The sequence below is a fragment of the Scyliorhinus canicula genome, unplaced genomic scaffold (genome assembly GCF_902713615.1).
Source record: "Scyliorhinus canicula unplaced genomic scaffold, sScyCan1.1, whole genome shotgun sequence".
Lineage (NCBI taxonomy): Eukaryota > Metazoa > Chordata > Chondrichthyes > Carcharhiniformes > Scyliorhinidae > Scyliorhinus > Scyliorhinus canicula.
The window spans coordinates 511,482-655,660 of record NW_024055717.1 but is presented as its reverse complement, the minus strand read 5'-3'; positions in this window follow the sequence as shown (position 1 = coordinate 655,660).

Sequence of the window (144,179 nt, the reverse complement as noted above, 5' to 3'; positions counted from 1 at the left end):
GTCTGAGGAGGTGCAGTTGAACGAGTGCCTGAAGCCGACAGACAAATGTTTGGAATTAAATGAAAACACCTGGTCAAACAAACATGGTGTTTGAAAGGATCAAACACAGTAATTTTGATCGGTGGATATGGGCTTTGAAAGTATACCCAAAGTATGAAGCTATCAGAGAAATTATACTTTAGGAGGGACTTAAAAATTCAATTCCTGATGAAGTGGGAACTCATGGAGAAGACCAGAGGGTTAAAACTGCGAGGTTATCAGCAGACATGGCAGATGATTATGAATTAGTTCACAAATCAAAGCTTGGTTTCCGACATCAGTTTCAGCCTGTGAGGGACAGAAACTGGGGAAAAGAGAAATAGTGGTGTGAGAGGTAAAGGAGATGTGATGGGAGATAATATGTAGAGTGTTCCTCAGACTTTAAACAATCCTGGAGGTTGGAAGAGAAATTAAAAGTTTTAAATGTTTTCATTGGAATAAACTAGGCCATGTAAATTCACAGTGTTGGTGGTTGCAGAAAAGTACTGGGGAGGCTGATATGATAAAACAGGATAAGACAGTGGGGTTTGTTCAAGTGGTAAAGGAAAGCTCAAGTAGAGGGAAGAAGGTGCAAAAGATTGTACAGCCTGATCAAGAGGTGATTGATGAGAAGGTGACAGATGTATTTAAAGAAGTTAACGGTGTGGGTAAAGTTTGCTCACGCGTATCAGTAGGAGTAGATAATGAAGTCACCGTTTTAAGGGATACGGGAGCTAGTCAATCTGTGATGGTCAGAGATGAGGAGTTATGTAGTTTGGAAATAATATTGCCAGAAAAGGTGGTGATATGTGGAATTCAAAGAGAGAAGAGTAGTGTTCCATTATATAAGGTAAGGTTAGACAGTGCAGTGAAGAGTGGTGAAGTGGTAGTAGAAGAAATAGTTAAACTATTTATCCAGAAATAGTTTTACCTTGGGTAATGACATCGTTGGATCACAGGTGGGAGTGATACCTACTGTGATTAATAAACTAGTGGAAAATCAAACAACCGAAGTGTTGAAGGATGTGTATTCTGGGATTTTTTTCCGGATTGTGTAGTAACAGGCTCGCAGCGTCAGAGGGTAAGACAAGGGGATAAGTCAAAGAGTGGAGATGAAGTTGAAGTGCCATTATCAGAAACGATTTTGATCAGATAGTTGTAAAAGAACAAGAACAGGTGGAGGATGAGGCGGATAATTGTCGTTCGGGAAAAGTGGCGGAGTTACAACACAAAGATGCAGAAATAAAACGGATATATCAGAAAGCATATACAGAAGAGGAATCTGATTGTATACCACAGTGTTATTACCGTAAAAGTAATGTCTTGAGGAGAAAATGGAGACCTTTATATATGCAGGCGGATGAAATGTGGGCTGCAGTTCATCAAGTAGTATTGCCGGTCGGGTATAGAAAGGAGGTGTTGCGAGTTGCACATGGGATATCAGTCGGAGGTCATTTTGGGAATAAGGAAAACTTAAGCTGAAATAAAAAAAACATTTTTATTGGCCTGGACTACATAAAGATATAGTTAATCTTTGTCAATCATGTCACACATATCAAGTGATAGGGGAAACTCAAGCAGTGATTAAAAAACCGTGCCCTTAATACCCATTCCAGAATTTGAGGAACCTGTAACAGGACCGCGTTCTAAAACGAAAAGTGGGAATCGATATTTTTTGACGATAATGGTTGTGTCTACTCTGTTTCCAGAGGGCATTCCAATATTACAGCTAAAAAGATTGTGGAGGAGTTACTGAAATTCTTTACTACATATGGACTACCCTCAGAAATACAATCGGATCAAGGTTCAAATTTTACCTCAAAGTTATTCAAAGAAGTTATGGATAGCTTTGGAATGAAACAATTTATATCAACTGCGTATCATCCAGAATCGCAGGGAGTATTAGAAAGGCGGCATCAAACTCTAAAGACAATGTTGAGGGCTCATTGTCAAGATTATCCAGGCGATTGTGACAAAGGAATTCCATTCGTGCTATTTGCAATTAGGGAAGCACCTAATGAGGCAAACAAATGTAGTCGTTTTGAACTAATTTTTGGTCATGAGGTAAGAGGACCACTTAAATTGATTCAGGAAAAATTGGTGAGCTAGAAATCGGAAATTACATTGTTGGATTATGTGTCAGATTTTAGGGAAATATTACATAGAGCAGGTTAATTGGCGAGACAACATTTAAAAGTTGCACAAAATGTGATGAACCGGGTAGCGGACAAGAAATCTGAAGTTCGTAGTTTTGCCAGTGGGGATAGAGTTTTAGTGCTGTTGCCAGTGGAAGGTGAACCTTTAAAAACATGGTTTTGTGGACTTATCAGATTGAAAGGAAATTAAGTGAGGTGAATTATGTGATTAAAAACACCAGATAGAAGGAAGACTCACCGAGTGCGTCATGTGAATCTGCCTAAAAGGTACTTTGAAAGGGAAGGAGAGTAAAAGGAGGTTTTAATGATTTTAACAGGATCCCTGTGTTCCAATTTATCCATGTATTACTCACGTAATTAAGGTTCGAAACAACTCCAGCAACTAATTCATTAAATGGGTAGAGGAGTAACTAAATCTGAGAGCAGGGGTTAGAATTTCACAATTAATTTTGCAGTCAAAATCCAGCGTCAGGACCATATAGTATTTGTAACTTAATCTGACAACAATTTGAGTGATTATTTTGAATGAAATAACTTGTGCATAAATGTCAATCAGTGGGGTGCAGTGCTCAAACTCTGATATGTGGGAGAATCGTGACGCTTCTAGTGTTCCCGTTGACTACGTCAGCAGCAGGTGTAGCCAATGGCAGCTCCACACAGACTGCTTGGTTCTGTTGGAGCTGCAATTGGATGCACTTAGGAGCATTCAGGTGCCGGAAAGCAACATAGATAGACGTTTTGGAGACGTGGCCACACATAAGATGCAGGGAAATAGTCGGGGGGCTGTCTTCTGAAAAGGGAAGGCAAATAGCGCTGGAATCCCTGTGGCTGTCCCTCTCTCTAGTAGGTATACTGTGTTGGATGCAGTTGGAGGGATAGCCTATCAGGAGAAAACGACAGCAGCCCGAACAGTGCACCACAACTGGCTCTGTTGCTAAGCAAGTTAGGGCAAAGTGCAGGGAGAGATAGTGCGGCAGTCTATAGTAAGGGGCACAGATTGGCGCATCTATGGACAGGAAAGAGACTCCAGGTCAGTATGTTGCCTCCCAGTTGCCAGGGTCAAGGCTGTCTCTGAACGAACACAAGACGTCCTGAAATAGGGGGGGGGAGCGCGGTGAACAGCAAGACGTCTTAGTTCACATAGTTACGAAAGACATCGGCAGGAAGAGTGATGATTTTCGACAGAAGGAGGTAAGGAATCTATGCTTAAGCGAAAAAGCAGGACTTCTGGGGTTGTAATTTCAGCATCACTCCCTGTTCCACGTGACAATGAGGCTAGAAATGAGTATAGTACAGATAAACATGTGGCTAAACTGGTGATGTAGTAGGGAGATTTTCAGATTTCTGGGCCATTCGGCTCTCTTCCGCGAGAGGTGGGACATGGGCAAGATGTGCGGGTAGCATCTAAACTGGAGGGGTAATGATATTCTGGCTGGGAGGTTTCTTAGTGTTACTCGGGAGAATTTAATCTGATATGAAAGGGGGTGGTAACCAGAGTGGTAGCTTATAAGATGTAACAACTGAAGGGGAAATAGAGAACACAAAGACGTGAACAATATCACCCTGCAGCAGTGCAACACATGTGGCAAGTGTGAGAAGGGGGTGTTCATACAGGATTGAGGTTGACGTACCTAAATGAGAGCAGTAAATGGAACAAGGTTAATTTGAATGTTAGGCACATTGATTTTGGCTGGTACGATGTGGTGGGAATCACAGAGAAGTGGCTGCAAGGTGACCATGGCTGTTATAAAATAATGCAAGAATCTGTGTTCTATCGAAAGGACAGGAAGATGCGCAAAGGGGGCGGGTTTGCATTGATAGGAAGGAATGAAGTTAAACCGATTGCAAGGAGCGATATAGGATCAGAAGGCATAGAATCTCTGTGGGCAGATATGAGAAATCAAATAGAATAAAGAACCATGAGGGGAGTTATTTGCATGACCCCAAGCAGTTGCCAGGCTTTGTGACATAAAACAAATAATGAGATAGTAAAGGCATGTGAAAAAGTCAATATTACAATAATCATGCGGGACTTCAGTATGCAGGTGGACAGGGAAAACCAGGTTGGTCGTAGATCCCAAGAAATTGAATTTGTGGAAAGTCTAAGAGATGCTTTTTTGGAACAGCTTGTGACATAGCCGACTCGGGAACAGGCAATTGTAGATTTGGTGATGTGTAACGATGCAGACTTGATTAGGGAACTTAAGGTGAAGCAATCCAGAGGGAGCAGTGACCACAATATGATAGAATTCACCCTGCAGTTTGAGAGGGAGATGCTGGAGTCAGATGTAACAGTATTACAATTAAATAGGGCCAACTACAAAGACATGTAGGAAGAGCTGCCCTGAGTTGATTGTAAAAGACGCCGAGCAGGGAAGAAATTGGAGATTATGGCAGGAGTTGTTTATTTGGGAGGTGGGGGGTGGACGTATTCCGGAGGAGCAACAGAATTTCATCCCAAAAAGGAGGAAACATGCCCAGGGGATGACAAGGCATCCATGGCTGACCAGGGAAGTAAAGGACATTAGTAGAGCAAAATAAAAAAAACATACAATGTGGCGAGGAATAGTGGGATGACAGATTATTGTGAAGCCTTGAATAGCGAGCAGAGGACAACTGAAAAAGCAATGATGGAGGAGGAGATGAAAAATTAGTGCAAGCGGGCTAGTAATGTAAAAGATAGGAATATGCTTTTTCCAATATATAAAGGGTAAGAGAGAGACAAAAACAACATTGGACCACTGGAAGATGTGACCGGAGAAGTATTAATAGGAAACAAAGAAATGGCAGGCGAACTGTATACTTACTTTGCATCAGACATCTCGATGGAAGACACCAGTGGGATGCCAGAACTCCAGAAGTAACAGGGGGCAGAGGCGAATGCCGTGGCCATCATTAAGGAGATGGGTCTGCGGAAACTGAACGGTCTGAAGGTGGATGAATGGCCTGGGCTGGATGGACTACATCCCAGGGATCGAAACGAGGTAGCTGAGGATATTGTGGAGGAACTGCTCGTAATCTTGCAGGAATCACTGAAGACAGAAAGGGTCCCAGGGGACTGGAATGTGGCTAATGTATCACCACCGTTTCAGAAGAGAGGAAGGCAGAAGATTCGAAATTATCGCCCTCTTAGCCTGACTTTGGTCATTGGTATGATTTTAGAGTTCATTATTAAAGATGAGATGGCCGAGTATTTAGATGTGCATGGTAAAATAGGACTGAGTCAGTACGGCTTTGTCAAAGGGAGGTCATGTCTGACATATCTGTTAGAGTTTTTTGAGAAAGTAACAAGGAGGTTAGATAAAGGAGAACCATTGGATGCGATTTATTTCGATTTCCAGAAGGCATTTGACAAGGTGCCGCATAGGAGGCTGTAAAATACGTTAAGAGCCTATGGTGTTCAGGGTATGATCCTGGAATGGAAATTGAATTGGCTGACTGGCAGAATGCAGAGAGTGGCATAAAGGGATATTTTTCAGGATGACAGACAGTGACTATCCATGTGCCTCAGGAGCCTGTGGTGGGACACAACGTTCCACGAGATAAATTAATGAACTGGAAGAACGAACCGAAGTTTGCAGATGATACAAAGATTTGTAGAGGGACAGGTAGTATTGATGACGGGCAAGTGGGCTGCAGAAGGACTTCGACGCAACGGGATTGTGTAAAGAATTGGCAGATGGAACACGATGTGGTAAAGTCTAAGCTTATGCACTTTACGAGGAGGAAATGAGGCATTGGCTATTTTCTAAATGCGGAACTCGGAAATCAGAAGCACTAAGGGACTTGGGAAACTTTGTTCACGATTGACTTAAGGTTAACGTGCAGGTTCAATTGGCAGTTAGGACGGCAAATACAATGTTAGCATTGATATCAAGAGTGCGAGGGTGTAATTGCACGGATGTACTTCTGAGGTTCACTAGAACGATCCCTGGAATGAAGGTTTGTCGTATGAGGAACGGTTGAGGACTTTGGGTCTGTACCCTTGTCGTTTCGAAGGGTGAGGGGGATTCTTATTGAAACGTACAGGACACCGTGAGCTCTGTGGATGTGGAGAGGGTGTTTCCACTTGTATGCAAAACTAGAACCAGAGGACAGAATTTCAGACTAACGGGACGATGTTTTAAAACAGAGATGAGGAGGAATTTATTCAGCCAGAAGGCAGTGAATCTTTGGAAGACTTTGCTGAGGAAGGCTGTGGACGCCAAATCACTGAGTGTCTTTACGACAGAGATAGATAGGTTCTTGGTTAATAAGGAGGTCAGTGGTTATCGGGAGAATGTGGGAAGGTAGGAGAATGAGGATGAGAAACATATCAGCCATGATTGAATGGCGGAGCAGACTCGATGGGCCGGTGACCAATTTCAGCTCCAATGTCTTCTGGTCTTTTGACCTTCAATGTCCAAGTCGGTTTGAAATGTTGCTTTGGGTGTCTGCCGCCATTATTCTTACAGGAAATGAGGCAATGAAAGGATGTGAGGAACAAGCGGGAAATGATATTGGGGCAGAAGCTGAGCAGTGATTAAATTGAATGTTGGAGGTGTGAGTGGCCCTGTAGTCTCCCCATGTTGCCATTTGTTATCAGTTCCTGCTCTGCATTACTCGCTGATGAATGTATCTGCATGATAATATATTTCAGTTACATCTTTCCAACAGATATTTATATTGTTCGTGGAAACAGTTCATTTATATCCAGATCATCCAAAATATATCTAATCTTAAATGTGTGGAACGAATCTCACATCATCGTCTTTTATTGCCAATAACCCAGCCCCAGTCATTCCAATCATCCCGAAAGGAAAACTGCATCTAAACCATTCACACAGCGAGTGGTTCTGATCTGGTCTGTACGGCCTGGGACACTGGTGCAGGCAGCTACGACAATGGTTTCAGGGAATTTTAGGAGTGACAAAAATCAAATGTATGTCTCCAGGGAAAGGGCGGTGCATTCGGATTGAATGATCTGCCCATCTATAGAGCCGCTGAGGACAAACGGAATGAATTGTTCTCCTTCGGCACTTCAATCACTTTTCAGGCTTTGGATGTTGTCTGGCTGTGAGAGGATGTGGACCAACAACTGCACGTTCTCTCCACGTTTCCCACCACCGTGAGTATTCTCACTGTAATCCTTTATATGCCTCTGTTTCCATGTGTGAACTCAGCGTCCGCTTTAGCTAACTGGTGACTTCACAGCATCAACTTCATTGTAAGTTCCAATCTGTCTGACTCTGGGCGCTGCCTTTGCTTTTAATATTGAAAACATCTGTGTTGCACCCAATAAAAGCAGACGCATATTTAATAATTAGATGGAGGTCTATTTTTTTTGGGGTTGCATTACAATTATTGTTAAAAGCAGCTGAGCCACGTGTTTGCTTTCTGGCCTCTCACTAGGGAAAGACAAGTTCTATTCCAACTCTGCACAATAACTGACCTATCACACTCAATTATTCACAACTTAAATGGTGGAATACTGCATGCAGGATATTTATTTTATCCAGTATCTGATTTTATAATTTATGAACAAGTTTGTTAACTCAGCAAATGTATTAATCCGTATTGTGTTTTCTACATGATACCCAGATCCCCATATCTCCAAGCACACTGCCTCACACTCTATCTCTCCCTTAAATTCTCTCCCTCTCTCACACTCTCTCCCTCTCTCATCATCCCTCTCTCACTACCCCTCTCTCATTTTCCTTCCCACTCATACACTCTCTCACAATCTCTCCATCGCTCACACTCCCTCACTCTCTTGCACTCTAACCATCTCTCGCACGCTCTCGCTCTCTCCCCCTTTTGCACTCTCTCTCTTATACTCTCACCCTCTCTCACGCTCTCCCCTCTCACACTTTCTCCTGACACATGTTCGACCTCACTCACCCTCCCTCTCTCCCACACTCACTCTCCCTCCATCTCTCACACGTCCTCTCTCAAATTCCTGCATCTCTCATACTTTCTTCTTCATTGATAGTCACGCCCACTGTCCCACTCTCTCGGACACATTTCCCGATGTCTCACACTTGCTACTCTCTCACATTCTGTCCCTCTTTCACACTCCCCCCTCCTTCTCCCTCTATGCCTCCCTACCTCTCTCACGCCTCATTTAGACACTTTCACTCTCTGTCCCTCTCTCACACTCTGACCATCTGTATATCTCCCTCCCTGCATTTCGCCCTCCCTCACACACAACTCGCTAAATGACACTTTCTCTGACACACCTTCCCTCTCTCACACTTTCTCTAAGACCTTCCATTACTGACACTTTCCTCACACTTTTCCACTCTCACACTTCCTTACAGTCTTTCCCTCTCTCACACTCTTTTTCTCTCTCACACTTTTTCTCACACTTTCCCTCTCTCACACAGTCTCTCACACTCTTTCCCACTCATATTTTCTCTAATACTCTTTCTCTCTCACACTTTCACTCACAGTCTTTCTCTCTCACACTTTCACTCACAGTCTTTCTCTCTCGCACTTTCACTCACAGTCGTTCTCTCTCACACTTTCACTCACAGTCTTTCTCTCTCACACTTTCACTCACAGTCTTTCTCTCATACTTGCACTCACAGTCTTTCTCTCACACTTTCACTCACAGTCTTTCTCTCACACTTTCACTCACAGTCTTTCCCTCTCTCACAGTCTTTCCCTCTCTCACACTCTTTCCCTCTCACATTTTCTCTAATACTCTTTCTCTCTCACACTTTCACTCACGGTCTTTCTCTCTCTCACTTTCACTCACAATTTTTCTCTCTCACACTGTCACTCACAATTTTTCTCTCTCACACTTTCACTCACAGTCTTTCTCTCTCACACTTTCACTCACAGTCTTTCTCTCTCACACTTTCACTCACAGTCTTTCTCTCACACTTTCACTCAGTCTTTCCCTCTCTCACAGTTTTTCCCTCTCTCACACTCTTTCCCTCTCACATTTTCTCTAATACTCTTTCTCTCTCACACTTTCACTCACAGTATTTCTCTCTCTCACTTTCACTCACAGTCTTTCTCTCTCCCACTTTCACTCACAGTCTTTCTCTCACACTTTCACTCACAGTCTTTCCCTCTCTCACAGTTTTTCCCTCTCTCACACTATTTCCCTCTCACATTTTCTCTAATACTCTTTCTCCCTCACACTTTCACTCACAGTCTTTCTCTCTCTCACTTTCACTCACAGTCTTTCTCTCCCACACTTTCCCTCACAGTCTTTCTCTCCCACACTTGCACTCACAGTCTTTCTATCTCACACTTTCACTCACAGTCTTTCTCTCTTACACTTTCACTCACAGTCTTTCTCTCTCACACTTTCACACACAGTCTTTCTCTCTCACACTTGCAGTCACAGTCTTTCCCTCTCACACTTTCACTCACAGTCTTTCTCTCTCACACTTTCACTCACAGTCTTTCTCTCTCACACTTTCACTCACAGTCTTTCTCTCTCACACTTTCACTCACAGTCTTTCTCTCTCACTTTCACTCACAGTCTTTCCCTCTCTCACAGCCTTTCCCTCTCTCACACTCTTTCCCTCTCACATTTTCTCTAATACTCTTTCTCTCACACACTTTCACTCAGTCTTTCTCTCTCACTCATTCACAGTCTTTCCCTCTCTCACACCTCCTGCAGACACTTTCTCTCACACTTTCCCTCTCTCACACTTTCTCTCTCACACTCTTTCCCTCTCACACTTTCTCTCACACTTTCCCTCTCTCACACTTTCTTTCACACTCTCTCCCTCTCTCACACTCTTTCCCTCTCTCACAATCTCTCCCTCTCTCACTCTTTCCCTCTCTCACACACTCTCCCTCTCTCACTCTTTCCCTCTCTCACACTTTCTCTCACACTTTCCCTCTCACATTTTCTCTCACACTCTTTCTCTCTCACACTTTCACTCACAGTCTTTCCCTATCTCACACTTCCTGCAGACACTTTCCCTCTCTCACACTTTGTCTCACACACTCTTTCCCCTACAAACGTTCCCTCAGAATATTTCCCTCTCCCCCTCCCTCAGTAATTCAGTCGATCTCTCCTTTTCTTATGTCTAAGATTATGTTAGTATTTTATACAGCATCCTTCTCACACAATCTGCCTCCCTCATCCACTCACACACTCGGTCTCCACTCCCTGCTTCCCTTTCCCTCAGACAATCTACCTCCTTCTCTCGTTTCATCCTTTATTTCTCCCATCCTCTTGCTCTCACATTCTATCTCCTTCCACCCTCTTTCTCTCTCACCCTGCCTTCTATCAGCACATCTCACAGACCAGTTATCTCTTCATTCACATCTCATCCCACGTCTTTCCCGGTTTAAGTGTGTGTATCAGATGGTCGGAAGGTATCAGTTAGAGACGGGGTATTAGTTTTCACAGCTAAATATGTTTAAAGCTGCTCTCTGAGGTGATGATTTTTTATCTGCTGCAGCCTCAGAATTTTCTGAGGTTCTAATGATTCCAAATGTTTCCTTAGTTTGAGGGGCTGAATCAGATTTAGATATGGGATCACATACTTTGTTCTTTAAAAATTTCCAGAATTTTGAGACATTGAAACTGGCTACTTATGCTCAAACATAACCTACTGAAATTAAATAACGGAATGTTCAGTTAGAGGCAGCTTCATCCCAGATTGCAGTGGAACCACCCAGAGAAACACACTGACAATTGGAACTGAATCACTGAATGGTCACTGTTACAGAGGCAGCTACATCCCAGCGTGCAATGGACCCAGCCAGATAAACACACTGACAATTGGGACTGAATCACTGAATAGTCACAGTTACAGAGGCAGCTACATCCCAGCGTGCAATGGACCCAGCCAGATAAACACACTGACAATTTGAACTGAATAACCGAATGGTCACAGTGGAGTGTGTGATATCACTGAAACAAACTGACATCTCGAGATGGGACTGATGGTGTCTGAGTGGACAGCATCCTTTCTGTTAATGTTATTTGAACTATGTGATTAACACTGTCCAGTATTTGGAAATAGGTCACCCACTCAAAAAATATCATTTGCTTTAACTGAACACAATATCGTAATCAGTTTGTTCACATCTTTGAGAAATAAGTTAAACGATGTAACAACCTCAATATCCCTGAGGTGGTTCCACAGGGTATAAATTAAAAGCTTGCAGAATATATAACCTCAGAGTTTCAGACAGAGAGATTGCCAATCGCAAGAAGGGACACATCACTTCACAGCGAAAATGCTTTATGCAATTAATATTGCTAAGAAAATATTATACCCAATCCTTGCTATTGTTGGTGTTCCTCGTAAGTGACTATCACCACTTAAGATCTTTAAATATGTTTGTGAGCGGCTCTCCGATTTTAAACTCTGACTGGATTTTTTTAACGCTGATGTCCTGCTCACTGTTGCACAGACGATAGAATTCACTTAAATCAATCTCGTTAATAATGTCGATGGTTTGAATCCATTTCATCAACTTACAATAAACCTGTTTGTAACTCACGGATCTCTGATCAATAAAGTTGTTATACCTAGTGGAATCTTGTATAATGTCAGATTGGATCACAGCGCAGGCAATTTCTCTGAAGGAATGTTTAGTAGGAGTAAAAGTGAAATCACACTGAGAGTGGATCATTAATCAGATTGGAATATCTGACAGCAGTGGACAAGGATTATTGGAAGCATCTGTCAGTGTAGAATTGTACTGTTAGGGTCCCTCACCAGAGTGAACTATCTGACAGCAGTGAACAAGGATTAGTGGAAGTATCTGTCAGTGTATAATTGTCTGAGTGTGGGTCCCTAACCAGAGTGGAATATCTGACAGCGGGAACAAGGATTACTGGAAGTATCTGTCAGTGTAGAATTGAATTGTTTGGGTCCCTCACCAGAGTGAAATATGTGACAGGTGTGAACAAGTATTACTGGAAGTAGCTGTCAGTGTAGAATTGTACTGAGTGTGGGTCACTAACCAGAGTGGAATATCTGACAGCGGGAACAAGCATTACTAGAAGTATCTGTCAGTGTAGAATTGTACTGAGTGTGGGTCTCTCACCAGAGAGGAACATCTGATCCAATTATCTACATATTATTGGGGCTATCTGTCCGTGTGGATTGGATTGTGTGTGTGTCAGTAACTGGACTGAAATTAGTTGGTTCTATTTTGAAATTATTTATTTTATTGGTGAGTGGTCGCTCCATTCTGTGGAGATCACTCTGTGCGTTTTAGCTTTGGAATAGGTTGAAAACAGGAGCAGTTCGGAAGTATTTTGAAGATGTTTGATATCTATTGTATGAAGCGAAATGTCTCTTTCTCTATTTTCTATTGGCCAACTCCAACTTGAACAGATGTCACCTACACTCTAAAAGGAGATAGGAGTGGTGCTAAAAGAGTATTTTTCGTCTGTATTCACACAGGAAAAAGACAATGTTGTCGAGGAGAATACTGAGATACAGGGTACTAGACTAGAAGGGCTTGAGGTGCAAGGGTACGTGATGTCTCGGATCGTGTTTTCCGGGTCCTTAAGGGGGAGGGGGAGCAGCCCCAAGTCGTAGTCCACATTGGCACTAACGACATAGGTAGGAAAGGGGACAAGGATGTCAGGCAGGCCTTTAGGGAGCTAGGATGGAAGCTCAGAGCGAGAACAAACAGAGTTGTTATCTCTGGGTTGTTGCCCGTGCCACGTGATAGTGAGATGAGGAATGGGAGAGAGAGCAATTAAACACGTGGCTACAGGGATGGTGCAGGCGGGAGGGATTCAGATTTCTGGATAACTGGGGCTCTTTCTGGGGAAGGTGGGACCTCTATAGACAGGATGGTCTACATCTGAACCTGAGGGGCACCAATATCCTGGGGGGGAGATTTGTTAGTGCTCTTTGGGGGGGTTTAAACTAATTCAGCAGGGGCATGGGAACCTGGATTGTAGTTTTAGGGTACGGGAGATTGAGAATATAGAGGTCAGGAGCACAGATTTGACTTCGCAGGAGGGTGCCAGTGTTCAGGTAGGTGGTTTGAAGTGTGTCTACTTCAATGCCAGGAGTATACGAAATAAGGTAGGGGAACTGGCAGCATGGGTTGGTACCTGGGACTTCGATGTTGTGGCCATTTCAGAGACATGGATAGAGCAGGGACAGGAATGGTTGTTGCAGGTTCCGGGGTTTAGGTGTTTTAGTAAGTTCAGAGAAGGGGGCAAAAGAGGGGGAGGTGTGGCGCTGCTAGTCAAGGACAGTATTACGGTGGCGGAAAGGATGCTAGATGGGGACTCTTCTTCTGAGGTAGTATGGGCTGAGGTTAGAAACAGGAAAGGAGAGGTCACCCTGTTGGGAGTTTTCTATAGGCCACCTAATAGTTCTAGGGATGTAGAGGAAAGGATGGCGAAGATGATTCTGGAAAAGAGCGAAAGTAACAGGGTAGTTGTTATGGGAGACTTTAACTTTCCAAATATTGACTGGAAAAGATATAGTTCGAGTACATTAGATGGGTCATTCTTTGTACAATGTGTGCAGGAGGGTTTCCTGACACAATATGTTGACAGGCCAACAAGAGGCGAGGCCACATTGGATTTGGTTTTGGGTAATGAACCAGGCCAGGTGTTAGATCTGGAGGTAGGTGAGCACTTTGGAAACAGTGACCACAATTCGGTGACCTTTACGTTAGTGATGGAAAGGGATAAGTATACCCCGCAGGGCAAGAGTTATAGCTGGGGGAAGGGCAATTATGATGCCATTAGACATGACTTAGGATGTGTTGGTTGGAGAAGTAGGCTGCAAGGGTTGGGCACACTGGATATGTGGAGCTTGTTCAAGGAACAGCTATTGCATGTTCTTGATAAGTACGTACCAGTCAGGCAGGGAGGAAGGGGTCGAGCGAGGGAACCGTGGTTTACCAAAGAAGTGGAATCTCTTGTTAAGAGGAAGAAGGAGGCCAATGTGAAGATGAGGCGTGAAGTTTCAGTTGGGGCGCTTGATATTTACAAGGAAGCGAGGAAGGATCTAAAGAGAGAGCTGAGACGAGCAAGGAGGGGACATGAGAAGTCTTTGGCAGGTAGGATCAAGGAAAACCCAAAAGCTTTCTATAGGTATGTCAGGAATAAAAGAATGACTAGGGTAAGAGTAGGGCCAGTCAAGGACAGTGGTGGGAAGTTGTGTGTGGAGGCTGAGGAGATAAGCGAGATACTAAATGAATACTTTTCGTCAGTATTCACACAAGAAAAAGATAATATTGTGGAGGAGAATGCTGAGACCCAGGCTATTAGAATAGATGGCATTGAGGTGCGTAGGGAAGAAGTGTTGGCAATTCTGGACAAGGTGAAAATAGATAAGTCCCCGGGGCCGGATGGGATTTATCCTAGGATTCTCTGGGAAGCCAGGGAAGAGATTGCTGAGCCTTTGGCTTTGATTTTTAGGTCATCATTGGCTACAGGAATAGTGCCAGAGGACTGGAGGATAGCAAATGTGGTCCCTTTGTTCAAGAAGGGGAGTAGAGATAACCCCGGTAACTATAGGCCGGTGAGCCTAACGTCTGTGGTGGGTAAAGTCTTGGAGAGGATTATAAAAGATACGATTTATAATCATCTAGATAGGAATAATATGATTAGGGACAGTCAGCATGGTTTTGTGAAGGGTAGGTCATGCCTCACAAACCTTATCGAGTTCTTTGAGAAGGTGACTGAACAGGTAGACGAGGGTAGAGCAGTTGATGTGGTGTATATGGATTTCAGTAAAGCGTTTGATAAGGTTCCCCACGGTCGTCTATTGCAGAAAATACGGAGGCTGGGGATTGAGGGTGATTTAGAGATGTGGATCAGAAATTGGCTAGTTGAAAGAAGACAGAGAGTGGTAGTTGATGGGAAATGTTCAGAATGGAGTTCAGTTACGAGTGGCGTACCACAAGGATCTGTTCTGGGGCCGTTGCTGTTTGTCATTTTTATAAATGACCTAGAGGAGGGCGCAGAAGGATGGGTGAGTAAATTTGCAGACGACACTAAAGTCGGTGGAGTTGTAGACAGTGCGGAAGGATGTTGCAGGTTACAGAGGGACATAGATAAGCTGCAGAGCTGGGCTGAGAGGTGGCAAATGGAGTTTAATGTGGAGAAGTGTGAGGTGATTCACTTTGGAAAGAATAACAGAAATGCGGAATATTTGGCTAATGGTAAAATTCTTGGTAGTGTGGATGAGCAGAGGGATCTCGGTGTCCATGTACATAGATCCCTGAAAGTTGCCACCCAGGTTGATAGGGTTGTGAAGAAGGCCTATGGTGTGTTGGCCTTTATTGGTAGAGGGATTGAGTTCCGGAGCCATGAGGTCATGTTGCAGTTGTACAAAACTCTAGTACGGCCGCATTTGGAGTATTGCGTACAGTTCTGGTCGCCTCATTATAGGAAGGACGTGGAAGCTTTGGAACGGGTGCAGAGGAGATTTACCAGGATGTTGCCTGGTATGGAGGGAAAATCTTATGAGGAAAGGCTGATGGACTTGAGGTTGTTTTCATTAGAGAGAAGAAGGTTAAGAGGTGACTTAATAGAGGCATACAAAATGATCAGAGGGTTAGATAGGGTGGACAGCGAGAGCCTTCTCCCGCGGATGGAGGTGGCTAGCACGAGGGGACATAGCCTTAAATTGAGGGGTAATAGATATAGGACAGAGGTCAGAGGTGGGTTTTTTACGCAAAGAGTGGTGAGGCCGTGGAATGCCCTACCTGCAACAGTAGTGAACACGCCAACATTGAGGGCATTTAAAAATTTATTGGATAAGCATATGGATGATAAGGGCATAGTGTAGGTTAGATGGCCTTTAGATTTTTTCCATGTCGGTGCAACATCGAGGGCCGAAGGGCCTGTACTGCGCTGTATCGTTCTATGTTCTATGTTCTATGTTCTAATAAGGAGGAAGTCTTATCAATTCTGGAAAGTGTTGAAATAGATGAGTCCCCTGGGCCGGATGGGATTTATCCTAGGATTCTCTGGGAAGCCAGGAAAGATATTGCTGATCCTTTGGCGTTGATCTTTAAGTCATCTTTGTCCGCAGGAATAGTGACGGAAGACTGGAGGATAGCAAATGTTGCCCCTTGTTCAAGAAGGTGAGTGGAGACAACCCCGGTAACGATAGTCCAGTGAGGCTTAATTCTGTTGTGGGCAAAGGTTGGAAAGATTGATAAGAGATAGGATGTATAATCATCTGGAAAGAATAATTTGATTAGAGATAGTCAACACGGTTTTGTGATGGGTAGGTCGTGCCTCACAAACCTTATTTTGTTCTTTGAGAAGGTGACCAAGCAGGTGGATGAGGGTAACGCAGTTGGCGTGGTGTATATGGAATTCTGTAAAGCGTTTGATAAGTTTCCCCACGGTAAGCTATTGCAGAAAATACGGAGGCATGGGATTCAGGATGATTTAGTAGCTTGGATCAGAAATATGGCAAGCTGGAAAAAGACAAACGGTGGTAGTTGATGGGAAGTGTTCAGACTCGAGTTCAATTAATAGTGGTGTACCATAAGGGTCTTTTTTGGGGCCACTGCTGTTTGTTATTTTTATAAATGAGCTGGAGGAGGGCGTAGAAGGATGGGTGACTAAATTTGCAGATGACACTAAAGTCGGCGGAGTTGTGGACAGTGCGGCAGGATGTTACGAGTTACAGAGGGACATAAATCAGCTGTGGAGCTGGGCTGACAGGTGGCAAATGGAGTTTAATGCAGAAAAATGTGAGGTGATTAATTTCTGAAGGAATAACAGGAAGACGGAGTACTGGGCTAATGGTAAGATTCGTGGTAGTGTGGATGATCAGAGCGATTTCTGTGTCCATCTACATAGATCCCTGAAAGTTGCCACCCAGGATTAGAGGGTTGGTAAGAAGGTGTACGGCGTGTTAGCTTTTATTGGTAGAGGGACTGAGTTTCGGAGACATGAGGTCATGTTGTAGTGGTACAAAACTCTGGTGCAGCCGCATTTGGAGTATTGCGTGCAATTCTGGTTGCCGTATTATAGGAAGGATGTGGAAGCATTGAAAAGGGTACAGAGGAGATTTACCAGGATGTTGCCTGGTATGGATTGAAGATCTTATGAGGCAAGGCTGAGGGACTTGATGCTATTTTCGTTAGAGAGAATGTGGAGGTGACTTAATTGAGTCATACAAGATTATCAGAGTATTAGATAGGGTGGAGATTGGGAGCCTTTTTCCTCGGATGGTGATGTCTAGCACGAGGGGACATAACTTTAAATTGAGGGGAGATAGATATAGCACAGATTTCATAGGTAGGTTCTTTGCACAGAGTGTAGTAAGGGCGTGGAATGCCCTACCTGCAGCAGCAGTGGACTCGCCAACACCGAGGACAATCAAATGGTCATTGGATAGACATATGGACGATAAGGGAATAGTGTAGATGGGCTTTAGAGGGGATTCACATTTGGCGCAACATCGAGGGAAGAAGTGCCTGTACTGCGCTGTAATGTTCTATGTTCTATGTTATATGTGCATAAAACCCACAGCAGGGCATTGTTGCAATTGGTCTTGTGATATTTTCTCATATCTATTCCTCCTGAAATGAACTCACACATTTGATCAATTTATATGGGTGTTTTTGAACTGTGTTTCTGCTTCACACGATTTATGAATCTGTTCACCTGAACCCAGAAACCCCTTCAGCCCCTTCACACACTTGTTTTCCAATGAGTGATTGGTGAACTTTTTATTCTGATCAAATAAAGTGTCAGCGGACACTGATCTGTCGGGAAATTATTCTGTATTCCTGTGTATTCACTGTCACTCTCAATTGTTTTTGTTGGTAAATTGTGTAATTATCATTACGCTTCCCGATCTCATACTGTTGATGGGAATGGTGAAGGAGAGTGATCCCAGTACTGATCCTTGTGGAACACCACTTCCCACCTTCCAGCAATCAGACTACATCCCTTTAACTCCTCTCCATGTTTCTGTGTGTGTCGCCAGCATGTGTTCATTCTGCTGCTGTGTCGCCTAAGTCCACTAGCTCTGAAATTTGTTATTGTTATTAAAAAACTTGAATAAAATTTATTTTTAAAAAAACTCCACTGGCTCTGAGATTACCCAGCAGTCTGTTAAGTCGGATCTTACTGACGGCCTTTAGAAAATCAAATTGTCTAACATCTATCACATTACTCAGATCTCGTAGGGGCTGGTTTAGCTCACCAGGCTAAATCGCTGGCTTTTAAAGCAGACCGAGCAGGCCAGCAGCACGGTTCGATTCCCGTACCAGCCTCCCCGGACAGGCGCCGGAATGTGGCGACTAGGGGCTTTTCACAGTAACTTCATTGAAGCCTACTCGTGACAATAAGCGATTTTCATTTCATTTCATATTTCTGATAGTGATTGAAATAATTGGACGAAATATGTCAGCAATGATTTTAACTTTGGAATATTATGCCGGCTATTTAGTTTTAGTGTTACTGGATCTCATTTAATTCATCCCCCTAATTCAATTTTTCCTACTGTTGACATTGTGACTGGAACATTTTATTATATTCTATCCTAAATTCAAGAATAAAAGAGACCGACTTCTGCTTTTCTATTATTTGGTAATTATTCTGATGAAGACCAGTGAATAGATCGTTTTGTCTGCTGTTTATCGTTGTCTATTTTATGAAAATTTGTTGTTGAAATCCATCGGCCTCCAGTAATGACCCTCCACCTGGAGCCACCATCTGGACTCCTGTCAGCTCTTGATCTTTTCAATGAGATCTGTCAGTGCGACATCGACCGTCTCAATTTATTTGTGCCTCTCACCAACTCTATCCTGACTCACTCTGAACTTGCTCCAATCCTCTCTCTAATATCCAACCATGACCTGGTGATCTGAGCTGCCCACAAGTGTGGTGCCATTATTGTCTAGTATACTGACTTTGTCCAACCAGAGGCTGACCGTCAACTCACAGACCCATCACATAACCTCCCCCTGGACCAGCAGCACACCTCCAAACATCATGATATTGTTTCCAGGACTTTCTCTGACCTCATTAACTCTATATATCTTATGTCCACAGCCTCTGACACCATAGGCCAACAACCCCAGACATCCTGCATCAGCCTCCCGCTTCTACTTTCTTCCCAAAGTCCACAAACGGGAAAGTCCCAGTTCACCCATTATTTAGGCCTGTTCCTGCCCCACCAAGATCATTTCTTCCGATCTTGATTCCGTTCGCTTGATCCTGTTCTGTCCCTTCTCAAAGACATTGGTGGCACAGTGACACAGTGGTTTGCACTGCTGCCTCAGAGCACCAGGGTCCCTGCATCAATTCCCACCTTGGGTGACTGTCTGTTTGGAGATTGCATTTTTTGTCTGTGTCTGCGTTGGCTTCCTCCGGGTGCTCCAGTCCAAAGATGTGCAGGTTAGGTGGATTGGCCATGCTAAATTACTCCGTAGTGTCCAAAAAATGTGTAGTTTAGATTGAGGGGTTAATGAGGTAGGCGAGGGAGAACTTGGTTGAGGTACAATTTCTGAGGTTTGGTACAAACTTAATCGGCCGAATGACCTCCTTCTGCACTGTGGGGATTCTATAATTCCTTATTCCTCTGGTGACGTCTGTCATATAAATAATGTCAATTTCCCTGGCTCTAACCGCCTAATCTTCAAACTGGATGTCCAATCCCTCTGCACCTCTGTTCCCCAACACGAGGTTGTGTAAAGATCCTCATACCCTGCTTCCTGTAAATACTGCACCTCGTTCTCCCACTTTCTCCGCCTCCATAGCCTCTGTTCTGATGATGACATGTTCGATGGTAGCCCGCCTGGCATGTATGTCTTTTCCTTAACCGGGGTTTCCCCAACCATCATCATTTTGTTAACTGTGGTGTCAATCGTGTTCAATTCTTTCCTCCAACGTACAATTTTTTTTATAAGTATCGTCTGCTCCCATTCATTCCAATTTTACTTGGCACATTTGTTTGAAACCCTACTGTTTCGACGGTGCTATCTGATTCTATGACTGATTCCTTGTAATTTTCTAATTCTAATGCTTCGTTTTTCTGGAGCCGATCTGTATATATTTTTTTGCCACTTCAGACTTACTTTTGTGTTCACTGGGGATCTGTATTATTTCTTTCCTGTTTTCCGTGTCAATGATTTTAACCAGTTTGGAGCACAATTGCCCACTTGAGCTGCTGCATGCTTCTGTCTGTGTCCGAACAAAATTAGTGATTCAGCTTGCTTTTCAAATGCAAATTTACAAAGTGCTTTAAGAATCCCGACTGGATCTGTATATTGCAGGGCTTTAGGTACTCTAACAAAGAAGGAGATATCTCCGTCTGGATACATCTCTCTCTTCCAGGATTTTTTTCAGCTTTTTTAATTTCTTCCATTCATGTTTCATTGCTTCATCTCTCTTGACTGTATTCCAGGGCAAGATAATTACCCTAATTGCCATTTTCCGGGTTTTTAACTTATTTTCCTGGTTGTCCCTGTCAGCTGGACTCTGAAATTAAGGATAAGCACATTTTCTGGGCCCTATCCAAGGGTAACTAAGGCACTATCTTCCTGTTTTAGTTAAGGGTCGATTGGTTATTGGTCTCTAAAGGTTTCTACGCGTCCCCTGTGTCTCTAGAATTCCTTACAATCTGCCTCATTCTAAGGAAGATTTATTTTTTGGCCTAGTTTTACCAGTATTGGACGCAAACGTTTCAGTTCTGTCACCAAAATATTTTTCAGACTTTTTCTCAGGGTCAGTATCTTCGAGTCAACGGATTTTCACACCCAACCTGACTTTCTTGTCCCCTCCATCCACAGAATATCCTATGAAACGTCAATCACACATGACGTTCCAAACTAAACTCGGCAGGTAAAGTTTGACACAGATAGACCAGAAACTTCTGATATTCTAGCCCCCACTCTGATTAACTAGAATACTCTAATATTCTAGCCTCGCTTTGTCTAGAAACTTCTGATATTCTAGCCTCCACTCTGATTAACTAGAATACTCTAATATTCTAGCCTCGCTTTGTCTAGAAACTTCTGATATTCTAGCCCCCACTCTGATTACCTATAATCGTATAATATTCTAGCCTTGCGTTATCTAGAAACCTCTAATATTCTAGGCCCCACGTTGGGCGCCATGAGTTCAAAACTCACCACTAATCTTAGAATTCCCCCTATACCAAATGGTGAACATGGATTCTCACTCCCTGACTCCGATGCAGGTTTCGGTGAGTGCTATTCAGGTCAAACTATATTTTCCAGTTATCTCCCGGTATAACCCATACCTTCCCGGAATACTTTTACCTACTTACCCCTTAGTAGCATCGATGTCCTGGGTCCTGCGTTTCTATGTAAGTAAAGTAGGCTAATAACCACTGTTTCAGGTTAAAACTTTTAAGTTATTTTATTATAATATTTTTTCTTTTAAAAGCTGCAAACACTTTCTTTACAGAAAGGTAAAAAGATCTTGCTGCTGGATCCTTCGGTTGGTTGCAGCGACCTTCAGGCCCACCTTGACATTCAATCATCATTTTAAAATCCGGTCTTCTTTAGGTTTATTCGCTGGTGAGCTCTGCTGCTGTGTCCAATCCTTCCCATGTACCGAGTTGTGAGAGCTGGCTCTGCTGACTGTCCCCTTTCTTCGGGTTTACATTCTCTTTCGAACAGTTATTACGTTTCAACTGCTTTATTGTAAATTACCTTATTTCACTTGGATTTTAAAAAGCATATTTGATCTAAACATTCTAATATAACTAAGTATTCATTTTGGGCATTGCCTCAGCCTTCAGATCTGATTACATTGTCCTTAGTGATGTTCAAAGTTCCTTTGTGATATTCAAAAAATGTTTTGGTTTCAATAGAGCTGTTACTTTTAATTCCTGTCATTTCTTTAATTTAATTTTCCAATTGTGTCCCCAGCTCATCACTTTAGAACAAAGAGCATTACAGCGCAGTACAGGCCCTTCGGCCCTCGATATTGCGCCGTCCTGTGAAACCGCTCTAAAGTCTTATGAACATTTCCTGGATCCATTCCAAGGCCATGGTATGTTTCTTTAGATACGGAGACCAAAGTTGCTCACTAAATTCCGAATGGTTTCTGAGTAGAGCCGTATGCAGCCTCAGATGTACATCCCTGCACTTGAATTCCAGCCCTCTCGACATGAAAGCTAACATTGCTTTTACTTTCCTAACTGCCGACTGAACCTGCATATTAACCTGAAGAGAATCGTGAACAAGTACTCCCTAGTCCCTTTGTGCGTCTGCTTTCCTAAGTATTTCCCGTTTTAGAAAATAGTCTCTGCCTCCATTCCTACTTCCAAAATGCATAACTGCTCTCTTTTCCACATTGTATTTCATCTGAAACTTCATTGCCCACTCTCCTAGCCAGTGAAAATCCCTCTGAAGCCCCCTGCTTCTTCAATACTACATATCCCGTACCAGCCTCCCCGGACAGGCGCCGGAATGTGGCGACTATGGGCTTTTCACAGTAACTTCATTGAAGCCTACTCGTGACAATAAGCGATTTTCATTTCATTTCATCTTTGTATCATCTGCAAACTCAGCAACGCTGCCTTCATTTTCTTTTCCCAGATCATTTATATATCTTGTGAAATATTGTGGTCCCAGCACAGACTCCACGAGGCAGCGCACTGTACACTGGCTACCATTTAAAAAGACATTCATCCCCAATCTCTGCCTTCTGCCAGTCAGCCAATCCTCTATCGCTGCCCTCAACGCCATGAGCTCGTAACGTTTTTAACAATCTCCTATGCGGCAGCTTGTCAAAGGCCTTCTGGAAAATTAAATCATGTCGTGAAATGATTCTCCTTTGTCAAACTACCTTGTTACCTCCTCAAAGACTTCCAACTGGTTTTTTTTATACATGCCCTCCCTTTGATAGAGCCGTGCTGCATCATCCCTATTTCATCATGCACTTCAAATACTCTGCGATCTCATGTTCAGTAATGGACTCTAAACTCGTACCCACCACCGAAGTCAGATTAACTGACCTATAATTTTGGGTTTTATTCCACCCTGCCTTCTTGAACAGCGATGTTACTTGAATAACGTCCCTGTGGTTCCTGAAAGCTCCATCAATGCTTCAACAACCTCCACAGCTCTATCTTTTAGATACCTGGGTTGTAGTCTGTCCGGTCCAGGTGATTTATCCACATTCAGAGCTTTCCGTTCCCCCTGAACCTTCTCCTTAGTGATGGCCACTGCACCCACCTCTGCCGCCTTATTATCCAGGAGCTCTGGCATCCCACCAATGTCTTCCACCGTGAAGACTGGTCCGAAGTGACTATTCAGTTCCTCTGGCATTACTATTTTTGCTAAAAACTCTTTGTATCCTCTTTTCCATCTTCTTTAACTTTACTAGCGGCCTTGCACTCATATTTCATCTTCACTCCCCGTATTCTATTTCCCATACCTCTGGCTTCCCACTAATCCTCGCCACTTTCTAGGCTTTTTATTTTGCTTTGATGCTTTCCTTGACTTCCCTCGTCAGTCTGGGATGCCTTGTGCTCCTCTTAGCACGTTTCCTCCTCCATTGGATAAATTTCTGTTGTGCCTCCCGAATAACCCACAAAACCCCTGCCTTTGCTGTTCCATTATCTTCCCTGCTCGGATCCCTTTCCTATAAACTCTGGCCATCTCCTACCTCATTCCTTTCGAGTTATCCTAATTTAATTAAAATGCCGTAACATCTGATTTCAGCTTCTTCGTCTAAAACATTAGGTCAAATTCTATTATATTGTGGTTATTGCTCCATACGGGTTCCTTCGCCTTAATTTCCCTAATCAGGTCTGCCTCATTACCAATCCTCACATCCAAAATTGCCAGTTCCCTAGTGGGTTCTACCACAAATTGCTCAAAAAACACATCGCTTAGAATTTCCAGAAATTCCTTTACTTGGGATCCACTACCAACCTGGTGTTGTCTGCGTTTCTTTTCTGTGTTTCGTTTTCAATCCCACTCATCGCAAGCATAAATCCTCCAGCTCCGGCAGCTGCTGGATTTTTCTCATGACGGAAACTTTGTTTTCCATTGAAACGTGTGATGACCTCGGATAGAAATTTCCGGTTACAGGCGAGCAGAACCTTTAGAATGTGCCCTCAGCAAAGTAATTCTTAAACCACAGCACGGTTTCCGCTGTACACCTAATGAAGATGCTGTTACAACGGAAGCTACGTGTACAGTGATGCCCAATTCGCGGCAGCGGGATTGGTACGTCATTGGCCAGTGGAGGGAGCTGCTGGCCGCTCTGTTGTTAAGAGGGGAACCTTAACCACAGGATACCGGAAGTCTGCAGAGGGATTTGGACAGATTAAGTCAATGGGCTGGAGTCTGGCAGATGGAATAGTGTTGACAAATGTGAGGTTATCCATTTTGGTAGGAATAACAGCAAACGGGATTATTATTTAAATTATAAAATATTAAAGCATGCTGCTGTGCAGAGAGACCTGGGAGTGCTAGTGCATGAGTCGCACAAAGTTGATTTAAAGGTGCAACGGGTGATTAAGAAGGCGAGTAGAATGTTGTCGTTCATTGCTAGATGGATGGAGTTTAAGACCAGGGAGGTTATGTTGCAATTGTATAAGGTGTAAGTGAGGCCACACCTGGAGTATTGTGTTCAGTTTTGGTGTCCTTACTTGAGAAAGGACGTACTGGCGCTGGAGGGTGTGTAGAAGATATTCACTAGTTTAATCCGTATTCTGAAGGGGTTGGATTACGAGGAGAGGTTGAGTAGACTGGGACTGTACTCGTTGAAATTTAGATGGATGAGGGGGATTCTTACAGAAACATATACCATTATGAAGGGAATAGATAGGATAGATGCGGGCAGATTGTTTCCACTGGCGGGTGAAAGCAGAACTAAGGAGTATTGCCTCAAAATAAGAGGAAGTAGATTCAGGACTGAGTTTACGAGAAACTTCTTCACCCAAAGGGTTGTGAATCTATGGAATTCTTTGCCCAGTGATGCAGGAGAGGCTCCTTCATTAAATGTTTTTAAGATAAAGATAGATAGTTTTTTGAAGAATAGAGGGATTAAGGGTTGTGGTGTTCACGCAGGAACATAGAACATAGAACGTAGAACAGTACAGCACAGAACAGGCCCTTCGGCCCTCAATGTTGTGCCGAGCCATGATCACCCTACTCAAACCCACGTATCCAACCTATACCCGTAACCCAACAACCCCCCCCCCCAACCTTACTTTTATTAGGACACTATGGGCAATTTAGCATGGCCAATCCACCTAACCCGCACATCTTTGGACTGTGGGAGGAAACCGGAGAACCCGGAGGAAACCCACGCACACAGGGGGAGGACGTGCAGACTCCACACAGACAGTGACCCAGCCAGGAATCGAACCTGGGACCCTGGAGCTGTGAAGCATGTATGCTAACCACCATGCTACCCTGCTGCCCCGAACGTGGAGCTGAGTCCACAAAAGCTCAGCCATGATCTCATTGAATGGCGCAGCAGGCTCGAGGGGGGAGTTGGCCTAATCCTGCTCCTAGTTCTTATGTTCTCAGGAAAAGTCACGGCGGGGTTCAAGTTTGGTGTGATCTTCGGAGAACGCTGGAGGGATCTGTCGTACAATTTGCAACAGAGACTAATTACTCCATCCTGACATAAATTAATGAGTACTTGTGTCTAAGGTATCGCAACAGTTAATTAGGAATAGCACCACTGAACACTGTAACTATTCAGGAAGTGTGATTTGCTTTCCAATTTTTTGAGCCACATTCTGTCAATAATTTGATAAATGTATGATAATTAATATTAGGTCTCCAGCTATGAGACATTAACAGGTGCTATTTTCCTATTTTCCGTTGCTTCTCACGTAATTAGTTTAATAATTGCTTTAACCGGATATGTCAATGCCCTCTTGAAATGGTCCCTGAACTTGGACTGCGTCGCAACATAAATAAACGTGTTGGTGCAGCAACTTATATTCATCAACACGATTCCGACCTGCTGAAAGATGTGTAAAGAATCGCTGTAATTGTTGGGATCTAATCCAGAAAATCTATAATAGAGGAATTCCACGACATATGTTGACCACAGAAGTAAGAAGCTGCCGGATATGGCAAACAGTAAAATCATAGACTTCTTTCTGCTTTCTGTCTCAGGGTCACTGCGATTCTCTCTGTTACCCTCACCCCTCAGTCGCTTACGGAATCGACTGACCACTAAAACGTGCCTGACTGTCAAAGTGTTCAATAACATAATTACAAAAAATGGGACGAATGGATTTTGAATCTTATCGAACAAATCAAACGCCACCCATCCGGGTTCAGAGTAAAAACTTGGCTTTGTATAGCAGAGGAATGGAACTTCGTCAGCTGTGTCGTAAGGTTTGAACGTAAAGTAGAACGGAATGTTTTTCAAGCAGAGCAGAATACCGGCTGTTGTTAATACCGTGACCGCTGTTTTATCAGTGCAATATTTAGTTTTTAACTTCACGCAGCAAATGGCAAAAAAACGATCAAAGGCGAAAGAGACAGTGAACCAGACAGAACAATCTGTGACTGAGCATACCAAGACAATCGGGATACTGCACGCAGGGCTGAAGTTGAGGAATGTCGCTGGAATATAATATTGATTTATCTGTCTCAATATGACCTCAGTAATAAGGACCAGTAGATCCGCCGTTGCCATAGCCACCAAATAGCGGACGGTGCAAGTGGAGAGGCCGCACTTCTCCCGGGACAGGATCACAATTGCCACGAGATTGACTGTAGAACAGGAAAGGAAAACAATCGACTGAAATTTACCGACCAACATTTTTCTCGGTGTGATCCAACTCAGGACTTGGTGGATTTTAAACATCATTATGGTTGGCCTGGCTCCATTTCAAATATTCACATTTTTAACCATAATCTGAATTAGCCGCCCCACACTATCACATTCAAATTCAGGACAAAATAATAAGAGCGAGCAAAACTACTCTCCTCGTACTTGGGAAGCACGGTAGCACAAGTAGCCAGCTCGGTGGCTTCACAGCGCCAGGATCCCTGTTCTATTCCCTTCTGCGTCACTGTCTGTGCGTAATCTGCACGTTCTCCCCTATCTGCGTGTGCTGCGGTTTCCTCCCGCGGTGCAGGTTAGGTACTTTTGCCATGCTAAATTGCCCTTAGTGTCCGAAAAATATAGGAGGGGTTATTGGGCTGCGGAGATAGTGTCGAAGTGAGGGATTAAGTTGGTCGGTGCAGACCCGAAAGCCCGAATGTTCTCTTTCGATGTTCCAAGAGAAGGCTTGATCTGCCCAATAATTCTATACAGTTCGAAGTTTGTGAGTTAACCTGGGTTCAAATTTTAACGTGGAATCGTGTGTTATTCACAGGCTTCAGAAAGGTAGGCAATTGAACAGATTGTTGTGGGCCAAGTGTTTATGGGCTAACTCTACTTGCACGCCCACAAAGCACTGCCACCCACCATTTAATGTGAGAATAAAACCCTGCTGATGTTTGGACTGAATCCAGGGTCATGGCTTCAATCACTTTTTGGAAGTATTTATGTTAGTTCTCACTGTTTTTGTGACACATTCCAGTTTGTACTTTCAATTTGTAAATTTCATCACTGAGCATGGTACAAAGCGAAGCAACCAAAGAAAAACTAAAATGTACAAGTAAGAGATAGCCAAAGAAGAACGAAAAGATGAAAATTAAAAGTATCCAAACAAATACAGATCATTAAGGAGGGAACTATGGATGATTTGAGCACATAGGCGATATGGGTAGAGCTAAGAAATAGGAAGGGTGCAGTAACATTGTTGGCACGTTCCTACGGGCCATCCAAAAGCGAGCGAGAAGTAGATGTACAAATATGCAGACAAATTATCGAAATATTTGCGCACAATCGGGTGGTCGTGATGGGAGATTTTAACGTCCCCAACATCGAATTTGATTAATGTAGTGTTGGAGGCGTAGATGGACCCGAATTTGTACGAAGCATCCAGGCCATGCTGGCCCTGATGTTGGGGAATGATCCCGGCCAGATGGTTGAAGTTTCAGTCGGTGAATACTATGGCAATAGCGATCACAATTCCGTAAGTTTTAGAATACTCATGGACAAAGACGAGAGTGGTCCGAAAGGAAGAGAGCTAAATTGGGGAAAGGCAGAGCATAACAAAATTCGGCAGGAGCTAGCAAATGTTGATTGGGAGCATCTGTTTCAGGGTAAATACACATTCGAAATGTGGGACTCTTTTGAGGAAAGGTTGATTGGAGTGCAGGACAGACATGTCCCTGTAAAAAATAGGGATGGAAATGGCAAGATTAGGGAACAAATGTTGACGGGTGGAATTGTGAGACTAGCTAAGATAAAAAAAGGAAGCATACATATTATCTAGGCGACTTAAATCTGATGAATCTTTGGAGTAATATCGGGAAAGTAGGACAAATCTCAAACGCGCAATAAAGAGAGCGAAAAGGGGTCATGAAATATCTTTGGCTAACAGAGTTAAATAAAATTCCGAAGCCTTTTATTCGTATATAAGGAGTAAGAGGGTAACTAGAGAATGGATTGGCCCACTCAAAGACAAAAGAGGGATTTTTTGTGTGGAGTCAGAGGAAATGGGCCAGATTCTCAATGAGTGTTTTGCATCGGTATTCACCAAGGACAGGGACATGACGGATGTTGAGTTTAGGGATAGATGTTTAAATACTCGAGGTCAAGTCGGCATAAGGAAGGGCGAAGTTTCGGGTATTCTAAAAGGCACGAAGGTGGAGAAGTCTACAGGTCCAGATGTATTAGAACATAGAACATAGAACTGTAAAGCACAGGGCCTTAACAGATATCTTTGCAGCATCCTGGAGTACGGGTGAGATCCCGGGGGACTGGAGAATTGCTAATGTGATCTCTTTGTTTAAGAAGGGCAGCAGGGATAATCCAGGTCATTATAGACCTGTGAGCTTGACGTCAGTGGCAGGAAAACTGTTGGAGAAGATACTGAGGGATAGGATCTCTTCCGATTTGGAAGAAAATAGACTTGTCAGTGATAGGCAGCATGGTTTTCTGCAGGGAAGGTCATGTCTTAGAAATCTAATATAATTCTTTGAGGAAGTGACAAAGTTGATTGATGAGGGAAGGGCTGATGTAGTCATATACATGCAATTCAGTAAGGCGTTTGAGCAGGTTTTCCATGGCAGTTTAATGGAAAACGTGAAGTCGAATGGGGTTCAGGGTGTACGCGCTAGATGGATAAAGAACTGGCTGGGCAACAGGAGACCGAGAGTAGTGGTGGAGGGGAGTGTCTCAAAATGGAAAAGGCTGACTAGTGGTGTTCCAACAGGGATCATGAGCGGATCACTGTTGTTTGTGATGTACATACATGATCTGGACGAAGATATAGGTGGTATGATTAGCAAGTTTTCAGATGATATAAGATTGGCGGAGTTGCAGATAGCGAGGGTAACTGTCAGATAATACAGCAAAATATAGATAGATTGGAGAGTTGGGCAGAGAAATGGCAGATGGAGTTCAATGCCTGCAAATTCGAGGTGATACATTTTGGAAGATCCAATTCAAGAGCGGACTCTACGGTCAATGGAAGACTCCTGGGAAAATTGACGTACAGAGTGATCTGGGAGTTCAGGTCCATTGTACCTTGAAGGTGGCAACGCAGGTCAATAGAGTGGTCAAGGAAGCATACATCATGCTGGCCTTCATCGGACGGGATATTGAGTATAAGCGTCGGCAGGTCATGTTACAGTTGTATAGGACTTTGGTTAGGCCACATTTGGAATACTGCGTGCAGTTCTGGTCGCCACGTGATCAGAAGGATGTGGATGCTTTAGAGAGGATGCAGATGAGTTTCACCAGGATGTTTCCTGGTATAGAGGGTGCTCGCAATGAAGAAAGGTTGAGTAAATTAGGATTGTTTATGGAAATGAAATGAAAATCGCTTATTGTCACGAGTAGGCTTCAAATGAAGTTACTGTGAAAAGCCCCTAGTCGCCACATTTTGGCGCCTGTTCGGGGAGGCTGTTACGGGAATCGAACCGTGCTGCTGGACTGCTTGGTCTGCTTTCAAAGCCATCGATTTAGCTATGTGCTAAACATAGAACAGTACAGCACAGAAGATGCCCTTCGGCCCTCGATGTTGTGCCGAGCAATGATCAGCCTACTCAAACCCACTTATCCGCCCTATACCCCTAACCCAACACCCCCCCCCAACATTACTTTTTAGGACACTACGGGCAATTTAGCATGGCCAATCCACCTAACGCCCACATCTTTGGACTGTGGGAGGAAACCGGAGCACCCGGAGGAAACCCACGCACACACGGGGAGGATGTGCAGACTCCGCACAAACAGTGACCCAGCCGGGAATCGAACCTGGGGCCCTGGAGCTGTGAAGCATTTATGCTAACCACCATGCTACCGTGCTGCCCACAACGTTGGAAAGACGGAGATTGAGGGGGAACCTGATTGAGGTCTACAAAATTATGAGAGGTATGGACAGGGTGGACAGCAACAAGCTTTTTTGAAGAGTGAGGGTGTCACTTACAAGGGGTCACGATTCCAAGGTGAGAGCGGGAATGTTTTTTTTTTATAAATTTAGAGTACCCAATTATTTTTTCCAATTAAGGGGCAATTTAGCGTGGCCAATCCACCTGCCCTGCACATCTTTGGGTTGTGGGGGTGAAGCCCACGCAAACACGAGGAGAATGTGCAAACTCCACATGGACAGTGACCCAGGGGCGGGATTCGAACCCAGGTCCTCAGCGCCGTGAGGCAGCAATGCTAACCACTGTGCCACCGTGCTGCCAAGAGCGGGAATGTTTAAGGGAATTGTGCGTGGACCGGTTTTTATGCAAAGGGTAGGTTGGTGCCTGGAATGCTTTGCCAGCGGAGAAGGTAGAGGCGGGCATAATAGCACCATTGAAGTTGCATCTCGACAGATATATGAACGGGCAGGGAACAGAGGGAATTAGATCCTTGGAAAATAGGCGACAGTTTCAGACAAAGGATCTAGATCGGCGCAGGCTGGGAGGACCGAAGGGCCTGTTCCTGTGCTGTAATTTTCTTTGTTCTTTGTATTACACATATTTTTATGTCCCCCACGTCCCTCTGTGTGACCATTTTTGCCACTCTATCTTAGTTAGACTGCTCAGTGTTAGCTCAGCGTGTCTTCCCGGGGGTATTGACTCTCGCTCTGCCTTCTTCTGCTTTCCCAAAGGCTATTGTCTTGCGGCTCTGTCTCTTGCGTCCCGAGTGCTTTTTACTACCCCCCCCTCCTCCGAGCTTCCCTTCCCTCCCCTTCCGTTCACTTCCCCATCCATTGCCTCATCCCCCCCTCCTCCCTCCCACTCCGCTGGACTGGTTGCTGGCTGCAAACAAACTGGCCTTGGAACAAGTTGGTGAATAGTCGGAGATCTCGTGGAAGCTCGCTTCCGAGCACAAGATTGCCAATTTTATCTTCTCCAGCTGGATGAATTGTGACAAGTGGGACAGCCAGTCTGCTGTGTTGGGACGTGCTGCAGGTCGCCAGCCGAATAGGCATGCACGGTTTGGCCGTCGCCACCCTCCCCATAAAGAGTTCTAACTGATCTGAAAACCGAAAAGGACACTTATAGACATGACTCCACCCTCATCCACTCAATTTTGATATTGCCTCAAATAAGGTCTCCAGAACATGAAAAGACTGCGGCAGGGCCACAGCATAGGGCTGTGGTTGGACGGGCCACTCGGACACCGTTCGCAATTGCCCTTCAGCTCCAGGAAGAACCTGCTCAGTCGAGTTCGGGTTAGGTCCATTGGGCTCAGCGCTGCGTATCTGGAGGTAGAGTTCGCACTGTGTAGTTCTTCGATCTAAAGTCCCAGCTTACTTCCCATTTTCCCTTGACCCGAGCAGGGAGTAGTATACATCTCTCAACAGTCGTCCGGGCACATTCCCATGGTTCCCATTCCGCAGGGCACCAGATCCAACAGTTTCTCAACTGGTGAGTATCTTGTCATGTGGGGCTACATCGTTTTTTCTCTGCGGACGACGTTTTTAATCCATATCTAAATCACTTCCTTCCCTTTAGGTTGCCAAAGCTCTCCGTGAGTTCCTTCATGTTGGCAAGCCTGTTACCTGTGTACATGTCACTACCCGTCAGTGTCCCCTCGTCCTGCCTCCATCTTGTGTAGGTTGCGTCCATTGTTGTGGGTGTGAACCTGCAATTGTTGCAGATGGAGGGTATAGTGGACATTCCGGTTAGGCTGAAGTGTTGTCTCATTTGATATTACGTCGGGAGTCTGACCACCCTCACTGGGCTTCATGAATGTTTGGTCGGAGAGGATGGAAGTGCGGGCGTGTCGACAGCTTGGAAGAGCATTCCTTTGCAGTAAATCTCCTGCATCGTCACCTATTGCGGTCCACCTTCCTTCACCCATTCCCTCCCTCTTTCTGCTTGGCCGACCACTGGTAGATGTGTACTTTTAGCCGGGCCTGACCTCCCATTCTTATTTCCTTTGTAGGACCTTTTTGAGGATTTATGGAACTAAATCAGATATACATATGCATTTGAGATCCATGTTGATAGATACCGATCTGTAAATCCAATTGAATTGTCTATTAATGGTATATATCTACATATCGCTGCTAATTATATTTTTGATGCATTTGTTTCATACAACATATTACTTCTGCATTATTATTTTCAATTCACCTCAGCATATTTTTCCTGTTTGGTCTGGTGGATACCATTTATGTCCCTCACTCTTTGAAGCACCAGAGCTCACTGATATTTAATTAAATATCACTGAAGGAGTGATGAGCTATGACGCATCACAAAGTTTTCACCAAACAGGAGACGGCAATAATAATTACAATTCTCTTTCCGCAACTAGGCTGCACTTTGGCAGATTTCCGGCTGTTTATAGATAATTATAGCAGGAATTGGTCACTACTTGTCGGCAGGTGAAGACTGACCAGGCGACTCCCCCATTGAAGTGCCAGCCATTGTCGTAATTGGAAGGACTTGCGGGTTGACACTCAATGTGTGCGACCGGGGTTGAGCGCAACTTCCTTGTCCGTCAAGTTCCTGGGAGGAGGGGCGTCAAACCTGTAGCTTCTTGCCCAAAGGCAGGGACGGTATCCACCACGCTATCAGACCTGTGAAGTCAATACCCACAGTTTTATGTCGAATAGTAATAATCTATGCAAACGCAAGATAATGTGGTTTCGAGCTCATTGCGCAAGTATTGAAAGAATAATGTTTGGGAATACTGGAGAATGATGAATGCAGTAACAGAGATATTTTTCTGTCTAACTTCCCATGGGTTGATAATATTTGTTTCCGTATGCGCAGATCCAGAGGAAACAGATTAACATCATTGCGTAGCCAGTGAAAACCAAAGATTCCAACCTATTATTAAAACTATTTTCTACAAACTGCATTCACAAATCACACGGCAAGGGAGTGAAAGCGTCACCTATATGATAACGAATAGAATGCAAAATATGGTTATCTCCCTGCAGTTTAGCTACACGAGTATAATAATAATATTTATTAGTGTCATATGTAGGCTTAATGAACGCTGTAATGAACTTACTGTGGCAATCTCCTAGTTGCCACATTCCGGTGCCTGTTCGGGTGCACAGAAGGAGAATTCAGAATTTCCAATTTACCTGACAAACTCGTGTTTCGGGACTTGCGAGAGAAAACCGCAACACTCGGAGGAAAGTTCTGCTCCGACAGTGACACAAGTTGGGAACCGATTCCGGGTCCCTCGCAGGGACACTGCGAATCACTGTTGCTACCGTGTCAGAAACTCTAAATATGTGACGAACGGGGCATGGTCGCTGTCCCTGTTAATCGTTGGATTTCAGTAAATTTCTGCAAAGCTAGAATTATACAATCCCCTTCTTATCAGAGAGTTCGTTTCATTGTGGACTCGTTGAATGTGCAAAGTATTCTGCGAACAAAAACTCTTTCATTCAACCTGGGTGTGAGAACAAGCATACATATTTAAAAATGATGCGAAGCAATAAAGCACATATATAGTTCGGGACACTTTACTGATGAAACGAACTATCTGTTCTGATGTCTTTTTAACAGTTAGTTACACCAACATAGTACATTATCATCAACGAGAAGCAGTAACTCGTTCTTCCGCTTTTCACAATTTCAACCATTATTCTCACATACCTGGAACTCCAATTGCAGCCAGGATTGGATAGAATATTTTATCAATCCGCTCAAATATGTCCATGTTCGCATGTAAGAAGCGTTCTTTTGCTGTCAGCTGCACGCAAAGTCTGTGTTTGAATTTCTAGTCCGTGGGTTATGAGCAGCTTTAATTTGAACGCTCATAGATCTCCATGGAGACACAGACATTTCAACATCCTGTCAATATATTTTTAATCTTTAATTAAGGACAGATAGGTGACGGCAGCTTGTTTACGTCCCTGAGGTGATGCGCAATACTTATCACAGATCTTTAACAAAGAAACATCAACTGATAGAAAATCATATTTATTCAATCATAATTTATTAGAAATTTATTTGTTAAGTGATGTGTGACTTGAATGAAATAAAAAAGGTCTGCAATGATATTGCCGAGGAGGACCAGGAAAATATGTTTCCTATTGGTCACAGATTGAGGGGACACTGTTAAAATTAAGGATCGTACACACAGACCAGCGCTGAGTAGATATTGTTTTACTCTCAGACGGCTGTGCGGCTTTAGAAACCTCTGCCAGGTGTTCTGCTTCAAAACAGTCCCACTGCTTCTCCATCACACCTCATGTGAATTTCTTTCAATTCATTTCTGCATTGTGCGATTATTTACCTTCCCTTTAAACACATGCACGCAATTGATCTCATCCCCTCCATATAGTAGCAAGTCCCACTTTCTGAACTGTCCATTGCCAAATAATATCTGCTAAATTGTCTGTTGCATGAATGAGTGGCTCTTTTAAAATAGACTTTCCCGAGTTCTAGTACCAATCTTAAGTGTAGTCATCTTCGCTGTGCCTGCATGTCCAAACATTTGCACAATCTGGTAGACAATGATCGGATCATCACTCACTATCTGAGAAAATATATGCGGGCAGCACGGTAGCATCGTTGTTAGCACAGTTGCTTCACAGCTCCAGGGTCGCTGGTTCGATTCCCTGCTTGGGTCACTGTCTGTGTGCAGTCTGCACGTTCTCCACGTGTGTGCCTTGGTTTCCTCTGGATGCTCCCCTTTCCTCCCACAGTCCAAAGTAATGCCGGTTAGGTGCATTGCCCATACAAAATTGCCCTTCGTGTCCAAAATGGATATAAAGGGAATAGGTTGTAGGCGAGGGCCTTACGTAGTGTGCAGTTTCCAAGGGACGGTGCAGGCTCGATGGGATGAATGGCCTCATTCTGCACTGTAAACTCTATGAAATCTATGCGAATACAGTCTGAAATACGATGGAAATTAACTGCTCGTTATCTGCTCTGATTTTGATATGATTCTTGTCATTCGTTTATTATACTCCCTGTGCCTCTGTTTCATTGCATAACCTGAATTGTGGACCAGAGACATTTAGACATAGAAACAGAATTAAGCCATTCGGCCCATCGACTCTACTCCGCCATTGAATCTTGGCCGATAAGTTTCCCATTCGCATTCACTGTCTTCGCCCCAAATCCCCTAATTGCCTTATTAATCAAGAACCTATCTATGTCTCTCTGATAGACACACCGGGGCTTCGACCCAACAGAACTCTGCAGAAATTATTTTCACAAATTTACCACGCTCTGCCTGAAGAAATTCCTCTTCATCTCTGTTATAAATGATTGTCCCTTCTTTCTGGGCTTTGCCTTTCGTTTCTAGTTTCTACTAGCAGTCGAAACATCCTCTCCACGTCACTCTATCCAGGCTATTCGGTATTCGTTAAGTTTTAATGACCTCCGCCTCACCCCTCTAAACTCCATAATCTGTCGCCACTGCGTCCTCAACAGTTCCTCATCTGACAATTCCTGGATTCTGGGGAACATTCTTGTGCACCTCTGCTGTATCCTTTCCAATGGCAGCACATCCTCCGTCAGATATGAGGCCCAAAATGGCCAACAATGCTCCAAATGGTGTGTGACAAGAGCCTTATAGAGCCTCGGAAGTATATTACTACTCATGTATTGTACCTTAATGATAACATTGCATTTTCCTTCCTAACTGCCAACTGAACCAAAATCTTATCCTTAAGATGACCTTGAATAAGAAGCCTAATTCACTTTGTTCTTCTCAGTTCGAAGCTTTTTCAGATTAGAACATGCTCTGTTCCTCTATTCTTCCCAACAAACGTTCCAACATTGTGTTCCATTTGTCACTTATTTTCCCACACTCCTTGCCTGTCCAAGACCTTCTGCAGCGCCCTGGCTTCCTCAAAACTACTTGTGTCTCGACATATTTTTGTATAATCTGCAAACAAAGCAACAATGCCCTCAGTTCCTGCTGGCAGATCATTAATGTTCATCATAAATAGTGTGCGCCCAACACTGACCGACGAGTTACCGCATGCCATCATGAAAAACTCCTCTTTAACCCTGCTCTCTGCCTCCTGGCAGTGAGCCAATCCTCTCTGCATGCCAGTGCCTTGCCCTTAAAATCAAGTTCTCTTAACTTATTCAACAGCGACCTGTACGGCACCTCGCCAAAGGCTTTCTCGAAATGGAAATGGATGTGCTCCACTGGCTCTCCATTGTCTAACCTGCTCGTTGCCTCCTCAAAGAATTCGAACAGAATTTGTCATGCATGAACTGCCCTTGACGAATCGATGCTGACTTAGTGCTCTCTTTTTATTCACTTCAAGTACTTTGCAATCTCATCCTCAATAATAGATCAAAATTCGTACAAATAACTGCAGTCCAAATAACAGCCATATGATTTCCTGTCTTCTGCCTGCATCCTTACTTCACGAGCGATGTTACATGAACAATTTTCCAATCCTGTGGAACACATCCTGCGTTCAAAGATTACTGAAAACTCACAGCCAATGCCTCGGCAATTGCCTCAGATATTTGCCTGAGAAACATGGGGCGTCGTCCATTCAATCCGGGTTATGTATCCACTTTCCGCCTTTCAGTTTCGACTTAGTGATGGCCACTACACTCACCTCTACCACTGACACTCTTGACATAGAGTACAGAAGTCATATGACTTTATCACTTTATGTGCTGTACAGTATCAATTCCTACCAGCACAGCCCCAGACACCACAACAGTTACCATCACAGCCTCAGAGTAATGGCACGGTGCCTCGGTGGCTGTGGCGAAGATTTTTTTTTTTTTTTTTTAATTTAGATTAGCCAAATATTTTTTCCAATTAAGGGGCAATTTAGCGTGGCCAATCCACCTACTCTGCACATTTTTGGGTTGTGGGGGCGAAACCCACGCAGACACGGGGAGAACGTTCAAACTCCACACGGACAGTGAACCAGAGCCGGGATCGAACCTGGGACCTCAGCGCCGTGAGGCGGTTGTGCTAACCACTAGGCCAACGTGCTGCCCTAGGCTGTGGCGAAGATTAAACAATATAACAAAGGAAAGCAGAGTCGAATCTCTAGCAACAGACCAAGCAGCCCAACACAATGAACTCAATGCATTCCATGTTTGTTTCGATCCAAACGCCGACTCAGTGCCAACTGCGCCAATAGCCTCAAACAAATCAACACCCAACATCACAGACTGAGTCACATCAACACCCAACGTCACAGCGTAAGACACATCAAAACATACCATCACAGCCTCAGACACATAAACACCGACCATCAGAGCCTCAGCCACCTCAACATCCACTACCAGAGCTTCAGACACATGAGCACCTACAATGACAGCTTCAGACAGACGAACACCTACCATCACAGAATCTGACACGTCAAAACCTACCATCACAGCCTCAGACACATCGACGCATACCATCACCGCCTCAGGCACATAGGAATCTACCATCACACCCTCAGACACATCGACACCTACAATCATAGCCTCAGGTACATAAGAACCGACAATCACAGGCTCAGACACATCAACACGCACCATCACAGCCTCCGACAATCGACACGTCTTATCACAACTCTGACACAACAACACCTACCATCACAGCCTGAGGCATGTCATTCCTGACCACAGCGTCAGACACATCAACAGCTACCATCACATCCTCAGACACATCAGCACATATCCTCACATCCTCAGACACATCAGCACCTACCATCAGAGCCTCAGGCACATCAAAACATCCAATCACAGCCTCAGGCATATCAGCACCAAACATCAGAGCGCCCGACACATCAACATCTACCATCACAGACTCATACACATCAACACCCACGATCGCAGCCACAGACACATCAACACCTACCACCACAGCGTTGGACAAATCAACATCTACCATTGCAGCCTCAGAAACATCAACACCCACAATCGCAGCCACAGACACATCAACACCTACCATCACAGACTCAGGCACATCAACAGCTACAATCACAGCCTCAGACACATTAACACCTACCATCACAGCCTCAGACACATCAGCACCTACCATCACAGCCTCAGACACATCAGCACCTACCATCACAGCCTCAGACACATCAGCACCTACCATCACAGCCTCCGACACATCAACACCTACCATCGCAGCCTCAGACACATCAACACCTACCATCACAGCGTCAGACACATCAACACCTACCATCGCAGATTCAACAATGGCACTGGCCTTCTTGAAAGTGGACTCAGGGAAAGCAAATTGTCCTGGCAGAGTCCCTGATCGTGAATTCAGATCCTGTGCAAACCAACTGGAAGGTATGTGTTCGGAGATCTTCAACCGTGCCTAACTCCGTTCGGGAGTTCAAGAACTCCACTATCATTCCGTCGCCAAGAAAGAACCAGGCAGATTGCCTCAGTTACGACCGTCTAGAGGGTTTGAAATCTATCATTATAAAGCGCTTCCAGACGTTTCTTAAGAGACACTTCAACTCCATACTGTCACAATGCTTTGCTCCACTGCAATTCACAAGGCGCCCCAACTGGTCCACAGAAGACGGCATCGCCCTGGTCCTACACGCATCCCTGGGGCATCTCGAAAACTTGGATATCTGCGTCAGACTCCTATGCATTGGCTACAGCTCCGGCTTCACACTATAATCCCAGCTAACTTCATATCAAAACTCCAAAATCAAGTACGTGGCTCCTCACCCTCGTATTCCTGCCCGTTAGACTGTAATCAGTAAGGGTAAACAACATCAAATCCACAATAGTCCTCAATAACGGCGTTCACAAGGGTGCGTACTTAGCACCCTACTTTATTCTCGACACACATGGGACTGCGTGGCAATATTCGGCTCCAACTCAATCCGGACGATTGCTGAACACAACCGTAGTATGTTGGATCTCCAATAATGATGAGACAGAATACATGATTGAAATCGAGAAACTCGTGGGATGGTGCAAGACATTAATACTTCCGTCAACGTCGGGAAAACTATGGAGCTATTCATTGATTTCAGAAAACAAAGCATCGTACACAACCCTGTCTGCACCAATGGTGTCGAGATGGTTCATAGATGCAAGTTCCTACGTGTGGTCACGGCCAACATTATGTCCTTGGCCAACCACATCTACAGAGTATAGTGCTACAACTGTAAAGAAGATGAGTAGAGATATCAGCTCTGTCCGTACAAGGAACAAGAAAGCACAACATCGTCTACACTTGCTCAGGAACCTAAGAAAATTCGGCATGTCCACATTTACCCTTCCCAACTTTTACAGATGGAACACAGGAAGAACCTTATCTGGCTGCATCAAACTTGCACACTCTCGGGCCAAGCCGTAAGAACGAAAGAAAGTCGTGAACACAGCTCAGTCCAGGAGCAAAACTCACCTCCCATCCATTGACTGTGTTCACCTCCCACTGCGCTGGGGAACTGGGCTTTATATCGAACACCCTTCCCAGCCATGTTATTCTCTCATCCAAACTCTTCCACCAGGCAGAATATAGAAACGTCTGAGAATATGCACTAACAGGTTCAAAATCAGCTTCTTCTCCATTTTACCAGAAAGCCTGAACAACCATCTTACCGACAGAACTGATCTCTCTACTCATCTTCTCATCTATCATTTTTTCATCTTCTTTACAGTTGTAGCACTAATCTCAATATACTTCACACGATAATCATATGTATATTTCATGTAGTATTTATCGTATCTTCCATGTTTTCCATGTACACAGCAATTTTACTGGAACGCACGGAGGCACAGTGGTTAGCACTGCTGCGTCACAGCGCCACGGACCCCAGTTCTGTCCTCGGCACATTGTCTCTGTGGAGTAATGACGTTCTCCCTTTGTCTACGTTGGTTCCCTCCGAGTTCTTCGTTCTCATAAAGTAGAATCTTAAACCTGGAGTGAAGAATGAGGTCATTCTGACCATCCAATCTGCACTGGCCATTGGGAAGAGCACCCCACTTAAGTTCATACCACAGCTCTATCCCCGAAACCCTGTAACTACACCAAACAAATTGCACTCTGAGGACTAGGTAACGGAGCCAATCCACCCAACCTGGACATCTTTTGATTGTGGCGGTAATTGGAGCTGCCGGAGGAAACCCACGCAGACACGGGGAGAACGTGCATAGTCCGAACAGACAGTGACCAAAGCCGAGAATCGAACCAGGGACCCTGGAATTGTGAAGCAACGATGCCAGCCATAGTTCAACCGTGCCACCCATGTGTATGTGTCTGCGCCCACAGTGCAAAGATGTGTAGCTTAAGTGGATTCACCATGCTCAATTTTCCCCAAGTTGTGTTGCACTGGCAGGTGGGAGATGTTGCTTTGTTAGCGTGCTCTTTCAGGGGTCCGGTTGATACAGGATGGACCAAGAGGGCTCCCTCCGCACTCTCGTGATACTATGATGATGTACTATACTATGGTACCATAAGCAGATCAACGCATTTCACTGTGCCTCGGTACACGTGACAATAAATCCAAATCTTAATCTAACTTAATATGAGAGTATAAAATATATTTAACATGAACCAAATAATTTTGCGTCTGTCTTGTGATTTGAAAGAATGTTATTACATATTTCTAACTTTCCTTAGTATGAACCCCGTGACTATATTTTAGTTAGAACATAGAACATGGAACAGTACAGCACAGAACAGGCCCTTTGGCCCTCGATGTTGTGCCGAGAAATGATCACCCTACTCAAACCCACTTATCCACCCTATACCCGTAACCGAACAACCCCCCTCCCCCCCCTTAACCTTACTTTTTAGGACACTACGGGCAATTTAGCATGGCCAATCCACCTAACCCGCACATCTTTGGACTGTGGGAGGAAACCGGAGCACCCGGAGGAAACCCACGCACACACAGGGAGGACGTGCAGACTCCGCACAGACAGTGACCAAGCTGGGAATCGAACCTGGGACCCTGGAGCTGTGAAGCATTTATGCTAACTACCATGCTACCGTGCTGCCCATCACCTTTCGTCATCACCTTTATTATGATGTAAGGTTTAGGACGTTGCGGGAGGGGGAAGAAAACTGGAACGCTCTTCATTAAACAAAATTCAAACATAGCCGTGCCCCAAATAGATTTTCCTATTCAATCCTTGCAAATCTATGCCAATATCTACTTATCCATGTGGCCAGATATGAGGGCGATGATTTTTCAATCCTGACGAGAAATATGGGAGATCCCTGAGGGCAGGAAAATGCAAACTAGCCTCTTTTGTTCACAAATGGATTAACAGAAATGCGAAACAATTATAGGACAGATGGTCTTAAGTGAGGGGTGGAAACATTAGTCAAGTCAATTCTGAGAGAGATTAACTGGCCCATCCAAAGGCATGGACTTGTTAGAGAAAAGTCTTGCCTCCTGAATTTGATCGAATTCGTTGAAGAAGTTCGTGCAGTATATGTGGTTACGAGGATTTTAGCAAGGCGTTTGACAAAGTCCCACGTGGTAGATTGGTTTGGAAAGTGAGATCATGGGATACAGAGCAACGTGGCAGACTGGTTCAAAGGTTGGCTCAGTAACAAGATATAAAATATACAGGTCGATGGCTGCCCTTTCAATTGGAAAATTGTTTGGAGTGGCTTTCAACAGGGATCGGTGATGAGACACTCACTGTATGTTTTATATATTAATGATTTTGACGTGTACGTGGGGAGGACGATTTGGAAATTACAAGATGACACAAAGTTTGGCAGAGTTGTTGACAGTGCAGCAGGTAGCGATAATCTCCGGCATGATATAGATGGGTTCGTGGCTGTGGCACAGGGGCTGAGACGGCTCCAGCTGCCCATTGAGCCCAATGGAGGTATTTGGGATAGTTGTGCCTCAATAGGAGCGGCAGCACTGCCTCGGCCCAAACCCCAGATACCACACCCACCCCGGTATCTACGCCTCCCACAGATATCACCCCCGGATTTCACTCCTTCCGCTGACATCACCAACCGGATATTAGCCCCGCACCTGATCCCCCCCCCCCCCGGGATAGCACCTCCACCCCGGGATATCAGCCCCCTCCCCGATCTCACCTCTCCCCGAAATCATCCTCACCCCATATATCACCCCCGCTACCGATACCATTCCACACCCAGGATATCAACCTCCGGATATCACGCCTACACCCGGATATCACCCCCACCCCGGATATCAACCTCAAAATATCACCCCCTTCGAATATCAACCCAATCCTCGGATATTAAACACTCCCCCACCAGAAATATCTCCATCTTCAAAAGTAATCTGCCCCTCCGATATTAGCCCCACTCCGAAATCAACCCCTGGATGTATCCAACGCCTCAGACCAGCCATTTACACCCCTTGTATCGGTCCACGCCTCCCGATATCAACCCGCCCCACCCCGTATATCAATCAGCTCCCTCCAGGAAGATACTCGCCTCCGATATCACACCCCTTCCAGTTATCACCGTTCGAAATCTCATCCCTCCAAACAGAATGTCACCCTGCATAATAGCACACCCCCTACAATTAGCTCTCTGCTCAAAATCTCACCACTCCCAATACAATATCACCACATTATCACATCCCCTCGTTTATCAGGTCCCAGATACAACGACCCTCGGTATTACCCCTCATATCAATCACTCCTCTCCCCCGATATCAACCGCCCCAGATATTTAGCCCCTCTGGAAATGACCCGCGCCGAAATCAACCCCTATATCAATAAAGCCCACTCCCGATATAATGCCATCCACATATCACTCAGTTAGTTGTACCCCACCCCCCCTGATAGCTCCCACCTATTTGTCAACCCAATGTATATCACCCAACCCATCCCTAGACATCACCCCATCATAGGGCCTCTGAAATCCCAAAACCTCAGCCTCCCTCCCCCCGGACATCATCCCACCTTACAACGGATAGCATCACCAACAGGAGTCACTACCCGAGGATACATTGATACCCCAATCAAACTGGTGTCTGCCCCGATTCCGGCATTGGAATTCATTCTGCACCCCCTCCATCACCGTTAACTGTCAGCAGAAAACATGTGCGGCAGCATACATCATCTCGCTCAATGTCAATGTAGATGTATTTACATTGCCTACCAACTGCATGTCCTATTTTTGTTTCTGTATTGACCGATCTCTCTGTACTACACGCAGAACAGTATTTTCACTGTACCTCAGTACTTGTGACAATACATCTAAGGCACTCAAGGAACAAAGCAATTAACGAAAATTCTTACAGTGACATTAGCTGTAAGAGTTGACAACCTGCGCTCACTCCAGAACTGCTTTTCTGGGGTATGAGTGGAGCGCGGGATTTGCACGAATTTGGTAGACAACATCAGTCAACTGCAACAGCTTCCGTTTCAGATGTCCTCTGCTGGATTCTCCATCCTCGTCGCCAGCAGCACACTCACGGCCACTGGTTTCCCGACGGCTTGGAGGTGATCACAATGGGGAGGAGGGGCACCGATTGACCATTTGTGCGAGTGGAGAATCCCTCTGCCGGGGGGAGGGGGGTGCGCACCACCAAAAAACAGTGCTGGCAGGACGGAGAATCCCACCCAAGTTTTGTTGAGATTCTCCTAAGTGTCAACACATTTTATGCTGCTTGGATTCCGTATAAAAGTTAACGGTAAATCGTTTTTCAGTCCAAAGTCAAAGTAACGAACTGTTAAACAGTAAAATCAATAATGAAAGCGAATATCTGTTCAAATGGCTTTGAATATTTTAATCTCTGATTACCAGTGTTCAAAAAATAATTTCGTTTAAACTGGTGAAATTATGACGGGTCTGGTGCTTTTGACTTGAATTATTTGATTATTTTCTGTCCACGATTAGTCAACATAGTTAACACAGTTCATCCCAATAATCAGAGTGAACTTCAATTAATTGTTTGGCCCAATAATCCATTATCTGATTTATTATTGTGTGCTTGAACTAAATCAGTGAACAGCTCATTGTGGGTTGAAGTCCAACAAACATTAGACAACCAATTACCTTGTGCGCAACATTGAAAGACAATACCTAATTAGGTTTCAGTCCATTAAATACAGCAAATAACTAAAATATGTCATTGCATTTTTCACTGTGATTGCCAAAGGATTGTTCATTCCAATAATCACTGGCGGTTTCGAATTATTGGTCAGACAATAATCGAATTAAGATTCTTATTCAATAGATCAGAATCTATATTTCCAGATCACACGTCAATAATACCAGGAAATAAATGAATTTGTACGGGTCACAATCACAATCAATGGGATTATCTGTCGGACGGATCCTCCACTTTGCCGGCATCGCATCCATGTCGGCGGGTTTCCCGACGGTAGAGGGTGGTCACAATGACAAACGATATTGACCGGCCGCTGGAACGGTGAGTCCCTTTGTGACGAGGGCAGGTGGCGGCAGACAATAGTGCCGGCGGTACGGATACCGCATACAGGCCATTTAAACGATGAGTATTTTCCAAGCGATTTATCATGGCAAGAAGCTGATTCCTTTTAATCCATTGATTTCTAACGCTGTCTGCAACTATTTATATTATGCTGTGTATTTATAAATATTTCCCATGCCTCTAATACCAGCAATTTTATCTCAGATTTTAACTCCGTTAATCATTGTCGTGTCATGGCCAAATTGTTTTAAAATTCTCTCTACCTGTTTATACCAAAGAAAACTGAACAATTCCAATAATGGAAGGCAGGATGACGTATATTACTCCATCATGTTTCATACAACATTTATAGACAGCATCAAATCAGTTTTTAGTCCAGTGATCGCAGTAAATAACTGAGAACATTTAATTCGTATTCGAATGAGAGCAGAGGGCAGCAGAGCTACTGATTGGCTGTTCCGGGGAGATTTGCAATACCTGCAGTGCGTTCAGCCTAATTTGAAGGTGGTTTGTGCAGGGGCTGTTGTCAAGTGACAGTTAACATCGAAACACTTCCTCAGTGTTCCCACCCACACCTCCTACTCTAACCAAAGAAAAATAACCACGGTCGTTGGTAAGTGGGAGCAGGGGCCTGTCAGGAAGGTGAGTGAGTGCCTTTAAATTTGCTTACTTTACAACGGGAGCGGCCTCCGGATTTTCGGCGGGACCAGGTGCCTGTCGGGAAGGTGAGTGCCTGTAACAAGTTGGGCGGTTGCTGAATCCGAAACACTACACTTGCAGTGTCCCCCACCCTTCCACCTCCTCTAACCGAAGGGTTTGAGGGAATATCAGGTAAGAAGCTAGCGCAGGTCAAAGAGATACAGCCGGAGTGAGGCCCATCCAGAGTGGGAATTGCAACTTGGTAATTTGGTGCAGAGTGAGAGAAGGTGCTTTTCGGAGGTGCTTTTTAACCCAGGTAAGTGACTGCTACGTAGTTTTTCTTTTTATTGTCCAATTTATTTATTTTTATTTTGAAATTGTTGTTGTATAAGGTTCCCTAAGTTTTAAGACATGACCCGTGTCATGCTCCTCGTGTGCGATGTGGGAGCTCAGGGACACGTCCACTGTCCCTGGCTCTTTCACGTGCAAGAAGTGTGTTCAGTTGCAGCTCTTGTTAGACCGCTTGACGGCTCTGGAGCTGCGGATGGACTCACTTTGGAGCATCTGCGATGCTGAAGAGGTCGTGGATAGCACGTTTAGCGAGTTGGTCACACCGCAGGTGAAGGTTACTGAGGGAGATAGAAAATGGGTGACCAAAAGAAAGAGCAAGACTAGGAAGGCAGTGTAGGTGTCCCCTGCGGTCCTCTCCCTGCAAAACAGATATACCGCTTTGGATATTGTTGAGGGAGATGGCTCACCAGGGGAAGGCAGCAGAAGCCAGGTTCATGGTACCGTGGCTGGCTCTGCTGCACAGCAGGGCAGGAAGGAAAAAGGCAGGGCTATAGTGATCAGGGACTCGATCGTAAGGGGGATAGACAGGCGGTTCTGTGGACGCAATCGAGACTCCAGGATGGTATGTTGCCTCCCTGATGCAAGGGCCAAGGATGTCTCGGAGCGGCTGCAGGACATTCTGGGGGCGGGGGGGAGGGTGAACAGCCAGCTGTCGTGGTGCACACAGGCACCAACGATATAGGTAAAACACGGGATATGGTCCTACACGCTGAATTCAGGGAGTTAGGAGTTAAAATAAAATGTGGGACCTCAAGGTAGTAATCTCAGGATTGCTACAAGTGCCACGAGCTAGTCAGAGTAGGAATGTCAGGATATATAGGATGAATGATTGGCTCGAGAGATGGTGCAAGAGAGAGGGATTCAAATTCCTGGGGCATTGGGACCGGATCTGGGGGAGGTGGGACCAGTAAACACCGGACGGTCTGCAACTGGGCAGGACTGGAACCGATGTCCTTGGGGGAGGGGGGGGGGAGGGTTTCTAGAGCTGTTAGGGAGGGTTTAAACTAAAGTGTCAGGGGGGTGGGTGGGAACCGCTTCAGGAAGTTGGAAGGTAGTAAAACAGGGACAGAGCAAAAGGAAGTAAGGGGGAAAGTGCAAGACAGAGAAGACATAGTCAAAAATCAAAAATTGCGACAGTACAAGGTACAGTGACTGATGGGAGCTCAGTGAATATGCCCAGTAATACTAAAATGAGGAAAACTGGAGATGTTAAATTCAAAAAAGAGGTAAAATGACCAACACAAGTGTACTTTATCTGAATGCTCGTAGTATTCAGAATAAAGTAAATGTGCTGGTGGCGCAAATAATCGTGAATTGCTATGATTTAGTGGCCATTACTGAAACATAGTTAAAGGGTGGCCACGACTGGGAGGTAAATATCCGAGGGTATCAAATTATTCGGAAGGACAGAGTGCATGATAAGGGAGGTGGTGTAGCTCTGTTATTTAAGGATGACATCCGGGCAATAGTTAGGGTGATTTCGGTGCTATGGAGGATAAGGTTGAATCCATTTGGGTGGAAATCAGGAATAGTATGGCGAAAAAGTCACTGATAAGAGTAGTCCATCGGCCACCAAATAGTAACGTTATGGTGGGACAGACAATAATCAAAAAAATAACTGATGCATGTAGAAATGGTACAGCAGTTATCATGGGGGATTTTAATCTGCATGTCGATTGGTTTAACCAGGTCGGTCAAGGCAACCTTGAGGAGGAGTTTATAGAATGTTTCCGCGAGAGTTTCCTAGAACAGTATGTAATGGAACCTACGAGGGAACAAGCGGTCCTAGATCTTGTCCTGTGTAATGGTGGAATTTAAAATACAGATGGAGGGTGAGAAGGTAAAATCGAATACAAGTGTTTTCTGTTTAAACAAAGGAGATTGCAATGGGATGACATAAGAATTAGCTACGGTAGACTGGGAGCAAAGATTTTATGGTGGAACAGTAGAGGAACAGTGGAAAACCTTCCAAGCGATTTTTCACAGTGCTCAGCAAAGGTTTATACCCACAAAAAGGAAGGACGGTAGAAAGAGGGAAAATCGACCGTGGATATCGAAGGAAATAAGGGAGAGTATCAAATTGAAAGAAATAGCATACAAAGTGGCAAAGTTTGGTGGTAGACAGGGGGACTGTGGAATCTTTAGGGGGCAACAGAAAGCTACTAAAAATGCTATAAAGAAGAGTAAGATAGAGTATTAGAGTATACTTGCTCAGAATATAAAAGCAGACAGCAAACGTTTTTACAAATATATAAAGCAAAAAAATTGGATAAGGTAAAATTGTTCCTTTAGAGGATGAGACGGGAGTTTTAATAATGGGAGATGAGGAAATGGCTGAGGAACTGAACAGGTTTTTTGGGTCGGTCTTCACAGTGGAAGACACAAATAACATGCACTTGACTGATAGAAATGAGGTTATGACAGGTGATGACCTTGAGAGGATTGTTATCACCAAGGAAGTAGTGATGTGCAAGCTAATGGCGCCAAAGGTGGACAAGTCTCCTGGCCCTGATGGAATGCATCCCAGAGTGCTAAAAGAGATGGTGATGGACATTGCAGACGCACTAGTGATGATTTACCAAAATTCACTAGACTCTGGGATTGTCCCGGTGGATTGGAAATTAGCAAACGTGACACCACTGTTTAAAAAAGGAGGTAGGCAGAGAGCAGGAAATTATAGGCCAGTGATCTTAACGTTGGTAGTAGGGAAGATGCTGGAATCTATCATCAAGGAAGAAATAGAGAAGCATCTGGATATAAATTGTCCCATTGAGCAGACAAAGCATGGGTTCATAAAGGGCAGGTCGTGCATAACTAATTTCGTGAAATGTGGGAGCCAATGTATGTGGTATAACTGGATTTCCAGAAAGCTTTTAACAAGGTGCCACACAAAAGGCTGGTGCACCAGCGCCAGCTGTGGCGGTTGGATGTGGGGTTGTTGGCGGAGGAGGAGGTGTGTAGGAGGGTCCGGGCAAGTATTGAGGGGTACCTCGAGGTGAATGATACGGGGCAGGTTCAGGTGGGGGTGGTCTGGGAAGCCCTGAAGGCAGTGATTCGTGGGGAGCTGAAATCCATCCGGGCACACAGGGAGAGGAGCGAAAGGAGTGAGAGGGATAGACTGGTGGGAAATATGCTGCAGGTAGACAGGAGGTACGCAGAGGCACCAGAGGAGGGACTGTTGGGGGAGAGGCGCAGCCTGCAGGCTAAATTTGATATGCTGATCACTAGAAAGGCGGAGGCACAGTGGACGAAGGCACAAGGGGCAGTGTACGAAAATGGTGACAAAGCCAGTAGGATTCTGGCTCATTAGCTCCGCAAGCGGGATGCGACTAAGGAAATTGCTGGAGTGAGAGACAAAAGTGGGAAGGTGGTGCGGAAGGGGGCAGAGGTGAATGAGGTCTTCAAGAACTTTTACGGCCAACGGGGGAGGGGAGGGGAATGGAGAGGTTCCTCGATGGGGTTTCTTTCCCGAAGGTGCAGGAGGAGCAGGTGGAGGGGTTGAGTGCACCGATTGAGCTGGAAGGTGTTGGGGAGGTTAAGGGGATCGGGCAGATGCAGTCAGGGAAGGCACCGGGGCCGGATGGGTTCCCGGTGGAGTTTTATAAAAAGTTTGTGGACCTAGTGGGCCCCTTGCTGGTGCGGACACTCAATGAAGCGTGGGAAGCGGGGACTTTTCCCCCGACGATGTCGCGGGCGCTGATCTCGTTAATTTTAAAGAGTGACAAGGACCCCCAGCCGCGTGGTTCATACAGGCTCATATCTCTCCTCAACCTAGATGCCAAGGTGCTGGCAAAACTCCTGGCCACCAGGATAGAGGACTGTGTGCTAGGGGTTGTGCACCATGACCAGACAGGTTTTGTGAAGGGAAGGCAGCTGACGACGAATGTACGGAGATTGTTGTATGTCATCATGATGCCGGAGATTGAGGGGAGGGGCAGAGATAGTTCTGGATGCGGAGAAGGCCTTCGATAGAGTGGAGTGGGGGTACGTACGGGAGGTGTTGGGGAGGTTTGGATTTGGTGAAGGGTTCATTAGATGGGTAAGGCTTCTATATGAGGCCCCGATGGCGTGCCTGGTCACGAATAGGAGGAGGTCGGAGTACTTCCGGCTTTACCGTGGGACCAGGCAGGGTTGCCCCCTGTCCCCTTGTTGTTTGCACTGGCAATGGAGCCGCTGGCGATGGCGTTGAGGGATTCAGAGAGGTGGAGAGGTTTGGTGCGAGGTGGGAGGAACATAGGGTGTTGTTCAGGAAGTGTGCAAACGAATATGATGGACAGTAGGCCCCTGAGGGTATTGAGTTCACAGACAGAGAACAAAGGGATGAGCAAAGCATGGCTCGGGGCATGGTAGCCTCATGGTGAAAATGGTGAAAAGGATGCTGGATAACCAGGGGCCCAGGATTGAGAAATGAAATTGGCACGGCACAGCTCCACGAGGGTCCTAATGCCCGATGCACTGACAAAAAGTTACTAGCAGAAGAAATTAAGTTTAGATTGTTAAATACATTGTAGAATGAGCTTTATGGAATAAAGATATTAGAGCAGAAGTTAGCGATTACATTATAGAAGGGGTATCAGACAATAGAAACATTAAACCTGAAGTTAGATTAGATGAATTACTTGCAGTATCAGGAAATAAGAATCTGATGACAGGGAAAGATTAAATAAAATTAAGATAATGCAGGAAAAAAAAGAGGTGACGTTCTTCGCTGCGCCCATATACGAGGACGTGGTATCGACTCATAGAAGGTCATCAGGTTAACGGACCATACAGGACTGATGACGCAATTGCACCGGTCCCAACGATGGGAAGGGAAGACTGCATGGACATTGCCTTGTTTTAGGAGTATATGTAAATTTGATTTTGGATGTGTTAATCTTGGTGCCTTACAGGTAAAATCAGACTGTGAGGAGGGGGTAGGAAGAGGTTGTGAGAGAGAGAGAGGGACTAGACAGATGAAGGGTTGTGTAAGGGGGGAGGTACAACTAGACGTAGGTTATCAGGAGATGTACTTAATTTATTTAGGAGCCGGAATGAGGAAACCTGGACAGGATGAATCTCTTCTACTAGATCTACCACCGCTTGTATGGCCAGGGGCGGGTTGTCTGCTAGTCAAACCCCACATCGGTGTCTAGGTTATTTTCTGTTTCACCGCTTTGCGGCACTCCCCAAACTGTGGTTCATTGTCAGAGTTCCGAGCCACCGCCCGAGCAAGTTAATCTTCCTTACTATCCGGGTCCGGCACCACCGGCTATTTGCCTTCCCCTTCCTCGGGATAATTCCCACTCACAGCAGGATAAATTTCGATGGTGGAGGGCGTATATACTTAGCCACTTCACTCCCAATAGAGATTCCGGATCGTACGAGAATTGTTTCAGCAGTCCGGCGTAGGGGTGTTTGCTGGTATAGGTGGAAACGAATATAATATGTCTCTTCCCCACCTGTACGGATAGGAGGTGTCACGTCACTCAGTCGTCTGGCCAATGCATCTGTAATAACACCAGCTGCCTTCCATTGAACACTGGCCTCCAGCTCCTTTGTGGCTGGGCGAATGTCTCTCATATCACTGTTGGGCCTAGGGCATTCCGCATTGCTATGAGGCCCGAATGGGCGTTCCAAAGCTGGATGAAATGGGCTACTGGGGGTTCCCTGTTCAATCAATATACTGATTGTGATGCTAGACTGTACACGGAGCAAGGATACTACTTTTTCTTTAATGGTACTGCGACCAATGTTTTGTCACCCCCATTTCCCCGCAAAATTGCTATCGGGACTCTAGTCCCGACCAAAGTCCCCTGCCCCACTGAGTGGACACTGCACCATAAATTGGCGCGCCGGTCAGTCTCAGCCGAATTCTGCGAAGGCTGGAAGAAACCTCAGGTCCAAGCACCCAACCGGGGCCACTCAGCCGGATGGGGATTTCTGAGCGCCTTGACACTGGGGGGGGGGGGGGGGGGGGGGTTCCTTGGCGGTCAACGATAGGAATTATTTTATTTGCGGCCATACCATCCTGGGAAACGAGACCTTGGGGGCCCTCGGGGCAATAACAAAGGAACTATCTCAACTGCGGTTGTTTGCCATGCAGAACCAGTATGCTCTTGACTACCTCGCCTGCATCTTTGCGGGCCTGGCCATCCTTAAATGCGTGATGGGTAAAATGCAGGGTGCGCAGGAACAGATAGCCGCCCCTAGAGTCTTGACTGTTAGGATCCACGAGCATGCAGTGGCCGATGAGGTGTTGCAATAGGATTTAGAAATGCAGCAACGAGTTTTCTTCGCTGAGGGACCATAACTACAACTAGGAATGATGGGTTATCATGAAATTATAAACGGAGGGAATGAGGAAGTGAGCAAACGAATATGATGGACAGTAGGACCCTGAGTGTAATGTGTTCACAGACAGAGAACAAAGGGTTGAGCAAAGCATGGCTCGGGGGATGGTAGCCTCGTGGAGAGTGTAGTGAAAAGAATGCTGGGTAAAAAATAGGCCCAGGATAAAGAGAGCCAATTAGGATATATGACCAGGTCAGGAAGTGTGTAAAATGACCAATGGGAAGTTGGTATGCGAATCTTAATGTAATTTGAAGTATATCTCCAGTGTTCCTTTGTTTTGAGGTTCTCTTTATCCTGGGATGCTGCAGAAGACAGTATGTGTGTCCTGTGGCCCTATGGATTGATGCAGCGTTGCAAGTTAGTTATTATTAAATGATATGATACCTGCAAAACCATCTCAGATTTTATTTAATCTAGACAGACAGCAAATTAATCAGGGATTAACAGATACACACATTCACAGGATTGGAGACACAGACATAAATGCATACACACAGACACAACTACAGACATTCACAGGCATGGAAAAACACACAGAAACGCACATAGACACCAAACACACACTCCCTGACACACAGACACAAATAAACACACAACCACACAGTGTCAGAAATACACACTCTCACAGACACACGAAGACACAAGGACACACTCACAGAGAGGCAGAGATACACATACCGGCACTCTGGCAGACAGAATCACAAACGCACAAACCTATATACAGAGACACAAATAAACACACTCACCGACATAGAGATACTAATACACGCTCACTCGAGGCACAAAGGCACGTATACACACACCCATAACCACAGAGTCAGAAATATTATGGCAAACACACAGAGACCCTAATACAAAAATTCACAGACACACACTCACAGACACCGAAACTCAAACACACACAGGCACAAAGACAGAAATTTACACACTCACCGACAGAGAGGCACAAAAAGACACACTCAGACACAAATACACACTCACAGAAACACAAAGACAGAAATGCGAAATTATGGAAGATCAAAGACACGTAAATACGCACTGATAGACAGAGGGACACAATCAAACACAGATATACACAGCCGCAGATGTAGATACACTAATACACACTCACAGAAACACAGATACACAAATATACACACATTCACAAAGACAGAAACATAAATGCACAAACTCACAAAACACCGAGACATAAACACACACACTCATCGTAACGGATACACAAAACAAACACATGCAGACGCACGGAGACATAAATGCAAACACTCACAGTCACGCAGAGATTCAAATACATACATTCGGAAACACAGAGAAACACATACACACACTCAGACACAGACACATTCCAACATTCTCAGGTCCAAAGTGATAGACATAAACACTCACAGACACACAACGACACACATGCACACACACACTGTCACATAAACACAAGTACACACGTATAGACACACGCATACACACACTCACAGACAGTGAGCAACAGAGACATAAATACTCATACTCAATCACACAGACACAAATACATATACACATTCAAAAACACAGTGGTATAAATGCTCACTCTCACAGTCACGCAGAGACACAAATACGCACTCACAGAGGCCGGACACTAATACCAACAGTCACAGAGACAGACACACACACACATAGCCAGAGTCACAAATACACACACGAAGAAGCACAGTGTTATGGGTCTGTGTTTAGAGAACACCAAATTGTATCATAGAATTTAGCTGACGCAAAATCTTGAATGGGGAGCACACGGTCCATTCTACAGGAGTGATGCAGCAGACATGGAAAAGTATTTTTAAAGAAAAACAATGTTTATTCTGTGAACTCAAATTAACCTTTTTAAAATATACTGTGAACATCCTATGAACCATGAATTCAAATACATAGAATTGACATATAATTTACAGTGCAGAAGGGGGCCATTCGGCCCATCGAGTCTGCACCGGCCCTTTGAAAGAGCACCTTACCCAAGGTCAACACCTCCACCCTATCCCCATAACTCAGTAACTCCACCCAACACTAAGGGCAATTTTCGACACTAACGGCAATTGATCATGGCCAATCCATCTAACCCGCACATATTTAGACTGTGGGAGGAAACCGGAGCACACACGGGGAGGATGTGCAGACTCCGCACAGACAGTGACCCAAGCCGGAATCGAACCTGGGGCCCTGGAGCTGTGAAGCGATTGTGCTATCCGCAATGCTACCGTGCTGACCTCAAAGATGCACAAAGTTGTGCAACCCACAAAGATTACAACTCTGTTACCCTTAATAACTTCCCAAACAACATCTAGAAGACAAAAGAAACACATTTTAAAAGAGGCACATCAGGTTTACATTCCCTACTGAGAACATTTATAATTCTGAATTCACCAAATGATCAAGAGACAGTCTTTTGACGGCAAAGAGAACAACAGTACACCTGCTTTGTCTGGCTTCCGCTCCAACACTGAAAATGAAACAAAAAAACATAGACACACCCAAGCGTTTCTCAAAGTGAACCTAAATGCCAGAGCCAGAACTCAGCTCCACGCACACTGACATTACTATAGTAGCATGAGCATTCCATCATTTCGTAAAGTGACATTCCCATGACACGTCCCCACATGAACAAAAGATAAACTATCAACTTCAAGATGGTTTCATTTTTCACCTTCTCACTATCCCTTAAGAGATACACACAGTAAATATACTTTTCCGTTTCAAAAAACATCACACGCAAACAGGTATAATAATATAGTCCATTTTGCTGTTCTTCTTCCTCCAACTGAACCTGCTTCCATTCATCACATTCGGAACGAAGCATCGGCTATCATTTTTTTCTCGTCCTGCTACATCTATTTTAAATGAAATGGTTATAGCAATAAACTCAAGCGAAAAAGCTTGCATTGTTATTCCGGAATCGCTCCAAATACGGCGTCGGATTATGATCAGTATATATAATGGGTGTCAGGCAGATTGCTGGTCACAGAAATGTGAACATGTTGCAAAGCCAGCACCAAAATCAAACTCTCCTTCACAATCGTGGAATGAGGTTTCTGGTGAAAATTCAGTTTATTTGAAAGATAACAAACAGGCCTCTCTAGCGCTTGGTCGTCGTCCTGTAGAAGCACGGCACCTACACCCACATCACTTGCATCAACCGCCACTTTGAATTGTTTAGTATAGTTTGGGATGGCTAACACAGGAACAGTGGTTAACACAGCCTTCAGGCCGTCAAATGACTGTTAACACTCCGCTCTCCACTGGAATTTGTTACGCTTCATGAGCAAGTCCGTCAGTGGAGCGACAACACTGGTAAAATTCGATACAACTTTCCGGTAAAATGCACTCCGACCAAGAAACCACATTACTTCCCGTCGTGTAGAGGGTATCGGTAACTCCCCAATAACATTCGTTTTCACATCCCGGGTTACCATTAGACCCTGTCCGATTTTGTGGCCAAGGAAAGTGACTTGGTCCTTTCCAAGTTCACTTTTGGATAGGTTTATCAACAAACCCGCCTCCTGAAGTCGGTCGAATAACTCCATCAGATGTTTTACATGTTCTTTCCAGGTCTGGCAGAAAATTATCAGATCGTCGATGTACACCGCACAATTGGGTAATCCTGAAATTACTTTGTTAGTTACCCTTTGATATGTGGCTGGGGCGTTTGCCAAATGACATAACTTTGAATTGGTATATACCATTTGGAGTCACATAAGCTGAAATCTCCTTCGACCTTTCAGTAACCTTTATGTAAATCCAGTTTTGAAATAAGAGCCGATTGTCGTACATTCTCAATGCAATTATCCAAGCGTGGAATAGGATGAGAGTCCGTTCTTGTAACTGCATTAACCTTTCTGTAGTCCACACACAACTGCTGCGTACCGTTTGGTTTTGGTACCATCACTATATGTGATCTCGATTGGCTGCAACCCTCTTCAATTATGCCATTTTAAGCATACTCTCAATCTCTTTGTTAACCAATGCCGATTTAAAGTGTTGTGTCTATATGGATGTTATTTGATGAGAACAGCATTTCGCATATCAACATAATGTACAGGCATTTTAGTACTTCCCAAATAATCTCCACAAACTTGCCCACATGATATTAAGAATTATTTCAGGTGAATCCGTTTATCCTCTGGAAGATAGCTGAACAATTTATCCCAATTTTTAAGCACATCCTCATTTTCTAATTTAATTTGAGGTATGTCAAATTCCAAGTCATCTGTATTTGATTCGTCGCTTTGAGTTAGAATCATTAAAACCTAATCCGTTTTATCTCCTTTTAAACATATATGCATGACACACTCGGTTAGTCATCATTCTATCTGGTGTTTTTACCAAATAATTCACCTCACTTAGTTTCCTTTGAATCTGACAAGGGCCACAAAACCTTGCTTTTAAAGGTTAACCTACCAGTGGTAACTATACTAAAACATTATCTACAGAGGCAAAACTACGAACTTTGGACATCTTGTCCGCTACCCGATTCATCACATTTTGTGCACCTTTTAAATGTTGTCCAGCCAATTCACATGCTCTAATTAATCATTCCCTAATATGTGACATGTAATCCAATAATGAAAGTTCCGATTTATCACTCACAACCTTTTCCTTAATCAATTTATGTGGTCCTCTTAACTCCTGACCAAATTTATTTCAAAATGCCTAAATTTACTCATTGGGTGCATCCCTATTTGCAAACAGTGCGAATGGAATTCCTTTAACCCTATCCTCTGGATAATCGTGACAATAAGCCCTCAACATTGTCCTTAATGTCTGATGCCCCTTTTCTAACGCCCTCTTCCGATTCTGGATGGTACGCAGTTGATTTAAATTGTTTTAGTCCCAAGCTGTCCATAATTTATTTGAATAACCTTCAGGTAAAACTTGATCCTTGAACCAATTGTATTTCTGTAGGTAGTCCATGTCTAGTAAATCATTTAAGTAACTCCTCGACAATCTCTTTAGCTGTAATATCAATTACTGGTATGGCATATGGAAACCTAGTAGACACACCCATTATCGTCAAAATATATGAATCCTACTTTTTGTTTTAGGGAGCGGTCCTACGCAATCAATCCAGAGCCTTGTAAAAGGCTCCTCAAAGACTGGAATGGGTTTTCAGGGCGCTGGTTTTATCATTGCTTTTGTTTCCCAATCACTTGACATGTATGACATGATTGACAAAATTTACCTACATTTTTATTTAGTCCAGGCCAATAAAAACGTTTTTGTATTTTATCTTGAGTTTTCCATATTCACAAATGACCTCCCACTGGTACCTAAGGCGCACCTCGCAACACCTCCTTTCTATACCCCACCGGAATACAATTATGTGATATTACAGTTAAAATCATTTAGCGTCCATTTAAGTGTCAAAGTGTACTTTCTGTGGCCAGAACGGTAGCACATTTGGGTAGCACTGTTTGGGTCCCCAGGTTCGATTCCTGGTTTGGATCACTGTCTGCACATTCTCTCCGTGTCTGCACATTCTCTCCGTGGGTTTCCCTATGGCGCTTCGGTTTCTTACCACAAGTCCTGAACGCTGTGCTATGGGACAATTTGTACAGTCTCAATTCTCCCTTTTTATACCCGAACAGGCGATGGAATGTGGCGACTGGGGTGTTTTCACAGTAACTTCATTGCAGTGTTAAGATAAGCCTGTATCTGACACTAATAAATACTATTAGTGCATAAGTAGAAGTGAGAGTGTGTACTTGACTGTGTTCGCGAATGATTTTGCGTGTGCGTGACTGGGTATGAGTATGAGGTGGGTATGTTGGTGTGTGAGTGTGTGGGTGGACGACGCTGTGTGGCTCTGAGCTTGCATGTGAGAGTATGTATGAGTGCGTTTCTGGGTGTGAACATGTGCCTTTTTGTGTGTGATTTTGTGTTTGTGATGTGATTGTGAGTGCGTCTGTGTTTGAGAGTGTGTTTGTGAGAGCGTGAGTTTGCATGTATGTGTGTGAGTGCTAGTGTGTGCGTGGGTGTGAATGTGAGTATGTATGCCCGTGCGTGTGTGTGTGCGGGATTTTGTCCGTGAGTGCTTGTGAGTGTTTGTAAGTGCTTGAATGTGTCTGAGTGTGGAGCGTGTATGTGTTTGTATGTGTATGTATGTGTGTGTGGCTATATGTGTGCCAGTGTGTGTGGTTAAGTATGTGTGTGTGTGTGTGGTTGCTTGTGTTGCTTTGTGTGTCGGTTAGAGCATGAGTGAGTGTGCGGCTGTCTAGCTTTGTGTTTCCCAGCATGCCTTATTGCGTTGGTGACTTTGTGAGTGTGGGCTGTTGAGTATGTGTGTGTGCTTGCGTGTCTGTTTTTGAATGTGTGAGGTTGTGAGTTTCTGTCTGTGTCGGTGTTGGTGTGCGTGTGTGTAAGTGTTTGGCTGAGATTTTGTCTGTTCGTCTTTGTGTGTTGTTTGGGAGTGGTTTTGTATGTGTTTCCGGGTGACTGTACGTGGTTGTGTATGTGTACGGGTGTGTGCGTGTGGACATGTGCACGCGAGAGTGTTTATGTGTGTTCGCATGTGTGGTTGTGCATGCATATGGTGGTGTGTAACTGTGTGTGGATGCAATTGAGTATATCTGTGTGTGCACATGTGTGTTTCAGGGGTTGTCGTGTTTGTGATCATGGGAGTATGTGTGTGCCGGCTGACTGTGTGCGCGCGATAGTATTTATGTGTGCTGCAGTGTATGTGCAACTGAGAATGTGTGTGTGAGGGCATGTTGATATATGTGTGGGTTTCAGTGTGGGGGATTGTTTGGGTTTGTGTGGGTACGTATGTACGTGGTAGTGTGTGTGATTTGCGTGTGTGCGTCAGTGCGTGTGCAGATGAGTGTGATGGCTGTGTGAGTTTGTGTGGTATGAGTCTGGATGAAGATGAGTGTGTGTCAATCATCCAACCTGGATGTAACTTATCTATTGATATTCATTACCCAGAACTACTTGTACTCGGAATGGTTGCTCTGCAACTGCACATAGCTAATATAGCCCAGCTATTCAAAAAGTTATTTGGAGAGAAAACAGGGAGTATCGGCCAATGAGCCATTGTTTGTTCTCAACACTTTGCGTTCCTTGAAGATGGCCGACTACAAATCCTACAGCCTCAGCAGCAATATACTCATCTCACAACGTTGTGATTCCATTATTTTGATCATTGACATTCACACTGTGTGCCTGTTTTGTGTATGTGTTTGTGCAGTTAAAGGGTGGGACGGTGAAGGTGGAGGTGAGTAATTAGATTAACAGATCATTATTCTGGTATCAGCAATATATTTTGACCCTTCCCTTTTTGGAAATAAACAGTTGTTTTTTGGTATACTTACAAATCGGGTGCCAAGAAGTCAATGGAGCCATAGAATGCCAAAATCATAAAAACGTTAAGTGAATTATCAGTTAATTCATGTTTTAGTAGTCCGCGGCTTGCATCTCATTCTTCTCACACATTCCTAAAGTTGGTGCGGTTCTTTGTTTTATTTTTTCCCTAAGCCTGAAAGGTAAATTATTCAGTTTCATACATTTCGCTTTGAGAAAACATTGAAATAATTTTTGTGTAAGTAGTTTTATTTATTTTTCGATCTCTCCAAGACTTTATTCCCATTGTCGCTACTGCTGTTCCTCGTTATGCTCTTCCCTTCCGCCAGTAGCCACTAGAGATCCTCCTGCGATGGCTGCTACTCTTCATGGTGTCACCATTTGGCCCAGCAACCCGGCCCCAGTCACTGCTCTTTAGCTTGAATATGCAGGCCACAGAGTAAAAGATTGCGAATGAGCCCGACCGCCATGTGTGAGTGACGTTCCGGAGAGACTCTCCCTCTCCCACCAAGCATTAATTTTAAATAAAGTGGAAAAAGCGGCTCTTCAGAAATGGATCAAAAGTGACTAATATTCTGAATTCCGGCAAGGAGGAGAATTTGAAAAATAAAAGCAACAATGATGAATGTTTCTTTCATAAAAAGGTGGCGGAATCGCGAATGCGCCACCGTTTGTCTGAGAGGGAAGCGCATTTTAGATAAACGAAAATCAACAAAACAACAGGAGAATCGACGCTGCAGAATCGAGATGGTCCTAAAATCTGACGGGAGAGGATGTGAGTAAAAATAATAATTATTTAAAAAATCAAGATTGAAAGACAGCTGCCTGTGCGGATGTGCGGGGGAAGCCCGAACAACGGGCAGCCTGTTGGTCTTTGCACCACTCACTACATCTCCCCAGCAACACAAGATGGCCGTCAACCGTCACCCCTGGTAACGAGGTAGCCGTCGGCAGTCTCCACTGGCAAAATAAAATGGCCGCCGTTCGAATGCCCTGGTACCACAAGTTGGACGCCACAGTCTCCCTGGGAACGAAAGATGGCCAATTAGGGTGAGGCATGCTGTTTATGGAGAATGTGAGCAGCTAATGGGAGGAAATAGATGTCATGTGGATGTGTTTAACTCAGGACTTAATGTATTAAAAAATTGGTTTAAAGGGAAAAATCAGCGCATTCTTTAATTGCTGTCTGAACTGTGTCTGTGTCAAGGCGTAAATCGCAGTGTTTGTGCAACAGCTCAAGAGCTGCTGCATGAAGCCCAATTCCATTACATAATCATCTAAAAATCGTGCATTTTTCGCCAGAAAAAATATCCGCCACCAAATAGAATATACTGTTAACATTGACCACAGCAGAATAAAATTAGCCGAGATAATAAACAGTAAAATCATTGATTTCCTTCGACTCTCCATCTCTGGGTCTCTGGGGCTCTCCCCACTTCTGTGAGCCCAGAGTCTCCTGCGGGCCCTGCTGCTCACGACAATGTGTCTGACGGTGAAAGCATTGAGCAGCAGAATCAGGACGAATGGAACACACGGGGTTAGGATGTGGTGGAGGAACTCGATAGTTGTCCAGATCAGAGAGTTCTGAACACCCTCTGTAACATCACAAAACCAAGGGAGGTTCCCGAGCTGATACTTGCCTGTGAACATAAAACACCAGAAAATGTTCTTCAAACAGCTCAGCACAGTCACTGTTCCCAGAATCACATTCGCTGTTTTCTCGCTGCAATATTTACTTTTCAGCTTCGGGCAACAAATGGCCACAAATCGATCTAACGTGAAAGTGACGGTGAACCAGACAGAACAGTCAGTTGCTGCAAAAAGCAGGACTGCGTGCATATTACAGATGGAGATGGACAGCAGGAAATTAAACTGTTCCCTGAAAACAATGGGAATGTGTCTCAATATCAGGTCGAGAATAACGACCAGTAGATCCCCCACTGCCATGGCCACCAGGTAACAAGTCACACATTTGGACAGTCCACAGTTTTTTCTCTTCAGGATCACAATTGTGATGAGGTTCACTGAAAGGAATAAATTAAATTATGAAATCACGATGCCGAAGACATTATCACGTTGACTGTCTTGCAAATACTAACACAAACACACACTGCCAGACACAGGGACATAAATTCACACGCTCACAGTGACGCAGAAACATGATTACACAGACGCACAGCACAGGGACACAAACTCGCATGCGCGCATGCTCACAAATACAATGAGATATCGGGACCCAAATACGTGCTCTCACCGAGACACTGAGACACACAAACTCCCGACCACGCACACACACAAAGCAGAGGCAGATGAACACATATACAAGCGCTACAATACACAAAGAGTCACTGTAACACCAATACGCAGAAACGTAACGACATGCACACATCTAGAGACGCATAAACAATCATGCAGTTATTCATACACGCGTACACACAACCCGTACACTCCCACTCACTCAGCCAAAAAGAAGACAAAAACACATGTCCGCACACATATCCCCATATATTCAACCACACACACCAACCCACACAAGCAATCTAACATACAACCTTACACCCACATACGCACCCACGCACAGACATACAGACGCTCACAAAGTCACACACATGCACTCAGACAGAGGGGTACATAAATACCATAAACAGTCCAACGCCCTCCAACACACACGCAGACACACTCACACACATACACTCATCACTACACACATTATATCCAACACCCACGCACAGACCACCAGCATGGACACACACACATAACCCATACACACTCACCCTTTTATGTGCTCTGGCACACACACTACCCTCATGTAGTCACATATACACACAATATCACACATGCACAGCCAGACTCACACACACATATTCGCACGTATTCACTCACTCAGGCAGGCCCTCACAAATACTCACAAACACACACTCACACATAAACACACACGCACCAACTCACACAAACCCACTGCCATGAATACAAACAAACACTTGCGCTCCCATACGCGCATCCCAGACATCCACCTGCACACCTACACAAACACACAACACATATCACACGTCCCCAGACAAACACACTCGCACCTACACATGCATCCAAATATACTCACACACCGACGCACATAGCAACACCACACATGAACCCATACACACTTGAACACAGACACACACAACCACAGATACATGCTCAAGCCTATAAAACATCAGACTTATTCTAAGCCACACGCACTCACACACATACCCAAACAGCCCCACACACATTTGCACATAATCACAAACACACAAGCACTCTCACGCAAACGCACGACCACACAAGCACCCTTGCACACTCAGACGCACGCATGCAACCATACCAACACTCAAACGTACCCACCCACAAACACACTCACACCCACATACATTCGGCACTCCCACCCACACACACTCCCACCCACACTCTCACAGAAACCGGCAAATACACAAATTCACACAGACGCTGAAAGATAATACACTATCACATACACACCTGCTCATACGCATGCGCACACACACGCTCAAACACGCACATTAACACACACAGACACAGAACCACGGACCTTGTCACCCACAAGCAGCCACACACATTCACACACAACCACGCAGACAGACACGCCCGCAGACATGCAAAACACCAGGAATAAAAGTAGTCGGAGCAGAAGAATACGATTGAGCCCTTTGAGCCTGCTCCGCCATTCAGCCAGATCATAGCTGAGAAGAAGTAGGCAATCCAAATCTTCGAGCCTGCTCTTCCACCCAATTAGATCTGCATCTTGTCTCGAAATCACCACACAATCTGCTCCCCAGAACAATTTCACTCATTCCTAAAATCTGAAATATATAATCTCCTTGTTGAATCGTTTATTTGCTTAGATTCTACAGGACTATTAGTTCAACAAAGTCACCGTCCTCTGCGAGAAGTATTTCCACTGAACAGCCTCCAATTGGATCATATCCTCCCTCAGCGAAGACCATAACTGGACTTAAAACTCCAGATGTGGTCTCATCAAAACAATGGACAATTGCAGGACATTTCTCTACTTTTATATTCCAGTCATTTTTCTTGATACATTTATCGCACCCAATTCATTTTTGTTCCAATTGAGAGCAATTTCGTAGATCCAATCCACCTACTCTCCATATCGTTGTGTTGTGGGGGTGAAACCTATTCAAACACGGGGAGAATGTGCAAACACCATACGGGCAGTGACCCAGCGCCGGGGTCGAACCTGGGAACTCGGCGCAGTGAGGCAGCAGTACTAACCACTGTGCCCGCCCTAGTCCACATTTCAATGAACGCTCACATTCCATTTGCCTTTTTTGTTAAATGTTGTACCTGCAAACCGACTTTCTACCATTCATGAACAGACACCCAGATCGCTCTGCATTTTGAATCTACTTTTCATTTAGATAGTAATTTCGCTTTCTATTTTACGGCCGAAATAGATAACCTCGCACTTATCTACATTAAACTCAATTCGCCGAATTCTAGCCCAATACACTGTCCCATTTATAACTGTCTGTAATATCTTAATCCCATCTTCACCGCCAGCTTTCAAAATTATTTCAGTATCATTCGCACATGCTGCTATGTTACATGGTCCGGCTTGCGGATCGTTTACATCGAATGTAAACAGTTGAGGCCCGTGGACTGAATCCTACTGCACGCCGCGGCCACACAGAGAAGGACCCATTTTACTGACGCTTCGATTTATGTCAGTCAGTCCATCCTCAATGCAATCTAATAGTGTATCCACAATCATTTGCGTTCCCATTTATTAATCAATCGTTCACGCAGAACATTTTCAAACACGTTCTGGAAGTCTAGATCAACACGTCCGCAACTTTTCCATTATTCACCTTTCAGTGTGATGTCCTTCAAGAACTCAAGCAAGTCTGTCAAGCATGACTTACACTCCAAACAACATGCTGGTAATGGCGTATTGAGCTTTGCCTTTCGAAATTTTCACTCATGTCCTCCTTAACCATTGATTCCAACAACTTACCAAGCACAGATGTCAATATAAGCGGCCTATAGTTTCCTACTTTTTGCCTCTCTCCCTTTTGAATCAGCGCATCAACTTAGCGTGCTTCAATCCCCTGGGACCCGTCCAGAACGCAGGGAATGATGAAATCTCAGAAACAATTCGTCCACTATCGCCTCTGCCAAATCCCTGAATGTCCTAGGGTGCAGGTCATCTGGTCCCAGAGACTTGTCTAGCTTTAATCCCATTAGTTTATTAAAACGGCCTCCTGAGTGATGGCCTTTGCACCAATTTCCTCTGCTTTAACTGCAGTTAGATTCAATGTTTTTAATTTTCTGCCACCATGAAGGCAGCTGCAAAATATTGGTTCAACATCTGTGCCTCCAACATTTCTGTGCCTCCACAGACTGCCTCCAACATATCTGTGCCTCCACAGACTGCCTCCAACATTTCTGTGCCTCCACAGACTGCCTCCAACATATATGTGCCTCCACAGAATGCCTACAACATATCTGTGCCTCCACAGTCTTCCTCCAACATCTCTGTGCCTCCACAGACTGTCTCCAATATATCTGTGCCTTCACATACTTCCTCCAACATCTCTGTGCCTCCAACACATCTGTGTTCCCCATTATCAACTTACCAGTTTCGTAATTATTTAAGCCGTTATCTTGCTCCAATATACTTACAGAATATGTTGGCATCAGTTTGCTTGTTTTCAACTAGTTTCCTTTCATAGTTTAGCTCAGCTCTCTAAATTCTCCCAATCCTCCAGGTTACCTCCAGCGTTTGAGGTATACTATGTCCGAGTGCTTGCCCTTATCTCTTCCTTGACGTTCCTTTTAAGCCACGGAACCTTTTTCACGCATTTTATAATTCCGCTCCCTCCCTGAAATGTACATTATTTGAGAGGTGTTTAATATCTCCCTGAAAATCCGCCATTGTTCCTCAACTTTCCTATCTCAGTTATCTGATCCCTTTCTATTTAGTTCCACTGTTTACTCAGGTCTGTATAATTACCTCTGCCTAACGCTAAACCTCCCCAATGGCAATCTATCTTCTCTTACGCAACATGAATTTGAATTGGTGATAGACTCCATAAAGTACTACACTAAGAAACAACCAATGATATACTCTATGAAATCTACCTCGAGGCTACCCTTGTCAATTGTATTAACCCAGTCAATATGCATACTAAAATCGCCGATGATCACCGTTTCGTCCTTCTCACACGCCGTCATTAATTCTAGGTTTATACTGTACCCCACATTGGGTCTATTACTAGGAGCATTTAAATTACTACTAACAAGGATTTGGTTCCTCTTATTAAGTATTTCTACCCAGATCGATACAACATTTTGCCCCCCTAGTGCGAGTATCATTTCTTACTCCCTACTTCATATAATCTGTAACCAATAAAGCAATTCCACCTCCTGTTGCATGCGGTCTGTCCTTTCGGAATACTGAGTACTCCCGGATATTCAACTCACGAGAGTACTCAGTATCCTGCGACCTTGTTTCAGAGTTCCCCACTAAATCATACCCACTTGCCTCTATTATTAATCTCAGCTCATTGAGATAATTCTGAATAATGCATATTTTTGAGTGCAATTGTTACAAAAAAATATGTCATACTGATTTGTGTTTCCCATACAGATGTTTCTTGTGCATTACGCTCTCATACAACCGGATTTCCTCTATTAATCTTCGATAACATTCAGCCTCGTCCCCAACTATCAATCTCACAGTCACCTTAGTTTTTTTCTTTCTCGCCATAGTCTTTAGACTGACCCTGCCAATTCATCCTATTAATCTCTACGTTGGAGTCAACTGCTCAACAGCTGAGTTGCTTCCTATTAACCAGAATATGTCGTCCAGCATTATACATCCTCACTACACACACACGTATTTGTTCGCTTAAAATCATTGTGATCACACTATTTATCCTTTCCACGGGAACACCAGTCCCAGGTAGGTTCAGTTGGAAACCGTTACAATAGTACAGATACATCCTGTCCCAAGACCAATAACGTTCCCCCATTCACACCCCCACTCACACTCTGTCTCAAACACACACCAACACTACCACACGCACTCACACACACACACACATACCGCCACACACAAAGTCGCACACTCTCACACACGCACATGCAATCACACACATATACACCACACACTCACCCACGCACCCAAATGTGCGCGCACACAATCTCAGACACACACTGAAACACACACACACACTCACAAATATTCTTACATAACCTCTATATCTCGAACGCACACACACTTAGCAACACCCACACACTCACAGAGTCCCACGAATGTCCACATTCAAAAACGCACACATAATCTTTCATACGTGCAGTCACTCACACTCAGAAACATTCAGACACGTACACACAACCTCTCTCACAACCACACACCCACACATATGCGGATACGCACACACAGACACATTCTTACATTCACATTCCACAGATACTCACACATACATGGATACACAGAAACATGCCGGCACACACATAGTCATACGCGCACACACAAACTCTCACTCACATTAAAAACACGCTCATCATTACAGACTCATACCCAGTCACACCTACAGACACACCCACTCAGACACGCACACAGACTGAAGATGTTGTATCTTGTGACTGTTGATGATTTGTAACATTTGAAGTATCTTGAGGCCTTGTGCCTTGCGTCTGTTTTTGCTATGTAACAGTTGAACTGTGTTGAGGCATCGTGCCTTGTGACAGCGTTGAGAACATAAGAACATAAGATCATAAGAACTAGGAGCAGGAGTAGGCCATCTGGCACCTCGAGCCTGCCCGGCTTTTCAATGTGATCATGGCTGACCTTTTGTGGACTCAGCTCCACTTTCCGGCCCGAACACCACAACGCGTAATCCCTTAATTCTTCAAAAAACTGATCTTTTCCTTCAAAACATTTAATGAAGGAGCCTCAACTGCTTCACTGGGGAAGGAATTCCATAGATTCACAACCCTTTGGGTGAAGAAGTTCCTCCTAAACTCAGTCCTAAATCTACTTCCCCTTATATTGAGGCTATGTCCCCTAATTCTGCTTTCACCCGCCAGTGGAAACAACCTGCTGCCCGCATCTATCCTATATTTTCCCTTCATAATTTTAAATGTTTCGATAAGATCCCCCCTCATCCTTAAAAATTCCAACGAGTACAGTCCCAGTCTACTCAACCTCTCATCATAATCCAACCCCTTCAGCTCTGGGATTAACCTCGTGAATCTCCTCTGCACACCCTCCAATGCAAGTATGCCCTTTCTCAAGTAAGGAGAACAAAACTGAACCCAATACTCCAGGTGTGGCCTCACCAATATACAATTGCAATATAACCTCCCTAGTCTTAAACTCCATCCTTCTAGCAATGAAGGACAGCATTCCATTTGCCTTCTTAATCACCTGTTGCACCTGTACACCAACATTCTGTGACTCATGCAAGAGCACACCCATGTCTCTCTGCACCGCGGCATGCTTTAATATTTTATTGTTTAAATAATAATCCCGTTTGCTGTTATTCCTACCAAAATGGATTACATCACATTTATCAACATTGTATTCCATCTTCCAGATATTAGACCATTCACTTAACCTATCCAAATCCCTCTGAAGACTTTCAGTATCTTCTGCACTTTTCGCTTCACCACTCATCTTAGTGTCATCTGCAAAGTTGGATACATTGCCCTTGGTCCAAAACTCCAAATCATCTATGTAAATTGTGAACAATTGTGGGCCCAACACGGATCCCTGAGGGACAGCACAAGCTACTGATTGCCAACCAGAGAAACACCCATTAATCCCCACTCTTTGCTTTCTATTAATTAACCAATCCTCTATCCATGCTACTACATTACCCTTAATGCCATGCATCTTTACCTTATGCAGCAAACTTTTGTGTGGCACCTTGTCAAAGGCTTTCTGGAATCCAGATAAACCACATCCATTGGCTCCCCGTCATCTACTGCACTGGTAATGTCCTCAAAAAAATCCACTAAATTAGTTAGGTACGACCTGCCCTTTATGAACCCATGCTGCGTTTGCCCAATGGGACAATTTCTATCCAGATGCCTCGTTTTTTCTTCCTTGATGATAGATTCCAGCATCTTCCCTACTACCAAAGTTAAGCTCACGACCCTATAATTTCCTTCTCGCTGCCTACCTCCTTTTTTAAACAGTGGTGTCACGTTTGCTAATTTCCAATCCACCGGGACCACCCCAGAGTCTAGTGAATTTTGGTAAAACATCTGCAATTTCCCTAGCCATCTCTTTTAGCACTCTGGGATGCATTCCATCAGGGCCAGGAGATGTGTCTACCTTTAGCCCCATTAGCTTGTCCAACACTACCTCCTTAGTGAAAACAATCCTCTCAAGATCCTCACCTGTCATAGCCTCATTTCTATCAGTCGCTGGCATGTTATTTGTGTCTTCCACTGTGAAGACCGACCCAAAAAACCTGTTCAGTTTCTCAACCAGTTCCTCATCTCCCATTATTAAAACTCCCTTTTCATCCTCTAAAGGACCAATATTTACCTTAGCCACTCTTTTTTTCTTTTATATATTTGTAAAAACGTTTACTGTCTGTTTTTATATTCTGAGCAATTTTACTCTCATACTCTATCTTACTCTTCTTTATAGTTTTTTTAGTAGCTTTCTGTTGCCCCCTAAAGATTTCGCAGTCCTCTAGTTTCCCACTAATCATTGCCACTTTATATGTTTTTTTCCCTCAATTTGATACTCTCCCTTATTTCCTTAAATATCCACGGTCGATTTTCCCTCTTTCTACCGTCCTTTATTTTTGTTGGTATAAACCTGTGCTGAGCACTGTGAAAAATCGCTTGGAAGGTTCTCCACTGTTCCTCAGCTGTTCCACCATAAAGTGTTTGCTCCCATTCTACCTTAGCTAGTTGTTCTCTCATCCCCTTGTAATCTCCTTTGTTTAAACACAAAACACTAGTATTTAATTTTAATTCTTCACCCTCAATATTTTTTTTAAATTCCACCATATTGTGATCGCTCCTTCCGAGAGGATCCATAACTATGAGATCATGAGACAATCCTGTCTCATTCCACAGGACAATATCTAGGACCGCTTGTTCCCTCGGACGTTCCATTACATACTGTTCGAGGAATCTATCGCGGATACATTCTACAAACTCCTCCTCAAGGTTGCCTTGATCAACCTGGTTAAACCAATCGACCTGTAGATTAAAATCTCCCATGATAACTGCTGTACCATTTCTACATGCATCAGTTATTTCTTTATTTATTGACTGCCCCACCATAACGTTATTATTTGGTGGCCGATAGACTATTCCTATCAGTGACTTTTTCGCCTTACTATTCCTGATTTCCACCCAAATGGATTCAACCTTACCCTCCATAGCACCGATATCATCCCTTACTATTGACAGGATGTCATCATTAAATAACAGAGCAACACCACCTCACTTACCATCGACTCTGTCCTTCCGAATAGTTTCCGGATATTTAACTCCCAGTCGTGACCATCCTTTAACCATGTTTCAGTAATGGCCACTAAATCATAGTCATTCACGATGATTTGTGCCATCAACTCATTTTCTTTATTCCGAATACTAAGAGCATTCGGGTAAAGTACACTTATGTTGTTTTTTTTTTACCTCTGTTTTGAATCTTAACATCTCCAGTTATATTCCTTTTAGTATTACTGGGCCTATTCACTGAGCTCCCCACGGTCACTGTACCTTGTACTGTCGCCCTTTTTGATTTTTGACTACGTCTTCCCTGCCTTGCACTTTTCCCCTTACTTCCTTTTGCTTCTGTCCCTGTTTTACAACATTACAACTTCCTGCATCGGTTCCCATCCCCCTGCCACATTAGTTTAAACCCTCCCCAACAGCTCTAGCAAACACCCCCCAGGACACCGGTTCCAGTCCTTCCCAGGTGAAGACCGTCCGGTTTGTACTGTACCCACCTCCCCCAGAGCCGGTCCCAATGCCCCAGGAATGTGAATCCCTCCCTCTTGCACCACCTCTCGAGACACGCATTCATCCTATCTATACGGACATTCTTACTCTGACAAGCTCGTGGCACTGGTAGCAATCCTGGGCACGGTAGCATGGTGGTTAGCATAAATGCTTCACAGCTCCAGGGTCCCAGGTTCGGTTCCCGGCTGGGTCACAGTCTGTGTGGAGTCTGCACATTCTCCCCGTGTGTGCGTGGGTTTCCTCCGGGTGCTCCGGTTTCCTCCCACAGTCCAAAATGTGCGGGTTAGGTGGATTGGCCATGCTAAATTGCCCGTTGTGTCCTAAAAAGTAAGGTTCAGGGATGGGGGGTTGATGGGTTACGGGTATAGGGTGGATACGTGGGTTTGAGTAGGATGATCATGGCTCGGCACAACATCAAGGGCCTGTTCTGTGCTGTACTGTTCTATGTTATATTACTACCTTTGTGGTCCTACTTTTTAGGCTTCAATGAAGCTACTGTGAAGTTACTGTGAAAAGCCCCTAGTCGCCACATTCCGGCGCCTGTCCGGGGAGGCTGGTACAGGAATTGAACTGTGCTGCTGGCCTGCTTTAAACGCCAGCGATTTAGCCCAGTGAGCTAAACCAGCCCCTCAAATTTCCCCCGGACCCTTCCATTGACCATATAGTCCATTCTTGAATTTGATCTTCCAAAATGAATCACCTTGCATTTGCCTGGTTTGAACTCCATCTGCTATTTCTCTGCGCAACTCTCCAATCTATCTATATTGTGTTGAATTCTCTGACAGTCCTGCTCGCTATCTGGAACCTCACCAATCTTAGTAGCATTTGGAGACTTGCTAATCAGACCACCTATACCTTCCTCCAAGTCATTTATGTAGATCACAAACAGCAGTGGTTCGAGCACGGATCCCTGTGGAGCACCACAAGTCACCCTTCTTCATTTTGAGACAATCCCTTCCACCACTACTCTCTGTCTCCTGTTGCCAGCCAGTTCTTTATCCATCTCGCTAGTACACCCTGCAACCCATACAACTTCACTTTTTCCATCAACCTGCCATGGGAAACCGTATCAAACGCCTTTCTAAAGTCCATGTATATGGCATCTACAGCCCTCCCTCATTAATTAACTTTGTCACTTCCTCAATTAATCCTATTATGTTTATAAGACATGACCTTCCCTGCACAAAACCATGCTGCCTATCACAGATAAGTCTATTTTCTTCCAGATGAGAATACATCCTATCCCTCAGTATTTTCTTCAACAGTATGCCTACCACTGACGTCAAGCTCACAGGTCTATAATTCCCTGGATTAACCCTGCTACACTTCTTATACAAAGGGCCAACATTAGCAATTATCCAGTCCTCCGGGACCTCACCCGTGCTCAAGGATGCTGCAAAGATGTATATTAAGGCCCCAGCTATTTGAACCCTCGCTTCCCTCAGTAACCTGGGAAAAATCCCATCCGGTCCTGGGGGCTTGTCCACCTTAATGTCTTTTAGAATACCCAAAACTTCCTGCTTCCGTATGACAACCTGAACTAGAGTTTTTAAACATCCATCAATTATCCTCAACATCAGTCTTGTCCCTCTCCTTTGTGAATACCGATGCAAAGTACTCATTGAGAATCTCACCCATTTCCTCTGAGTTCACGCATAAATTCCCTCTTTTGTCTTTAAGTGGGCCCATCTTTCCCCTAGTTACCCTCTTTGTCCTTACATACGTATAAAAGGCATTTGGATTTTCCTTAACCCTGTTAGCCAAAGATATTTCATGACCCGTTTTAGCCCTCTTAATTGCGCGTTTGAGATTCGTCCTACTTTCCCGATATTCCTCCAGAGCTTCATCAGTTTTGAGTTGTCTCGATCCTATGTATGCTTCCTTTTTCATCTTAGCTAGTCTCACAATTTCACCCGTCATCCATGGTTCCCTAATCTTGCCATTTCTATCTTTCATTTTCACAGGAACATGTCAGTCATGCACTCTAATCAACCTTTCCTTAAAAGACTCCCACATTTCAAATGTGGATTTTTCATTAAACAGCTACTCCCAATGCACATTCCCTATCTCCAGCCGAATTTTGTTATACTCTGCCTTTCCCCAATTTAGTACTCTTCCTTTCGGACCCCTCTTGTCCTTGTCCATGAGTATTCTAAAACTTACGGGATTGTGATCGCTCTTCCCAAAGTAATCACCGACTGAAACATCAACCACCTGGACGGGATCATTCCACATTACAAGGTCCAGTATGGCCCCTTCCCGAGTTGGACTATTTACATACTGCTCTGAAAAACTCTCCTGGATGCTTCTTACAAACTCTGCTCCATCTAACCCTCCAACACTACACGAATCTCATTCAATGTTGGGGAAGTTAAAATCTCGCATCACAATCACCCTATTGCTCCAACATTTTTCTGTAATCTGTCTGCATATTTGTACCTCTACTACATGCTCACATTTTGGGGGTCTGTAGCAAAGTCCCAACAATGCTACTGCACCCATCCTGTTTCTCAGCTCCACCCATATTGCCTCAGTGCTCGAATCCTCTAGAACATAGAACAGTACAGCACATAACAGGCCCTTCGGCACTCGATGTTGTGCCAATCAATGATCACGCTACTCAAGCCAACGTATCCACCCCATACCAGTAACCCCCCCTCCCCCGCCCCCGCCCCATTAACCTTTTTTTAGGACACTAAGGGCAATTTAGCATGGCCAATCCACCTAACCCACACATCATTGGACTGTGGGAGGAAACCGGAGCACCCGGAGGAAACCCACGCACACACGGGGAGGACGTGCAGACTCCGCACAGACAGTGACCCAGCTGGGAATTGAACCTGGGACCCTGGAGCTGTGAAGCATTTATGCTAACCACCATGCTACCTTGCTGCCCCTTTATCGTGCCCTCCATTATCACAGCTGTGATATCATCTCTGACGAGTAATGCAACTCCTCCACCCCTTCTACCCCTCTCTCAATCCCTCCCGAAGCATCTATATCCTGGGATATTCAGTTGCCAGTCCTGCCCTTCACTCAACCGAGTTTCAGTAATACCAATAACATCATATTCACAGGTACTGATCCAACCCCTAAATTAATCTGCCTTACTTGCTACACTTCCTTACTTGCTGCATGTCCCTTTGCGTTCATCATCTCTCCCCTGTCTACTCTTCCACTTAATCACATTGAGTTTATTGTCTCGTACCTTACTGGCTTTAGTTGCTGCTTCTTACTGACCTCTAACTTCCTAATCTGGTTCCCATTCCCCTGCCACATGAGTTTAAAACCTTCCCAACATTGTTAGCAAAAGCACCCCCTTGGACACTGGTTCCAGTCCTGCCCAGGTGTAGACCATCCGTTTTGTAATGGTCCACCACCCCTAGAACCAGTTCCAATGTCCAAAAAATCTGAACCCCTCCCTCCTGCACCATCTCTCAAGCCAAATATTCATTCTGACTATTCTTGAATTTCTACTCTGACTGTCCCTTGGCACTGGTAGCAATCCTGTGATTACTACCTGTGAGGTCCTACATTTTAACTTATCACCTAACTCCCTAAATTCTGATTGTAGGACCTGATCCCTTTTTTAACCTGTATCCTTTGTGCCAATATGCACCACGACAACTGGCTGTTCACCCTCCCCCTTTAGTATGTCCTGCAGCCGATCGGAGACACCCCCGACTCGAGCACGCGGGAGGCAACATGCTATTCGGGAGTCTCGTTTTCGACCACAGATACTCCTGTCTACTCCCCTTACAATTGAATCCCCTATGACTACAGCCCTGCCATTCTTTTTACCGCCCTTCTTTGCAGCAGAGCGAGCCACGGTGCCATGTGGCTGGCTACTACTGCCTTCCCCTGGCGGATCATCTCCCCCAACAGTATCCAAAATGGTATACCTGTTTTGGAAGGAGATGACCGCAGGGGACACCTGCACTGCCTTGCTTCTCTTTCTCTGCCTTTTGGTCACCCATTCCCTCTCTCCATCACCAATTCTAATCTGCGGTGTGACCAACTCACTAAACGTGCTATGCACAACATCCTCAGCATCCTAACTCCCTAAATTCCGCTGGTAGGAACTCATCCCGTTTTGTACCTTTATCGTTGGTGCCTATGTGCACCACGACAGCTGGCTGTTCACCCTCCCCCCTCCAGAATGACCAGCAGCCGCTCCGAGACATCCTTGACCCTTGCACCAGGGAGGCAACATACCATCCTGGAGTCACGATTGCGTCCACATACCGCCTGTCTATTCCCCTTATGATCGGGTCCCCTATCACTATAGCCCTGCCATTTTTCTTGCTGCCCTGCTGTGCAGCAGAGCCAGCCACGGTACCATGAACCTTGCTGCTGCCTTCCCCTGTTGAGCCGTCTCCCCAACAGTATCCAAAGCGGTATTTCTGTTTTGCAGGGAGGTGACAGCAGGGGACACAGGCACTGGCTTCCTGCTCTTGCTCTGTCTTTTCGTCACCTATTTTCTATCTCCCTCAGTAACTTTCACCTGCGGTGTGACCATCTCGCTAAATGTGCTATCCACGACCTACTCAGCATCGCGGATGCTCCAAAGTGAGTCCATTCACAGCTCTAGAGCCGTCAAGCGGTCAAACAGGAGCTACAACTGAACACACTTCTTGCACGTGATGGAGCCAGGGCCAGTGGACGTGTTCCTGAGCTCCCACATCGCACACGAGGAGCGTGACGGGTCTGGGATATCCTGCCATGTCAATTCCAAAATAAAAATAAATAAATTAGACAATGAAAAGAAAAACTACTTCCCAGTCACTTACCAGGGTTAAACAGCACCTCCGAAAAAGCACCTTCTCTTACTCTGCACCGAATTACCTCACTGCACCAAATTACCAATTGCAATTCCCACTCCGGATGTGCTTCTTGAGTCTGTTACTGTCGAATTGTTAACAGACCAAAATATTACACACAAACACAGATACACACAAGCACAAACACTCCGTTCCACAAACAAATCTCAAACCAGACTCACGCACACAGATCACCCCGCACACTCTCACACCATCATACTTTCACATGCCCACAAAGATCCATGCTTTTATATATACACAGTCACAGAGATACACATCTTCACACACACGCTCGCTCCCTCTCTTACACGCCGACGCAGCACCACACATACACACTGACACAGACTGACACCACACGCAACATACACACACGCTTGTTCTCTCCCTCACAAACACAGAAGCAACCACATATACACACAGAACCAAACACACAGAAACACTCCCACACGAACAAACAATCATCAATACCCACGCAAATACTCACACACAACCACACACAGGTATCACCACAGAAAAACCCACAGACTTATATACACACACTAACATCAGCAGATTTACCACAAACAAGCTCAAACATGCACACGCACACGCATGCAACACACACATCCCAGTCACACACACTCACATGTACACTAAAATCCAATCACAGACGCACACAAACACACACACACTGAACCCACGCCGATATACATTCACACTCTCACACACACCACACGCCGACATGCTATCCACGCACAGACCCATACGCGTACATGCTAAAAAAAACATTAAAGGCACAAACGCTCTCTCAAACAGACACACGGACACCAATCACGCACACCCTTACACGCGATATCTCTCAGGCACAGACGCACACACACATACTCACACACATGCAGTCCCACATATGCACACGTACACATTTCCGAACACACACCCCACACACTCACATAGCTAGATCACCCACACGAACGCAAACACATCACACACGCACTAATACATGCTCTCACACATACCCACACACATGCTCACACACACAAACGCACACCAATACACACGCACAGACATACTAATCCACACACCCACGGAGCAAGACCCTCCACACATACACTCAACTACATACATACACACATATCAACACACACATACACAGTCAAAACGGAATGGAATACACACATGCACCCATACATGCACACGCACTCGAAAGCAGTGACAAACTGACTCAGACATGCGCACAGACGCACAAAGCAAAACAGACAGACAGACGCACACGCACAATAATGACACACATGTACTCAGACATGTACACACCTCCACAGACACCCATACACAGTCACATGCACACACAGAAACATGTACCGCACATACTCACCCCCCCCCCACCCAGGCAGACACCCATACAAACACACACTCACGCTCACATACGCACATGCTACCACACGCCATTGACTGAAGCATGCACACGCTCACTGCACATACAAAGTGATACACGGCCACACGTACACCCAAATGCACACACATACATACTTGCCAAAGCACTCGTACACACAAGTACACAACCGACACATACTCACGCACACACTTACACAACACATTCTCACGCACGCGCACATCCAAACAGGCACTAACACACATGCACACACCTGCATTCCCCACACGCATACAAACATACGGACACCCATATATACGCTCCCACAAACCACACAAACACTCAAACGCACACAGCCACACACATACGCAGCATCACCCAATCACATTCACTCAAACGCGCACAGACACACATACAAACATATACTCACACAAATACCCTCACGCCTACATGCACACCGACACACCCACTCAGACACAACCCCATACAATGGCACACCCACAAAGGCAGCCTCAAACTCCCGCACTGGCGCCCTCCAGCACATACACGCACCCACACAAGACACACATATACATTTGATGTGTAATGAGGAAGATTTGATCAGGGAAATTAAGTTGAATGAACGCTAAGGGGGTAGTGAGCACAAGATTATAGAATTGACCATGCAGTTTCATAGACAGATGCTGGAATTTGATGTAACGGTAATACAATCGATCGAAGCTGACGACAAATCCATGAGGGAGGGGGCCAGCGTAGATTGGAAGGGGAGTCTAGCACGGAAGACAGCGGCGCAGTCATGGCAGGGGTTTGGGCTTGTTTGGGGACAGACATAGAACAGAGATTCATCCCGAGCAGGAGGAAACATGCGAAGGGAAGATGAGGCATCTATGGCTGCGAGGGGCGTCAAGGCCGGCATAAAAACAAATGTTAAAGCATGCAAGGTGGCAATGATTAGCGGGAAGGCAAGGGATTGGGAAGCATTGAAATGCGAGCAGAAGACAACTTATAAATCAATAAGTGGGAGAAGATGACATCGGAGTGCAGGCTAGCTAGTAATATAAAAGAAAATGGCAAACACGTTTTGTTTCAGTACTATAAAGTTAAGGCAGAGGCAATAATTTCATTGGAACACTGAAAAACGAGGCTGAAGAACTAATAGTAGGACACGAAGAAAGGGAAGGGAACTGAATCGTTAGTTTTAATCAGTGTTCACGGTGAAGTCACCAGTGGGAAACCAGAGCTTCAGGAGAATGGACTCACAGTGGTGAGTGCAGTCGCCTTCAATAAGGAGAAGGTTCAGGACAAACTGAACGTTTCTAATGTGAAGAGAATAATCTGGTCCGGATCGACTACACCTCAGGGTTCGGAGAAGGGATAGCTGAGGAGATTGTGGCGGCATTGTAGGTAATCTTTCAGGAATCCCTGGAGACAGAGAGCTTCCCAGAGGACTGGAAAGTGGCTCATGCAACACAAGTGTTTAGGAAGGCAGAAGAGGGAAATTGTATGCCGGTTAGCCTGACTCCCATCATTGGTTCGATTTTAGAGTCCATTATTAAAGATTAGATTGTAGTACAGTTGGAAGTGCATGGTAAAATAGGACTGAGTCAGAACGGCTCAAGCACCGGTCAGGCTGGTCAGTCGGGAGGCTGGTTTAGCACTCTGGGCTAAATCGCTGGCTTTTAAAGCAGACCAAATCAAGCCATCAATACGGTTCAATTCCCGTACCAGCCTTCCCGAACAGGCGCCGGAATGTGGCGACTAGGGGGCTTTTCACAGTAACTTCATTGAAGCCTACTCGTGACAATAAGCGATTTTCATTTCATTTTTTTTCAATGAGGAGGTAACAAGGACGTCAGACAAAGGAGAACCAGTGGAGATGATTGATTTAGATTTCTAGAAGGCCTTTTTCAAGGGGCCGCTTTAATTATGGTGTGAAGGATGAGATGCTGCCATGGATAGATGATTAGTTGACTGGCAAATGGCAAAGAGTGGGGATAAAGGGGTCTTCTTTAGGGAGGTAGCCGGTGACTGGTGGTGTGCCTCAGTGGTCGCTGCTGGGACCACAAATGTTTACAATATACATTAACAATCTGGAAGAAGCATCTCAGGACACGTTTGCGAGGATTCAGATGACACAACGATATTCAGAAGAATACATAGTTTTGAGGAAGCAGGGAGGCTGGAGAATGAATTGGACAGGCTAGGAGAGTGGGCAGAGAAGTGGCAGAGGAGCAGAGGAAATGAAATGTCAACAAGTGTGAGGTTGTGTTCATTGGGAGGAAGAATGGAGGCCTAGAATATTGACTAACTCGGAAAAGGCTTTGGAAATCAGAATCACAAATTGACTTTGGAGTCCGGGTTTTAGATGCTCCGAAGGCTAATATGCAGGTACAGGAGGCAGTTAGGCAGGCAAATGCAAAGCTAATATTCATGTCTGAGGCTTTTTCAGGCTCTTGTCAGGTCCAATCGGAATATTGCCAGAATGTTTGGGATTGGTATTTAAGGAATGGTGTGTTGGTATTGGGAAGGGTCCAGAGGAGGTTCACAAGAATAATTCCTGGCAAGAAGAGCTTGTCGTATGAGGAGCAGTTGAACCATCTGGGTCTACACCCGTTGCAGTTTAGAAGGATGAAATCTTATCGAAAATTATAGAATACTGAGAGGCCCAAATAGGGTGAACATTGAGAGGATGTTTCCACCAGGAAAACGGAGAACCCGAGGGCTCAGCCTCAGACTTAAGGGGCGATTCATTAAAACTGAGATGAGGAGGAATTTATTCAGCCAGAGGGTGGTGAAGCTGTGGAACTAATTACCGCACTAGGCCGTGGAGGCAAACTCACTGATCGTCTTTAAGCCAGAGATAGATTGATTCTTGAATAATAAGGGGTAGGGGTTATGATCAGAAGACAGGAGAATGGGGATGGGACATTTCAGCCATGATTGAATGGCGTCGTTGGGACCAGTGGCCTAATTCTGCTCCTGTGTCTGATGGTCTTATACCCTCTCTCATACGCACCCATACACTCCGACATGTACACCTACGCACACCCACACACCTACACACACCCAAATACCCAGCTCCACACATATTCACATTCAGATACAGAGACATCGAAACACTCACACAGACTCTCACGCAGACACGCCTCCACACCCACCCAGGCAGAACCGCAGACTCACCTACGCATGAACACACAGTCATAATAATATTCAAACTCTCACCCACAACTACAGGCAGACTTAAACATACATGCACTCGCTCACTCACTGACACGCATCCACAACCATATATGCACGCTCATATACACGCCCCCACACACGTATACACATGCGCACGCAAACGCACGGACACCCATGTTGATATATCCGTGTGTGTTTTTTTTATGTGTCCATGTGTAGTATGTCTACGGGTGTATGGGTGGCCTATTTTTGCATCTGAGTATGTGTATGTCTGTCTGGATCTCCGTGGGTTTGCGTGTGGAGATGTGTCTGGGCCTTTCTGAGTAAGTGCGTGCGGCTTTTTGCGTGCGTGCTCATAGAATTATGGAATCCCTAACGCGCAGTAGGAGGCAATTCGATTTATCGAGTCTGCACCGACCCTTTAAAAGAACACTCCTCTGTCCTATTCTTACAACCCTAACCTGAGGAGCAATTTAGAATGGCTTCAACTGAACCTGCAAATCTTTGGACGGTGGGAGTAATGCGCAGCACCGGAAGGATACCCACACAGACACGGCGAGAAAGCGGACATTTTGCATAACCAGTTAACCGAGGTAGGAATCGAACCCGGGTTCCTTGCAGATTGGGGCAGTAGTGCCAACCGTGTCACCATTTTTTTTTATTTTAAATAACTTCATTCTTTTTTATAAATTCAGAGTACTGTATTCTTTTTTTCCCAATTGTGGGGCAATTTAATGTGGCTAATCCATCAACCCAGCACATATTTTGGTTGTGGGTGCGAATCCCACGTAAGCACGGGAAAAATGTACAAACTTCATACGGACAGGGACCCAGAGCCGGGACCGAACCTTTGACCTCGTGGCCATGAGACAGCTAACCCCCTGTGCCACCGCGCTGCCGTTAAACAGTTTCAATCATTTTATTTGCATTATGTTTGCTTTTGCCGGCCCCTGGAAAAATGTCGAGCAAAATCACAGTATATTTTGCATTTACGTCGAAATGTTTTACAGGTAAAGTGTTCTCATAACCATGGTACCCCATGAGAATAGTGCAAATGTTGGGAATGATGCAGAAACTGGGGATCGTGGAAATTAATTGGCGGAACAGCATTGTTGGGTTGGCTGTTCGTCATGTGAGGTCATCTCACGGGAGAACTGCGGACTATTAGGTCCTGGGAAAGCACTGACTATTATTTCGTTATGCACATGTTGCTATTCTGGGCTGCAATTCGATGAACTCTGAGCCACACAAGAAACGACAGCGGTAAATATTGTTGCCAGAGACTGTGGTGTCAGACACTGTTTCTCATCGCTACATGACAGAGCATATGATTCCGGCGCTTGGTCATCTTACGATCGTCTGAAAAGATTGTTTAATGGATTATTGATCACAATGCCACGTAGATCCTTTGAAATTCCACTAGTCTGTGATTTTGTCAGACTCTCAGAAGATTCAGCCTAAATTCTATGAGAAAATTAGTCAAGGTATCTGTCCTCTGCACAACCATTAGTGGAGGACTGAAAATACTCAGAGGTCTTCATTCATAACTCCTGGATTGGCTGGATTTGATGTCTGTAAAATTCCCATCATTCACTCCACACAGACAGTGACCCAAGCCGGGAATCAATTCTGGGATCTTGCAGCAACAGTACTAACCACTGTGGTACCGTCCCTCCCAAATTGGACAATGACCGCAAAGCAAAGATCAAACGACAATGAAGAAATAACAATTCAGTGCAGGAACAGGCCTTTCCGCCTGCAAGTCTGGACCGGTCATTGTACCAAGTTGCCAAACCCTCAGCACTTCCTTTGCCATATCACTCCACACCAATCATTTCCAGGTGTTTATCATGACGCCTTTTGAAAGCCGTTAATGTTCCTGCATCCACAACGTCGCCTGGCAACGCGTTCCATACACTCACCACCATCTGCATTAAAAAACTGGCTCGCAAATCTGCAGTAAACTTTGCCCCTCCACCTTGGGAGAGAGCCCGTCCACTCTATCCATGCGCCTCATAATCCTGTACACCTCTATCAGATCACCCCTCAACCTCCGCCTTTCTAATGAAAACCTTCCGAATCTATTCAGCCTCTCCATATTGATAGCAATCTGCCGACCAGGCAACATCGTGGTAAACCTCCCCGGCACCCTCTTTAAAGCCTCCACATATTTCTGGTAGTGTGGCGGCCAGAATTCTGCGTAATATTCCAAATGCGCCCTGGACAAGATTCTATACAATTCTGGCATGAATTGCCAGTTTTTATACTCGATGACTGTATGCCTTCTTGATTAACTTATTTACTTGTGTTGAGGAATTCAAAGATCTGTGGACCTGCAAGCGCAGAGCTTTCTGACTTTCTATATTGCGAATAGTTTTGCCACCGTATAGGTCACCTCTATATTCGACCTACCAAGATGCAATACCCCCACCCTGCACCACATGCCATTGTGCGTGTTTTGCCTCCCGCCTCCATTCAGGGAAAGGCCAGGCACCAACCCGAACCCACTTCACACCCCGCCTATCCAACACCCAATACTCAACTCTCCCCAATACAAAACTATCAACCCACCCTCTCGGGCCACAATGCAATCATGCGTTTTGAACTGTGTCGTTTAGTACCTTCTGGTGATGGTGTACCCCGCCCACGACTCCACCCACAGCCTGAAACCTCCCCCAAAGAATTCCGACATGCGACGAGGATGGTAGCGACAAGGACGGGAGCCCTCGACTTGCATTCCAGGACTCCATGGAACTCGAGTTGGGGGATGAAGAAGATTTCCCAGCCAGCTGTCTCCAACACCCTCCTCGGAGATACTCATCTCCATTGGGAACCTTATTGAAGAGCTTCCCGGGACACTATGTAGTACGCTCCACACACAGACTGCGGTAAGTCAGCTGCAAATAGAAACACGAGAGGGGTGGACTGTCGGAGGGAGGCCCGTCCCTAGGGACGAGCTGTCGTCCAGACAGGTTTTTGGCTTCCTGAACAGCAGCAGGGTAGCATGGTGGTTAGCATAAATGCTTCACAGCTCCAGGGTCCCAGGTTCGATTCCCGGCTGGGTCACTGTCTGTGTGGAGTCTGCACGTCCTCCCCCTGTGTGCGTGGGTTTCCTCCGGGTGCTCCGGTTTCCTCCCACAGTCCAAAGATGTGCGGGTTAGGTGGATTGGCCATGCTAAATTGCCCGTAGTTTCCTAATAAAAGTAAGGTTAAGGGGGAGGTTGTTGGGTTACGGTTATAGGATGGATACGTGGGTTTGAGTAGGGTGATCATGGCTCGGCACAACATTGAGGGCCGAAGGGCCTGTTCTGTGCTGTACTGTTCTATGTTCTATGAACAGATGGTTCCATCATTGTGGAGGTGCAGTCGCAGAGCCAGGGACTACATGAGGGATTGCCAGTGAGCACCCAGCACCCGTAGATGCAGCTCAAGGTGCAGTCACAGAGTCCGGGACTACATGGAGGCTTGTCGTCGAGGATCCAGCAACTGTAGGTGCATTTGGAGGAGGTCAACCGTGCGCATGAGCAGGAGGTGGCACCGACAATGGTTGCATTCCAGACCAACACTGCACGGGTGGCTCCCGCTATTGGAGTCCTTTTTGGTGATACTTTTAACAGTGGATCAGCATGTACAGGCCTGGGGCATTCTGTACAGGCTCTGGCTGAGGCCCAGGACAGGGTTTCTGCCGCAGTGTCAACCCTGTCCTTGAGCCATTTGGAAAAAGCAGCGGGTCTCTTGAACGTGGCCCAGTCACAGCGGGCCATGGCGTGTACCGGTTACAGAGTGCACACCAGGCCAAACGAAGAGGGAGTATTGACCTGGAGGTCCATAAGGTGTGCCGGCATCGGTAAGGATATTGAGCAACTGGTGCCCCAGTTTTATGCCAGGCACAGGAAACATTGCCACCCACGGTCCACCTGAATGTTAACCGTGGAAGAGTTCACGTATTCATTTTCAGTCCCATTCCTGGGAAAAATGCTCCTTATCCTAGTGAAGCAGGTCCAACAGGCTATTGGATATTCTGGGGATGTGGACCTCAATCTTAGCAGGCACCATAGACACTCTGCGTCGAACATTTGCTAACCATGTTCTGCGCGAAGTACTGTTCCTCACAATGTTACTGCGTTTTCCGGGGAGGAATGTCAGCAGTTTGACAAAGCAAACGGGTTCCACCACTTTGCAACAGCCCCGGGAAACCCGGCCTCGGGAGAATTGGCAGAGAGCAGTTCAGACGTTTAGTCAACAGTGAAGAAGCAACCAGACAGACTATTACACATTACCTTTCCTCACTTATTTCTCTCGTATAGCACTGCCCCCTCCTTTCCCACGCCCCCCCCCCACCACCCCTCACACACACAGCCCGCGTCACCCCAATTACCACCACTGGAGTCACGCCGAATGAGCGGTGAACTTTTCATCATTTCCAGTCACGTTTCGGCCTCATTTTCCCCAATTTAACGAGCAGGCTATAGGTACTGCAGGCCTCCCAAAAGAAGCAGCAGGAATCGGTAAAAGAAAACAGGACATTTAAAGTTGGCGATCGTGTCTTTGTCAGCCACTTTGCTTCTGTCCCACTTTGGTTCTCAAGCAGTATCTGGTGAAATCTGGTCTGTGTTTGGGGAAGGAACACGGTCGTTTCACCTGAAGTGATTGGACAATTCTTCTTCTGTCATTCGTGGTGCACTTTCAAGGGAAACCAGTATTGAAGTATGTTATTTTAAATTAAATTGAGAGTACCCAATTCATTTTTTTCCAATTAAGGGGCAATTTAGCGTGGCTCAGTCACCTAACCTGCGTGAAACCCACACAGCCACGGGGCGAATGTGCAAAATGCTCACGGACAGTGACCCAGGATCGATATTCGAATCGAGTCATCAGCGCAGCAGTCCCAGTGCTAACCACTGCGGCTCGTGCCGGCCAGCGAGGAAGTATTTGACCTCTTAAGGAACTAAGAGGCCACATACCTAGTGGCTGAACTGTGGGAGCCAGCATACATCATCAGTGAACCCGCGCTCGGAGTGGAACGAATGGAGTTTTGTGGAGGATTCCGAACAGGCGCTGGAATGTGGCGACTAGGGGCTTTTCACAGTAACTTCATTTGAAGCCTACTTGTGACAATAAGCGATTTTCATTTCATTTTCATTTCAAGACATCTGTTGGAGCTGGGCTAGGGGTTAAGAGGTGGTGGGAGGTGTCGCCAAAGTCGCGGTCAAATACTCGAGGCACCCTCTTACTGCTGACAACAATACTATCTATCTCACTGTTGGAGTAGCCGGTAGATCAGTGCGGAATGAGATTGATGAGCGTCAGCATGTAGCCAGCACTGAAAGAGTTGTATTCCAGTCCGACTTGAAACAGGAATTCAGTGACTAAAATATCACTCGGATAATCGAGTCTCGATTTGCCAAAGACACAGATGATGGTTTATTCTGCAGCTGTGATCAGGCAGAGGTGGAGATGGCAAGTGGGCAGGATTGAGAATGGAGAGAACGTCGGGGTATAACTCATTGCAGTGTCAAACGGAGTGTGGGAATTGTAAACAGCATCTGATATTAAACAAAGAGCGGAGTGCAGCCATTAGATAGGGAGTGATATCAATGACTGGAACTGAAGAAAATAGATTAAACCTTTGCAATATTTAAATCGTTAAAGCAATATGACACACAGCGTACGTTATGCGAAAAATAGATGAACAGGGAGACTTACCGGGGACACCAATAATAGCCAGGATGGGATAATAACCCAATTGAATAGCCTGAAGTGCGCGTAGGATCCGAAATGGTAAATGATTGACAGGAAGATGATAAAGACCCCGTAATAAACTCCTGTCCATTGTTGAATCGTTCCAATCGACTGTTCTCGGATTATATTCCACTGTTGTAACGTTCCAATCTGTGGTTCTCAGATTATGATCCCTTTCGGTCTTTGCGATAGCCGCTGAACTATGTTAGTGTTGGAGTCGATGCTCCCACTTCAGTATGCGATAACACATTGAAAGGTATCCTTTATCAGTAAATTAGCGGAAAACTGCAGTGACACAATAAGGTTCCATGGAGACTGACATTAATTATAGTCACTGAACAAACAGGTTCAGTTAACCTCTTCTCAAACCGACACTTTTTATATTACAATGAAGTAAAATATTAACTGTGTCTCGATTGGCTGGATGAGAGTGACTGAGGGATGGATGTTGGAAATGGTTCAAACACTGACCGTAATATTCCACGTCACTGGAGGATTATGAATGACACGTCCTGCTTGTAGAAGGAGATAGGGAAAAACGCTGCAGTGACACGGCAGTCAGTATAATATGAGTCATGTGGACATTTATGGAGGTCACAATGGGAATATTGTTTCTCAGAGACAAAATCGTGTTATCAGTGGTCTGAAACTGGGCTATCTTTGTTAAAATTCACATATCGTGTTCATAATATGGGTATGTTTTAAAGTATCGAGAGGATTGATAAGTGAACTAATCTTTCTTTGTCTATTGCGGTATCTCGATAGACGGGCGATCACCAGATGGATTAATGAATGACCTTGTATTTTAATTAAACACTATGGACAGTAAATGAGATTAAATCTACCAACATACAAACCTTCAAGTTTATAACTACTTGAGAGCAGACTTTCTTGCTGATTGCAGTCCTGAATGGCTTTTATCCCTTATTCTTAGGATGTGATCCCAAGTTCTGGACTTCAACAACATCAGGAACATTCTGTCCGTATTTAGCCTGTCGGATCCCATCAGGAATTTATATGTTTCTATGGGATCCTCTCTCGTTCTTCCAAAATGCAGTGAGTACAAGCCAAGTTCATCCCATCCTTCCTTATATGGCAGTCCTGCCTTTGCGGGAATTTGTATCGTCAACCTTTCTCCACACCCTCAAAAGCAAGAATGCCCTTCCTCAAACTAGGATTCCTAAAATACACACAATACTCAGGATGTGGAATCAACAAGGCCCCGCGTAACTATACAATATGTGATTAAGAGTCAGGTCAATCTGAGCTGCAAAGTGGCTGATGATTGCTGTTACATACTGGACTTAAAGTTTGGACGTCTCGATTAGCATGTCCATTTGATGCAGGCTAGTATGAGAGATGTTAAGACATTTTGGATGCCGTTGTTCCTCATGACTGTTTGACAATGTTCACTTGTCAAAACAATCCCTTTATTTGAAACTCGAAATGTCGATGTCAGACTTACATTGAAATGTTTACTCTTATGCTCCATAGATTGGAGCCGAGCGTGGGACCTTGACTGAAGCAATGGGGGAATGACGTTTTCCCACATGAGTAATTCCAGTCAGGTGTCTGTGGTCCTTAAATGCTATGTAGTGTCGTACAGGGAAGTATTGTTGGAACTTCTCCAGTCCGAATAGCACGGTCAGTACCTTAGAGTAGGTCTGTTCAACACTGGTCAAAGTCCTCGAGGAATCGGTAAAAGGGCGTTCTGCGCCATCTTCCTCCCCCTGGGCCAAAACAGCATCTATTCCATGAAAGGGACATGTCGCAAGTAATGATTATCTGTTTTGATTGGTCAAAGTGAAGCAAGAGACTGGATCACTGCCCAGATAATTTCACCTGTTCAAAACCTTCTTTCTGATTCTATTTCCAAGGCAACCTCCGGCTCTCCTTGAGTGCTCTGTGCAAGGGTGACGAAGATTTGGACAGATTCGGATGAAATGATATTTAATAGTTCACCATTTTCAAAATAGCGAATTCTGCTGTTTTCTTGGCGGCAGTTGCATCCTTACTCACTTTGATCTTCACATCCAATGGATTCAACACTTTAGTGTCAACCCATGATCGCAAGTACATCACTTCCTGAGATTGGAACGGACATTTGTACTTTTGAATTGCTCTGGCCTTCTTGAACCACTTTAAGACGTTTTCAGGCTTTGTTGGGTACACCCAGACAGGTATTAGATCGTCTAGATAGACACGCACCTTGCGAAAGTCCTGAAGCAAACTTTCCTACGAGCGCTGAAATATTCTACTTAAAGATGAGGCTCCTTTGGAGGCCTTTGGAAACCACTGAGTGATCTAGGAGGTTGTACTGTCAGTGTTTGGCATCCTGCTAACCTGGCATTGTTAGCGTTCTCGGCTGGCACTGCCAGGGTGCCAGGAGCATAACAGGGTGCGAGGCTGGCAGTGCTCAATGCCGGGTGATATGTTGGCACGTGCTACAATCTGGGGTAGCCTTGACAGGTGGAGGTGGACGACGGTGATTCTCCGAGTGCCTCCACATCGTTGTGGTTTTGAGGAGGTTCACACGAAAGAGCGGAGGGGTTAAAATAGATGGGTAGGTTTAGGGCAGGCGGCCAGAATGGGACCCCGATGTGTTTAAAGCCTTGCGGAAAACCCTCTGAGTGCAGCCTTGGCGAGCAGAACCTACCTGAGGATAAGAAAAATGGCGAAGTGCATTTGTATATCTGGGTATTTCAGAGCTGCTGCATCGTCGCTAAACTAGCCATTCAGCAGACACGTCCATGGCGCTAATAGTAACAAGTTTCCTGGACGTTGCACCTAACTTTATTTGTTGGTCTGTATGTATCATATGAAGTTTGAGGTCAGTTACGCCTCCTGCTAATTTTCCGTAAAAATCAGAATTAATCGAATTGTAATCATATGATCCCTACACTGCAGGTGGAGCTGCTAGAACCATTGAGTCTGAAGCAACCTTCCAAAAGAGCAACCTACCGAGGTCCACGCCCCCAACCTGTGTCTGTAACCAAACCTAATCGTTTAGACAAGAGGCAATTTATCCCAGCCAGTCTACCTAACCTGCACATCTTTGAACTGTAGGGGGAAACCGGAGCACCGTCAGCGAATGTGCAAATTCAATACAGTCACCCAAAGTCCTTGCCGGAAAGGAGCCCGTAACGCTGGAAATAGGAAGCAGTTTTACTGCCCGCTGTGCCACCGTGCTGCCTTAATTATTCAATTCTTGGTTTTCGGTACAGGTCTAATCTGGCTGCCTGATTAACAGTCTGTTTGTCCAATCCATCTATTCTGAGGACTCCATCAGCCACTGGCATGATTGGAACCACCCACATTGAAAACTAAACAAGATAAATGACACCTAAGTCCTCTCGTCGCTTAAACGGAGCATCAACAATTTTGCTTAAGGCATACGCAATGGTTGTACAACTTGGATGTGACCTCCTGGCGCATATAAATCTTTGCTTGAAGGCCGTGTGTCCTGACTACATCATTTTGGAAAACAGTCTCAGATTCTTGTTCCTTCGTTCATGCCCCCTTCACTAATTTTAGAGAACTCCAGCTAATTTAATAACTTTACGAAATTATTTACTGGTTATTCTATTAGGTAATCGTCAGTATTTCAGGATACTCCAGCAGCAGATTAAATATCAAGTTTCAGAATGGAAATGGACAAGTGCTGAAACGGGATTGTTATGATCAGGAAAACGTTCAGAAGACACGGTGCGTGCTGATTCAACAGTAAATTTCACAATGCAAATTAATACATACTGAGAGAGTATTGTTATTATCTGAAACATGGAGAATAATAAAACATGCTAGCTGGTCGAGGCAGCTTGGCCCTTCCAGCCTGATTTGCAATTCATTATGACATAGCTGATCATGCAATTCAATAAACTCATCCCGCTATCTCCCCATTTCTGTTGATTCTCCTTTGCATGAAGTGCTTTACCTAACTGCTTTATAAAAACAGACAATTTATTTCAGCCTGAACCAATTCCTCTTCTAATGGATCCCACAGACCGGCCACTCCCTGCGGCAATCAATCTCGACGTATATCTGTTTTCAATGGTCCACCCCGTATCCTCAGACTGTGACCCCTGGTTCTTGGCACACCCACCATCGGGACACATCCTTCCGGCATCTATTGTCCAGACCTATTCGAATTTTCTAGGTTTCTCAGAGATCACAGCTCATTCTACTAAACCAGCGAATATAATCCTAACCGTTTCAATCTCTCCTCATACGTCCATGCTGCCATCCCAGTAATCAGTCTGGTAGCGGATGTTTTATACATCAGTCAAGACACACCTGAGCTCCAGTGAAAGTAAAGCAATTATTTCTCACATTTCCTCATAAGGCACCCCGCTCATTCCAGGTATCAGTAAAGTGAACCTCATCTGAACCACTACCGATTAATTTGTAAGCTTGATTGAATGAGACTGAGTCTTTCTACATTATTCTGGATGTGTTCTCACCATATTCCTCTATCCTTATTACATTGTTCAATTTTGTCTATCAGTAAAGAATGGAAAACCAGCACGCCACTTAATTATTTGTATCACCGACATAGGAACAATTTATGACGTATGGACGAGGTGAGCAAGATCCCTGCCTCATTAAAATATTGTAGTCATTCTCCATGTCAGGACTACTCTGTTTTTGACCCAGCCAACAAAAGGATCCACTTAACATTTCACATTTAATGCATCATCTTGCGCATTTATGATCAGTCACTCAACAGATTCATATCCATCTGCAAGCTTTATCTCGTCAAAGAATCATAGCATCGTAGAATCATATAATTTACAGTGCAGAAGGAGGCCTTTCGGCCCGCAGAGTCTGCGCCGGCTCTTGGCAAGAGAGCATACTTATGCCCACACCTCCACACTATCACGTAAACCAGTAATCCCACGCAAAAGCTTTTGGACACTAAGATCAATTTCTCATTGCCAATCTAAAGAACCTGCACACCTTTGGACAATGGGAGGAAAGCGGTGCACCCGATGAAAACGCACTCAGACACAGGGAGAAAGTGCAGACTCCTCACATATATTGGCCCAAGCCGGAAATCGAACCTGGGCCCTGAAGCAACTTTGCTAACCACTGTCCTACGTGCAGGTACTCTGAATATACATTCCTACTTTTGATTGTGTAGTCTGTAAATGCAGCTAACATACCTTCAATCACTTCATTATAGACATGGATATTAATTCCCCGCTGCCTGGGGAAAGCGGGAAACATAATCATAGACCCCTCCCACCCGGCTTACTCACTCTTCCAACTTCTTCCATCGGGCAGGAGATACAATAGTCTGAGAACACGCACGAACAGACTCAAAAACAGCTTCGTCTCCATTGTTACCAGAGCCCTTAACGACCCTCTTATAGACTGACCTCATCTGTATGCTTCACCTGATGGGGTGTTATGTAGTTACATCGTGTACCTTGTATTGCCCTTTTATGTATTTTCTTTTATGATGTATTTTCTTTTATTTCCTTCACTGTTTATCAACATAATGATCTATTGAGCTTCCACCATGAAACTATTTTGACTGTACCTTGGTACACGTGACAATAAACAAAAATCCAAATCCAGATCCAAATTAATTGTAAAATATTAAGGCTACAGCACGACTGCCTGCATAGATACACTCGTCATATTGCGCCAGCCAGAAAGAAAAGACACATTTCTGCATTCTGCCTGCTTTCAGCCAGCCATTCATTAATTCCTGTTATTTCTTTACACATTAAACCATCAGCGTTTATTGCCCTTAATAAAGTTTGCTGCAGCATCTTATTAAATGCCATCTGGAATTCAAATTGCAGCCCTTTCCCACTATTTTACCCACTGCAGAAAATACCTCCAGCCAATTGGTGAAACATCATCACCTTTCAAAACATCATGCTGACTCTTCCCAATTGTCTTCGGTTCTTGCAAATTCCAGGCTTTATCCGCCTGAGTAACCGATTCTATCAACTCCCCAAGGCAGACATCAAGATGAAAGGCCTCTCGTTTCATGAATTTAGCCTTCCTCCACTCTTGAATAGTTCATAACAGCAAAATATAACGTAGCAGAGGCAGACTATTCGGCCCATTGGGTCTGCTCTGCCATTCGATCATGGGTTAATTTTTCTTATCCCGATACTGCTGGCTTCAGCACATGAACCCTAATCCCCTTATTAAACAAGAACCTACCTATCGCTGCCTTAAAGACAGTTATTTGGCCTCCACAGCCTTCAGCGGAAAAGAGAGTCGCAGATTCACCATCCCATGGCTGGAGTTCCCTCCACATCTCAGTTCTAACGGATCGTTCCTTCAGTCTCAGGCTGTGCAAATCGGGATTCATTGTGAACATCCTCTGAATACTCAGCAAGGCTATCTCATCCTTCCTCAGATATGGGGCCCAAAATTGTTCACGATATTACAATGAGTCGGACCAGACGTTATACAGCCACAGCAGTACATCCCTCCTCTTGTATGCTGCCCCGCTTAAACTTAATGCCTGTCCTCCTCTCTGTCAACTGAACCTCTAGGGTAAACTGAAGAGAATCCTGATCTGGGACACCAAAGTACCATTATGCTTTTGATTTCCGCAGTCTTTTCCTATTTAGAAAACAGTCTATGCCTCTTTTGTTCCCAACAAAATGCGTACCATCGCACTTTTCCACACTGTATTCCGTCTGCACTTTTCCCACTCTCCTGGCCTTTCGATGACTTTAGTTTAATCAGCAGCCTCCTGTGCAACAATTTGTAAACGGCCTTTTGGAATCCCAAGTAGACCATGTACCCTGGCTTCTCAATGTCAAACATGGTCGTCATCTTTTCAAATAATTCTAACAACGTTATCAGGCTTGACCATCCTGAAATAATCTGTGCTGAGTAATTTCTATTTTCCCATCCCTTCCAAATATTCCGCATTCCTTAATTAATAATGAACCCGAAAATATTTCCAGCGACAGAATTCAGGCGAACTGGTCGATAATTCTCCGTGTTTTGCATCCCTTCCTTCTTAATCAGGTCTGTTGCATTAGTTTTTCCCCCAGTCCTCTGCGACCCTCTCTCTCGCCACTGATTCCTGGAAGGTCACCACCAATGCCTCCTCATTCTCCTCAGGTGTCTCCGTATGAACTCTGTCATGTTGTCCATTCGGTCCGTGCATTTATCCACGTTCAGACTTTCAGCGTCGTCAATATCTTCTGCACTGCAACTCACCTCTGCCTCCTGTTTGTGGTGCACGTATGTCACTGGTGTCATGCAGCGTGAACCCTCATAGAAAGAACTTATTCAGTCCCTGGATATTTCGCGTTCTCCATTACTATTTCTCCATCTCATTTTCTGTTCTAACCTTTCTCTTACATCTTGTATATCGAAAAAGACACTTGAAATCTTCCTTCATATTAATATCTATCTTGTACTCATATTTTATCTTCTAAACAACCCCTCTTTACTTTTTTTAAGTTGTCCTGTGCTTGCTCTTAAAGGTGACAATCATCTATACTGTGACATTCCGCAGCTCATCACCACTTTTTATGCTTTTTAGAATTTTGCTTTTATACTTCCCTAACTTCGTTTATCGGCTATTGTTGCCTCCGCCAACCCTTCGCATATTTCCTCCTCCAGTTTGGGATGAATGTATGTTGTGAATAACCCCAAAACCTGCATTGATGTTCGACCGTCTTCCCTGACTGCCCCCCCCCCCCCACGCCAATCAAATCTGGCCTTCTCCACTCATTGATCTGCATCTACCCTTGCTCAGTTGCATTTGCTTTCACATTATCCCTCACAAACTGCAGTGTGAAATCTATTATGATAACTACCACCTGAGACAGTTTTCACTTTAAGTTCGCTCATCAAGTATGCCTTCTAACACAGCACAGAATGTCCGGTCCCATAGTGAGGGCTACCACGAACTGCTCTAAATAAACATCTCGTGGACATTACATTAACTCGTTTTCCTGGAATCCGCGATTGAACTGATTTTCCCCAGTCTATCTGCATATTGAAGTTCCCAATTATTATGGTAGTATTGTCTTTATTACATGCCTTTTCTGTCTCTTGATTTATTTATTTTGCCCCATATCTTGCCTGCTGCTAAGCGACCAGTACATAACTACCATTACTGTATTTTGTATTTCGCGATTCCTCAACTCTACCAAAACAGACTGCATGCATTTTGAGATATCGCATCCTGCTATCGATAAAATAGATTTTAAAAAAAATTTGAGCACCCAATTCATTTTTTTTTCCAATTATGGGGCAATTTAGCTTGGCCAAACCACTTACCTTGCAGATTTTTGTGTTCTGGGGGCAAAACCCACACAAACACGGAGGGGGGGGGGATATGGCAACTCCACACGGACAGTAACCCAGAGCCGGGGTCGAACCTGGGACCTTGGCGTCGTGAGGCTGCAGTGCTAACCACGTGCTCCACCGTGCTGCCCAGATGAAACTGCATTTTCTAACAAGGCAACACCGCCCATTTCGATCTGTCAGTCCTTTCGATATGCCACATATCCTTGGGTTTTAGATCCCAGTGCTGAACTCTTTGCAGCCATATCTTTGTGATGTATACAACATCTGCCCCGCCAATTGCCTGTGCGCAGCGCAATCATTTACCTTGTTTCATATACTACGTTCATCTTTCCGCCCTGCCTTTACCATTGTCCGCTTCTAATATGTGTCCGCTTATCAGTTGTGTCGCACGTTATTTTCCTGTTGCATTCTATACTCCGCGTTCTGTTTCTTATTTTAGAAAAATGACTAACCTCCCCTGAGACCTTCCCCACGCCACCTTAACTAGCTTCGAGTGCTCATATTTAATCTCCCCTCCTACCTTCGCCTTTAAATGTGATTTTTAAAACATTTTACGTCCAACTGAACTCTCCCACACACAGATGAAGATTGTCCTATCGGAAGGGCTTCCTCCTTCACCAGCTCAGATGCCAGTATCGCATGAATTCGAACCCATTTACCCCACATCAAACATTTACCTCTTATAGCTCACAACAGTCATTCAAAAAGTATGGTCACATTTAGAAAGGACATTTAATTATTCGAGTAATTATCAGATGCATTGCATCAGATGAGTCCAATAGATGCCCTGCATTTTGATTTAATATGTATTGGCCGTAAACTACAATTTTCAAGATTAAATATTAATATTGGAACAAATGGAAATTGGAAACTAGTGGGAATGGATCGTAAGCGGGTTACAAAACATAAAAGCAAGTAGGGATAAATGGATTTATTAGATTGGTGAAAGCTGGTGTTTTGAGCTGCATATACTTAAAAACATGGGGCACTGCTCTTTATCAGTTTTAAAGGGCATGAATTGGAAGAAAGTATGTTGAAAATTACACAGAAACAGAAAATGGCAGTACAATGAAAACAAAGGAAAACACAACAAAACAACTGAAATGGTGATACCAATTAATACAAAATCCACATTGCAGCTTTTGCTGATGAACTAAAATCACTTGATGACGGGGTTATCTTTCGGTCTGGTGCTGCAGTTGAACAGAAACATAGAAATATCGAAACGTTACAAGTTATACAATCGTCCTGAAACATCGGCAGCAAAATTAATCCACTTTCATTCAATTGCTTTAGAAAACGGAGATATATGCAATGGAACTGACCAAAATCCGACAAAAGTATTATTATTAATGATATTAAACAGGAATAAAACTACAACCTATATATTTATATATATTATTCTAGATAGTCACCCATACTCCTGACAACTGTAAACACAGGGACTACAAGTAAAATATGATCACCGGGGCATCCATTCTCTTCAGTTAACCATACTCAGCACAATTTAACACGGACAGACACTCCAGGTAACACACAGTAGCGGGATTCAGCTACTCCAGTTGGGTCAGTCTTAAAATTCTGCACTGACAGATTATCCCAGTAATATGCTGTCATTCGCTGTGAGGTATAGCACTTTGTTTCATCACTAACACCCGACACGAGGGTCAGGCGTTCCACTATATTAGATGATCCCGAATAAGGGCGATTGTAGCAAGATTCCCAGTAACAAAGTCCTGGGTGAATGTGCCTTTACTTAGTTCTGATATGATATTGCACGATATTCCACAAAGTGAAACAACCTGATAATCCAGAGAGCCAATGCTTCAGAACCAGGTTCATTATAATTTGAGGAAGTGTAAAAAAAAAACGCCTTGATAAGTCAATACATATAATCTAAGCAAAGGCTGCTACTGCTTCGGTGTCTGTGCAATAAAAAACATATAAATAGTGTCCAATACTCGAAGTAGGAAAGGGAAAACAGAAGGAAGCTCAGATCGAGGTTTGCATAATTTCAATCGCCAGTTACCAGGAACACCAATTAGGGCAAGAATCAAATGGAATATTTTAGCGACCATATGATATGTTGGCAGCATATTCGTTATGCAGTGATCAGTCCCCTGGTGCTCAAATCAATCTCTCTGTATTGAATACGGAGGTGATACAATCTCAGAAAACTTTATTTATATATTGTGGGATCACACCTAGAGTATTTAAGTTGAAATGTTGTTGAGATGTTTCTTTTTTTAGTTGAACAGATTGTGGCATCCAATTAAGCGACGATTTACAAATTTAAAAAATACAAAATCCTTATCACGATTATTAACAAATAAAACCACAAGTGTAACCCCCAACAATTGGTGTTGCCCACTGAAGCATCAAGAGTCGCGTCTGCAGAGTTCACGTTGCTTTCGTCTCGTCTTTCTCCAGAACTTGACAATTAATAATTTAGTTACAAATGGTACTCCGGGAATTCTTACTGCACGGTGAAATACAGCTGCGGATTTTAGATTGGACATTAAGTTAAGTGTTTAAATCTTTCCTTGGATTACTACAACGTTCATGTGGAGATGTGTGAATAATCCGTTGATCCCGAAAACAATGCCATTGGTAGTGTTAAACACCCGGCTAGGTACCATGAAGGTAAGGTCAAAGGGGAGGGACCAGACAGAGCAGGATTCAAAAGAACACCTTAGCGGACGATCACGTGTAAAATAGACGTATTGTATCAATGGCTGCGATTGCGGATGAAGGCTGCAGCATTGGGAACAGCCCAAGAGAAGATATTCCTTTTCCAATGTAAGTGGACCTACCCACTCTGTTTGCTGATGTGCAAACCAGCGTTTTGAATTGGACCGCATCAGGCGTCTACCCAGAGGTAATCAGCACAACCCACACGGACAAACCCTGCGGCCATCTGTGAGAGGTCACGCTGCAGGACTGGCATATCTGCAAGACACTAGCTTCGCACCAGAAGGTAGGTGGGGGAGGTTTATCCTGTCGTCTCGATCTTGGAATCGGAGCAGGAGAGTGTTTGGGCTGTCATCGTTCCGACTGAGTAGCCCTCTTCAAAGTACACTCTGCGGACGACGCAAGGGGAAAGGGCTAGAAATGTCTCCCGAGCAAGGCTGGAAAACCGAACCAGCAGTTTCATCTACGTGAGGTCAGAACATCAAAGTTCAACTTAATTGCGAAACCTGGAAGTTTCGAGCTCGCCTGGATAATGAACAAAGAATAGACAGGAACGGAAAACTGCCCTGGTTTCCCTGAACCCAGGCACTTCAAGATTGACATCGCAGCTCTGCAAGAATCCGATGTGCAGGGGAAGGGTAGCAGAGGAAAGATGGCAGTGGTGACAACTTCCTGTGGCGAGGAAAAGCCAAGGATCAGTCCAGGACACAGAGAATGTGATTAGCATCAAGAGCGAACTCATCAACCCACTCTCACGGCTCCTAATAGGCAACAATGAGCGCCTCATAATCGTCTGTCCAAAAAGTTCGAAGAAGCAGCAGACAACAATCATAAGCCCCGTGCCCTAATCCTCGATGCCAATTATGACCGAAAGGGTGGCTTCTTCTCCAGTATCGACAAGATATTGCCCACAATTCCCAAGGAATATAAGATAATATTCCTTCGGAATTTGAACGACTGGGCATGATAGGACACTGATATCTGGAAAGGAACATGGGAAAAGAAGGTGTTGGGAATTGCAACCTCAACGTGGTTCGTCTGCTCTCCAAACACACAAGACATCAGCTTGTAATGACTAGCGCTTTCTTCCGCCAAGTGACAAGTGGAAGACGGCTTGGACACATCCATGATCAGAACACGGGGAATAATCGTCGTTGTCGTCGTCCGGTCCCGAGATCGAAAGGCTGTCCCCATCACCAAGCGTTAACAAGTGCAACTGACTGCAGGCAGTACCACCGGTTAATTCAGTACACACTTGTACATCAAACTCTACCAGAAGCAGCTGAGGATGAAGAAACAGCTGGGAAACAAGAGGAAAGTTGATGTACCTTCAAGAACAAAACATGCAAGCAAACCTCCAACAACGACTTCTCCAACATCTCGACAGGTTTCTTACTAGAGGGGCTGAAACTCCCCAGTGACGAGCATGACACCCAACGCTTCTTCAGTGCCACAAGACAATGCATGCAGCCAATGCCCAAGGGTTTAAACTGGTGCGGACTAAGAACAGACCCCTCTTGAGAGAGAAAAACATCACCTTTTGATGGGGAAAACTCTTCTAAGAACCCCAAAGCCGTTATAAAACCACACACGAGGGCGTGATTCGTCATCAACTGTGATTTGTGACTCCCACCAAGGACGGCCGATGTCAAATCCGCCATTTCCGACATGATGAATAGAATTGCAGCAGGAATGGGCGGGATCCAAAAGAGGATTTTCATGCTTGGAGGAGGTGAGATCGCCCAGAATATCCATCAGCTGTTGCTGAAAATCAGGGACGGAGAGAATTCCCCAAATCACGAACAGTGGGGTCACTTTAAAAATGAGTCAATCGACTGTAAATTAATGTTGATGGCCGGGAATTGAAGACCGTTTACTTCAAGCGGGTATAATGCGGGAATAAAGTCTGTGTTTTACACCGACATTTACATATCAGGGTGAAGTTAAGTTGACAGGGGACCATTGGAATTCAGATTGCTGCGATTATAATTATTCCGTTTCCCATCTCCTGGAATGCCAGAAATAGGGAGATGACAGAACGCGTGCGTTAGAGGGAATGGAAAGAGAAGAAAAAGGAAGGGAGAGAATCATAGAAAGAGGGTGGAGGGAGAGAGAGATGGTGAAAACGAGATGGGAGACAGAAATCAGTGGTTTGGGGAACCTGGGAAGATAAAGCCACACATAACAGATGTGGGCAAAGGGTCTGTGATGGGGGCCAAGAGTACAGTCACTGCCTAGTTACATCTTTTAAAAATGTGCTAATTTGACCAAACTAAAATCCGGAGACAGTCGATTTGAAACTGTCTCCCGCGGGAATGACACCTCCCCCAGAGCGAAAGAGACAGACCTGAGGGGGTGGGGGGAATTTGAAAGGAAAAAAAGACACCTGCGTGATTTGTCGTTATATGAATTGGGAAGGTGTAGAAAGCAGAGTGTGACGGTATGTGTGTGCTGAAGGGGGCGTTTGGAGTTTCTTAAGACAGACACACGATCTGGGCTGTTCTCCTATGGCCATATCGCTCAGGAGGTTATTTTTGGATCCTGCTGTGCACTGCAGCATGTGAACATCACCGTATCGACTTTCATAATCTTCATGAGGTCCTGGATATGATTTTGTAAATCTGAGGCTGTGTAAAGGATTGTTTATAATTCCAGAATATCTCCTGCACTGGAGACTGGCTGATTAACAGGACAGGTCAGTGGTATTGGTGATGGGAAGGAGTAGGGGGCCCTTGGGTAATGCAGCTCCCTGATTTCCCAAGTCTTCAGGCTTTTCCGCACCAACCCCCCAACCCAAACCCAATTCGAGTTTTAAAGAGTGACTGTCATTCATTTGAGGTGGGAATGTTTTCCAATTGTATAGTGGCCGTGTGTTACTGTCATTAATGCCACGGTTCCATCTCAAAGCCCAGGGGACCGTTTGAAGTGGTTTTTACTGAGTTTCTGCTTGGAACATTCTGAGTCTCTGTCTCTTTCACCAACGTGCCAGGTGGAGTTTGGTTGGTGTGTCCAATGTGTGTGTGTGTGGGGGGGGGGGGATAGACCCACAGTGTCTAGGGCTATTAAATGACATGTCGGTGTCGAGTTTCAAGTCTCAATGTGGCCGGGGGGGGGGGGGGGGGGGGCTGGGCGCCTCTGTAACACTCTTCTCGGTATTTACTGATATGTGAAATAATTATGAATATATGCAAGGAGGGCGATCTTAAAAATACTACTAATTGAATGAGCAGTTGTTTTCCAAGTCGAAATTGGGCATTTTATCAATTTCGGGGGGCAAGTGAGATGTGTCTCCAGTCATACTGTTCAGTAGTGGGTGTCCCACTGGGAGAGGGTGTAGATGAGGGTAGACAACTGGTACCTAGAATGACACCAGGCAGGGGAAGGAATGTGTATCTCCCACAACCCCACCCGGACAGGATCACATTGCTGTCAGTGGGATCCTGCTGTGTACAAGTGGCCTTCAATCTTCCCTGCACTGTCAGCTTAATGACCATAGACAATTTAATATTATTTAGTACATTAGCTGTAAAGCATTTGTGTGGAGGGGTGGGGTTCTGGCAGGGGATTGAGTGGGTGAGTTGATCCCGGCGTCGAGCCAGGGTAACTGCTTGCTTATCGATGCCAAGGTACTGGGTCTTTTGTTCGATCCGGGCGGAGAGATTTGGATGCTTTATGAATGGGATGGGAGGGTGTGTGGAAGTAGTCGGTCTCATTCCACTCTGGCTCCTTTCAAGACCTACGTTTGTCTCCGGGTGTGGAGGGGTCGTTGAGGGTCAGTTGTGATGAAGCCTATTGTTCAATTTAACTGTGGAGGTAAGGGTAGCGGGGCCTGTTCTTTGTCCCCTAGTGTTCAATACAGCCTATCAGTCACGGTACAATTCCAGGCCTCATCAGAGAGGTCCTTACGAGCATTTTTTTGTTTGCTCATCTCTTCTAGTCCCTGTCGTGCAGTGGATGAATTCAATCGTTAAATCAAATGACGAGCAGCCACTTTAAATCATTTTATTGAGGATGTACCTGCTCTCTTGTCTTTATGCTTTGATTACGAGTTAGCAGACAGAACGAAATGCGAAATGAAGAGGGAGAGATAAACACGGGAATGGTGAAAGAGAGAGAGAGAAAGGGGGAGGGAAAGAGTAGGATAAGACGTGAGAGAGAGAATGGGAAAGGAGGCGAGATAAAGAGAAAGGAGGAGAGTGAGAGAGCGGAAAAGAGAAGTGACAAATGGGAGAGGTGCGGAGAGAGAATTGGAGGGGGAGAAATAAATTGGAAGACAACGAGAGAGAGAGAACGCGAATGGCAAGAGAGATATCGAATGCGAAAGGGGGAGAGAGGGAGATAATAGGACTGGCGAAAATTGGGAATTTTGAAGACAGTGGTAGAGAGAATGCTAAAGGGAAGAGAGAAAACGGGATAGAGGGAGAGAGAATTGAAAGGGTGCCCTAAGGTCTTGCAGTGCAGAATTAGCAAGATTTTCAAAACTGAAGCACTCGCTGTTTATTTAAATCCTTCATCCACCTGAAAAGCTGGAGGGAGAGGGAGCTGAACTGAAATTTGTTTATGTTCAAGTTTCAGTCCTGGATAATGCTGCTGGCAGTTCCCCTCCCCCACCCCCTTCACCCTGCGATGAATTGAAGAATCCAGTGCAACGTGCAGGAAGTATTTTGAATCGAATTAATTGACGTGTTGGCTGTGGATGTTTCTCACCCCCGACAGTCCATATTTAGTATTTGTGAATTTCAACCCTGGATAATGGTGCACTGTCAAATGTGCACTGGTTTTCAAGAAGGAGTGAGATATAGCTCTTGGGATACAAAGGGGAAAATGATTATGGAGGAGGTGGGAACAGGTTACTGAGTTGGATGATCAGACATGATGATGAATAGCAGAGCAGGTTCGAAGGAACCAATGGCTAGCTGCTGCTCCTGGTTTCAATTTTTAAATCGCATTGCCCAGCTGGCTGGAAGTAGGTTGTATGTATGTGGGATCTGGCTGTCTCGTCTTGGTCCCTATTACTTTCATTGCAACGCGCAGGACACTTTAAACATAAAATATTGAGTGAGGTATGGTGGCTTGGATATGGGGTAAGCAGAGAGATATGGAGGGCGAGGGTCTGAACAGGGATCCAGCAGAGGGCAGCAGAGCAGAGCTTCTGATTGGCTGTTCCGGGGAGATTTGCATACGTGCAGTGCGGACAGCGTAAGTTGAAGGTGCACCTGCATCAGTGACCCGAGGAGTTTGACGGAAGGCAAGCATTCAGCAGAGGGCAGCAGAGGAGAGCTTCTGATTGGCTGTTCCGGGAAGATTTGCATACGTGCAGTGCGGCAGCGTAAGTTGAAGGTGCACCTGCATCAGTGACCCGAGGAGTTCGACGGTAGGAAAGCATCCAGCAGAGGGCAGCAGAGCTTCTGATTGGCTCTTCCGGGGAGATTTGAATACGTGCAGTGCGGTCAGCATAAGTTGAAGGTGGTTTGTGAAGGGGCTGTTCTCGAGTGACAGCTTTACCCGAAACACTACTTACGTAGTGTCTCCCACCCATCCTCCTCCTTTAACCAAAACAAAGTTCTGTCCGTTGGATTGCTAAACTAACAAGTTTTTTATTTTTATTTTTCAGTAGTTGGGAAGTTAGTTCAGTGGGAATGGAGGCTAGGGCAGTTGAATGTTCCCCCTGCAGAATGTGGGAGGAAAGGGTCACCTCTAGTGTCCCTTCTGACTACATCTGCGGGAAGTGCGCTCAACTCCAGCTCCTCGAGAGCCGCGTTAGGTACCTGGAGCTGGAGCTGGATGAACGTCGGATCATTCGGGAGGCGGAGGAGGTGATTGAGAGGAGATATAGGGAGGTAGTCACACCTTAGGTAAAAGAAGGAGGTAGATGGGTTACCGTCAGGGGAGGGAGAGGGAACCGGCAGGCAGTGCAGGATCCCCTGTGGTCGTTCCCCTTTATAACAAGTATACAGTTTTGGATACTGTTGCGGGGGACGACTTACCAGGGGTAAGCAATAGGGCACAGGTCTCTGGCACGGAGTCTGTCCCTGTTGCTCAGAAGGGAAGGGAGAAGAGGAACAGAGCACTTGTCATTGGGGACTCCATAGTTAGAGGAACAGACAGGAGGTTCTGTGGGAACGAAAGAGACTCACGGTTGGTGTGTTGCCATCCAGGTGCCAGGGTTCGTGATGTCTCTGATCGTGTTTTTGGGATACTTAAGGGGGAGGGGGAGCAGCCCCAAGTCGTGGTCCACATAGGTACCAACGACATAGGTAGGAAGAGAGATGGGGATTTGAGACAGAAATTTAGGGAGCTAGAGTGGAAGCTGAGAGCTAGAAAAAACAGAGTTGTTATCTCTTGGTTGTTACCCCTGCCACGTGCTAGTGAAGTGAGAAATAAGGAGAGAGAGGAGTTGAACTGTGGATACAGGGATGGTGCAGGAGGGAGGGTTTTGGTTTCCTGGATAATTGGGGCTCATTCTGGGGTATGTGGGACCTCTACAAACAGGATGGTCTTCACCTGAAACAGAGGGGTACCAATATCCTGGGGGGGAGATTTGCTAGTGCTCTTCGGGGGGGGGGGGGGGGGGGGGGGGGGGCGGGGTTTAAACTAATTCAGCAGGGGGTGGGAACCTAAATTGTAGTCCCAGTGTACAGGATGTTGAGAGTAGTGAGGTCAGGGATAGGGTTAAAAGTTCGAAAGAGGGCAGCGGCAAGCAGGACGCTGGTTTGAAGTGTGTCTACTTCAACGCCAGGAGCATCCGGAATAAGGTGGGTGAGCTTGCAGCATGGGTTCGTACCTGGAATCTCGATGTTGTGGCTATTTCGGAGACATGGGTAGAGCAGTGACAGGAATGGTTGTTGCAGGTTCCAGGATTTAGATATTTCTGTAAGAACAGAGAAGATGGTAAAAGAGGGGGGGGGGTGGCATTGTTAATCAAGGAAAGTATTACGGCGGTAGAAAGGACGCTTGAGGACTCGTCTACTGAGGTAGTATGGGCCGAGGTTAGGAACAGTAGAGGAGCGGTCACCCTGTTGGGAGTTGTCTATAAACCTCCGAATAGTTCCAGAGATGTAGAGGAAAGGATTGCAAAGATGATACTTGACAGGAGCGAGAGTAACAGGGTAGTTGTTATGGGGGGCTTTAACTTTCCAAATATTGACTGGAAATACTATAGTTCGAGTACTATAGATGGGTCAGTTTTTGTGCAGTGTGTGCAGGAGGGTTTTATGACACAGTATGTAGACAGGCCAGCAAGGGGCGAGGCCACATTGGAATTGATACTGGGTAATGAACCCGGCCAGGTGTTAGATTTAGATGTAGGTGAGCACTTTGGTGATAGTGATCACAACTCGGTTATGTTTATTTTAGCAATGGGCAGGGATAGGTATATACCGCAAGCCAAGAATTATAGCTGGGGAAAGGCAATTATGATGCTATTCGGCAAGATTTAGGATGGGGAAGGAAACTGCAGGGGATGGGTACAATCGAAATGTGGAGCTTTTTCAAGGAACAGCTACTGTGTGTCCTTGATAAGTATGTACCTGTCAGGCAGGGAGGAAGTTGTCGAGCAAGGGAACCGTGGTTTACTAAGCAAGTTGAAGCACTTGTCAAGAGGAAGAAGAAGGCTTATGTTAGGATGAGACATGAAGGCTCAGTGTGGGCACTTGAGAGTTACAAGTTAGCCAAGAAGGACCTAAAGGGAGAGTTAAGAAGAGCGAGGAGAGGACACGAAAAGTCGCTGGCGGATAGGATCAAGGAAAACCCTAAGGCTTTCTATAGGTATATCAGGAACAAAAGAATGACTAGAGTAAGATTAGAGACAATCAAGGATAGTAGTGGAACGTTGTGTGTGGAATCAGAGGAGATAGGGGAAGCGTTAAATGGATATATTTCGTCAGTGTTTACACTGGAGAAAGACAATGTTGTCGAGAACACTCAGGTTCAGTCGACCAGGCTAGATGGAATTGAGGTTCAAAAGGATGAGGTGTTAGCAATTTTGGAAAATGTCAAAATAGTTAAGTCCCCTGGGCCAGATGGGATTTATCCTAGGATTCTCTGGGAAGCCAGGGAGGAGATTGCAGAGTCTTTGTCCTTGATCTTCATGTCGTCTTTGTCGACAGGAATAGTGCCGGAAGACTGGAGGATGGCAAATGTTGTCCCCTTGTTCAAGAAGGGGAGTAGTGACAACCATGGTAATTATAGACCTGTGAGCCTTACTTCGATTGTGGGTAAAATGTTGGAAAATTTATAACAAATAGGGTTTATAATCATCTTGAAAAGAACAAGTTGATTTGCGATACTCAACACGGTTTTGTGAAGGGTAGGTCATGCCTCACAAACCTTATTGAGTTTTTTGAGAAGGTGACCAAACAGGTGGATCAGGGTAAAGCTGTTGATGTGGTGTATATGGATTTCAGTAAGGCGTTTGATAAGGTTCCCCACGGTAGGCTATTGCAGAATATAAGGAATTGTGGAATTGAAGGTGATTTAGCGCTTTGGATCAGTAATTGGCTAGCTGAAAGAAGACAGAGGGTGGTGGTTGATGGCAAATGTTCATCCTGGAGTTCCATTGCTAGTGGTGTACCGCAAGGATCTGTTTTGGGGCCACTGCTGTTTGTCATTTTTATAAATGACCTGGAAGAGGGTGTAGAAGGATGGGTTAGTAAATTTGCAGATGACACGAAGGTCGGTGGAGTTGTGGATAATGCTGAAGGATGTTATAGGATGCAGAGGGTCATAGATAAGCTGCAGTGCTGGGCTGAGAGGTGGCAGATGGAGTTTAATGCGGAAAAGTGTGAGGTGGTTCACTTTGGAAGGAGTAACAGGAATGCAGAGTACTGGGCTAATGGCAAGATTCTTTGTAGTGTAGATGAACAGAGAGATCACGGCATCCAGGTACATAAATCCCTGAAAGTTGCCACCCAGGTTAATAGGGCTGTTAAGAAGGCATATGGTGTGCTAGCCTTTATAAGCAGGGGGATTGAGTTTCGGAACCACAAGGTCATGCTGCAGCTGTACATAACTCTGGTGCGGCCGCACCTGGAGTACTGCGTGCAGTTCTGGTCACCACATTATAGGAAGGATGTGGAAGCTTTGGAAAGGGTTCAGAGGAGATTTACTGGGATGTTGCCTGGTATGGAGGGAAGGTCTTACGAGGAAAGGCTCAGGGAATTGAGGTTGTTTTCGTTAGAGAGGAAAAGGCTGAGAGGTGACTTAATAGAGACATATAAGATAGTCAGATGGTTAGATAGGGTGGACAGTGAGATTCTTTTTCCTCGGATGGTAATGACCAACACGAGGGGACATAGCTTTAAATTGAGGGGTGATAGATATAGGACAGATGTCAGAGGCAGTTTCTTTACTCAGAGAGTAGTAGGAGTGTGGAGCGCCCTGCCTGCAACAGCAGTAGACTCGCCAACTTTGAGGACATTTTAGTGGTCACTGGATAGACATATGGATGAACATGGAATAGTGTAGGTCAGATAGGGTTCAGATGGTTTCACAGGTCGGCGCAACATCGAGGGCCGAAGGGCCCGTACTGCGCTGTAGTGTTCTATGTTCTCGGGAGCTTTGAGTGTATCCAGGAGGAGTCGTGCAAATAAACATGAGTCTAAAGAGGGAGGGGGAGTCCTCCGCGGCCATGGGACCCCTAATGGGAGTTTGCTGATCAGAATTGCATTCATTGCACCTGTGGTAGTCACTACTGATGTATATATTGTATATAGAATATGTTGTTATAGGTGCTTTACGGTAAGGCCCTTGTACTACAGGTACAGAGGTAGATCCCTGCCCGATGCTTCCACCCATTAGGCGGAGTATAAATTTGCGAACTCACCGTGCAGCATCCATTTCGTCAGCTGCTGGAGGATGTCAGTGTAACAAAGCCTCGATGGCATCTTACTCTAGTCTTTGCGTAATTGATAGTGCATCAATTTCATACACTGAGGTTTCAGAGATGGACCTCTGCATGAAGCCGGATAGCCTGCTGCTCCATTCTCAAGCAGACAACTCCAAAAACGACATTCAGCATTGGCTAGCATTTTTCGATGCGTACACCGGGATTGCACCAGACGCAATTCCAGAAGCATAGGAGCTCCAGATCCATCTACGCGCGGCTGAGCTCCAACGTCTTACTACTCGTCCAGGACGGGCCAACCTACGCAGAGGCCATGGCGATACTGAAGGAAATCCACACTGAGGACAAACGGAATATACGACAGCCACCTCCTCTCCACGTAGCGCCAGCTTCCCGGTGTCAGTGGAAGATTTCTGGCGTGCCCTTCTCGCCCTAGTTAGAGACTGTGACCGTGAGTCCGTTTCGGCCAGGGAACACTCGAATTTGCTGATGACAGACGCATTTGTTACGGGCATAGGGACTCATTACATCCGCCAGTGCAACCTAGAAGGGGCAACGCTCGACCTCGCGGTGACCAGAAATCTAGCGCTCCCACATACGGTCCCGCATCACGCAATATTCAGGCCTGGGAACGCGCGTCCCAGCCCTCCTGTGCATCGTGGACTCCGCAGACGACCGCCCCACCGTGGACCCCATAAGCGACCGCCCTAAGCTGGTTGTGGGACCATGCTGTGACCGTGTGACCATCTCCCTCATGGGGTTGGGTGTGGGACCATGCTGTTCTCACGTGTGACCGTCTCCATCGCTGTACTGGTTGTGTGATATTAAGACCATAAGAGATAGGAGTGGAAGTAAGGCCATTCGGCCCATCGAGTCCACCGCCATTCACTCATGGCTGATGGGCATTTCAACTCCACCTGCCAGCATTCTCCCCGTAGCCCTTAATTCCTCGCGACATCAAGACTTTATCTATCTCTGCCTTGAAGCAATTTAGCGTCCCGGCCTCCACTGCACTCCGCGGCAATGAATTCCACAGGCCCACCACTCTATGGCTGAAGAAATGTCTCCGTATTTCTGTTCTGAATTTACCCCCTCTAATTCTAAGGCTGTGCCCACGGGTCCTCGTCTCCTCGCCGAACGGAAACAGTTTCTTTGCGTCCACCCTTTCTAAGCCATGTATTATCTTGTAAGTTACTATTAGATATCCCCTTAACCTTCTAAACTCCAATGAATACAATCCCAGGATCCTCAGTTGTTCATCATATGTTAGACCCGCCATTCCAGGGATCATCCATGTGAATCTCCGCTGGACACGCTCCAGTGCCAGTATGTGCTTTCTGAGACGTGGGCCCCAAAACTGGAGACAGTACTCCAAATGGGGCATAACCAGAGCCTTATAAATGCTCAGTAGCTCATCGCTGCTTTTATATTCCAACCCTCTTGAGATAAATGACAACATTGCATTCGCATTCTTAATCACAGATTCACCTGCATGTTTACCTTTAGGGAATCCTCGAATAGCACTCCCAGATCCCTTTGTACTTTGGCTTTATGAATTTTCTCACCGTTTAGAAAGTAGCCTATGCTTGGATTATTTTTTCCAAAGTGCAAGACCTCACATTTTCTCACGTTGAATTGCATCAGCCATTTCCTGCACCACTCTCCCAAACTGTCTAGATCCTTCTGCAGCCTCCCCACTTCCTCAGCACTACCTGCCTGACCACCTAACTTCGTATCATCGGCAAACTTCGCTAGAATGCCCCCAGTCCCTTTATCCAGATAATTAATATATATGGTGAACAGCTGCGGCCCCAACACTGAACCCTGTGGAACACCGCTGGTCACCGGCTGCCATTCCGAAAAAGAACCTTTTATCCCAACTCTCTGCCTTCTGTCAGACAGCCAATCCTCAACCCATGCCAGTAGCTCACCTCGAACACCATGGGCCCTCACCTTACTCAGCAGCCTCCTGTGTGGCACCTTATCAAAGGCCTTTTGGAAATCCAGATAGACCACATCCACTGGGTTTCCCTGGTCTAACCTACTTGTCACCTCCTCAAAGAATTCTAACAGGTTCGTCAGGCACGACCTCCCCTTACTAAATCCATGTTGACTTGTTCTAATCCGACCCTGCTCTTTCAAGAATTTGGAAATCTCATCCTTAACGATCGATTCTAGAATTTTACCAACAACCGAGGTTAGGCTAATTGGCCTATAATTTTCAGTCTTTTGTCTTGATCCTTTCTTGAACAAGGGGGTTACAACAGCGATCTTCCAATCGTCCGGGACTTTCGCTGACCAGTGATTTATGAAAGATATCAACCGACGCTTCCGCTATTTCTTCAGCCACCTCCCTCAGAACTCTAGGATGTAGCCCATCGGCGCCAGGTGATTTGTCAATTTTAAGATCTTTTAGCTTTTTTAGCACCATCTCTTTTGTAATGGCAACCATACTCAACTCAGCCCCCTGACCCGCTATAATTTTGGGATATTACTCATGTCTTCCACTGTGAAGACAGACGCAAAGTACTTATTAAGTTCTCCAGCCATTTCCTCGTCTCCCATCACTAGCCTTCCAGAATCAGTTTGAATTGTCCCAATGTCTACTTTGGCCTGTCGTTTGTTTCTTATGTATTGAAATACATTTTTACTATCATTTCTTATATTACTGGCTAGCCTGCCTTCATATTTGATCCTCTCCTTCCTTATTTGTCTCTTTGTTAACCTCTGTTTGTTTTTGTAGCCTTCCCAATTTTCTGATTTCCCAGTGCTTTTGGCCACTTTATAGGATCTCCCTTTTTCTTTGATACATTACCTGACCTCCTTTGTCAGCCATGGCTGTCTAATCCCTCCCCGGATAATCTTTATTTTCTTGGGGATGAACCACTGTACAGTGTCCTCAATTATGCATACAAACTCCTGCCATTTTTGCTCTGCTGTCTTCCCCACTAGGGTCTGCTTCCAGTCGATTTTCGCCAGTTCCTCTCTCATGCCCTCGTAATTACCTTTATTTAACTGTAACACCATTACATCCGATTTTGCCTTCTCTCTTTCAAACTGCAGACTGAACTCAACCATATCATGATCGCTGCTTCCTAAGTGTTCTCTTACTTTAAGATCTGGGCAGCAGGGTAGCATGGTGGTTAGCATAAATGCTTCACAGCTCCAGGGTCCCAGGTTCGATTCCCAGCTGGGTCACTGTCTGTGTGGAGTCTGCACGTCCTCCCCCTGTGTGCGTGGGTTTCCGCCGGGTGCTCTGGTTTCCTCCCACAGTCTAAAGATGTGCGGGTTAGGTGGATTCGCCATGCTAAATTGACCGGAGTGTCCTAATAAAAGTAAGGTTAAGGGGGGGTTGTTGGGTTACGGGTATAGGGTGTATACGTGGGTTTGAGTAGGGTGATCATGGCTCGGCACAACATTGAGGGCCGAAGGGCCTGTTCTGTGCTGTACTGTTCTATGTTCTATGTTCTATCTTTTATAAAGTCTGGTTCATTACATAGCACTAGGTCCAGAATAGCCTGCTCCCTTGTGGGCTCCATGACAAGCTGTTCCAAAAAGCCATCTTGTAAGCATTCCATGAATTCCTTTTCTTTGGATCCACTGGCTACGTTATTTACCCAATCCACCTGCATATTGAAGTCCCCCATGATCACCGTGAACTTGCCTTTCTGACATGCCTTTTCTATTTCCCGGTACATGTTGCGCCTCTCGTCCTGACCACTGTTAGGTCTGTACATCACTCCCATTATGGTTTTTTTGCCTTTGTGGTTCCTCAACTCTACCCACACAGACTCCACATCATCCGAACCTATGTCGTTTAGTGCCATAGATTTAATTTTGTTCTTAACTAACAAGGCAACCCCACCCCCTCGGCCCACCTCCCTGTCTTTTCGATACGTTGTATATCCTTGGATGTTCAACTGCAAGTCCTGAACCCCCTGCAGCCATGTCTCTGTGATGCCTACCACATCATAATCATTCACGATGATCTGTGCCATTAGTTCGTCCACTTTGTTACAAATGCTACGAGCATTCAGGTAAATATTGCTGTGCATTGCCACGGTAAACACGAATAAATTGATTGCCAGATGTTTCTGAGGTCTGAATGTATATCATTCATGACTATAAAACGTGGCCATAGCACACCCATCAATTTATTATGGTGAAATAAATGCAAGCGAGGGTGAATTTTTTAAAAGTCGTCCAAAGGAATGGACAAAGCTTTTTCCCAGGTTACAGAGGAGAGTTCAGCTCTTTATAAAGACAGAAGGGATGGGTTTCCAAACTGGGAAAACCAATGGCTTTCAGGGGATGGGAAGGAAGTATTACACCAAGCACAGGGTTGGGGGTTATAATATGTTCGGTTATCACATTGGTGCACATGGGATCCGGTGGTGCGTCAATGACCTGCGGCCTTTCCTGAACTGAAACTGGTCACCACGCAATTTAAAAAAATATCAGCGAATTGAGGATTCGAGACGGGGCGAGGGAGTGGCGCTGAAAACAATAATGTTGTGTCTGGGTAAAGCCGTGACTTCAATCCCCGAATAGTGATTGTGTTTTGAACTGGGCCGTAGCTTTTGGAGGATGACTGGGGCACGGGGGTCGGGCGGGGTGGGGGGTGGGGTGGGGCGGGCGGGATGTGGGGTGGGGTGGGGCGGGGGCGGGTGGGGGGGAGTTATTGCCTCTGTCACTCCATCTTTCATTATCTTTCTCTTTCCTGCAATTTATTTCTATATTTACTTTTCATTACATAATTCTGCTCCCTTTTCTAATTGTCCCATATTGGTCACCGGTGTGGTGTCAATGCCCAGCTCCCAGTACATGGATATCAATCCCTTGTCAGACGAGGAGCGGGTACGAGGAGTCAGAGGGGAAAGGTGTGGCTGAGGGGGAGTTAGAAGGGTAGAGGGCATAAGACGTCAGCGGGAGGACGGAAGAAGAGCGTCAGAGAGGAGGTTATTGAGAGGAGTTATAGGGAGGTAGTCACACCTCAGGTAAGAGAAGAAAGTAGATGGGTTACCGTCAGGGGAGGGAGAGGGAACCGGCAGGCAGTGCAGGGATCCCCTGTGGTCGTTCCCCTCTATAACAAGTATACCATTTTGGATACTGTTGCGGGGGACGACTTACCAGGGGTAAGCAATAGGGCGCAGGTCTCTGGCACAGAGTCTGCCCCTGTTGCTCAGAAGGGAAGGGAGAAGAGGAACAGAGCACTTGTCATTGGGGACTCCATAGTTAGAGGAACAGACAGGAGGTTCTGTGGGAACGAAAGAGACTCACGGTTGGTGTGTTGCCTCCCAGGTGCCAGGGTTCGTGATGTCTCTGATCGTGTTTTTGGGATCCTTAAGGGGGAGGGGGAGCAGCCCCAAGTCGTGGTCCACATAGGTACCAACGACATAGGTAGGAAGAGAGATGGGGATTTGAGACAGAAATTCAGGGAGCTAGGGTGGAAGCTGAGAGCTAGAACAAACAGAGTTGTTATCTCTGGGTTGTTACCCGTGCCACGTGCTAGCGAAGTGAGAAATAAGGAGAGAGAGGAGTTGAACACGTGGCTACAGGGATGGTGCAGGAGGGAGGGTTTTGGTTTCCTGGATAATTGGGGCTCATTCTGGGGTAGGTGGGACCTCTACAAACAGGATGGTCTTCACCTGAACCAGAGGGGTACCAATATCCTGGGGGGGGGGAGATTTGCTAGTGCTCTTCGGGGGGGTTTAAACTAATTCAGCAGGGGGATGGGAACCTAAATTGTAGTCCCAGTGTACAGGATGTTGAGAGTAGTGAGGTCAGGGATAGGGTTAAAAGTTCGAAAGAGGGCACCGGCAAGCAGGACGCTGGTTTGAAGTGTGTCTACTTCAACGCCAGGAGCATCCGGAATAAGGTGGGTGAGCTTGCAGCATGGGTTGGTACCTGGGATCTCGATGTTGTGGCGATTTCGGAGACATGGGTAGAGCAGGGACAGGAATGGTTGTTGCAGGTTCCAGGATTTAGGTGTTTCTGTAAGAACAGAGAAGATGGTAAAAGAGGGGGGGGTGTGGCATTGTTAATCAAGGAAAGTATTACAGCGGTAGAAAGGACGCTTGAGGACTCGTCTACTGAGGCAGTATGGGCCGAGGTTAGGAATAGTAGAGGAGAGGTCACCCTGTTGGGAGTTGTCTATAGACCTCCGAATAGTCCCAGAGATGTAGAGGAAAGGATTGGAAAGATGATTCTTGACAGGAGCGAGAGTAACAGGGTAGTTGTTATGGGGGACTTTAACTTTCCAAATATTGACTGGAAATACTATAGTTCGAGTACTAAGGATGGGTCAGTTTTTGTGCAGTGTGTGCAGGAGGGTTTTCTGACACAGTATGTAGACAGGCCAACAAGGGGCGAGGCCACATTGGATTTGGTACTGGGTAATGAACCCGGCCAGGTGTTAGATTTAGATGTAGGTGAGCACTTTGGTGATAGTGATCACAACTTGGTTATGTTTACTTTAGCAATGGGCAGGGATAGGTATATACCGCAAGGCAAGAATTATAGCTGGGGGAAAGGCAATTATGATGCTATTCGGCAAGATTTAGGAGGTATAGGATGGGGAAGGAAACTGCAGGGGATGGGTACAATCGAAATGTGGAGCTTTTTCAAGGAACAGCTAATGCGTGTCCTTGATAAGTATGTACCTGTCAGGCAGGGAGGAAGTTGTCGAGCAAGGGAGCCGTGGTTTACTAAGGAAGTTGAAGCACTTGTCAAGAGGAAGAAGAAGGCTTATGTTAGGATGAGACATGAAGGCTCAGTTAGGGCACTTGAGAGTTACAAGTTAGCCAGGAAGGACCTAAAGGGAGAGTTAAGAAGAGCGAGGAGAGGACACGAAAAGTCGTTGGCGGATAGGATCAAGGAAAACCCTAAGGCTTTCTATAGGTATATCAGGAACAAAAGAATGACTCGAGTAAGATTAGGGCCAATCAAGGATAGTAGTGGAAAGTTGTGTGTGGAATCAGAGGAGATAGGGGAAGCATTAAATGGATATTTTTCATCAGTGTTTACACTGGAGAAACACAATGTTGTCGAGGAGAACACTCAAGTTCAGTCGACCAGGCTAGATGGAATTGAGGTTCAAAAGGAGGAGGTGTTAGCAATTTTAGAAAATGTCAAAATAGATAAGTCCCCTGGGCCAGATGGGATTTATCCTAGGATTCTCTGGGAAGCCAGGGAGGAGATTGCAGAGCCTTTGTCCTTGATCTTTATGTCGTCTTTGTCGACAGGAATAGTGCCGGAAGACTGGAGGATAGCAAATATTGTCCCCTTGTTCAAGAAGGGGAGTAGAGACAACCCTGGTAATTATAGACCTGTGAGCCTTACTTCGGTTGTGGGTAAAATGTTGGAAAAGGTTATAAGAGATAGGGTTTATAATCATCTTGAAAAGAACAAGTTGATTAGCGATACTCAACACGGTTTTGTGAAGGGTAGGTCATGTCTCACAAACCTTATTGAGTTTTTTGAGAAGGTGACCAAGCAGGTGGATCAGGGTAAAGCTGTTGATGTGGTGTATATGGACTTCAGTAAGGCGTTTGATAAGGTTCCCCACGGTAGGCTATTGCAGAAAATAAAGAAGTATGGAATTGAAGGTGATTTAGCGGTTTGGATCAGTAATTGGCTAGCTGAAAGAAGACAGAGGGTGGTGGTTGATGGCAAATGTTCATCCTGGAGTTCAGTTACTAGTGGTGTACCGCAAGGATCTGTTTTGGGGCCACTGCTGTTTGTCATTTTTATAAATGACCTGGAAGAGGGTGTAGAAGGATGGGTTAGTAAATTTGCAGATGACACGAATGTCGGTGGAATTGTCGCTGAAGGATGTTATAGGATACAGAGGGACATAGATAAGCTGCAGAGCTGGGCTGAGAGGTGGCAGATGGAGTTTAATGCGGAAAAGTGTGAGGTGGTTCACTTTGGAAGGAGTAACAGGAATGCAGAGTACTGGGCTAATGGCAAGATTCTTGGTAGTGTAGATGAACAGAGAGATCTCGGCATCCAGGTACATAAATCCCTGAAAGTTGCCACCCAGGTTAATAGGGCTGTTATGAAGGCATATGGTGTGCTAGCCTTTATAAGCAGGGGGATTGAGTTTCGGAACCACAAGGTCATGCTGCAGCTGTACATAACTCTGGTGCGGCCACACCTGGAGTACTGCGTGCAGTTCTGGTCACCACATTATAGGAAGGATGTGGAAGCTTTGGAAAGGGTTCAGAGGAGATTTACTAGGATGTTGCCTGGTATGGAGGGAAGGTCTTACGAGGAAAGGCTCAGGGAATTGAGGTTGTTTTCGTTAGAGAAGAGAAGGCTGAGAGGTGACTTAATAGAGACATATAAGATAGTCAGAGGGTTAGATAGGGTGGACAGTGAGAGTCTTTTTCCTCGGATGGTGATGACCAACACGAGGGGACATAGCTTTAAATTGAGGGGTGAGAGATATAGGACAGATGTCAGAGGCAGTTTCTTTACTCAGAGAGTAGTAGGGGTGTGGAACGCCCTGCCTGCAATAGTAGTAGACTCGCCAACTTTAAGGGCATTTAAGTGGTCACTGGATAGACATATGGATGAAAATGGAATAGTGTAGGTCAGATAGGCTTCAGATGGTTTCACAGGTCGGCGCAACATCGAGGGCCGAAGGGCCCGTACTGCGCTGTAGTGTTCTATGTTCTATGTTCTAGAGGGACAGGGTGGGGAATCAGAAGGGGAGAGTGGAGGGGAAGTCAAATAATTGATGGTAGAGGAATGTCAGAGCAGGAAGCTGGGTGGGTCCATAGGGGAAGGGAATGAGAGGGTCAGAGAGGGACAGGGTGGGCGGAATCAAAGGGGACAGTGTAGGTGAGTCAGAGGAGGTAATAGGTCAGAGAAGGGAGTTGGGCGGGTCCATAGTGGAAGGGGTTGAGTGAGTCAGAGAGGGACAGGTTTGGGGGAATCAGAAGGGAAAGTGGGGGGAGTCAGAGGGGGAGGGTAGAGGAGTTCTAGAGCGGAAGAGGTTGGGCGGATTCATAGGTAAACTGGGTGGGAGTCAGAGGAGAACAAGATGGAAAAGCCAGAGGAGGGGAGTCTAGGGGTAGTCAGTGGGTAAGTAGGGTCAGTGGGAGGACGGGATGACGAGTCAGAAGGGCAGAGGGAAGGGGGGCTGTGCGGTAACGGCTGGTGGAATGTCAGAAGAGAAGAGGTTTGTGGAGTGCGAGAGATGACGGGGAATCAGTGGGGACGTGTCGGTAGAATCATGGTATGAGAGGGCCGGGGGAGGCAAAGGGGAAGGCGTTTTGGGAATGCCAGAAGGAAAGAGGGTGGGGAGAAACTGAAGATTGGTGAGGATCAGAGGAGGAGACGGTAGAGATAGAGAGAGGGCAAGTCTATAATGGGTCAGGGGGAGAGGGCATGGGAAGTGAGAGGACAAGAGGGTGAGGAATCAGAGTGTTGTAGAGAGTCAGGGCGGGAGAGGGTAGGGTGTATTAGGGGCTGGTTTAGCTCACTCAGATAAATCGCTTGCTTTTAAAGCTGACCAAGCAAGCCAGCAGCACGGTTCGATTCCCGTAGCAGCCTCCCCGGACAGTCGCCGGAATGTGGCGACTAGGGGCTTTTCACGGTAACTTCATTGAAGCCTACTCGTGACAATAAGCGATTTTCTTTTTTTTTCTATTGGGAGTTGGAGGGTAGAGTTATCACAGGAGGGAAGGTAAGGGAGGACACAGTGGGGAATATGGTGGGGGAGAGTATGTTGGGACGAGCGTAGGTACAACAGCGGTGGAGAGGGTCCAGCAGAACGCAGCAGAGCGGAGCAACTGATTGATTTCTCCGGGGAGATTTGCATACGTGCAGTGCGCTCAGCCTAATTTGGAGGTATACCTGCGATAAAGACCCGAGGAGTTCGAGTGCAAGCAATCATGCAGCAGAGGGCAGCAGAGCGGAGCTACTGATTGGTTGTTCCGTGGAGATTTGCATACGTGCAGTGCAGTCAGCATAATTTGAAGGTGGTTTGTGAAGGGGCTGTTGTCAAGTGACAATTAAACCCGAAACAATTCCTCAGTGTTTCCCTCCCTACCCACTCCTCGAACCAAAAAAAACCAACCGTGGTTGTTGGGAAGGTAAATTTATCTCTTTAAAAACTTGCCTTGAAGTGTGACATCACAGCAAAGCAGTGACCTGATTGGCTGGCAAAGAAAGTATCGCAATTAGCAGTAGCTGGAAGAAATTTAACTCTTCGTGTCTTGGTGAGTATTGTGATCGGTAAGTAAAATCTTTATTCCTTTCACTTTTTAATTATTTGATACTATATTTGTAATCAGTTAAGGTAAATGGTAAAAGTGGCAGGAGATCCCAGATCCGTGTTATGCTCCTCTGCTGCACAGAAGAGCGGGAAAAAGACTGACAGGGCTATAGTCATAGGGGATTCAATTGTAAGAGGAGTAGACAGGCGTTTCTGTGTTCGTAAACGAGACTCACGATTGGTATGTTGCCCGCCGGGTGCTCGGGTCAGGCATGTCTCCGATCGGCTGCAGGACATACTGAAGGGGGGGGGGGGGGGGCGGTGAACAGCCAGTTTTCGTGGTGCATATAGGCACCAACATTATAGGTTAAAAAAAAGGATGAGGTCCTTCAATCAGAATTTAGGGAGTTAGGAAATAAGTTAAAAAGGTAATAATCTCAGGATTGCTACCAGTGCCATGGGACAGTCAGAGTAGAAATTCAAGAATAGTCAGAATGAATACGTGCCTTGAGAGATGGTGCAGGAGGGAGGGGTTCATATTTTTCGGACATTGGAACCGGTTCTGGGGGAGGTGGGACCATTACAAACTGGATGGTCTACACCTGGGCAGGACTGGAACAAATGTCCTAGGGGGCGCTTTTGCTAACACTGTTGGGGAGGTTTTAAACTAACGTGGCAGCTGGATGGGAACCAGATTAGGAAGTTAGAGGTCAGTAAAGAAGCAGCAACTAAAGCCAGTAAGGTACGAGACAATAAACTCAATGTGATTGAGGGGAAGAGTAGACAGGGAAGAGATGATGAACGCAACGGGGCTCTGAGGAACATTTGTTTTAATGCGAGAAGTGTAGCAGGTAAGGCAGATGAACTTAGGGCTTGGATCAGTACCTGGGAATATGATGCTATTGGTATTACTGAGACTTGGTTGAGGGAAGGGAAAGACTGGCAACTGAATATCCCAGGAGGGATACAGAGGGAGGTAGAAAGGGTGGAGGAGTTGTATTACTCGTCAGAGATGATATCACAGCTGTGATTAAGGTGGGCATGATGGAGGATTCGGGCACAGAGGCAAGATGTGTGGTGCTGAGAAATAGGAAGGGTGCAGTAACATATTTGGGACTTTACTACAGACCTCCGAAAAGCGAAAATGAAGGAGAGGTACAAATATGCAGACAGATTATAGAAAACTGGAGGAGCAATAGAATAGCGATCACAATTCCCTAAGTTTTAGAATACTCATGGACACGGAGAAGAGGGGTCCGAAAGGAAGAGTACTAAATTGGGGAAAGGCAGAGTATAACACAATTCGACAGGAGCTAGGGAATGTGGATTGGGAGCAGCTGTTTAAGGATAAATCTACATTTGAAATGTGAAAGTATTTTAAGGAAAGGTTGATTAGAGTGCAGGACAGACATATCCCTGTGAAAATGTATGATAGAAATGGCAAGATTAGGGAACCATGGATGACGGGTGAAATTGTGAGACTAGCTAAGATGTAAAATGAAGCATACATAGGATCGAGGCAACTCAACACTGATGAAGCTTTGGAGGAATATCGGGAAAGTAGGACGAATCTGAAATGTGCAATAAAGAGGGCTAAAAGGGGTCATGAAATATATTTGGCTAACAGGGTTAAGGAAAATCCCAAAGCATTTTATTCGAATGTAAGGAGCAAGAGGGTAACTAGAGAAAGGATTGGCCCACTTAAAGACAAAATAGGGAATTTATGCGTGGAGTAAGAGGAAATAGGTGTGATTCTCAATGTGTACGTTGCATCGGTATTCACAAAGGAGAGGGACAAGACGGATGTTGAGGCTAGGGATGCATGTTTAAATACTCTCGGTCAAGTTGTCATACGGAAGCGGGAAGTTTTGGGTATTCAAAAAGACATTAAGGTGGACAAGTCCTAAGGACCGGATGGGATCTATCCGAGGTTACTGAGGGAAGCGATTGTCGAAATAGCTGGGTCCTTAACATTTCTCTTTGCATCATCCTTGAGCACGGGTGAGGTCCTGGAGGACTGGAGAATTGCTAATGTTGTCCCTTTGTTCAAGAAGGGTAGCAGAGATAATCCAGGGAATTATAGACCGGTGAGCTTGACGTCAGTGGTAGGCAAACTGTTGGAGAAGATACTTAGAAGATCTATTCACATCTGGAAGAAAATAGACTTATCAGTGATAGGCAGCATGGTTTTGTGCTGGGAAGGTCATGTCTTAAAAACCTAATATAATTCTTTGAGGAAGTGACAAAATTAATTGATGAGGTTAGGGCTATAGATGTCGTATACATAAACTTCAGTAAGGCGTTTGATAAGGTTTCCCATGGCAGGTTGATGGAAAAGTGAAGTCGTATGGGGTTCAGGGTGTACTGGCTAGATGGATAAATAACTCTCTGGGCATCAGGAGACAGAGAGTAGTGGTGGAAGGGAGTGTCTCAAAATGGAGAAGGGTGACTAGTGGTGTTCCACATGGATCCGTGCTCGGACCACTGTTGTTTGTGATCTACATAAATGACCTGGAGGAAGGTATAGGTGGTCTGATTAGCAAGTTTGCAGATGATACTAAGATTGGTGGAGTTGCAGATAGCGAGGAGGACTGTCAAAGAATACAACAACATATAGATAGATGGGAGAGTTGGGCGGAGCAATGGCAGATGGAGTTCAATCCAGGCAAATGCGAGGTGATGCATTTTGGAAGATCAAATTCAAGAGCGGACTAAATGGTCAATGGAAGGGTCTTGGGGAAAATTGATTTACAGAGAGATCTGGGAGTTCAGTTCCATTGTACCATGAAGGTGGCAACGCAGTTTGATAGTGTGGTCAAGCAGGCATACAGCATGCTTGCCTTTATCGGAAGGTGTATTGCGTACAAGAGTAGGTAGGTCATGTTACAGTTGTATAGGAGGTATGGACAGGGTGGACAGCAACACGCTTTTCCCAAGAGTGGGTGTGTCAGTTACAAGGGGTCACGATTTCAAGGTGAGAGGGGGAATGTTTAAGGGAGATGTGCGTGGAAAGATTTTTTACGCAGAGGGTGGTGGGTGCCTGGAACTCTTTACCAGCGGATATGGTAGAGGCGGGCACGATGGCATCATTTAAGAAGCATCTAGACAGGTATATGAATGGGCGGGAACAGAGCGAAGTTGACCTTGGAAAATAGGAGACAGGATTACAGAAAGGATCTGGATCGGCGCAGGCTGGGAGGGCCGAAGGGCCTGTTCCTGTGCTATAATTTTCTTTGTTTTTATACAGTCAGTCAGGAATAGGCTGGAGGAGATTAAGAGAGGAGAGAGTAGGGGAGTCAGAAGGAGAAGAGGGTCGTGGACTCAGACGGGGATAAGGCAAGAGGAGCCATGAGGGAGAGGTTAGGGACAGGGGTGGGAGTGTCAGGGTATATTGCAGGGGGACTCTGAGGGGGAGCGAGTAGGCGGGGCATAGATGGAGGTTGGCGGAGTTTAGGGGCGGAGAGGGAGGGAGAGTCAGTTGGTGCAGTGTAGGGCGGAGTCTGAGGGAACAATGGTGGGGGAGAATGAGAGGTGGAGAATGGGGGGCAGTCAGCAGGAGAGAGGGTTGGAGGAGCCAGAGGGAAGAAGGAGACGTCTGGGGATTCAGAGGTATAGAAGGTAGGGGAGAGTCAGGAGGGTGGCAGAGTCAATGGGGGCAGCGAATTGGAGGGGAATGTTAACCGGAGGGAATGGAGACGGTTCTCCAGTGTTTCGTTACTGCCCAGGCTCTGGAGAACAAATCCAGACTCACGGGGATCATTTGGTGCTTTTAATAAATTAAATACCTGGACAGCCATCAGCCCTTTACAGCATAATTTTATTGGAATTGTGGGGAGGACCCCCTCCACTCCGCTCAGCTATATCTATCCATATTGAAAGGAGATGTGGAAGACCCACATTTGATTTCTGGTTACTTTTATGTGGGAGGCAGATCAGACTGTGTGTGTTGGAGAGAGGGTGGCTGGGTTTTCTTTGAGAAGAGCGACACAGGATATGGCCTGTTTGTTGTTGGAACTTGTCCCTCGTGGGCTTGTTTGTGGATCAGTGTCAAACAATCAGCTTTGTCTGTGGGGTCATGATGTGGCCACAACCTTTGCTTCGCAGCAACCGTGGCTTCCTTTTCCAAATGCAGTTCAGTGTCGAGCAGTTGTGGATCGTTCCCATCGCCCACCAGAATCCGTACATTCTCAACGTAATTCATCGATTAAATATAAACCATGATCTCAGCGCATAGTTGAGAATATTGCGACAGAAACATTTGAGAGAGCCTTTCAGTACAGGTGCAAAAGAACAGAGAGATCTTGACAAATTATCAAAAGTAGGAGTGAGAGCCAGCAATATGGGATTGAAAATGGAGGGACAGAAAGAGACAGATTGATGAGGAATGAGGCAGATAAATCAAATAGAAGAATGAAATGAAAATCGCTTATTGTCACGAGCAGGTTTAAATGAGGTTACTGTGAAAAACCCTAGTCGCCACATTCCGGCGCCTGCTCGGGGAGGCTGGTACGGGAATCGAACCGTGCTGCTGGCCTGCCTTGGTCTGCTTTAAAAGCCAGCGATTTAGCTCAGTGAGCTAAACCAGCCCCAGTGAGAGGAAGAGAAAGGGAAAAATGAATGAGAAAGAGGGCTAGACACAGGAATGAAATTAGAGATAGGGAGGGAGAGAATTTAAATTAGAAAGAGGGGGAAGGATGGAGTGTTAATGAACCGTGAGAGAGGGAGAGGCAGGAAAGTGATATGAAATGAGAGGGAAGCAGACAGACATGGAATGAGAAAAAGGGAGAGACATGAAATGAGACAGAGGGAGAGAACGTAAATGAGAGAGAGGGAGGGAAACGGAACTGATGGAGTGGAAGGATCATTGTTAATATTGAATGACGACACAGCAGCAATCTGAGAATGAGTGGGCCGATAGACATTTTCGTTCAATTTACTGAGCATGACAGTAACATTCTCTCGTCTCTCTCTGTGTCTCCATCATACTCCCCGATTCAGATAAATGGCTGCAGGGGTTGATTGAGTGGGAAAGTGAAGGAACAGGGAAAAGACTGCAGAGCAGTGTAGGTGTTACTGGATGGGGTGCGGTGATGGGGTGGGGAGAGGGACAGAATGCGAGGTTTACCCATGTGAACTCAGTGCCGAGGATGTGTCTACATATTGGAGGAAAACCCTTGCATTCCTAATGGCTGTTTGTCTCTCCCTCTCTTTAAACATCCACTCCCATTCTCTGTCCCACTGACACTGCAGTCCTTCTTGCACACCCTACCCTCAATTCTGACCACCCAAAGTCTTCTTCGATGACTCCCTCTCCCCACATTTGTGCCGATCCTTTGCCCATCAGATTATCCCTACCGTCTCCCTTCTGTCGCCCCAACATCTCCCTATCTGAATTCATTTCCCCGTCTGACTCTCCCTATCTTCTTCCCCTTTCACCCCTACCTTCTGAAATCTGTTTCCATGTTGGTAACCGTTTGATTGCTTGGAAGAAACCGCCCCCCCCCCCCACCCCCACAGCTATTTCTACCTTTAATTCAATAAAACTTTTAAAACACCAAAGATATGTGTTTTAGTTTCATGGGTGGGCGCGGAAAGATCCATTTGTGTGTGGTTGGGAGGGATGGCTGTGTGGGATCTGCTGAGTTGCGTGGTTGACCCTGGGATCCGGATCAAACCATCAGCCTTGTCTGCGGGTCATGCTGTGCGTAATTTGGCCAGAGGCTTTCCAGCACAGCGAGCTGCCTAAATTTCACAAATTCAGTTCAGTGACGAGCAGATTGTGCATCGTTCCCATCTCCCCCTCTCACTCCCACTTCCCGGTGCAATTCATCCATTAAATATCAGTCATGGTCTCAGCGCATCGCTAATGAGATTGTTTAGACAGAAAACTTTCCCAGAGCCATTCAGCCCGGATTCAATCTTCAGAGAGGGAAAGGAAGAACATAGAAATCTTGTCAGATTATCAAAAGCATGAGGGAGAACCAGAGATGTGGGATTGCAAATAGTGAGAGAGAAAGAGAGAAAGACTGATTGGGAGGGGGGGGGGGGAATCAAATAGACCATAGAGGAAGAGGCAGGGAAGGAGTGAAATTAACCGAGAGAGATGGAGGGAGAGAAAAGAAGAGAGAGAGGCAGAGACATGAAATACGAGAGTGGAGAGAAATAATAGGAAGACGGAGACACGAACAGAGAGAGGCACACAGAGAAAGAAAAGAACAAAGAACAAAGAACAAGATGAACAAATAAAATTACAGCACAATAACAGGCACTTTGGCCCTCCCAGTTTGCGCCGATCCAGATCCTTTATCTAAACCTGTCTCCTATTTTCCAAGGTCTACTTCCCTCTGTTGCCCCCCGTTCATATACCTGTCTAGATGCCTCTTAAATGATGCTATCGTGCCCGTCTCTACCACCTCCGCTGGTAAAGCGTTCCAGGCACCCACCACCCTCTGCGTAAAAAAACTTTCCACGTATATCTCCCTTAAACTTTCCCCCTCTCACCTTGAAATCGTGACCCCTTGTAACTGACTCCCCCACTGTTGGAAAAAGCTTGTTGCTATCCACCCTGTTCATACCTCTCATCACTTTGTGTACCACAATCAGCCCCCCCCCAACTTTCCAACTAAAACAATCCTAATCTACTCAAACTTTCTTCATAGCTAGCAGCTTCCATACCATGCAACATCCTGGTGAACTTCCTCTGCACCCTCTCCAAAGCCTCCACATCCTTCTGGTAATGTGGCGACCAGGACTGCACGCAGTATTCCAAATGTGGCCGAACCAATGTCCTATACAACTGTAACAGGACCTGCCAACTCTTGCACTCAATACCACGTCCGATGAAGTTAAGCATGCTGTATGCCTTCTTGACCATTCTATCAACCTGCGTTGCCACCTTCAGGGTACAATGGACCTGAACTCCCAGATCTCTCTGTACATCAATTATCCCAAGGACCGTTCCATTGACCATATAATCCGCTCTTGAATTTGATCTTCCAAAATGCATCACCTCGCATTTGCCTGGATTGATCTCCATCTGCCATTTCTCTGCGCAACTTTCCAATCTATCTATATTTTGTTGTATTCTCCAATCTTAGTATCTTCTGCAAACTTGCTAATCAAACCACCTATACCTTCCTCTAGGTCATTTATGTAGATCACAAAACCGAGGACGGATCCCTGTTGAACACCACTAGTCACCCTTCTCCATTTTGAGACACTCCCTTCCACCACTACTCTCTGTCTCCTTTTGCCCAGCCAGTTCTTTGTCCATCTAGCTAGAACACCCTGAACCCTATACGACTTCACTTTTGCCATCAACCTGCCATGGGAAACCTTATCAAACGCCTTACTGAAGTCCATGTATATGACATCTACAGCCGTTCCCTAATCAATTAACTTTGTCACGTTCTTAAAGAATTATATTAGGTTTGTAAGACATGACCTTCCCTGCACAAAACCATGCTTCCTATCACTGATAAGTCTATTTTCTTCAGATGTAAATACATCCTATCCCTAACATGGAGACAGAGAGAGAGAGAGAGAGAGAGAGAGAGAGAGAGAGAGAGAGAGAGAGAGAGAGAGAGAGAGCGAGAGAGAGAGAGAGAGAGAGAGAGAGAAATGAAACCAGAGAGATGGCGGACTGAAGAGGAATGAGAAATGAGTGAGAGGGAGGGACGAAGTGAAACGAGAGATGGGGAAACCTGTAACTGATTAAAATGGAATTGGGATTGCTAATATTGCATGAAGAAACAGCAGCAATCCTGGTGTGACTGACTGGCAAACACTTTCTTCCACTTTACTGAGTTTTTGCAGTAAAAATCTCTCCTCTCCCTTTGTCTCTCCACCTTCCTCCCCGATTAAGTGAAACGTTTGGAGGGATTAATTGAGTAGGGAAGTAGAGCAGTGGGGGAAAGAGGAAAAAGTCGGCAAATCGGTGGAGGGGTTTGTGGCGGGTGCCGTGAGGGGATGGGAAGAGGCAAATAATGCGAGGATCTCCCATGTTGAGTCGTTGTCCAGGGGTTGTAAGTTTCTCGATTAATATTACTAACTAAACACTTAACCTGGTGTGAGCAGGTATTGTGGAGGAGTTGGACAGTGAATGGAAGGGGGGAGGTTTAACACCAGTCCTGGTGTGAGCAGGTAGAGTGGGTGAGTTGGACAGTGAATGGGTTGGAGATTAAACGCCAGTCCTGGAGTGAGCAGGGAGAGTGGGTGTGTTGGACTTTCAATGGGAGGGGGGAGGTTAAACAGCAATCCTGGAGTGACCAGGTGGAGTGGGTGAGTTGGGCAGTGAATGGGAGGGAGGGTAACAGTAATCCTGGAGTGAGCAGGTAGAGTGGGTGAGTGGACTGTGAATTGGACGGGTATTAAGCAGCAATCCTGCAGTGATCTGGTAGAGTGGGTGAGTTGGGCAGTGAATGGGAGGCAGCTTAATTAGCGTTTGTGCCTTTATTCCCAGCGAGGCAGTCGCAGGTGCTATTAAACACAAGATGGATATGCAAAGGCCCTGAGAATGAAACATAGGGGACCGAGAAAGAGAAAGAAAGACAGGGAGAGGAAGACGGGAAAGATAAAGGAAGAATGGGGATAGAAAGAAAGACAGGGAGAGAGAACGTAAAGAGAGTTAGAGATAATTTAAGAGATTTGGGGATCATTTGAACAGTGTTGGAGAGAATTCAAATTGGGTTAGAGAAAATATAAAGACGTTTAAGCTAATTTAAAGAGAGTTAGAGATAATTTCAAGAGTTAGAGAATTAATAAAAGTTAAGACGGATAGGAAGAAAAAAAGTAAGAGAGAGAGAGAGATCCGTGGAGAGGAAGATAGACAGTATCTGGAGGGAGAAAAAGGCAATAGACCGAGACAATGTGAAAGGCAGATTAAAATAGTGAAATGTGCAGAGTTAGAGAGTACAGAATGAAGAAATAGAAAAAGAGAGATAGCCCGATAGATTGACAGTGAGCGAAAGTTGAAGAGGAGAAAAGATAGATCGAAATGGACAGTGAGAGAGAAAAACATAAGGAGAGAGATAAGAGAGAGACTGAGTCAAATGCAGAGAGAGGGAGAGAGGGTTGTAAAGAGAAACAGAGATAACAGCAGAATGAGGCAGGAATAAAGGTGACATCAATTAGAGTTTAACACTCACTGAGACACACAGAGCCTAAGAATTGTGTTTACTCTCACACCCTGACTGAGGTACACAGAGCCCCAGGATTGTCTTTACTCTCTCAAACTGACTGAGATACACAGATCCCCAGGATTGTCTTTACTGTCTCCCCCTCACTGAGATATACAGATCCCCAGGATTGTCTTTACTCTCTCACCCTGACTGAGACACACAGAGCCCCAGGATTGTCTTTACTGTCTCCCCCTCACTGAGATACACAGAGCCCCAGGATTGTCTTTACTGTCTCCCCCTGACTGAGATACACAGAGCCCCAGGATTGTCTTTACCCTCTCACCCTGACTGAGACACACAGATCCCCAGGATTGTCTTTACTCTCTCACCCTGACTGAGATGCACAGGGCCCCAGGATCGTCTTTACTCTCTCACCCTGACTGAGATACACAGAGCCCCAGGATTGTCTTTACTGTCTCCCCCTCACTGAGATACACAGAGCCCCAGGATTGTATTTACTGTCTCACCCTGACTGAGATACACAGAGCCCCAGGATTGTCTTTACTGTCTCGCCCTGACTGAGATACACAGAGCCCCAGGATTGTCTTTACTCTCTCCCCCTCACTGAGATACACAGAGCCCCAGGATTGTCTTTACTCTCTCGCCCTGACTGAGATACACAGAGCCCCAGGGTTGTCTTTACTGTCTCCCCCTCACTGAGATACACAGAGCCCCAGGATTGTGTTTACTCTCTCGCCCTGACTGAGATACACAGAGCCCCATGATTGTCTTTACTCTCTCGCCCTGACTGAGATACACAGAGCCCCAGGATTGTCTTTACTGTCTCGCCCTGACTGAGATACACAGGGCCCCAGGATTGTCTTTACTCTCTCAAACTGACTGAGATACACAGGGCCCCAGGATTGTCTTTACTCTCAGACCCTGTATGAGGAACTCAGAGCCCCAGGATTGTCTTTACTCTCAGACCCTGTATGAGGAACTCAGAGCCCCAGGATTGTCTTTACTCTCTCACCCTGACTGAGACACACAGAGCCCCAGGATTGTCTTTACTCTCTCACCCTGACTGAGATACACAGATTCCCAGGATTGTCTTTTCTCTCTCACCCTGACTGACATACACGAGCCCCAGGATTGTCTTTACCCTCTCACCCTGACTGAGACACACAGAGCCCCAGGATTGTCTTTACTCTCTCACCCTGACTGAGATACACAGATTCCCAGGATTGTCTTTTCTCTCTCACCCTGACTGACATACACAGAGCCCCAGGATTGTCTTTACCCTCTCACCCTGACTGACATACACAGAGCCCCAGGATTGTCTTTACTCTCTCACCCTGACTGAGATACACAGATTCCCAGGATTGTCTTTTCTCTCTCACCCTGACTGACATACAGAGCCCCAGGATTATCTTTATTTTATCACACGGACTGAGATACACAGAGCCCCAGGATTGTCTTTACTTTCTCAGGCTGACTGAGGTATACAGATCCCCAGGATTGTCTTTACTCTCTCGCCCTGACTGAGATACACAGAGCCCCAGGATTACCTTTACTCTCTCACCCTGACTGAGATACAGAACCCACGGATTGTCTTTACTCTCTCACTGACTGAGACACACAGAGCCCAAGGATTGTCTTTACTCCCTCACACTGACTGAGACACACAGAGCCCCAAGATTGGCTTTACTCTCTCACACGGACTGAGATACACAAAGCCCCAAGATTGCCTTTACTTCCTCACGCTGACTGAGGTACACAGATCCCCAGGATTGTCTTTACTTCCTCACACTGACTGAGGTGCAGTGCTGATCCGCAAAATAGAAGAGCTCCGACGTAACTGCTTTGAGACGGTAGACTTTTCCATATTTAATAGTTCAACGACCAACCTAAACGGGTATTTCAGACGGGTTGCAGACTTCATCCGCAAGTGTGTGGAAGACTGCGTGCCAAAGAACGTCGTACGGACTTTCCCGAACAGCAAACCATGTCTTCATTGCGAGATTGAGATAACACTGAAGTCCAGGTTTGAGGTGTTCGGTGCAGGCGAACTTGACCGATATAAAACATCCAGGTAAGGCTCCCCAAGTCACCAAAGATGCAAAGGGACAATATAAGACGAAATTAGAATCACATGACCGTTACGGAAAATTGCAGGTTGTGGCGAGGCTCAAACTACATAATGGTGTACTAAACGTGGCCGAGTGTAATCTCCGGCAGCATCGCAATCTTCCCCGATCAACCGAATGAATTATGTGCTCGGTTCGAGCAGAAAACTATCAAACCGTTGTGGACTTGCTCAGCAGCCTCGGACACACTCACACCCACCGTCATAGCATCCAACGTTAGATCGGTCTTGTTGAAAGTGAACCCTCGGAAAACGACGGTTCCTGACGTGATCCCTGGTCGTGCACTCAGAGCCTCCACGCACCAACTGCCATATGTTCGTGGAGAATTTAAAAGTCCCTACTCCGTTTAGAGGTTCCCACCTGCTTCAAGAAGACCACAATCATGCAGTTGCGAAAGAAGAACCAGACAACGTGCGTCAATGGCTATTGTACTACGGCCCTGACATCGATCGTACTGACGTGCTTTGAGATACTGGTCATGAGGAACATCAACTCCATACTCCCAGAATGCCTTGATACGCTGCAAATCGCATACCACCACAACCGGTCCACAGCAGACTCAATATCCCCGGCCCTTCACTCATCCGTTGATCAGTTTGACAACATGGACTCCTGCTGCACTTTCAAAACTATTATCCCAGCCAAGCTCATATCAAAGCTCCACAACCGAGGAATTGTCTCCTCATCATCAACTGGATCCTCAACTTCAAGACACAATCAGTAAGAATGAACAGCTCCCCCACGGTCGTCCTCAGAACCGGGGGCCCTCAAGACTGCACACTCAGCCTCCTACTCTACTCGCTGTACACACACGATTGTGTGGCAAACTTTGGCTGTAAATTTGCCAACAAGTTTGCTGACGACACTACCCGGATCTCGAACTACGTTGAATAAGAGAACAGGAGGGAGATTGAGAACCCAAGAGAGAAGTATAACGACTGCAATCGCTCCCTCAATGTCAGAAAAACTAAAGGGTTGTTCACTGACTTCAGGAATAGAATACACACCACTCTCTCCATCAGTAGGACCGAGTTGGAGATAGTTGACAGCTTCAGTTTCTAGGTGTGCACATCACCAACTATCTAACCTGGCCCACCCACGTCGCCGTGACGAATAAGAAAGTACAACAGTGCCTATACCTCCTGAGGAATCTAAGGACATTCAGAAAATCCAGATTGACTCATACTAATGTGCACAGATGCCCAGTTTAAACACCCTATCTGGCTGAATCACAGCCTGGAATGGCAACTGCTCGCACAAGACCATAATAAACTAAGATTTCTAAATTCTTGGAAGAGCAGGGTCGGATTAGAACAAGTCAACATGGATTTAGTAAGGGGAGGTCGTGCCTGACGAACCTGTTAGAATTCTTTGAGGAGGTGACAAGTAGGTTAGACCAAGGAAACCCAGTGGATGTGGTCTATCTGGATTTCCAAAAGGCCTTTGATAAGGTGCCACACAGGAGGCTGCTGAGTAAGGTGAGGGCCCATGGTGTTCGAAGTGAGCTACTGGCATGGGTTGAGGATTGGCTGTCTGACAGAAGGCAGAGAGTTGGGATAAAAGGTTCTTTTTCGGAATGGCAGCCGGTGACCAGCGGTGTCCCACAGGGTTCAGTGTTGGGGCCACAGCTGTTCACCATATATATTAATGATCTGGATGAAGGGACAGGGGGCATTCTAGCGAAGTTTGCCGATGATACGAAGTTAGGTGGTCAGGCAGGTAGTGCTGATGAAGTGGGGAGGCTGCAGAAGGATCTAGACAGTTTGGGAGAGTGGTGCAGGAAATGGCTGATGCAATTCAACGTGAGAAAATGTGAGGTCTTGCACTTTGGAAAAAAGAATCCAAGCATAGACTACTTTCTAAACGGTGAGAAAATTCATAATGCCAAAGTACAAAGGGATCTGGGAGTGCTAGTCGAGGATTCCCTAAAGGTAAACATGCAGGTTGAATCTGTGATTAAGAAAGCGAATGCAATGTTGTCATTTATCTCAAGAGGGTTGGAATATAAAAGCAGCGATGTGCTACTGAGCCTTTTATAAGGCTCTGGTTAGGCCCCATTTGGAATACTGTGTCCAGTTTTGGGCCCCACATCTCAGGAAGTACATACTGGCACTGGAGCGTGTCCAGCGGAGATTCACACGGATGATCCCTGGAATGGCGGGTCTAACATATGATGAACGGCTGAGGATCCTGGGATTGTATTCATTGGAGTTTAGACGGTTAAGGGGAGATCTAATAGAAACTTACAAGATAATACATGGCTTAGAAAGGGTGGACGCAAATAAACTGTTTCCGTTAGACGAGGAGACGCGGACACGTGGGCACAGCCTTAGAATTAGAGGGGGTAAATTCAGAACAGAAATGCGGAGACATTTCTTCAGCCAGAGAGTGGTGGGCCTGTGGAATTCATTGCCGCGGAGTGCAGTGGAGGCCGGGACGCTAAATGGCTTCAAGGCAGAGATAGATAAATTCTTGATGTCGTGAGGAATTAAGGGCTACGGGTAGAATGCTGGTAGGTGGAGTTGAAATGCCCATCAGCCATGATTGAATGGCGGAGTGGACTCGATGGGCCGAATGGTCTTACTTCCACTCCTATGTCTTATGGTCTTATGGCCTTATGGAAACTACAGAGAGATGTGAACACCGCCATGTCTGTGAATATGCGTCCCATGTATTGACACGGCCTGCACCTCCAGGTGCCTTGGGAAAGCGGGCAGCAGAGGGAAATACGCCTCCCACCCGGCTCAGTCACTCTTCCAACTTCTGCCATCGGGCAGGAGATACAAAATTATGAGGACAGATTCAAACACATCTTCTTGCCCCCAGTTACCAGATTGCTGAATGGCACTCTTATGGACTTATCTGATAGCTTCACTCATCTACTCTACTGAGTAGTACTAAACAACCGTGTGCTTCACCCGATGCCTGCGTCTGCATATTTACATTGTGTGTTTATGTTTGCCCTATGTTTTTATTATGTATGATATGTCTTGATTGTACGCAGAATAAAACTTCCCGAAGTACCTTTGTACATGTGACAATACACACATCGAATCAAATCTCATTCACTTACATCCAATCTGGATCGGAATAAGCGTCTACTTAATTGTGATGTAAGTGTTTGCTTGAAAGGAGTTATACCCTGCTTGTTCAATGACTGTAAATAATGACAGTCTCTATGGATTCTAATTGTGTCACTGGAGGATGTACCTCTTATATTAATAAGCGATTCCTTTCTATGAGTTATCCAAACTGTCAGCGGGAGCATCAACCCCAACACTAACAGAGGTCAGCGGCTTCAGAGAGACCGAGAGCAGGGATCAGAATCTGAGAACAACCGAGTGGAATATTCCAGCAATGGATCTGAATCTAAGAACAATCGACCGCAACGTAACAGTTATGGACAGGGCTTTATCCATGGGTCTTTACTTTATTTCTCAAGATCGTATTTTATTATCATTAAGGATTCAATGTGTACTCTGGATTATTCAAGCAGGATACTATCCGATCCTGGCTATTGTCGGTGTTCCTGGTAAGTCTACCTGTCCAGATATTCATTCCATAAACCCTGTTTAACTGTGTTGCTGTTCTTGTCATTCACTCTGCTCTGTTTGCTGGTGTTGTTTCAACTGAGTTATTAACTCTAGAAAACACTGATAACTATTGTAATGTTTCATAATTCACTCTCTTATCTGACGTCCAGTGGAATTGGTGCTAAATGTCTATATGCAGCTGTTATATTTGGAATCGGCTTTTCAATGTAAATTTCGATCCATAAATGTTGCAGTCACCACTCCTGGTCACTTCCAGTGTGGCCTAGCCATCTCCCCGTACTGAACAGACATTGACTTGCGTTGTATCTTGTTTGGTCAGTTAATGGGCGGTACAGTATCACAGTGGATAGCAAAGTTGCTTTGCAGTTGCAGGGTCCACGGATCAATTCCCGGCTTGGGTCTCTGTCAGTGTGGAGCCTACACGTTTCTCCCCGTTTCTGTTTTGGTTTCCTGCGGTTTCCGACCGCAGGCCAAAGATATGCAGTCAACGTGTATTGGCCATGAGAAATTGATCTTGATTTCCAAATAGGTTAGGTGGGGTTGGGGGGCAGGGTGGCGTTGTGGATAGGGTGCTCTTTCTCAGGGTCGATGCAGACTTGATGGGCCGAATAGCCTCCTGCTTCACTGGAAGTTCTCTGAATCTATGACGATACTATGAACGGGAGGCAACTTCGGAATGTGATACAAATTATCTTTCCAAATCAATCGAGCCGTCCCAGTATTTTAATTTCCCCATTCTCGTCTGTAAAGTCCACCTCCAATTTGTCACATTCCATTTTCCCATATTTCCACAACGTTTCCTCTTTAACGATGTGCCCAAATCCCAGTTTAAAGTGAATTTCCGTACCTTATTATCTCTCCATTAATTTGATTTTGGCCTGCATGGAGTTACTGGTTCTGGTGTGACGGAGTTCAGAAAATATGAAATCCTGTGGCTTAGGTTCCTGGCGTCTCTCGTGAGGGGTTCCATGTTGGACAGAGGTTTTAAGTAACTCTGACACATGTCTTTGGAACTTAGTCTGTGCCTGTCCACTAGACATCTGTGTTAACACTCTCAGGTGAATATGTGTTCAGCAACGCGCGAAAAACACTATCTCGTCTTCTTATTCATGATCCATGGATATAAGACCATAAAGCCAGAAGACATAGGAGAAGAATTATGCCACTCGGCCCATTACACCGCTCCGCTATTATATCATGGCTGATATTTTTCTCATCCGCAACTCCTGCCTTCTCCCATTACCCCTGATCTCCTAATTAACAAACAACCTCACTATCTGTGTCTTAAATATTTTCTGTTATTTATCCGCCAGAGTCTTATAATGCAGAGTTCCACAGATTCACCACAACCTGGCTGAAGACCTATCCCCGTATATCCATGAAAGATGGTCCCTTTATTCTGAGATTGTGTCAACTATTTCAAGATTTTCCTACAAGTAGAAACTTGCTCTGCGCGTCCATTCTATCCGGACCTCGCAGTATCCCATATGCTTAAAATAAGATCCCCCGAATCCTTCACTCCATCGAGTACAGACCCAGAGTCCTGAACAGTTGCTCAAACGGCAAACTTGTCATTCCAGGGATCGTTCTTGTGAACATCCACTGGACCCTTTCCAATGCCAGCCTATCTTTCCTTACATACGGAACCCAAAAGTGCTCACTATACTCCAAATGGAGTCTGACCAGAGCCTTGTACAGCCTCAAAAGTGCATCCCTGGTCTTGTATTCTAGCCCTCTTTAGATGAATGATAACATTGCATTTGCCATCCTTACTGCCGCCTAAACCTGTACTTTATCCTTAAGAAAAGCCTGAACAAGGACTCCCAAGACCCTTTGTGCTGCTGATATCCTAAGCATTTCCCCATTTAGTAAATCGTCTATGCCCCAATTTCTTTTTCCAAAGTGCATGACCTCACACTTTTCCACATTGTTTTCCATTTGAATCTTCATTTCCCACTCTCCGAGCATGTCCAAGTTCTTCTGCAGTCCGTCTGCTTCCTCGGCACTACCTATCGCTCTACAGACCATTGTATAATCTGCAAATGTAGCAACAGTGCCTTCAGTTCCAACATCCAGATCTTTAGTGTATATTCTGAAACTTTGTGATCCCTGCACAGTCCCCTGAGGCATAAAATTAGTCGCTGGCTGTCAACGTCAGAAAGACCCATTTATGCACACTCTCTGCCTTCTGTCAGTCAACCAATCCTCTTTGCATGCCAGAACCCTAACCGTAACAGCTTGAACTATGAGCTTATTTAACAGTCCCCTGTGCGGAACATTGCCAATGGTCGTCTGAAAATCTAAATAAATCACGTCCACTGGTTCTCTCTTGTCGAATTTGCTTGTTTGTTCCTCGAAAAACAATAACAGATTTGTCAGACATGACCTCCACTTGACGACGCCGTGCTGACTCGGTCCTATTTTATCATGCACTTTCAAGTATTCTGCAATCTCTGTGTGGGTACGCCTAATGGTGTTTTTGTGTGTGTGAGTGTATGTGGCTGTGGGTGCTTGTGTGGATGTGCGACTGCATGTGTATGGGTATGGGTCTGTGTATGGGTATGTTTACGTGTGGGCGTGTCTCAGTGTGTGTGTGTGTGTGTGAGTGTGTGTCTGTGCGACTCGTGTGTTTGTGTGGGTATGTCTGTGGGTGTGTGATGCTGCCTGTGGATGCGTTTGCTTGGGTGAGTGTGCGGGCGGCATGGTAGAACGGTGCGTAGCACTGTTTCTTCACAATGCCACGGTACCAGGTTCGATTTCCGTTTGGCTCACTGACTGTGCGGAGTCTGCACAGTCTCCCCGTGTCTGCCTGGTTTCATCCGTGTGCTCCAGTTTCCTCCCAAAGTCCTGAAATACGTGCTTGTTCGGTAAATTGGATAATCTGAATTCTCCCTCACTGTGCCCGAACAGGCGCCGGAGTGTGGCGACTAAAGCATTTCACAGTAACTTAATTGCAATGTTAATCTAAACCTATTCGTGACAATAACAATAATTAATAAGTGGTGCTGTTTCTATGTGATTGTAAGTGTGTGTTCGTAAGTGTGATTGAGTCATTTTGTGAGTATGCATCTGTGTGAGTCCCTGTGTATGTCAGGGTTTGTGTGCATTTTTGAACATGGGTGCCGGTGAGGGTTTGTGTGTGGGTGTGTCTATTTGAGTGAGTACGTTTTGATGTGAACGTGTGGGAATTTCTAACAGCATGGGCGTGCGTAAAGGGCTGTGTATAAACATGTGTGTGTGGATGTCTCTGTGTGTGAATGGCTGGGTATTACGGCGTATGTCTGGCATGTGGGAGTGATTCTTGTTGTGGATTGGTGTGAGTCTGTGTGTGGTTGTGTGTGTGGGCGAGTGTATTTGATGGCTATATGTGTGTGGTGTTTTGTGTGTTCTTGTGTGGATGGGTGTGTATGTGCATTCTTAAATGTGAGTGAATTGATTTTGTGCGAGTGTCAGATTGTGTTTGCATTTGTATGAATGTATGTATGAGAGTGCGTGTTAATATGTATGAGGGTCTTTGTGCTTTGGTGTGTGTGTGGGTGTGTGGATGTGTCCGTGTGACTGTGTGTGACTGTGTGTTTGGGAACGTGCATTTTTTGTGTGAATGTGTGTGTGGTTGCGTGTGTGCGTATGGTTTTGTGTGAGTGCGTTTGTGTCTCTCTGAAACTGTGCATTTGCGTTTCCTTGTGTCTGTGAGTTGGTATTTATGTCGCTGTGTGCCTGTGAGTGTGTGCATTTGTGACTATCTTTATATGTGTGTTTCCCTGTGTGTCTGGGAGTGTATTTGTGTCTCTGTGTCTGTCAGTGTGTGTATTTGTGTCTTTCTCTGTCAGTGTCTGTATTTGTGTTTACGTGTGTGAGTGTGTATGTTTCTGTTTCTCTGTTACCCTTTGTTAACTCCACCTCAATTAAACTGATAATGCGTTCTCCAGCCTGATGTATAATATCATTGCTTGTATCCCTGCCTCACAGCGAACCTCATCACAATTGTGATCCTGAAGAAAAAGACCTGTGGACTGTCCAAATGTGTGACTTGTTACCTGGTGGCGATGGCAGTGGGGGATCTACTGGTCGTCATACTCGACCTGATATTGAGACACAATCCAGTTGTTTTTAGGGAACAGTTTTATATCTTGTGGTCCATCCCCGTGTGTAATATCCATGCCGTTCTGCTTTATGCAGCCACTGACTGTTCTGTCTGGTTCACCGTCACTTTCACCTTTGATCGATTTGTGGCCATTTGTTGCACGAAGTTGAAAAGTAAATATTGCAGCGAGAAAACGGCGGCTGTGGTTCTGGGAACAGTGACTGTGCTGAGCTGTTTGAAGAACATTTTCTGGTATTTTATGTTCACAGGTTGGTATTCGCTGTGGAACGCTCCCTTGTTTTGTGATATCACGGATGATGTTCAGAACTCTCGTGTCTGGGGAACAATCGAGTTCCTCCACAACATTCTGACCCCGTGTGTTCCATTTGTCCTGATTCTGCTGCTCAATGTTTTCACCGTCAGACATATTGTCGTGAGTAGCAGAGCCCGCAGGAGACTCCGGGATCATCGCAATGGAGACAGATCCAGAGACCCAGAGTTGGAGAACCGGAGGAAATCAATCATTTTACTGTTTATTATTTCGGCTAATTTCATCCTGTTATGGTCAACGTTAATGTTTTTTTCCATATGGGGTCGGATGTGGTTTCTTGGGTATAAGTCTGTATGGATAGATTATTATGTTATGGAACTTGGCTTCATGTTGCAGCTCTTGAGTTGCTGCACAAACACTGCGATTTACGCTCTGACGCAGACTCAGTTCAGACAGCAGTTAAAGAATGTGCTGAAATTTCCTTTCCGATTATTAAATCCTGAGCGGAAAAACAACCCACACGTCAACTCCCTTCCCTCCAACCACACACACACTGCCTCTGAAACTGCCCATCACCAAACAGACTCACCCTGATATGCCATCCTGCAAATGAGGGGAATTGGTGGTGGTCATCTTGCGTTGAAAGGGGAGAAGGTGCGCGTCCAAATTGCGTTACGTGGGGAGACGGTCGGCAATCCTCTTGCGTTTTATCTGTGCGTCGGACGCGGGCAGTGGTGCGGCACCAAGCGACCACACTGGGAGGAGCAGCAGGCACCGCAAAGAGAGCTGTCGTGGCTCCGGTGCCGGGAAGAGGAAAAGGATGAACAGCAGCCGCTATAATGAAAAGACTGGAAAATATCTCAAAAGAAATACATCCACTGACACAATCATTTCAAAAATATTCAATCACCTACGTTTATGAAATAGAGAAATACTCCTTTTCAGACATTAAAAAAACGATCTAAGCACAAAAATTCAGAATGATCGGGGAGCATTAACTAGGCCCACTCGCATATCCCATCCACCATAACACCAGTCAAACTCCAAAAACCCTCCTAATTCCTCCAACGTCCCCCTCGGCCCCCGCGGACGGGTGGAGACTCTGTTGCATAAAAGGTCGACCAGTAAGACACCTACTGGGAAGAAAGTCGGCCAGCGTACTCTCGGATAGTGTCTCCACGGTATTGCAAATGAATCTAAATTACTTGTGGCCTCTCAGTGAACTTACTGAATGGACATGCCTGCACTCTATCTGCCGTTTAGGATAAATTCGTTTTGCAAAAATGTATTTTGCCAATATTTCTTTTTTTAAATCGCTTGGGCAGCCAGACCACCCATGGAGAATCAGTTGGGTCAGTGTGATTGCCCAATGTCCGATCAGCTTGGTCTGTGTGATTCCCGCATGACCTGTCAGTTGTGTGTGGGTGCCACCCCATAGCCGATCAGCTGGGTCTGTGTGCCCCCCCCCCCCATGGCAGGTCAACTAGATGCGTGGCTCACACTGAATTATAGACTGGGCAGCAGAATATGCCACAAACAGAGATACAGAATGAGACACGACTCACTGACTCCCACATCCGACACACTGCTCGCCAGCTGCTGTCTGCTCTCCTGGACGCCAGAGGTCGCTGTACGCCGCGCTCCCTCCATCCCTCTCCACCGCCGCCCCTACTCTTTGGCGGAAACATCGGAGCCTGCTTGGGGTGGAGGGGGGGGGGGGGGGTTAGGGGCAAGGCGGCCGCAATTCTGCCGTGACGTGTGAAAGGCGTTTGGGCGCGGTCTACTGAACTAAATAAAATCAAATTGCGAAATCAATTGAGACTTGAGTCCCCATGTGTTTCTGACTCTTTGACGGGGGGAGGGGGGGCTAAGCACGTCGACATGCCCTTCTCCATCTCCCTTATTTCTTCTCAAAACCGGCACCTTCCTCCCGCCCATCAGTAAGTAAAGAAACGTCACGCCGCGGCACGGAAAGCGGCCATTCAGCCCGTCACGTGGGCACTAGATTTGGTAGATATACGTGCCCCATTTCCCGCTCCATTCTAATCTCAGTCCCGGCCACGCGGTCCATATCTCTCTCTCTGCAAATCAACGGCACCTCAGCAGCAGATCCAGTCCCAACGACTGTTCCCGGGAAGTTTCTGTCTCAACTGCCAATTTAGGCAAATTCCAGGCACCGATCACACCCTCTGAGTAAAAACCTCATCCGAATGTTCGCTCTGATACTTTACATATTGCCCCGCTCCAACGCCCACCCCACAGTAACTGAGCTCTCTCTGCTCGGGAAAACCTATTTTGACCTGCTCCGAATTTTGGACACCTCACTGAGGTCAGCTCGCAACCTTCATTTCTCTCAGGAAAACAAACCTACCCGATCTAAACTTTCCTCTTAGATTTTATAGAAACTATACATTGCAGAAGGAGGCCATTCGTCCCATCAAAGCTGGGACAACTCTTTGGATGAGCGCTGTACCAATATACTCTCCCCCGTCCACTCCACCCTATCCCCGTGATGTCATAACCTCACCTGCACGTCCCGGGACACTAACTAGCCAATCCACCGAACTCGTATATCTTTGGGTTGTGGGAATAAACTGGCGTATCTGGAGGTAACCCCATGCATACACGTGGAGAAAGTAGGAACTCTACAGGCAGTTAACCATGTCAAAAATTGAACCCGTGTCCCTGGCGGAGTGTGACAACAGTGCGCCCCTGTAGTTCTATTTCACAAGCACTAGTAACACTTTACATAGAACATAGAACATAGAAAAATACAGCACAGAACAGGCCATTCGGCCCTCGATGTTGTGGCGAGCATTGTCCGAACCAAGATCAAGCAATCCCACTCCCTGTCATTCTGGTGTGCTCCATGTAACGATCCAATAACCGCTTGAAATTTCCTAAAGTGTCCGAATCCACTATCACAGGAGGCAGTCCATTCCACACCCTGAGCACTCTCTGAGTAAAGACCCTACCTCGGACATCCCTCCTATATCTCCCACCCTGAATCTCATAGTTATGCCCCTTTGTAACAGCTACACCCACTCGAAGAAATAGTCTCTGAACGTCCACTCTATCTAGGCCCCTCATTATCTTATACACCCCGATTAAGTCGCATCCTCTGCTCCAAAGAGAAAAACCCCAACTCCCTCAACCTTTCTTAAAAAGACCAATCCTGCAAACCACGCAGCAACCTGTTAAGTATCCCATTGCACCCTTTCCAATGCTTTAACATCCTTCCTATAATGAGGTGACCAGAACTGCACACAATACTCCAAATGTGGTCTCACCAGGGTCATGTATAGCTGCAGCACAACCCCGCGGATCTTAAACTCAAGCCCCCTGTTATAGAACATAGAACATAGAACACTACAGCGCAGTACGGGCCCTTCGGCCCTCGATGTTGCGCGGACCTGCGAAACCATCTGAAGCCAATCTGACCTACACTATTCCATTTTCATCCATATGTCTATCCAGTGACCACTTAAATGTCCTTAAAGTTGGCGAGTCTACTACTGTTGCAGGCAGGGCGTTCCACACCCCTACTACTCTCTGAGTAAAGAAACTGCCTCTGACATCTGTCCTATATCTATCACCCCTCAATTTAAAGCTATGTCCCGTCGTGTTGGACATGACCATCCGAGGAAAAAGACTCTCACTGTCCACCCTATCTAACCCTCTGACTATCTTATATGTCTCTATTAAGTCACTTCTCAGCCTTCTCTCCTCTAACGAAAACAACCTCAATTCCCTGAGCCTTTCCTCGTAAGACCTTCCCTCCACACCAGGCAACATCCTTGTAAATCTCCTCTGAACCCTTTCCAAATCTTCCACATCCTTCCTATAATGTGGTGACCAGAACTGCACGCAGTACTCCAGGTGCGGCCGCACCAGAGTTATGTACAGCTGCAGCATGACCTTGTGATTCCGAAGCTCAATCCCCCTGCTTATAAAGTCTAGCACACCATATGCCTTCTTAACAGCCCTATTAACCTGGGTGGCAACTTTCAGGGATTTATGTACCTGGATGCCGAGATCTCTCTGTTCATCTACACTACCAAGAATCTTGCCATTAGCCCAGTACTCTGCATTCCTGTTATTCCTTCCAAAGTGAACCACCTCACACTTTTCCGCATTAAACTCCATCTGCCATCAGGGACAAAGGCTCTGCAATTTGCTCCCTGGCTTCCCAGAGAAACCTAGGATAAATCCCAGCTGGCCCAGGGGACTTATCTATTTTGACATTTTCTAAAATTGCTAACACCTCCTCCTTTTGAACCTCAATTCCATCTAGTCTGGTCGACTGAACCTGAGTGTTCTCCTCGACAACATTGTCTTTCTCAAGTGTAAACACTGACGAAAAATATCCATTTAATGCTTCCCCTATCTCCTCTGATTCCACACACAACTTTCCACTACTATCCTTGATTGGCCCGAATCTTACTCTAGTCATTCTTTTGTTCCTGATATACCTATAGAAAGCCTTAGGGTTTACCTTGATCCTATCCGCCAACAACTTTTCGTGTCCTCTCGTCTAGGTCCTTCCTGGCTAACGTGTAACTCTCAAGTGCCCTAACTGAGCCTTCATGTCTCATCCTAACATGATCCTCCTTCTTCCTCTTGACAAGTGCTTTAACTTCCTTAGTAAAACACGGTTCCCTTGCACGACAACGTCCTCACTGCCTGACAGGTACATACTTATCAGGGACACGCAGTAGCTGTTCCTTGAAAAAGCTCCACATTTCGATTGTACCCATCCCCTGCAGTTTCCTTCCCAATCCTATAACTCCTAAATCTTGCCGAATAGCATCATAATTGCCTTTCTCCCAGCTATAATTCTTGCCTTGCGGTACATACGTACCCCTGCCCATTGCTAAAGTAAACATAACCGAGTTGTGATCACTATCACCAAAGTGCTCACCTACATCTAAATCTATCACCTGGCCGGGTTCATTACCCAGTACCAAATCCAATGTGGCCTCGCCCCTTGTTGGCCTGTCTACATACTGTGTCAGAAAACCCTCCTGCGCACACTGCACAAAAACTGACCCATCTACAGTACTCGAACTATAGTATTTCCAGTCAATATTTGGAAAGTTAAAGTCCCCCATAACAACTACCCTGTTACTCTCGCTCCTGTCAAGAATCATCTTTGCAATCCTTTCCTCTACATCTCTGGAACTATTCGGAGGTCTATTGACAACTCCCAACAGGGTGACATATCCTCTACTGTTCCTAACCTCGGCCCATACTGCCTCAGTAGACGAGTCCTCAAGCGTCCTTTCACCGCCGTAATACTTTCCTTGATTAACAATGCCACACCCCCCCCCCCTCTTTTACCATCTTCTCTGTTCTTACAGAAACATCTAAATCCTGGAACCTGCAACAACCATTCCTGTCCCTGCTCTACCCATGTCACCGAAATCGCCACAACATCGAGATCCCAGGTACCAACCCATGCTGCAAGCTCACCCACCTTATTCCGGATGCTCCTGGCGTTGAAGTAGACACACTTCAAACCAGCGTCCTGCTTGCCGGTGCCCTCTTTCGAACTTTTAACCCTATCCCTGACCTCACTACTCTCAACATCCTGTAAACTGGGACTACAATTTAGGTTCCCATCCCCCTGCTGAATTAGTTGAAACCCCCCCGAAGAGCACTAGCAAATCTCCCCCCCCCCAGGATATTGGTACCCCTCTGGTTCAGGTGAAGACCATCCTGTTTGTAGAGGTCCCACCTACCCCAGAATGAGCCCCAATTATCCAGGAAACCAAAACCCTCCCTCCTGCACCATCCCTGTAGCCACGTGTTCAACTCCTCTCTCTCCTTATTTCTCACTTCGCTAGCACGTGGCACGGGTAACAACCCAGAGATAACAAATCTGTTTGTTCTAGCTCTCAGCTTCCACCCTAGCTCCCTGCATTTCTGTCTCAAATCCCCATCTCTCTTCCTACCTATGTCGTTGGTACCTATGTGGACCACGACTTGGGGCTCCTCCCCCTCCCCCTTATGGATCCCAAAACACGATCAGAGACATCACGAACCCTGGCACCTGTTATAAACGCTAGCACACTATAAGCCATCTTCACGGCTCTATCCAAGTGGGAACCTTTTGAGATCTGTGGACATGAACCCCAAGACCCCTCTGTTCCTCCACATTCATCAGACCACTGCCATTGACCCTGTAATCCGCATTCAAATTTGACCTACGAAAATGAAACACCTCGCACTTATCAGCGTTAAACTCCGTATGCCATTTTACGACCCTGCTCTGCATCCTATCAATGTCGCTTTGCTGCTTACAACATCCCTCCACCTCATCCACTACACCACCAATCTTGGTGTCATCTTGGGTCAAATTTACTGACCCATCCTTCAGCCCCCTCCTCCAAGTAATTGATAAAAACCACAAACAGCAGAGGACCCAGCATTGGCCCCTGTGGTACACCGCTGGTAACTGGTCTCCAGTCTGGTAAATTTTCCATCCACCACCACCCTCTGTCATCTATGTGATAGCCAGTTAATTATACAATTGGCCCAATTTCTCTCTATCCCACGCCTCCTTACTTTTTTCATGAGCCGACCATGGGGAACTTTATCAGACTCATTACTAAAATCCATGAATACGACATCAACTGCTCTACCTTAATCTAGACACTTAGTTACCTCATCAATGAATTCAATCAAATTTGTGAGGCAAGACTCACCCGTTACGAATCCGTGTTGACTATCCTGGAATAAGCTGCATCTTTACAAATCGTCATAAATCCTATCCAGGACTTTTTCCATTAGCTTCCGGACCACCGAAGTAAGACTAAATGGTCTATAATTACAAGGGTCATTCCTATTCCCTTTCTTGAACAGAGAAACAACATTCGCCACTCCCCAGTCCTCTGGCACTACTTCGTGGACAGTGAGGACCCAAAGATCAAAGCCAAAGGCTCTGCAATCTTTTCCCTTGCCGCCCAATGAATCCTTCGATATATCCCATCTGGCCTAGAGAACTTGCCGAGCCTCAGGTTTTTCAAAATTATTAATACAATCTTCATCAGAACATCTACCTCATCCAGCCAACCCGCCTGTATCACACCTGAACCTCAAAACCATGGCCCCTGTCCTTGGTGAACATTGAAGAGAAGTTTTCATTCAACGCCTCTACCATTTCTTCTGACTCCATGCACAATTTCCCACTACTGCCCTTGACCGGCCCTACTCACCCAGGTCACGCTTTTATTTCTCGCATGAGAATAAAAAGCCTTGAGACTTTCCTTGATCCGACCCGCCAATAACTACCCATGCCATCTCCTAGATCTCCTCCTAAGCCCTTTCTTCACTCGTTCCTTTATACCTTGCTACGCTCAAGCTGAACTTTGTTTTCTCATCCTTACATACTCGTCCTTTTTCCTCTTGGTAAGACATTCAAACTCATTTGTGAACCGTGGTTCCCTCACACGGCCATTTCCTCCCTGCATGGCAGAGAAATTCCTATCAAGGACACGTAGTATTTGTTCCTTGAACAAGCTCCACTTTTCATTTGTACATTTCCCTGACAGTTTCTGTTCCCATCTTATGCTCCTAATTATTGCATAATCGCATCATAATTACCCCTCTCCCAATTATAAACCTTGCCCTGCCATCTGGCCCTATCCCTCTCCATTGCAATAATGAAAGACACCAAAGTTTGGTCACTATCTCCAAAGTGCTCTCCCACAAAAAAATCTAACACTTGGCCGGGTTCATTACCCATTGTCAAATCAAATGTCTCCCCTCCCCCTCCTCATGTCGGTCGATCCACACATTGTGTCAGGAAATCCTCCTGCACACACTGTAAAAAAACTCTTCCACCTACAGAAGTTCCAATCAATATTTAGCAAGTTAAGGTTACCCATGGCAACTACCTGAGACCTCTACACCAATCCATAATCTGTTTTGCAATTTCTTCCACCACATCCCTATTACTATTTAAAGGCCTGTAGAAAAGTCCGAACAATGTGGCCACTCCTTTCCTATTTCAAACTTCGGCCCATATTACCTCAGTCGGCAGATCCACTTCGAACTGTCATTCTGCAGCCGTTAAACTATCCTTGATTAACAATGCTACTCCTCCACCTCTTTTACCACCTTCCCTACTCCTGCTGAAACATCTATATCCCGGAACTTCTAACAACCATTCTTGTCTCCCTAATGGCTACAACATCGTAGTCCTAAGTACCAATCCACGCTCCAAGTTCACCTACCTTATTCTGGGTGCTCATTGCATTGAAGTAGACACACATCAACCCACCTTTCTGTCTG